A 144,179-nucleotide genomic window follows, 5' to 3' on the forward strand; every position below is an offset into this window, starting at 1 on the left:
GGTGACTATTTGATGGGAAAGACAAAGCAGAATCTCTACATCATTTATTTCCAAGCTCTAATACCATCTAACTGGGAAAATTGTACATCCTAGAATGATTCACAGTGGCAGCGAATGGAACCTACAAAAGTAAGAACTTATACATCAATGTATGTCATTTAATTGTACTCTTTTTCTAAATGATAGGTCATGGTCATAGTTAAGAGAAAGAACTTTAGAAAATCTGCTGAAGAAATATCTGAAATACCATGAAGAGGTCCTACATACTGCTGTGTCCACTGATAGGATGTAAAGATAACTTATGTATAGAAAATAGAAACCACTGATCCAGAGGCATTGCTTGGAAATGTGACTAGGATAGGAGAGTGAGTTTAGGGGGGAGTCAAGTAGCTCCAGATGTGTCTGTGTGAATATTTATGTCTTGGGATAGGAAACAAAATTTAGGGGAATTTTTCTCACATCTCTTTGCATTCCCATCCTTAGTACCTTTTCAATTCTAGAAAAATAGTCTTAAATTTCTGTGTGTTTTTTTTATTTTTATTTTTTATTTATTTATACAAGGACTGGGTACAGTCAGAAGCACAGGAGGATGAAATAATTCACCAGGGCCAGAGTGGGGAGCAGAACAGGCAGACTGATGAAGTACACTGCTGAGGGGAGCAAAGGGCACAACAGGAGAGGTCTGTGCACCATGTGAGACCCTTGCCGGTGGCAGGGAATCAAACAGGCACTGCAGAGGCTGTGGGCAGCTTCGCAGCCCAGCACTCAACCCTGTGCCACCGGGGAAGCCCAAATTTCTGTGTTTTTTTCTAACATTATTTTGCAATCTGATGAAATTTTATAAAATTTATATTCATTCATCTGTTTGATATTTGCATATTGAATTATCTCTGTAATTAGTTTACCTTGTTATTTCCTACATAGAATGGTGTGCAGGAATAGACAATAGACCAGATTCAAAGAGCCAGGGAGAATAAAGAGTATAAAAGTCAATCATGCGAAATATTGGAAAACAGAATAACAGCTCCCAGAGTACCCAGATCCAGAGAGGAGGACACTTAGAAAAATTATTTACAATCAAGAGTAAATTTCTATCAGCAACATCTCTCCATAGAGAAATTGAGATATGCACTATAATTAAGTGTAGTATTTCACTTTTCCAGTAAGATAGGAGGGCAGCAAAGCAAGAAAACCTGAAACCATCATAGTGAGGAAACCAGCTACGTGAATGAGAACCCAGAAGTGAATCAGAATGGCCCTGAAACAAAAGTATAGTCAAAAGAATCATATATGATCACACTGAGAAAGAGGATCAACATGGCAGTGGGGAAATGCTGTGAGTAGGCCCTCTCATTAAAAAAAAAAAAAAAAAAAAAAAAAAAAAAAAGTTATAGGGAGGAAAAGCGAGAACCGGGACACTGAAGATAAACAATGGACGACTCTGTCATACTGCCCCAAGAGGAAAGTTGCCATAAAAAGAGAATGAGAAGAAAGGAAAGTTTAGAACCCTGCTACCCGCCCCCATCCACAAAGCTGGCACACTCCAACCAATAGAAAGGAGGAAAAACAACAGCAAGAAAAACAAACAGATTAAGCTCAAGCAGGACAGTGAGTGGAAAGAAACTACTGCAGGCACCGCACCCCATGAATGGGAACTGTGGAGAACCATGTGGGAATCACCACAGAGGTGAGCGAAAGGCTCCGGGTACCATTAGAGGACAATAAGGACTCTGTGGAGAGACCTACAATTAGCCCAAGACCAGCCAGTAAGCTTGTGTGGAAAAGCACGTGAGCTTGAAAAGCATACCTGAATCCCAGCTGCCCAGGTCCCCCTGCCTGCAACATAGGTTTGTAGGGAGATGCGTGGGGACTGTCACTGAGGTGAATGATGCTCACTGAGTAATCCAAAACCAGCCCCCCGGGCATGGAACTGGGGTGCAAAAAGTACCATTTCTGTGGACACTGAACTTGGCTACTGCACATATCCTGGATCTGAGGGCTTCGGAACTGAGAACTGGGGCACAAAATTCGGGGCCTGGGGTCCCCACAACGGCAGGGCATGGGGCAGACACAGCTCTTCCCACTGCTGTTGAGGTGCTCCATGCCACCCCCTCTCTATTCCCTAGAGACCCACAGGGGAAAAAACACAGCTCTGGAAGGATACTAGGAAAGGTCTCTGGTGTCACCTAGTGACCAGAACAACATCACCAACTTCCTGATAGTTGGAAGACAGGGATCACAAAACCACCCTCAGTCTCTGAGAGAGAGTGGGCCATGCAAATGGGGGTAAGAAGAGAAACAAGTCATGAAGCAAGACCCCAGTCTGGAACTGAGAACCAGGTGCAGGATCCAGGACATGGGACACGCCATAACAGTGGGCACTGCACAGGGTGACAGCCAGCATTTTGGATCTGATAACCCTAGAACTGAGACCGAGAACTCAGAATTCATGATGCAGGATCCATACAGCTGTGGGCACAGCACCGGGTCACCACAGGGCAGACACAGCACCCAGCTTTGAGCAAAAAGTGTTGAGGTGCTCTACCTCCCACTCCCACCCCCCATTTTTCAGACAACCACTGGAGAAAAGCACAGGGTAGCAAGTACAGGTCTCTGGTGCTACATAATGACCAGAACAAAATCACCAACTAGCTGATTCCCTGCTGGAAGTGAGTAAATACAGAGGGAGAGATCTGTAAGGGACAGTGTCCAGCAACACAGAATCAACACCCTGGTGGAGTTTTGGCATACAGTGCTGGACTTGGTCTGGTAAACAGTTTCCAACACCACTGAAGGAGCACCCCAAAGGGATGCCCACCATCACCAGTGGCACAACATCCCAATGCATAGAACTAATTAGAAAGCAAACAGCAGGGAGAAGGAAAAATATAAATAGCCAAGCAAGCCTGTAGAAGGTGGACACACCACAAACAATGACATGGAAGAACTTTTTGGCCTGTGAAATAGAGAATTAATGATCATCATGATTAAAAAGCAGCATGAAAATGAAAACGAAAAAAATGATTTGAGACAAAAAAATCACTGAACTGAAGAATGAAATTGAGACCTCAAGAAAGGAAAGAAAAGAAATGCAGGAGATTAAAACATTACTAGAGGAGATAAAGAACTGTGGGAAAAGCAATGAAAACAGAATTGATGACATGGAAGAACGGATCAGTACTCTCAAAGATACAGAAATAAAAAGAGCCAAAAGAGAAAAGGAGAGAGAAATGCAAACGAAGAAGTATGAAGACATTCTTCGACAATTGTCAGACTCCATGATGAGAGGAAATGTAAGAGTTATAGGCATTCCAGAAGGTGAGGAGAGAGACAAAGGAACTGAGAAATTATTCAAGGTGATAACTGAAGAAAACTTCCAAAGCATGAAAGGAGAGAAGACATACAAGAAGTGAGAAGAGCACCCGATTACCACACTGAATAGAAAACTAAGCAAGACACCTAATAGTAAAGGGAGGCCTGAGAATGTTATATTTTTTGATATTAAACTGGATTGGAAAAACTTGATAACTTCTTATAAAAATTAAAATGACAATTTTATATGTGGCATCTTAAAATAGGTAGCTCAAAATCAAAACCATAGATAGACTATACACACTTAAAGAAAAATTTGTAGAAAAATAAACTTTTATACAATTTGTTTTGCAAACAAATAGGTTTATTGTCAGTTCTCTCAGACAAAAAGAGAATTTGGAGTCTTAGTGGCGTTTACAGTCCTTTAAAGCTGAGGCAGAGTCAATATACACAGACAGGCAGGCAGAACAAGAGAGAGACACCAACACTGAGGAGAGACAGAAGGGCAACTCCAAGGCCTAGCCCCCTTTACACTGTCAAGTGCCAATAGCCACACAACTGATACATAGTTGCAAGTGAAAGGCCCATCTGTTGTTTACTAGATTTCAGAATTGTGGACAAAATAACACTTTAGAAGGCAAAAATTAGCCTGATTTACTCATTTTCCATACATATGAAATATTTGAAAACTAAATACAGTGTGGTAGAATGGAAGAGATGAGGATAGAGGAAAACACTGCCTAATCAAAACATGCATTGAAAATTAAGTCAAAAATGGAAGTTTAATAGAATTTTAATAGGGTAATAATATGATTTGTTCTATAATTTGATTTATTTAGTAAATACATGCAAATAGAAACACTATAAAAGTATGGTCTTAGGATTTCCATTTCAAATCATGGTAAATTCATTTTATTTTTTTTAAAGATTTATTTATTTATGCATACAAGAACTGGGGTATAAGCCAGAGGTGTATGTGTGGGGATGGGGGGTGAGAGGATTCACCAGAGACAGAGTAAGGAACAGAACAGGCAGACTGACTAAAATGCACTGCTGAGGGGAGCAGCAGGCAAGACAGGGGAGGTCTGCTGCACCATGTGGGTAGCTCCCTGGCTGGCCAGGGATCGAACTCATGCTGCAGAGGTTGTAGATACATTCATAGTGCTGTGCTTAACCCCTTGCACCACCAGGGAGGCCCCGCATGGTAAATTTATTATTTCAGATTTTATGTGCTTTAATAAGGAAACATACACCCAGGCAAAAATAGAAATCTACAATAAGCATCACTGGACTGAGAGAAGGGGAAAAATGGGATTTAATATCTTTGAATTTACCAGTGTTCTCTAGATAGTTAGTTCTTAATAAGCTTAAACAATATGAATGATGTGCCAAGGGATATGCATTTCTATATGTGGTTTTATATTTCAGCATACTAGTAGTATAAACATGTTGTACTGTTCTTATTACTAACTTTATTTCCATAGAGATTTGCATACATATATACTCTCTATTTTAATCTATATAATCACATATATATACATATGCATATGAATATAAATATGTATAATTTTATGAAATTTGTCTAAGATAGTTTTGTGGGTATCCTTTACCCATTTTTTCTTCAAGTTGCTCATTTTACTGATAATTTGTATACATTTCATTATATTTAAAAAAATCATCCTTTATGGATTTTAATATCAGTGGATAAATTTTCCACATTCTCAGTTATTTATAATTTTTCTGTTTTGCCCATGTATTTAAAATAATTTATGAAGGACATGTTTCAATTTTATTTTTCATGCCTCCAATCTTTTATATAAATATATAAACCTCCATCCTCCAAAATTAGTTTATATAATAAATATATCATAGTTTATTTCTCAGTTTCATGATTCTACATTTTTTGTTCATTATTCTAGAAATATTGTGTTTTAAGATGTAGTACAAGTTAATTGCTTGTTCGCTTGGGTAGTTATATAGAGTATAGATTTGGAGAGACTAGAACCTAGTCCTATTTAAGTCTAGGTTTTGGTCATCAGTTCCAAAAGTGAAGAGGACATTAACAGAACTAGGATTGTAGGATATGAGCTCATTTGTTAAATGAGATCAATCTGAACATCCTCAACTACATATACTGGACACAAATGTTTCCTAATATACTATGTTTGTATTAAAGTTTCACAGTTTCTGAAATCATATTTAAATATGTAAACAGTTAAACAAATTGATTCATGCTTAATCTTAAAACTGATTTTGGAATTCTCATTTATCTAAAAAACTGACAAAGTAAGTAATGGTTTCTAATTTATTTTTTCAAGTTCAATCTACTATATGACTTTATCACTAAAATAATAAATTGATGTTAAATATCGCTTTTTTAATTTTGATCTTTAAATTTATATACTTAATTTGAAACTGTGAAAAAAACTGCATAAATTTTTGCTAAACTTATCAATGTGAATATAAATGAAAATTGGATGTTTTTGCCATGACAAAAGTTAAAAAGTGTTAAATGCATTTACATGCACATTAACTCTGATTAGATTTTAAAATGGGATTTCACATGTAATTTAGTTGATAGCATCTTAAGATGAATCAACAAGAATTTTTGGTAACACATTACAAGCACTTCATCTACTTATGTATTTGAAATATGGCCTGTATCCCTTCACTTGCTCCTAATTGATAATAAACAGAGTAACTCATTGCTATTCTTCTGTTTGAAAAAATGGCCCTTAATTAAGGCCTTGAAATCTATAAATCTATGTTTCTGGAAGATTTTGATTTAGGAGGCAAGTGTGATTAAGACAAAAAACAACAAGAACAACTTCAGCTTTTCACTTTCTCATGGGGATTTTTCCTCCTGTAGATGAGGGGTGGGTAGGAATGGTAGCTGGATGCTTCCCACAAGCCCTGGAAATTATAAAATTTGCAGACAAACCTCAAATACCTGCCAAAACATTCAAGCATTAAATTTTATTGTTTTTCAATATACTTATGATCACTTATTAATCTTTGTTCATAATACCACAGAATATTTGATTATATCCTTGTAATTTTAGATTGAATATCTAGACTTTGGAGCTAATTTTTTTTTAAATTCTACAACAAAAAAATCAATTTTCTGTAACATATAAAATGTAATCTGATCAGATGACAGCTAAATTCATATTACCCGAACTCATGAGAACATTTGTGTTATTCTCCTTGTGTGTTCTTCAAGCATCAGTGCTCATTTAAGCATTCTAGTAGATAGAATTTCTTCCTAAATACCTGCCAACATTAGACATGGACACACTTGATCATTTGGTCTTGGAATAATCCCCTTTTCTCCATAGTCATTAGTATATACTAGTTTTCTGATGGAAAAAAAAAAAGTCCTTTTTATTTTACTATTCACAATTTTACTCCCATGCAAAAACAAACAAAAAAATATGCCATGTAGGCAGTGTTCTTGTGATCTCAGTATGAGGAGGGATCATCCTATTAAGCAACTCTGACATGTGCTTCACCTGCCACCTGTGGGGAAAGACCTGGACTTTTGTTTCATTCTTTTTGCCAACACAAAGATATCAGATACCTCATCCTATCTTGGTGTGTTCTCAGGGTTTAATAAGATTGCAACTACATAGGTCAATCAAACTAACATGTTTTTATTATATTAAGGGAATACCATTAGATCTGCTATAGGCTTTTCCCATTACCATTATTTCCTTACAGAAAATTACAGGTTATTGTTTAAAAAATTGAGCTAAAATTAGAATGAAAAAATTTTAAAAAGTTATGTAGTAATCAAATTTTCCTAAATTTAGGGACCCATCCATGGATGGGCCCATTCAAAGTCACTTAATATGTATTTAAGATGTTGTTTAAGAAAATAAGCATATTTAGGGCCTCCTTGGTGGCACAGGCAGTTGAGCACAGCACTGTGAAGCTGTCCCAGCCTCTGCAGGGCGGATTTGATCCCGGCTGCAGGGGCATACCCACATGATGCGGCAGACCTCTCCTGTCTCACCCGCTGCGCCCCTCAGCAGTGTATTTCAGTCAGTCTGCCTGTTCTGTTTCCTGCTCTGTCTCTGGAGGGTCCTCTTACCCATCTGCATATCTGGCCTGTACCCCGGTCTTTGCATGCATGAATAAATAAATCTTTTAAAAAAAGAAAAAAAAAAGAAAATAACCATATTTAAAGACTATGCACTAAGATAATTGAGTAAACTAAGGAATTATTGCTATTTTTAAAATATGATAATGAGGTAATGGTAATGTTGAAAAAGGGGTGATCTTATAGTACACAAATGTAACATTCACAGAAAATTTTATACATATGCATAATATTTGATGAAAAATAATCTGGAGCACAAACATAGAAGGGGGATTTACATAAAACAAAATAATAAATTATATGATTAAACTTTTTAAATGTAAATAGTTTGAAAAGAAACTTGTCCTAAAAAAAAAAGAGTGCATTAGAAGGAAAAATTACAGACTGATTTGTTGTATGAACTTAAATTTATATTATCTAATAAATACAAACATAACAACATTAACAAAATGTAAAAAATCATATTATATCATTTGTTATCTCTATTTTATGCTTCATTTTTTGCTGATATACAAATTACCCCATTTTTGTATGATAATTTGACATTGTTAGCTAACTATTCTGCTAACCAATGTATAAAGTGGTGCATCAAATGTGTTTTTTAACTCAGTCAACTTCCAGCTAATTCCTGAACTTATAAAGTCAATTTAAAATGTGAAATCACAGGGCCTCCCTGGTGGTGCAAGGGGTTAAGAAACAGCACTGTGAAACTATCCACAGCCTCAGCAGCATGAGTTTCATCTCTGACCAGCCAGGGCACTACCCATGTGGTGTAGCAGACCTCCTGACTCTTCTGCTGCTGCCTGTTGTGCTCCCCACTCAGTCTCTGGTGAATTCTCTCACCCTCCAAACCTCTGGCCTGTACCCCAGTTCTTATGTGCATAAATAAATCAATCTTAAATAAATAAATAAATAAATAGAATGAGAAATCACAGAACCCATCAAAATGGTGGCAGAGTGAAGACACCAGGCATTTCTCTTCCACACACACAACAAAACTGATGCCAAAGTCAAAAGTGTCTCCCTGGTGGCGTAGTTATAATCCAGTGAGTCCAGAGTTCCAAACAAAATATTATCAGAGAAACATACACTCTTGATAATTGGAGAGAGAGAGAGAGAGGGACTGAGATACATCAAGAGAATAAACTGAGATTAAGATTGCCACTGTGAAAAAGAGGACATGCAAACAAGGTGAGGACAGGCCAATTCATGGATTGTGATAACGACATTGTTCTTAAACTGCATGTTAGGAACTAATGTTTTCATTAGTTTTTGAATGTGTATCTATCTATATTTTATTGTCTTCTATGTGTCCATGTTTTGTTATGTGATACTTTCACAAATTGTACTTGGGAAACCGGGTAGTCTATTTCTAACATTTTTTCGAATTAAAAAAAAATTGAAATTACATGTTTCACTATAGGAAATTTTATACCTAAGTTCCATTGCATGAAGGCTATCACTAGTCAGAAAGAAATTATTTTAGTGGAAAATTCACAAAAAGCCCTATATCTTTTGGACTGTTGAGGGAAAAGACCTAAAACAGAAAGATCTTCGGTACTGTTCCTCCAATCTAAACGGGAAGAATTATGTCATTCTTCCCATACCAATTACTTAATGTTGCTGTCTTTTGACATAAATGAAGTTGACATGCTAAATCTCATTCAAAACTATGACTAGTGTTTATGTAGCATTTACCTGTGTGGCTAGACCATAAGAGTAGACAGCTGTGACCTGAATGTCATGAGGGTTCCTTAGTGTTTAGCAAAACAGAAAGAGCAGTCCTTTTACATTACTAATATTTAGAATTTAGCTTCAAACATGTATTTATGCCTTTTCACAAGAAATTTCTAGGACATTTTAAGCACCATTTAGAGTATAACACAAAAATATACATGTTTAATTTTTCCATATAATATTATTTGAGGTGATGAAGAATATATGGAAATGGAAACAAATTTAGATTATAAAAATAAATTTCTTCTTGGGCCTCCCCAGTGGCGCAGTGGTTAAGCACTGGGTTGCGAAGCTGCCTGCAGCCTCTGCAATGCCAGTTCGATCCCCAGCCACTGGGTGAGGGTCCCACATGGCTCGCAGACCTCTCCTGCCACCCGCTGCTCCCCTCAGCAGTGTATTTCGCCAGTCTGTCTGTTCTGTTCCCGGCTCTGACTCTGGTGAATTTGCTCACCCTCCTGCGCTTCTGACTGTACCCAGTGCTTGTATAAATAAATAAATAAATCTTAAAAAAAAATCTTGAAAAGAAAAAAAAAATTTCTTCTTTTAATCACAGGTGATTTGTAGAAGACCTACAGGTATTATATATACTCTGCAGAAGTATAATACTAGAAATACTCTCTCTATATATATATTTACATATTTATATATACATATATGTGTGTAGATATATCTATGTCAATATATACACAAATGGTTGTAATTTATAATGGTTATAATTTATATATTAGAATATATTCATGGAAAACCTTCATATATATTCTTTAATAACAGTTACACAATTGTGACATATCTGAAGTTAGTGGATATCTCTTCAAAATTCCAGGTAAGTGCAAATGTAAAATCAATATGAAATTTTCAGCTGAATAGCTTACATCATGAGAAAGAAAAAATTATTGGACACTCCTCCAAATGAGAAATGGCACATCTGTAGTCACTCATCAAACAGAATAAGGCCAATATGACATGGCCATTGAATTCCTGTTCCTGAAGAACGTGGCCAACTTCATCTTGCTCTCCTGTGGTATACTTCCTTGACAGCACTCAAAGAGGAATTCCAAACTTCTGTGGAGAGAGTAATGGAGGGGAATATACAGCTGGGACTGGGCTCCCACTGACAGAAGCAGCCATTTTGCAACCATGTGTTCATCATGTGATGGACATATGACAGTTGTGTGTCAGTCATCTTATAGTCATGTTTCAGGCATAAGCCAGTTATATAATAGCTATTTTTCAGTCATCAACTAGCAATTTGCCAGTCAGGTGCAAGTCATTTTGCAGTTACGTGTCAGTCAGCACCAAACATGGATAATTTACATTTCACCATATGTCAGGGTGCCCCACCCTTCACTACAACTGCCTGCAAGCCTAGCTTGTGCAGCAAAGGTGATCCTCCCTCCTGAACTCTACTCAAGTTGTAAATTTGTAAGTGAAATATTTTTTTTTCTTTTTTTCCTGTTTCAGGTTGCTAAATTTTGGAATTATTTTTCAACATTGGTAATTGTATTTTGATGCTAATATTTCATATGGCATTGGGTATATTTCTTTTTTTTGCCTCCACACCCACAAAGATAAGGAATATACTTGTGGCTATTTTGGAAAGCAAGTTTGCTGTGACTTGTACTGAATTTTCTCTCTCTCTTTTTTTAAAGATTTATTTATGTATGTGTACAAAAACTAGGGTGTAGGCCAGAGGTGTGGGGGGTGAGAGGATTCACCAGAGACAGAGTGGGGAGCAGAACAGGTAGAGGTAGTGAAATACACTTCTGAGAGGAGTAGTGGGCAATATAGGAGAGGTCTGCTGCGCCACGTGGTCGGCTCCCTGGCCGGGGCTCATGTCGCATTGGCTGGCCATTGCTTGATAGTGCTGTGTCTTTAACCCCTGTGCCACCAAGACCCTGTATTGAATTTTCTAATTGTCACATTATTCACACGATAATGATTATTTTCCCCATCTTCAAGATCAGGAAGTAGTTACAATACTGGGGAAATTTTAGGAAATCAGTGGTGAGATGTGGTAGCTTGCTGAATTATCAGCTGACCAGGCAGTCTAGGTCCAAAGCTCATGTTTTGTTTTGTTTTGTTTTAAATTCTATATATAATTTATATGTCTTCTGAGTAGCTGAAAGAACAGTTCATAAACTTTGAGACGATTGGAGGAAATAAATCATCAGAACATATTCATAGAAATGCTAGTCTGGGTTTCACAGTAAGTGTATTAAAAAAGATAGACTCATGCCAGCTATAGCAACATGGATGGAGCTGGACAATTTCCCTGGGGCAGGTCTTACTTCCTTTGCAGACTGAGGTTGTGCATTGGGCACCAGACTACCAATCAGAGCTGCACTGGCTGAACCAGACATAAGGCAGTGTGGGACATCAGGAACAAGGACAATGGAGCATGCAACCTGGTGAGTTGTTACTGTACCCCTCCCCCCGCCAAGGTGGAAAGTCCAGGGGCCCAGCCCTATGGGAGGGACAGAATTTTTCCAATTCAGGAGATCCTCAGTGGTACTTCCTGACACTCTTCCAGACCTGGGAGTTGGGGGGGTTCCTGCAGTTACCAATTGGGTGGTATGTCTGAGTAGTCTCCTATTGTGGTAGATGTTGTTTTGAGCTGTGATTTTCTCCAGGAGCCCCTGCTTTTTTGGCCCCCAGTATGGAGGGTAGAACCTAACATCCCAGCCTGTGGTAGTCAAGAGTCTCATGTGGAAACTCTTGACATTTTTTTAGGTCATGTTAGTCAAATTCATCTAATGACCATATAAATTTGATTTCTGGAAAAAATCTGGCATGAAATAAAAAAAATAACCTGTTGATTTTATTTTTTTAAAGATTTATTTATGCATACAAGATCTGGGGTACAGGCCAGAGGTTTGGGGGGTGAGAGGATTCACCAGAGACAGAGTGGGGAACAGAACAGGCTCATTGACTGAAATACACTGCTGAGGGGAGCATCAGGTGAGACAAGAGAGATCTGCTGTGCCATGTGGGTATCTCCCTGGCTGGGGAACAAACTCATGTTTTAGTGTCTGTGGATAGCCTTATAGGTTTTGTCTTAACCACTTGTGCCACCAGAGATGCCAGAAACCTGTTGATTTTAAAAAATATTTTCAACTACATCATCTGTTTTTTTGACATGTAAAGACTTACGATATTAACAAAATATGTAACAAAATACTTCTATAAATGAAGCATATTTCAAACTAAACCTAAGAAATATTAGTGCATTTATTAACTTCTATATAATACAGTTCTTGTATATATAAAAAAATCTTTAAAAAAAGAACCCAGGGCCTTCCCTGGTGGCGCAGCAGTTGAGCGCTGGGCTGCGAAGCTGCCTGCAGCCTCTGCAGTGCCGGTTCGATCCCAGGCCGCCAGTGAGGGTCCCACATGGTGCGACAGACCTCTCCTGCCACGCCCGCTGCTCCCCTCAGCAGTGTATTTCAGTGGATTTGCCTGTTCTGCTCCCCACTCTGTCTCTGGTGAATCCTCTCACATCCCACACATCTAGCCTGTACCCCAGCTCTTGTATGCATACATAAACAAATCTGTGGGTAAAAAAAGCAAAACTTGGTTCTTTGGAAAAAAAAAAAAACAACAAAGTAGACAAACCTCTAGCCAGGCTCAAAAAGAAAACAAACAAACAGGAAAAAACACAAATAAATACAATCATAAATTAAAGAGAACTTACAATGGTCACAGCAGAAATCAAAAGAAAAATAAGAGATTATTATTAACAGTGATATGCAAACAAGTTCAACAATCTAGAAGAGACTGACAAATTCCTAGAACTATACAATCATTCAAAGCTAGAAAAAGAATAGAACACCTAAACAAACAATAACAAGCAATGAAATTGAAACAGTAATCAAAACTCTACCCCCCAAAAAAACCTAGGATCAGTTAGTTTCACAAATGAATTCTATCATATGTTCAGAAATGAACTAGTGCTTATCTTACACAGTATCTTTTTAAAAGTTGAGAAGGGCCTTCCCTGGTGGCGCAGGTGGTTGAGTGCCGCGATGTGAAGCTGTCCGCTGCCTCTGCAGCCCAGGTTTGATCCCGGCCGGCCAGCAAGGGTCCCACATGGCACGGCAGACCTCTCCTGTCTTGCCTGCTGCTCCCCTCAGGAGTGTATTTTAGTCAGTCTGCCTATTCTGTTCCCCACTCTGTCTCTGGTGAATCCTTTCACCCACCCACACCTCTGGCTTGTACCCCGGTTCTTGTATAAATAAAATTTTAAAAAAATCTTAAAAAAAAAAGTCAAAATATCCAAGCAAGTATTGTAAAAGCCACTTTCAGAACTCGGAAAACTAACAAAAAGATTGCAACTATATGAGTTTGTTTTCAAGAGGAAAAAAAAAGGCTAAATAAGAGTAAGGGCAGAAATCTTTGTGATATTTCAACTAACTCTACTCTGCCATCTATGAAGATTAACAGTAGCTTCAAATAAGGGGCAACATAAATCCCTGCCATTTGTGTCAACATGAATGGAATTAGAGGATTTTATGCTAAGTGAAATAAGCAGAGGGAGAAATACAAATCTTGAATGATTTTACTCCAATATGGAATATAGAAAACAAACCAAGTCTACAAAACTGAGTTCATTAGTGGTATAGGGGGTGGGGACCATGGGGGTGGAGACCCAATACTATATGATAAAGGGATATATGTGCTTGGATATGTTTATATTTTACCAGCACCCAAGTAGAGAGGAGCCCCTAAAGAATATGTGTGTTCTGGAGCTGGTGTCTCTTATTTAGGTGATGATGCACATCTGAGATGGTGTGAACCTGTTCCTCTGCATCATAGACAGTGATGAAATCCAATCAAATAAATAAGTACTGTGGCCTCCCTGGTGGCACAAGGGTTAAGCACTGCACTATGAAGCAATCTGCAGCCTCTGCAGCATGAGTTCGATCCCTGGCCAGGAGCTACCCACATGGTGCAGCAGACCTCTCCTGTCTCACCCGCTGCTCCCCTCAGCAGTGTATTTCAGTCAATCTGCCTATTCTATCCCTTAGTCTGTCTCTGGTGAATCTCTTAACCCTCCCCGCCCACATCTCTGGTCTGTACCCCAGCTCTTGTATGCTTAAATAAATAAATCTTTAAAAATAAATAAATAAATAAATAAAATTAAGCACACACACACACAAATACTTAATGTGAAAACTAGCAGCCTAACAATCTTGGGATAGAATACATTTGAAGCAAATCACAATTCTAATTCTTTGGAAATACTGTAAATACTTGACAATCCTATGGAAAACCCTCGTATGAAATCTTCTGTTTTTGTAAACTGTTTCAGAGTTCATTCAGTGCAAGTAACTTTTATCAGGGATGTTTGTGATAAACAATAATTGCTTAATAACACCATTGCCTGAGGGGGTAATAACAGTTATGGCAAAAAAAAAAAAAAGATGATTAACAAACTTAAAAGAACTACCTGTGAATATTGAAAGCTTTTAAGTATTTTCTACTAAAAGATAATGCATCTCCAAATAAAGACAGTTGTATCTTTTATCATCTAATCTGTATGCTTGAAAATGCCTTTTTGTGTATATGAATGTGATATATATTTTTAATTCTGATAATATTAATTGCATTGATTGATTTTAGGTAAAAAAATCATCCTTTCATTCCTGGAGAAAGTATGAACTTTATCATGATATAATACCATTAATATATTGATTAAATATAAATATTAATATTTTGTCTAAGTTGATTACATACATTTTGCATGATGTACAATTACATTTTATATATTGATAAATTTCCACTGTTAAAATTTATTAATGAATTTTATGTCTACTATCAGAAGTGATATGTGTAAATAGCTTTCCAATACATATTTTGTCATAGTTTTGAGGATAACTATGAGTCCATACAACATAAAGTATGAATTATTCACTCCTCTTCTATTTTCTCAAAGATAATAGAAGAATTGTGAAGAATTACCTCTTTGTTACGTTGTTTTCACAATTAAAATGGGACTGTAAGATTAATGATTCTAGTGTTGGAGTATTTTTTCTACTTATGTTATATCAGTCTATGTATCTATCTATCCTTCGATTGATCATCTATTTATCAAATATCTATTTATCATCTATCTATTTATCAAATCTTCCATCCATGCACATCAGTTATTACCACCATAGTGTATTTATAACCGGTTCAACATATCCCCCCACAACAGACCATTATGCACCCTGTACTTTCTGTCCCCCACCAACTACCCTCTAGGTGCGTCAGTTCTGCAGTCAGCTATCAAGGGTTAATTTTTCAGCTTGTCATTTATCTGACTATTCATAGTTACATTATATTCCACATATTAGTGACACCATAAATTATCTATCATTCTCCTGATTCACTTCACTTGGCATTATGATTACAAGCTCCAACATGTTGCCGAAAATGGAATGAACTATCATTTTTGACGACTGAGTAGTATTCCATTTTGTGTATCTACTGCATTTCTGGATCTACTCATTTACATTGTTTCTATAGAATACCTATAGTAAATAGTGCTGCAATAAACATGGAACTGCAAGTTTCTTTCAAATCAGTGTTTTGGAATTTTTTGGATAAATTCCTAAGAGTGGAACTATGGGGCCAAACTGAAGACCCATGTTTAATGTCTTGAGATACCTCCATACTGCTTTCTACTGGAGAGCTGATCTGCTGTAGACCCACTCTAGCAGAATGTCGTGTCAGGGGTTCCCAAAAGGAGAGGACTGCGTCGGCAAAAACCTGGGGGGCGGAGGGGAAGTGGAGTGAGGCAGACACAGACACTCTTAAATCGGTGCAAGTATCTCCTACTGAGGGTCTCAGCAGGCCTTTATTTATACATCAGAAATTCTTTATGTGATCATTACATCATGCAATCATGTGATTTCACTTTTATATTGTTTCAGAACTTATTTTTGATTATCAATCAGTGCCCAGCCCTTTCTTAATTTTCCCAGTATATGATTAACTTGGTTACATATTTTCCTAGGTGATGTATGTTATTCAGAAAATAGAAACAGGTGCTACACACAACGTGATTCAAACAGTTAAGCTAGGTAACTAAAACAAGGCTAAGTGGGCATTGTAAAATCGAGGTCAGCCTTCTATTTCCTGTATAGAACCAGGGGGTCCCTGTGTCAGGGGAACAGCATGTGGTGTGTTTTTCTCAGACCCCTTTGCCTCCCGGGGCATCTCAGGGGCTTTCTCTTGTGGGGGGACTTTTACCAGGCTCAGTTCCATCAGTTCTATCAAGTGTGGTTTGTTAGAGAACTCAATGTTACTTGTGGTAACCGAATTACAAATTGGAGGATGTGGGGAATTATTAGAAACTGTTTCATTATCAATCATGTTGGAAGGTACATTTTTTCAAACTAATGAGGTGTGCATTACCGAAACTGGCATTAATGCCAACACTCATTGTGTTAGTCTAAAACATAGAAAATTTCCATGGTTTCAATAACTGGCAGAAAACAAATGAAAGGAAGGAGCAGGAGCCAGCTATGGAGCTTTCTGACTTTTCAGAAATTTCCCCCATGCCTGGACCTTGTCAGACAGCATGGGTAGCATGGTCTGCACCACTGGTCCACTTTGCATTCCTACCAGCAGTATAAGAGGGTTCTCTTTGCTACAAATCTTCACCAGCACTTGTTGCTTCTGGGATTTTTGATATGGGACATACTCACAGGTGTGAGATGATATTTCATTGTGACCTTGATTTGAACTTTTCTAACAACAGGTGACTGTAAACATTTAATCATTTGCCTTCTGACCTTTCTGATATCATCTTTGGAGAGGTATCTCTTTTGTTATTTTGCCAATTTTGTAACTGGATTATTTGTTTTGTTTTGAAGAATTGTGTGAGTTATTTGTATATCTTTGAAGTGAGTTCTTTGTCACATGTTTGGCATGCAATATTTTCTCCCATTCATTCAGTAAGGGGTCTTTTCACTTTAGTAATGCTTTCTTTCACAGTACAGAAATCTTTTAGCTTGATGTAGTCCCAGCTGTTTATGTTCTCTTTTGTTTTCTTTTTTTTTTAAAGATTTATTTTTATTTATTCAAGAGCTGGGTAGAGGCCAGAGTCACGGGAGGGTGAGAGAATTCACCAGAGACAGAGCGGGGAGCAAAACAGGCAGACAGACCAAAAGCACTGTTGAGGGGAGCAGAAGGAGAGAGAGGAGAGGTCTCCTTCGCCATGTGGGATTCTCTCTGGCAGGCCAGGAATCAAACTGGCACTGTGGAGGCTGTGAACAGCTTCACAGCACTGCGCTCAACCTGCTGCGACACAGGGGACGCCCTTCTCTTTTGCTTTCCTTGCTTTTGGGAATGAATCGCTAAAGGTATCACTAAAGTTTATGTCATGAAATGATTTGCCTGATTCTTTTCTGTGTATTTTAAGGTTTCAGCTTTTACATTCAAGTCTTTCATGCATATTGAGGTGATTTTGCTCTATGGTGTGAGATCGTGGTATACTTTCATTCTTTTTTTTAAGATTTATTTATTCATCCATACAAGAACCGGGGTACAGGCCAGATGCCTGGGAGGGTGAGAGGCTTCACCAGAGACAGGCAGGGAACAGAGCAACCAGACTGACTGAAATACACTGCTGAGGGGAGCAGCAGGCAAGACAGGCAAGGTCTGCCATGCCATGTGGATATGTCTCCAGCCGGCTGGGATTGAACCCAACAGAGGCTGTGGACAGCTTCATGCTCAACTGCCTGCACCATCAGGGAGGCCCTGTTTTCATTCTGATGCATATAGCTGTCCAGTTTTTCCACAAAAGTTATTAAAGTGTCTGTCCTTGTTCTACTGTATGCTTTTGGCTCCTTTGTCATAGATTAAATATCTGTGTGTGTGTATGTGTGTGTGTATGTGATTTACTTATGGGCTCTCAATTATGTTTCATTAGTCTATGTGTCTGGTTATGTTCCAGGGCCAGGCTGTTTTTATTATTGTGGTTTTATGATATAGCTTTAAGTTTGCAAGTATGTTACCTCCATTGTGTTTCTTCTTTGTCAAGATAGCTTTTCCTGTGCCTCACTGGTGGCACAGGAGGTTGAACTCAGTGCTGTGAAGCTATCTGCAGCCTCTGCAGCATGAGTTCAATCCTGCCTGGCTGGAGAGATACCCAAATGGCACGACAGACCTCTCCTGTCTCACCTGATCCTCCCCTCAGCAGTGTATTTCAGTCAGTCTGCCTTTTCTGTTCTCTGCTCTTTCTCTGGTGAGTCCTTTCACCCTCCCACACATCTGGCCTGTATTCCAGTTCTTATACGCATGAATAAATAAATCTTTTTTAAAAAGATCACTTTTGTTATTCAGGGTCTTTGGTGATTCCACATGAATTTCAGCAGCATTTCCTCCAGATATTTGAAACATGCCATTGATGATTTTATTGAGATTGTTTTGAATCTACCTTGTTTTGGGTAGAATGGCCATTTTGACAACGTTGATTCTTCAGTCCCTTTCTTTGTGTCTTCTATTTCTTTCTGCAGCATTACATACTTTACTTTGTATGGGTCTTTTTACTCCTTTGTTTGGTTTATCCCTGGTTTATTCCTAGGATTGCCTATGTATATTTTGTCATCTGCACAGACTAATAGCTTACTTCTTTCCCAATTTGGATCATTTCCTCTTTGTCTTGTCTAATTGCTATATCTAGAACTCCTAATACCTTGTTGAATATCATTGGTGAGAGTGAAGAGCCTTAACTTGTACCAGAACTTATTTGAGAATGATAGTAGCTATGGATTTGTTGTAATTTCTTCTATTATGTTAAGAGTTGCTTCATTTAGCCACAAATTTTCAAGTTTTTCCAACAAAAAATGGTGTTGGGTCTCATCAAATGCCTTCTCAGTATCTCTTGATATGATCATTTATTTTTAATTTTTTCTTTCTTTTTTTAAAAAGATTTATTTATTTATTTATACAAGCACTGGATACAGTCAGAAGCGCGGGAGGGTGAGCAAATTCACCAGAGCCAGAGCGGGGAGCAGAGCAGACAGAAAGAAAGACCGAAGTACACTGCTAAGGGGAGCAGCGGGAGGCAGGAGAGGTCTGCGCGCCATGTGGGACCATCCTCCGGTGGCCGGGGAGCAGCTGGGGATCGAACCAGCGCTGCAGAAGCTGTGGGCAGCTTCGCAACCCAGTGCTCAACCGCTGCGCCACCGGGGAGGCCCTAATTTTTTCTTGATGCGGTGGTTTACATTGATTGTTGATTGTTGAATTATTCTTTTGATCCTGTGTGAATACCATTTGTCTTGGGTATGATCTCTTCAATGCATTGTTGGATTCAGTTTGCTAAGAATTTTGTTGGGAATTTTTGTATTGTGTTAACTAGCAAGATTAATCTATTTATTTCTTTCAGATTTTACACTTGTTTTCTTCATTAGACTTGTTAGGCTTTGTTAATTTTTTCAAAGAACCAGATTTGGTTTACTTGATTTTTTTTTTGTGCTTTCTTTTATTTTGTTTTACTTCTGCTTTGATTTATTACTTCTACTTCAGGCATCAGATTTCCCCCCCTTCTTTTTCTAATTCCTCAAGTTGAGAGAGAAGTTGCTTTTTTTTTGAGCTCCATCATGATTTTTCATGTTGACCTGGGTTGCAATATCTTTCCATCTTTATATTGCTTTTGCTCTGTCCTATAAGTTTTGTCTTGAAGTAATTTGAAATTTCTTTAATTCTTTTTTTTAAAAGATTCATTAATTTATGTATACAAGAACTGAGGTGTAAGCCAGAGGAGGGGAGGTGAGAGAGAGTGGGGAGCAGAACAGGCAGATCTACTGAAATACACTGCTGAGGGGAGCAGCAGGCAAGACAGGAGAGGTCTGCTGTACCATGTGTGTTAGCTCCCTGGCTGGCTGGGGATTGAACTCATACTTCATTGGCTGGCAATAGCTTGATAACACGGTCTTTAACCTTTGTGCCACAGGGGATGCCCTTATTTTTAATTTTTTTTAAAGATTTATTTATTTATTTATACAAGCATTGGGTACAGTCAGAAGCACGGGAGGGTGAGAGAATTCACCAGAGCCAGAGCGGGGAACAGAACAGATAGACCAACAAAATACACTGCTGAGGGGAGCAGCGGGCATGGCAGGAGAGGTCCGTTGCACCATCTGGGAACATCGCCAGCGGCTGGGGATTGAAGTGGTGCTGCAGAGGCTGCCAGCAGCTTTGCAGCCCAGCATTCAACCGCTGTGCCACCAAGGGAATTTCTTATTTGATTTTTTCATTAACCCAGTGATCTCTGTTTTGTCTTTGTCATGCTCCATGTATTAAAATATTAAAGTATGTCCCTTTTCTCTTGTGATAGTTGCTTTTTAGTTGATACCTTCATGGACTGAGAAGATGCTGAGTATGATTTCAATATTTCATAAATATCTATGGGTGTGTGTCCCAGAATGTGGTCTATTCTGGATAATGCCTCAAATGTGCTTGAGAAAAATATGTATTCTGCTTCTTGGGGATAAAATGAACTGCATATATCTATAAGGTCCAGTATAACTAATTCTCTTTTTACTGATTTTGCTGTGTCCCATTCATTCTGCAAAGAGGTATCATTCATCTCTAAGTACTTTTTATTTCTTCTTTGATCTCTTCTTTCATCCAGTGGTCTTCCATTAGTGTAGATTTCAGTCTCCATGAACTGGGGGGGGGGTTCCATGTTTTCTTTTCATGATTTATTTATAGTTTGATTCATTTATGATCAGAGAAGATAGTTGGAATGATTTTGATGTCAACGTGTCCATTGATATTTGTCTTGTGGCCAAATATGTGATTGATTCTGGAGAATGACCCATGCACACTTGATAAAAATTTGTTCTCGAATTTTTTTGGTGCAGTGTCCTATAGATTTTTTTAAGCCTACGAGTTGTAGGTATTTATTTTGTGCTCCAGTGTCTTAGTTTATTTTTTCTTTCATTGATCTGTCCATTGGTGTGAGTGTGATGTTGAAATCTCCCTCTACATGTGCATTTTCTCTAATATCTGTTTTCAGAGCTGATAATAATTGTCTGATATATTTTGGTGCTCCTTCATTGTGTGAATATGTTAATGATTGTTTAATCTCCCTGATGTATTATCCCCTTAATCATAATATAGTGTCCATCTTTTCATCTCTTTTAGTTTGAGGTCTATTTCATCTGTTATAAGTGTCCCTGCCTTCTTTTTTGGTCCATTTGCTAGTAGGATTTTTTCCCAATCTTTTACTTTCAGTCTATGTCTAACCTTTTTGGTTAAAAATATTTCCTGAAGAGAGCAGAGGTTGGATTTTTTTTTTAATCTGATTTGCTATTCTGTGTCTTTTTATTGATGAGTTAAGGCCGTTTACATTTAGAGTTAATACTGATACATTGTGGTTTGTATTTGCCATTTTGCTTCTCTTTTTGTGATTTTATTCCTTGCCTTATTCTGTTCTTATTCATTCCTCTGTTGGTTTTGGCTTTAGGAATTCCTATAGTACTTTTTGGAGTAGGGTTAGTAGTATTGTATTTCTGGAGTTTCTGTTTGTCTGAGAAGGTCCTTATTTTTTCTTCATAGAGGAAGAGTTTTGCACTGTGTAGTATTCTTGGTTGGCATTTGTTGTACTGGTTTTGTTGACTAAGTCACTCCATTCTCTTCTTGTTTCTTTGTGAAATCTTATTGGTCAGCCTCACTGGTTTTCCTTTATAGGTTATCTGTTTCTTCCCCCTTGTAAGCTTTGTTATTTTTAACTTGTCTTGGAGTCTTGAAAGTTTTACTATTATATGTTTTGGTGTAGTTTTCCTATCATTGTGGTAATTTGATGTTCTCCCATTTTGTATGTTTATTTTCTTCTCCTTTTTCATGCTTGATTAGTTCTCTTCAATTAACCCCTTGAATAGTTTCTCAGTTCCTATGTCTCTCTCCTCACTTTCTCAGATTCTTATAACTCTTATATTTCCTTTTCTCATGGTGTCAGATAGTTCTCAAAGTGTTTCTTCATTCTTTTTCCTTTGTACTTCTCTTTCCTTTTCTTTCTTGGTTCTTTTTATTTGTGTATCATTGAGAGTACTGATTTGTTCTTCTATATCAACAATTCTGTTTATGTTGCTTTTCCCAGAGTTCTCATCAATTTTGTTTATGTTGCTTTTCCCTGAGTTCTTTAGCTCCTCTGTTAATCTTGTAATCTCCTACATTTCTTTCATTTCCTTCTTTAGGGACTCAATTTCATTCTTCAGTTCATTAATTGTTTTCCTCATATCATTATTTCCTTTTTGTCTTCTTTGTGTTTTTTACTCACAATGACTTTAAATTCTCTATTTGGCAGACAGAGTTCTTCCATGTCATTGTTGCTGAGTTCTGGTGGTTGATTTTTCTTTTTGTGGTGTTTCCTTCCCTTGAGGCCTTGCTTGTTTATTTGTATTTTTACTTGTCCTTGTTGTGTTTTTTTTTTTTTTTCAATTTGTTCTATGTCATGACACTTTGACACTGGTACTGGCATGCATCTCTTTGGGATGCTCTTTCGGGGATGTCAGGAACTGGAGGACATAGTGAGTCCAGCACTGTTATGCCAAAATCCACAGGACAGTAATGCTATGGATATGTTAATGGGTGCTTCCTCTGAAGATCATCTCTTGCTGTATTTACTCAGTTCCAGAAGGGGTTTGTGGTGTCCCTGGTTTCACTTGTGAAGCCCATCCTCTCTCAATTCTGGAAGGGGATCATGTAGTCCCTGTCTTGCTACTTCCTTTCGCAACAATGGTGCAGGTTCTGCGCTCTCCCAATGCCATTCACCTTATTTCCTTCTTTACATTATTAGCTTTGGAATCCAGCTATTGCTTTTGGGGTTTATTATATTCATATTTCCTTTCTCCCTTACTGGTATGGTTTCTTAAATATCTGGGAAAGCAACTGGTGGGTCTCAAGGGAGGTTGTGAAAACACTGGTCACTCTGGCTCACTCCATGGTGTGGGTCCAGGATCTCAACAGTCTGTATAGGTTCTTATGGGGATCTTGTGGGAAGACACAAGATCTTCAGAGGTTCAGGTGGGTCCTGGTGATGTCCTATAGATGGTTCCAGGACTTTTGCCTGTCTGGGCTGCTATTTGTCCAGGGGAAGTTGTGGGGCCTCTGCTTATCTGTTGTTGGGGCCACTTGAGGCCTCTAACTTCTCTGGCTTTCTCTGTAATGAGGGTCTAGAGCCTCACCAGATTGGGCAGGCATTAGCAAGGCATCACAGAAGATCATGAAACTTCTGTTGGTCTGGGCAAGGGCCAGCGTGGTCCCATGGAAGATCATGAGTTCTCAGGCTGCCCTGGCTGTGGTTATTTTCGTGTTCATGATGATGGTTTATTTTAGATAAAAATTATCTTTAAATGCAAGAAATCTCCCAACATTTTGTTTCTTACTTGTTTTAATTTACTCCTGTTATTAAATGTTGACATCAGACATTTCCCTTGAAATGGTTACCAGGAAACTGTTACTATGGAATTGAGGTGTAGCTCAGCTTTGTTAGGCATGACACACATGGCCATACATTTATCTCCTAAATAGGAAAAAAGGATTGATTTATCATTCTGTAATATGTTTGTTTGAAGAATGAGCAACATAATTCAGAAGGACCACCTAAGTTAATCTGAACATATTCACTTAGAAATAAAAGACCTCTAAAAACTTCCAAAAACATTTTAAGCAAATTTGGTTGTAATATGCAACTCTCTGACCTGTTGGTTATATGGGTCTTTCTTCTTCCCTTTCTTTTTGCCTAATTATTACCATATCTCAAAACTCTCTGCTGTTTTTATGAATTGCCTATTCAAATAGAAGCTGACATTCTTCTTTTAGGTATTGAAATATTACATGTGGGTGAACATAGATCCATGATTTAAAGGTAGATGATAGGTAAGTAGATTGATAGATAGATAGAGATGATGGAAATATAATAGGTAAATAGCCTGTTTAAAAACTCTATAAATGTAAAGGAAACAACAGGTCAGTATGAAGAATTGATAATGCTCCACTTGACATCACACTGTGATTTAATGACTCATAAACACAAGACATTCTAGCTATTCTTCTTTCAACTCTGAGGTGAACTGATACTTCCTGTTGCATATAAGAAGGCCCTCTGAGTCAGGGGAAAAACTACTCTAAAACATTAGATAATTTTGTATATGTTTGTATACAAATATGACACCCAATAATGTAAAAGTAACTGATGTTTTTCATCCAAAAAAATAAAATATATACACACAGAGAAGCAAAATAAAATCCATAAATTAACAAAAATTAATCAATGTGACTTTATTACTACTATGATCTGTTTCTGTTAACATCATTTCTGACAGTTTTTACACACCAAGAATTTATCTGTTCTCTACAGATTCTGAGAGGGTGTCTTACAACTTAATTGTAGTTCTAATTACCTAGAGTTAATACAGTCATCAAATGTTAGGGACTCCGGGTCTCCCTGGTAGTGCAGGTGTTTGAGTGCAGCGCTATGAAGCTGTCTGCAGCCTCTGCAGTGCTGGTTCGATAACCGCTGGCCTCAGAGCAACCCACATGGCAAGCAGACCTCACTGTCTTGCCCGCTGTTCCCCTCAGCAGTGTATTTCATCAGTCTGCCTGTTCTGTTCCTTGCTCTGTCTCTGGTGAATCTTCTCACCTTCCCATGCATCTGGCCTGTACCCCAGGCTCTTGTATAAATAAAAAAATAAATCTTAATAAAAAAAGTTAGGGACTCCCCCTCCATTTCAGACAACAAACATGCATAGTGGGTCCCCAAAATATACATGCTTTTGTTCAATTTGGCTATAAATTGGGGTTCTAATAAACTTAGTTTTAATACTTCGCTATTATTTCTCACAGGTTTCAGATAAACACTTTCCTTACTATTACTGGTTCATTAAAATGTATTTTTTTTATAAAAGATAGCAATTAAAGTTCAGATGAATCAAAACAGGACGGGGTCAGAAAGGCTACAGAACTCAGATGATTCTGTGGTATGGAATTCAGTGTATTCCATCTTCAAGCATATAGATAACTTCACTAATCTGGATGCTTCCAAATGCCTGCATTTAGGGTTTTTATAGAAGCTCCATTAAGTAGGCATCATTGATTAAATTATTGCCTGTTGATGATTAACTTTATTGCTCTTCTTTTCCCACAGAACAGAGAGTGAGACCTAAAGACCCAACTATCTTATTTCATGATTCCTTTCACAACCAGCCCACCCCCTCATCTTAAACTATGTAGGAGTTCACAAGAGTCATCTCATTAGCATAAACTCAGGTATGGTTGAAAGGGTCTTCTCACATATCACAAAATTTCCTCTTCTCTCATCTATCACAGTTACCTCCTGGTTTTTAAGATCTCTGTTCTTCTGCTCTCTGTGCAAGGAAGTAAGGATATAGCTAGGGATATAAATGGAAACATAAAAGATATAAAATGACCTAAATAGGACTCATTTGGGGCCTCCCCTGTGGTGTAGCAGGTTGAGCGCAGTACTGTGAAGCTGTCCGCAGCCTCTGCAGTGCAGCAGGTGCAATTCCCGGTCTGCCAGGGAGATGCCCACATGGCGCAGCAGACCTCTCCTATCTCACTCGCTTCTCCCCTTGGTAGTGTATTTTGGTCCTTCTGCCTGTTCTGCTCCCTGCTCTGTCTCTGGTGAATTCTCTCACCCTCCTGCACCTCTGGCCTGTACCCCAGCTCTTGTATGCATAAAATAAATAAATCTTTAAAAAAATAGGACTCATTGGGATAAAAATTAAGTTGACCTCAGTAAAAAAAGAAATATGTAGCAGATTAAATATCACAAAACCAAACAAAATAGATTAGTCAAGTTGAACAAATAGCTATAGAAAATTCCCCAAAAATACCCCAAATAAAACAAAACAGCTCAAATCAAACAAAACTAGAGGCCTCCCCGGTGGCGCAGAGGTTGAGCGCTAGGTTGCGAAGCTGCCCGCAGCCTCTGTGGTGCTGGTTCGATCACCGGCTGCTCCCCTGCCACCAGAGGAGGGTCCCACATGGCGCGGAGACCTCTCCTGCAGCCCGCTGCTCCCCTCAGCAGTGTACTTCGGTCCTTCTGCCTGCTCTGCTCCCCGCTCTGGCTCTGGTGAATTCTCTCACCCTCCCGCGCTTCTGACTGTATCCAGTGCTTGTATGTATGTATAAATCAATCAATTAATCAATCAATAAATAAATCTTTAAAAAAATCAAACAAAACTAAAGAATTAAACAGAACTTTAGGGAGTTGTGTGATAACATCAAACAATATAAACAATTGGACCTGCTATGTAACTGAAATTCATTTCCAAAAGGGAGAGGAAAACTTATTTTGTAAAATTACTAAAAATATTTAAATTTGATAAAATTATTTTTTAAGATTTATTTTATTAAATAAAATAATATTTATTATTATTAATAAATAACAATAAATGGGCCACCAGGGAGGCCCAAATTTGATAAAATTGTAGACTTATTGAACCTAGAAGCTGAATAAACCCCAAGAACAGAAAACATGAAAAAGAAAAACAACATATATCTTACTCACATTACTCAAAACCAGTATGTGGGGGAAACAACTAAATGCATTCTGCAAAAGAAAAACATTATTGCACTATACAGAAAGACATATTCAAAATATGTGATTAGTGGGCCTCCCTGGTGGTACAAAGGGTTAAGATGCAACTTATGAAGCTAGCCGCAGCCACTGCAGCACTAGTTCTATCCCTGGCCAGGGAGCTACCTACATGGTGCAGCAGACCTCTCTTGACTTGCCTGCTGGTCCCCTCAGCTGTTTATTTCAGTCAATCTGTCTGTTCTGTTCCCCACCCTGTCTCTGGTGAATCCTCTAACCCCCTACAACTCAGTCCTGTACCCCAGCTCTTGTATGCATAAATAAATCTCATAAAAAAATTAAAAAAAACATTAACCAAAACAAAGAGACACCCTGATGATTGGGAAAAATATATTTTTAAAAATAGTTTATTAAGGAAAACAAAAATTAAATACATATATATCTGTATACCTACAAAAGTGGGTTCAGAGGAAAAGAATGGGAAATTATACACTGATGGACATAGTCAAATAAAAGCTGGAGTGACTGTGTTAATATAAAGGTAGATTTCAAAGTAAAGAATATTACCATAAATGTAAAAGATGATTAAGTGGTAATGAAACAATATGTAATTCATAAGAATAATGCACAATACATAATATTTATGTCTATAAAACATAACTTCAAAACTCATGATGTGAAAACTGATAGATCTGCTAGGAGAAATAAACCAATCCACAGAGATAGAGAGTTCGTATCATTCCCTATATATTGTAATTAATGGCAAATAAAAAAATCACTAATTACAGAGAAGATGAGAGAAACACAATGCATTCTGAATTAAAAAAACAAAAAAAGAAAACACATCATTCCAACTCAGTGAAATGAAGCTAAAGCAGTTTGGGAAAAAATAAATTACTACATGTATGTATTAGAAAATTATTTTTTTTTTCAGATTAATGATTATAGTTTTCAACTTTAGACTACAATAAAAGGAACATCCAGGAGAGTGCCATTAGGACCACACACTGTTAAGAGTCCACCAACTCTTCCGCATCCACACATACCCTGCGTGCAACTGGGAGTGAAGCCAGGAAAGCACAGGCAGGACCTCAAAGGTGAGCTGTGACCATCTGAGAGAGTACCCATGCCCATCCTGCCCAGCCACATGAGTGAAGTCAGGATGATAGAGGGAGGGCCAAGCAGCCAAAAGTGAGTAGTGACCACCTGGTAGAGTGCTGTTTGGTCCTAACATGACCATTAGAGGCTGGTGACCCACACACACCCATGTCCACTTGCCAGCTCTCTGAGTGAAACCAGGCAGGTGGAAGTAGGTCCCAGCAGCCCCCACATGGAGCAGCAGCCAACTGGGAGTGTGCCTTTTGGCCCACACACAGCATGAGAGTCTACATGAACCCCTATGGTGCCTACAAAAACATTGTCCGGAATTGTAGGTTATGACTCACACGTAAGGGAAGAAATAAGCAGCATAAAGAGACTCTGATCTCCAAAGCTAGTGTCCATCAACCCATCCACAGCATCACAGTCCTGTAAGCTTACACAACTCAATAAAAAATAATAAATAATCCAGTCAAAAAATGGGCAAGATATCTAAAAAGAAACATCTCCAAAGATGAAATGCAGATGGTCAACAGACACATGAAAAAAAGTGCTCAACATCATTTATAGTGAGGGAAAAGCAAATCAAAACCACAATGAGGTATCACCTCACACCAGTAAGAATGACCCACCTTAAAAAGAAAAAAAAAAACAAAACTAAACTTAAAACAGCAAATGCTGGTGAAGGTGTGGAGAAAAAGGAACCCTATCACATTGTGGTGGGAAGACCTATATGAAGAAAACTGGTCCAACCACTATGAAAAGCTGTCGTGGAGGACCTCAAATTACTAATAATGGATCTACTAGCTGACCAGCAATTCCACTAGTAGAAATTTATACAAAGAACCCAAAGACATTAATTGAAAAGGAAAACCACACTCCTATGGTCATTGCAGACCTCTTTACAATACCTAAGACATGGAAATAACCTAAATACCCTAAAACAGAAGACTGAATCAAGATATGACATATACATACATACAATTGAGTAATACTTGACAATCAAAATATAAAAACTCATGTGATTCACAGCAACATGGAAGGAGCTGGAAGGGATTATGTATGCTCAGTGTAATACAGGGAAACTGAAGATAGGGTAAAAATAGTCAAAACTTGTGGGCAACTATGTATCTGATACTTAAACCATAGGAGGAAGAGGAAAAGGGATCAACACAGGGCTGGGAATAGCATAAGCAACCATGGTGTCAGTTCATAGGTGACATGGTGTTGTGATATTTACAGGGACTACACCTGACAAGAGAAATCAAATGCTGTAAAAGTGTGAACAATAATGTAAAAAAATAAAATAATTAATGAAAGGAAATAAAATAAATAAGAAATAAGAAAAAAAATCAAACAAAGTAAAAGGAAGATAGAAAATAATGAAAGTAGGTAAATAATTCATGAAATAATTGAAATATCAATATATTGATATAGTTGGTGATATGATGATATAGCTCCTATAGGAGATAGGAGATATATAACAAAGATAGGAGATATAATAAGATAGGAGATATAACAAAAAAAAAAGCAAATAATGGAATGTTGAAACAAATCTGCACATAGTCACCCAATTAAATGGAATTGACAGGTTTGCTGAAGAAGATAACATGCCCAAAAATATCTCAAAAATAAATGCATAAGTGAACAGAATTTTACCCATTAAAGGAATTGTTGCTAAAAAACATATATTCTCAGGTTAAAAAATAAATAAAGCTTTCCCAATAAGATCTGGCTAAAGGAAAGTATATACAATCTCACCAATGATATTAAAAAAAAATCAGGATTACTAAAAAAGATAAATTAGACAAAGAATGAGAAAATGAATTCAAATTGGGAAAGAAGTAAGCTATTTTTCTTTGCAGATGACATGATAATATACATAGGCAACCCTAGGAATAAATCAAACAAATGAAGTAAAAGAACTATACAAATAAAAGTGTGATATGCTGCTGAAAGAAATAGAAGACACAAAGAAAGGGAAAAATAGTTCCTTCTCATGGATTGGAAGAATCAACGTTGTCAAAATAGCCATTCTACCCAAAACAACGTACAGATTCAATGCAATCTCAATAAAATCATCAAGGGCATGCTTTAAAGATCTGGAGGAAATGCTACTGAAATTCATGTGGAATCACCAAAGACCATGAATAGCAAAAGCAATATTGACAAAGAAAGAGAATGGAGCTATCATACCTCCAGACCTCAAGCTATATCATAAAACCACAATAATTAAACCAGCCTGGTCCTGAAACAAAACCAGACACACAGACCAATGGAACATAATTGAGACTGCATAATTAACTACACATCTATACAGACATTTAATCTATGTCAACAGAGCCAAAAAAAAATACACTAGAACAAAGATAGACACTTCAACAACTGGTGTTGAGAAAATTGGTCAGATGCATGCATAAGAATTAAAGTAGACCACAATCTCACACAGTACACCAAAATCCGCTCAAATGGATGAAAAACTTGAATGTAAAAGCTGAAACCTTAAAATACACAGAAAAGAACCGGGCAAAACATTTCATGACATAAACTTTAGCACTGCCTTTAGGGATCCATTCCCAACAGCAAGGAAAACAAAAGAAAACTTAAGCAGCTGGGACTACATCAAAATAAGAATTTTCTGTACTATGAGAAAAAGCATCACTAAAATGAAAACACCCCTTACTGAATGTATGGGAGAAAATATTTGCATGTCAGACATTTGACAAAAAACTGACTTAAAGATAAACAAAGAACTCACAAACTTCTGCAAAAACAAAACAAATAACCCAGTAAAAAATGGGTAAAAGAGGGCCTCCCCAGTGGTGCAGCAGGTTGAGAGCCACGCTGTGAAGCTATCTGCAGCCTCTGCAGCACGAGTTCGATTCCCAGATGGCCAGGGAGATACCCACATGGCAGGGGCAGAGCTTTCTTGTCTTGCCCTCTTCTCCCCTCAGCAGTGGTTTTGTTTGTCTGCCTGTTCTGCTCCACGCTCTCTCTGGTGAATTCTCTCACCCTTCTGTGCTTCTGGCCTGAACCCCAGTTCATGTATAAATAAATAAATAAATATTTTTTAAAAAATGTGTAAAAGAACTAAAGATATACCTCTCCAAAGATGACATTAGAAAGGTCAGAAGGCAAATGATTAGATGTTCACAGTCACCTGTTATTAGAAAAATTCAAATCAAGGTCACAATGAAATATCATCTCACACCTGTGGGAATGTCCCATATCAAAAATCCCAGAAGCAAAAAGTGCTGGTGAAGATTTGTAGCAAAGGGAACCCTCCAACACTGCTGGTGGGAATGCAAAGTGGTCCAGTTCTTGTGGAAAGCATTATGGAGATGTCTCAAGACATTAAACATGGATCTTATGTTCTGCCATGGATCTTCAGTAATTCCACTCCTGGGCATCTATCCCAAAAATTCAAAAACACAGATTGAAAGGGAATTTGCACTTCCATGTTTATTACGACACTATTTACTATAGGTAATCTATACAAACAATGTAAATGCCCCAGAAAAAAATAAGTAGATACAGAAATGCAGTATATATGCACAATGGAATACTAGTAAATCATCTAAAATGATAATTCATGCCATTTCTGGCAACATGGATGGAGCTTGTAAGCATAATGCAAAATGAAGTTGATCAGAAGGAGAAATATAGATGCTGGATGGTGCCACTAATATGTGGAATATAATGTAACTAAATGAATAGTCATATAATGTGAAGCTGAAAAACTAAGCCTGGATAGATGACTAAAGATCTCAGACACCAAAACGAGGAAGGATAAATACCAAGAGGGAAGGTAGCACATTGATCTATAATTATGGATTTTGGTTGTGGTAGTGGATGCACTACAGTCTTAATAATTGATGGAGGTAACCCGAAATTACCTCAGTCAAAATTAAATAAAAACTTAAAAATATGAATGGAAGATTGAACACTAAAAAAGTGAAAAGAAAATTAAAGTAACCACATGCCTTTATGAAATATCTGGAAAACTATTATGAGGCAAAGTCTATATCAATGGAATGTATTATAGTGTCTCAGTTTCTAGAGATAAAATAACAAATATTCAGGAAAAAAAACTGATGAGATCCAAACTTGTGCATTGAGTATTATAAAAATTATAATTCATGTATTTCAATTCACATTATGATTCTCCCAAGGCAAAGAATATAGTTTTGATTCAATTTTAAAAGAAGTTTAATTTTACCACTTATATTTGATTCACATCACATATACAATGGTTTTCAAAATATTTTATGTGTTCTATGTATATCCCTGTTTTACAAAACATGCGGCCTTAAGTACAATGAGTAAACTCAGTGTACCAATATCCTCCATATAGATTTGAGAGAATAATGTGTTGTTTTTTTTTTTTTTAACTTGGTCATCTCCAGTATTAATCTAATGAATCATGTTAGTATATGAGATGTTGCGTGAGTATATGGTAAACAATGAAGTTCAAATGTAACGTTATATTCATGGGCAATTTTGAGGTTTTATGATAGTGTTTTCACTAACTTTAAGGACAAGTATTAATAGATGATTCATTTCACATGTAGTGGGCTGAGCTATATCTTCAGAATATAATTGCTCATGCTGAATCACAGAAAATGACCACATTTAAAAAGTAGGGTCTTTGCAGAAGTAATTAAGTTCTACTGGAATAGGGTGGTCTCTAAATTTAATGACTGGAGTTGGAGTCCCTACAAGAAGAGGAGAGGGCACACAAAGACACAGGGAAATAGGGCTTGTGAAAACAGAGGCAGAGATTGGAGTAGGGTAAACCACAATCTAAAGAATTCCAAGGGCTTCTACAGCAAAGTACTACAGCAAAGTAGGAGAGAGGCACAGAGCAGATATTTCCCCAAGAATCTTTAGGAGAAGATACCTACTGACAACTTGATTTCTACAGCAAAGTACTACAGCAAAGTAGGAGAGAGACACAGAGCAGATATTTCTCCAAGAATCTTTAGGAGAAGATACCTACTGACAACTTGATTTCAGAATTCTGGGCTCCTGAAATATGAAGGAACACATATAATTTTTTAAAGTCACTCACTTTGCAGTCATTTGTTATGCTAGTTCTAGGAAACTAATATACTATATTCCAATTGCATTAAAAATACTAATGAACGTGACAGGCGGGCAATGAATGAAGTGGGAAGGGGGCCCTACTGGACTAAGGTACTGGATTATGAATACTGTGCTGGTGGGTATGGTGTGGTAACATATATCTGAAGAGGTGTGAACCTATATCTCTGAATCATATACAATGTTGTAAACCAATGTTAATTCAATGTAAAAAAAATCTATTTTCGTCTTTTAAGAAATTTTGCATAACCTGATCTTTAAATCAAGATGATTTAATGGATATTTAAATTTAATTTCCCTGTTACATAGTTTATTATTTTAAAAACTAACCTCAAATATTCATGATTTAACATTTTATTTTTCTAATGGGAAAATACATAATAGATGACTTGTTTGTTGCAGATAATACATTTCTTTTTTAAAATTTTCATCAAAGCAATGTTGGTTTATATCACTGTATTTTGGAATTGTAGGTAGATGATTATTTTTAATTGTGACTTCTATGACAGTTTACTTCAGTGTTTTAGTTTTGATGACATAACACATCCTGTTTTCCAGCTAAATGTGTAATTTCAATGCAGTGTATATGGTGGAATATCTACCCGGAACTGAGGGAAGATAAAGCAAACATTCTCCACTATTGGCAGGATGACCACTGGCAACTCTCACCTGAGCTTCTCCTGTGTCTTCCCTGGGGCTGAAAAAATCATTTTGTCCTAAAGTCTTACTTCATGGGGGGCATTCCTTCCTCCTGGTCAATATAAGGATATAAAGTTCAGATCTATGTTCTATAGTTCTTCAGAAGGAAAGGTTGGTTGAAGTCCTTGTGAAAGTACTAAGCAATTTAATTTCTTTCTCTGTCCAGTCCTGCTGCCTTGTCTCCCTGAGACAAGTCCATCCCAAAAGCACTCTCCAATGCATTTCTTGATCAGAAACATGAATCTCAGAGTTTGCTTTCCAGGTAAGTCCATGGTGGTATGTTGGGATGAGGAACAATATCATCAAGACCTATCTAGGCCAGTGATTCAATCACATCTAGAAAAAGTGAAAAGAATTTCCTACTGCAGCTTCCTGCCTCACAAATGGAGGTCTGTGCTCATTTATTTGACTTGGATTCCTTCTAACTCTAAAATACTGAGAAATTCTGTTGATATTTCTGAGAAATTCTTTTATTTGGCTCCAGATAATACAAATTTAATATAGGACATATTTTCTGCTCCATAAACTATGTAATTGTCCCTTTTTTTTAAATTAAGAGAAATTTATTTGAGAAATAAAAGCTATATTTTTGTGAAAATAAAAGCTATATATATATGTGAAAAATATTGAATTTTAATTTTATTTATTGTTTAAATATTATTTTTATTTATTATGCATAGAAGAACTGTGGTATAGGCCAGAGGTGTGGAGGGTGGGAGGATTCACCAGAGACAGAGTGGGGAGCAGAACAGGCGGTCCTCCTGAAAATCACTGTTAAGAGAAGCAGCAGGCTAAATAGTAGAGGTCTTCTGAGCCATATGTTGGTTAGCATCCTGGCCAAGAATTGAACTCATGCCGCAGTAACTGGCAATAGCTTGATAGTGTTCAAACTTAAACCCCAGCACCCAAAGGGAGGGCCTTGAATTTTAATTTAATTAATTAATTTTTTTTTAATGAAGTAGCACACTTTTTTTTTTTAAGATTTATTTATTTATGCATACAAGAACTGGGATGTAGGCCAGAGTTGCAGGAGAGGTGAGAGGATTCACTAAAGATGGAGTGGGTGGTTGGGCCTCCCCAGTGGCGCAGAGGTTGAGCGCTGGGTTGTGAAGCTGCCCGCAGCCTCTGCGGTACCAGTTCCATCCCCGGATGCTCCACTGGCCACCGAGGAGTGTCCCACATGGCACGCAGACCTCTCCTGCCACCCGCTGCTCCCCTTAGCAGTGTACTTTGGTCCTTCTGCCTGCTCTGCTCCCCGCTCTGGCTCTGGTGAATTCTCTCACCCTCCCGCGCTTCTGACTGTACCTGTTGTGCCCAAGATCAGCAGACTCAGCGAGCATAACCTCCAAGAATCCAAAGACAGCTGATACAAATGCAAAAGGGAGTTTATTACGGGCTCGAGTCTGGGCCCTCGAAACACACCGATGCAACGGGCAGAGGTCGAGAGCCCTGAACAGAGGAAGCAGGGGTCGATTATAGGGTCACGAGCGTCGCAAATTTTGAAAGAAGCTGGCAATTACTCATTGGCTACTACAAAGGCATTTTGGCGCATGCGGTTACAGTTTCACACTGATTGAATGGTTAGAGATGCTGTCCCATTTATGGATAGGACTGCCCTTATTGGTGGCTGGGGTGGTCTGCTTTTTCATCACCAGGTGGAGTGAGGGTTGTGACTGCTGAAACTATCTCCAGAATGCAGCTGGACAAGGACTAACATATCAAGGTGCAGGATATACAAAATGGCGAAACCTCGGCTAAGCTTGGTTCCACAGTACACAGTGCTTGTATAAATAAATATAAATAAATCTAAAAAAAAAAAAACAAAACAACATGGAGTGGGGAGCAGAACAGGCAGATCTACTGAAATACACTGCTGAGGGGAGCAGGGTGTAGACAGGAGAGGTCTGCTGCACCGTATGGGTTGCTCCCTGGCCAGCTGGGGATGAACTCAGGCAATAGCTTGATATCACTGTGTCTTTAACCCCAGCGCCATGGCGGAGGCCCTGAATTTTATTTTTAATCCATGATGGAGCCTCCCAGGTGGCCCAGCAGGTTGAGCACAGTGCTGTGAAGCTGTCCGCAGTCTCTGCAGTGCCTGTTGGATTCCTGGCCGGCCAGGTTAATTCCCACATGGTGCAGCAGACCTCTCCTGTCTCACCCACTGCTCCCCTCAGCAGTGTTTTCCATCAGTCTGCCTGTTCTGCTCACTGCTCTGTCTCTGGTGAATTCTCACCCTCCCGCACCTGTGGCCTATACCCCAGTGCTTGTATAAATAAATAAATCTTTAAAAAAATTAAAAAATATTAATCCATGATTGGACTTGTGTAATTGCCTCAATGAGACAGTGCTGGCTTATGACTAGTAACAAAACTAAAGCAAAGCTTATCTTTTCCTCCTAGCTCTCTGCTCTTATTCTGAACATAATAGGGGAAAAATGGAGAAGGAAAAAATAAAGAAACTTTTTTGCATATAAATTCATATTTAGCTGTAAATGTCCAAACAAATATTAGATGTAACATATATGAGATGCTATGTTTTGAAAAAGATTAACCCCCCTTGCCTTTTTCTTCATATTGCAAGTCTTTCTTAGTAAACTTGATCTCAGAATAGTTTGCTGAACAAGCAAGTAAAGTAATATGCCTGGTACATCTCTAATGCTAAAAGGAGATAATAAATTCTAGATGAGAGCTGGATAACAAATACACCCACAATTAGCTTTAAAATGCCATCTTAAAGGTGACCTTGATTTATTTAACTGATTAGACTCTAGAATGTGCAGTTCAATACTCTAACGATTGATCAGAAAAGGAAACTTTTAATGTCCTTAATGGGATCATTAGTGATATTACTGAATGAAATTAAACTGAAGGACAATCTCCACAAACTTTTTTTTCAGTTTTAATAGCACACCCCTGGGAAAGTTAATAGCTAGTGTAAATAGGTGCCGATTTCCTTTATCTCATTTTCTTTATCTGGTTTAAACATATAACAGATTATTACATTGAATATAAATTAGAAACATTGCCTAGTCTCTAAACTTGACTCATAAAAATAAATGCATAGACCTTTATAGACTCAAGGAGAATTTTTATGGGCAAATAGTTGATACATTTTTTTTCATGGATTAAGCATACTTGTAACATTTTTCTGTGAGGATTGACAGTCTCAAAACAGGTCAGGAATTGCTTATTGTCACAAAAACTTTGACAAATACTATGGGACTTAATGTTCTGAACCATATTGCACCCATTTATTGAATAGTGAATAATTAAACATGCCTTTACCTCCTCTGTATGTAAAAAGTCTGAAGAGGAGTAGGGCTGATATTTACAAGAATGAGGAGTGTGGCAAGGCTAGATGTAGGGTAAATGGTTTTCAGGCTTTTCTGCTCTCCCACCATTGGGATTGCCCTGCCTAATGCCTCACCCACAGTTGTTACATTGTTAAAAGTTGCCTTTTTTACTTCCATGGGCCATGGGAGGAGTATTGAGATAGTCACCAAGAGAAGCAAGAGAAGAGGCAGGAAAGAGAAGAGAAAGAGGCCAGAGAAGCCCAGCGTGAAGACCTGCCTGGGGCCTGGAGGCCTCCCTGCCGGCACCCCTGTGTGCCGTGTCCCTGGGTGCTGCGATGCTTGTAAAGCTCAATAAAAGCCTGAGAAAGCCACCGAGGCTCTACGACTCCTCCTTTACCCGGTCTGCTCAGATCCTAGATATCCTGCTTAGTGGCCTTCCTGCCACTACACTAGATGAAGATTTAAGTAAAGTATTAGTGGTGAGATCACAAAGGTAATGATCACAAAAGTAGTGATCTGATCAAAGAGAGCTGATCACGTTGATCATAAATAAAGTTTCAGAAAATTGGACAAAATAGCCCATTCAAAAAACTTTATCAATTCCTTATAGCTGAGATAAGTAGAACAAATGTCAGAAATTATAAAAAGTAAATCCAGAATATGCAAGCAAACTAGATCAGTGTGGGAAGATCCCAGACAAGGTGACCACATGTCTAATTTTTGTCAAGAATTCCCCCAGGGATATTGTGTTGTCTCATTGCAAATTTTTAAAACTGTCATATTTGTCATATTTAATTGTGTCACTCTTTTTTTTTTTAAGATAGTAAGTTTTTTTTTTTTTTTTTAAGATTTATTTATTTATACAAGCACTGGGTACAGTCAGAAGCTCAGGAGGGTGAGAGAATTCACCAGAGCCAGATCGGGAGCAGAGCAGGCAGAAGGACCGAAGTACACTGCTGAGGGGAGCTGCAGGCGGCAGGAGAGGTCTGCGTGCCATGTGGGACCCTCCTCCGGTGGCCGGGGAGCAGCTGGGGATCGAACCAGCACTGCAGAAGCTGCGGGCAGCTTCGCAACCCAGCACTCAACCACTGTGCCACCGGGGAGGCCCCGATTGTGTTACTCTTAAGAGTATTCTTGTTTATAGACTGAATGTTTTCTCAACGTGAAGAAGGAACTTTTCTTTTTAATCTTGTCAGAGATTATAAATGTTTGAATGGTGGTGAGCTTTAGAAAGATTACATGATAACAATTATAGGGAAACTTTGCTCTCAGCAAGACTGGGGCTGGGACACTGTTTCTGTAATGTGGGATGGGGGGAAGGGGGTTGGTGTAGGCTTGTGTTTCTGTGGTGATCTTAGCCAGGGGTTGAGAGTAGACTCCAGTAGCGAGAGGAGAATACTTATTTTGATAATTCATTATTCTTGTGTTTTTCACTCCTCTAGAGTCTTGAGGAATTGATGTACTAGGTGAATTTGTAAATAGTGGCATTTTTGTAAGAGTGAAATATTATTGTTACAGTCATGTGTTAACAGTTTGTTATTGGTTTGATTTGATTTGGACCATCCCTATGTTTTGCCTACTAAAGGGAGCTGTGTTTGAACCTCCCTTTATACATGAGCAGTGATTCTGACATCAAAATTCACATTGTTCCAAAAGTATAAGATGCCTTGCTTGAATATTTTGGAAAGCTACACAAATACTAAGTGTCCTACTGAAAAGAGCTTAAATCAGCTGAAAACCTCTAAATGGAACATAATTCATGATTAACATTACATAGCGTTAAGCCACAGAGTCTTTATGCAAGTAACTTTCAATCTCATAAAAAATTCACAAGCAATAACACTACTGTAATTTTAAGGAAATTCACCAGACGGCTGAATCAGCTAAGTAGTCAAAGTGCCTGGCTTCTTAAGCATCTTTAAAATCAAGTTAATTTTAATTTTGACTTTTAATAAACTTTACATTTGAGAAGACTATTAATTATCTGCAGGGGAGGGAAATAATTAGCATTAATAAGCACCTGTGATATGTCAGAGGGTATTTGAATGTTTCCTAATTTTACCACCTTATTATACCAGGATGTGAGTTTTAAATAATTTACAGATGGAGAAACTGAGACTCACCAGGGTTGAGTAACTTGCCCAAAGCCACTCAAATTAAAAGTGGTTTCCAAACCAATGCAAACAGATGTGACAGATGCCAATGACCACCATAATTTTCCCAAAACTTGTTATCTGTGTTTACAATACTTATCCCACTGTATTGTCAAAAGTTGATAATTAAAGTAAGTAGAATATATTTTCCATTAAATATGTTGGTATTGGGCCACCCCGGTGGCGCAGCAGGTAGAGACCTTCTCTATGAAGCTGTCTGATGCCTTTGCAGTGTGAATTTGATTTCTGGCCAGCCAGAGAGAAAACACAGACGTCTCCTGCCTTATAGCTGCTCCCCTCAGCAGTGTCTTTGGTCCCTCTGCCTGTTCTGCTCCCTGCTCTGTCTCTGGTGAATTATCTCACCCTCCCACACCTATAGTCTGTACCTCAGTTCTTGTGTAAATTAATAAATCTTAAAAAAATAAATATGTTGGTATTTGTTGTATGTTAAGAATTTATTTTATTTTATTTTATTATTTAAAAATTATGTTTGGGCCTCCTCTGGTGGTACAGTGGTTGAGCGCTGGGCTGCGAGGCTGCCCGCAGCCTCTGCAGTGCCAGTTCGATCCCCTGCCACCAGCGAGGGAACCACATGGCACACAGACCTCTCCTGCTTCACCCGCTGCTCTCCTGAGCAGTGTATTTCGTCAGTCTGCCTATTCTGTTCCCTGCTCTGGCTCCAGTTGTTAGGAGTTGGAGCCTCAACTCCGTCCAGGGTTCCCAAAGACTACACGGAGCCAGAGATGCAAAAGCAAAAAGGCTTTATTGCTAGCTTAAGCTAGGGTCCGACTCTGCCTGGTGTACTGACACAGCAGTCTCATCAGGTTGAGAGAGGGACCCCCTCCCAGAGCAACCCAGCTGTTTTTGTACTTTGTTCACAGGATGCGGGGACTTTTCACACCTTGGGACCAAGTTCGGCCTGATTGGGTATCTCTCCTTGGCACTAGCTAAGTTTCGTTTACCCTTGTCTTGTGGTTTTTGCCCTGAAACGAAACTAGGGCATAGCTGTGCTCTTTAAAATGTCTGTTTTCCTTAAAATGGCTGCTGTCTTGCTATGCCTAATTCTTTAATATCTTACACAGTGAATTCTCTCACCCTCCCGCACTTCTGACTGTACCCAGTGCTTGTATACATAAATTAATTAATTTAAAAAAATAAAAATAAAAATTGTGTTCATTGAAGAAAAGTAAGTACCGCTTTGTATCTGCTTCAGGAATTACATGTTCAAGCCACTACAAACATACCTTCACACCCTGCCCCAGTGTTTTCCACCACATCCCATCCAGCCCCTTCCCGCCTCCTTGCCTTGCCTACCACCCTCTCCTTCTGGTTGTCTCATTATTACAGTCATATGTTTGTTATTGGTTTGATTTTGGCCATCCCTATGTTATGTTCCTCTATATTTCATATATAATTAAGGCCATCTTATATTTGTCATTCTCATTCTTATTTCCCTAAGCATTATACTCTCCAGACCATTCATGAATGCAAATATCCTATAAATTTTCTCATAAGAAAATACCACATAGATTTTTGGTTTTGCTCCTGAAGGTAAATTCTTTATTTTTAATAGCTTATTTATTTTCTTATATCATTGTTCATTTTTGTTCGGTAATTGGTTTCTGTCCTCAGGTGTAGTCCCCTTAGTTCCCCTACCACTATATCACCCCTGATCCATCACCATTGACCCTTGTACAATTCCTTCCCCTGTCTTTTTTTTTAAAGATTTATTTATTTATGCATTCAGGAACTAGGGTACTGGTCAGATGTGTGGGGGACAAGAGGATTCACCAGAGACAAAGCGGGGAACAGAACAGGCAGATTGACTGAAATACACTACTGAGAGGAGCAGCAGGCAAGTCAGGAAAGGTCTGCTGTGCCATGTGGGTATCTCCCTGGTTGGGGATCGAACTCATGCTTCTGTGGCTGCAGATAACTTCATAGGCTGTGTCTTAACCCCTTGCGCCACCATGGAGGTCCCCCTCCCCTGTCGTGACCCTGCTATCTCCTCTTCCCCTGCTATATACCTCAAATCTATGGTCAGCTTGCAAGTTTTGCCTTTTTTTTTTTTTGATAGTTGTTTAGTTTCTCTTTATTCCATAAATAAGTGGAAACATATGATATTTCTTTTCCCCTCTAAGTTATTTTGCTTAGCATAATCCTTTCCAGATCTATCCATGTTGCTTCAAATGGCCTGAGTTTATCATGTTTTGATTGTTGAGTGATATTCCATTGTGTATATGTTCCAAAACTTCTTGATCCATTTCTCAGTTTTGGGGCATTTATGTTGTTTCCATATTTTGGCTATTGCAAATTGTGCTGCGACATGTTAAATTAAAAAAAAAAAAGTAAACATTGGAATGCAGGTTTCCTATTGACTTAGTGTTTTTGTGATCCCTGGGTTAATAAACTGCCTAGGAGTGCAGTTATTAGATCATATGGTAGATGTATGGATAGAGTTTTGAAGAATCTCCACACAACATTTCATAGTTGCTAGAACAGTTTGCATTCCCACCAGTAGCATAAGAGGGTTATATTTTTCTCCACTTCCTCAACAGCATTTGTTGTTTCCAGTACTTTTTTTTTCAATATGGGCCATTCTCACTGGTGTGAGGTGATAACTTATTGTGGTTTTGATTTGCATTTGCCTCATAATTAGTGATGTTGAACATTTTTTCATATGCTTTTTGGCCATATGTCTTTCTTCTTTGGAGAAGTATCATTTTTGATCTTTTGCCCTTTTTTTCCCCTAAAGATCCATTCATTTATGCACAAAAGAACTGAGGTACAGGCCAGAGTTGTGGGTAAGTGGATTCACCAGAGACAGAGTGGGGAACAGAACAGGCAGACAGACGAAATACACTGCTGAGGGGAGCCGCGGGCCAGACAGGAGATGTCTGTCGAGCCATGTGGGACCCTCGCCCAGCGCTCATCTGCTGCGCCACCAGGGGAGGCCCAGGTGACATATTTTTTTCCAGTTTCTGCTGACCTAACTTTGGGAGCTTGTTCTATCATCACTAGATGTGGTTTGTGTTCATTTATTCTTCCATTAAAAAAGAAAAGTCATGCAAAAGACATTGCACAATTGAATCTGAACCAGGTTGTCTTCACCACTGTTGATGATTCATATGCAACAGCCACAGGACCAATTGGTTAGGTTTCATAGCAGGGGCTCAGATCCAGCTTTCATCACTGTTACACTTTATTAACTAAGGTCAAATTACAATAATTGATATAAAAATGTCAAAACTGGGCCTCCCTGGTGGTGCAAGGGTTAAAGACAGCGCTATCAAGTGATCACCAGATATGTAGCATGAGTTCCATCACCCACTGCCCAGGGAGCAATCCACGTGGGGAGGCAGACCTCTCCTGCCTCACCCACTGTTGCTCCCCTCAGCAGTGTATTTCAGTGATCTGCCTGTTTTGCTCCCCACTCCATCTCTGATGAATCCTCTCACCACCCACACCTCTGGTTTACACCCCAGTTCTTGTATGCATAAATAAATAAATCTTCAAAAAATGTCGAAAGTATCTTAATTAGAGCCCCAACTTTCCTCTTTTTTTGAGATAATATTGGTAGGAATTAATAAATAACAGAAAAAAAAATAAAACAATTAACAGAGTTGAGAATTCAAAGCAAATGACAGTTTATATTGTGATAAGTTCAAATGAGACCAGAGGCAGAATTTGTTGTGACCAGAACAAATCAATAAAATACCAACTCCTCTAGAAGGGAGACCATGACATCTCAAAGTTGGTCATTAAGAGGGATACAGATGATGACTCAGGAATTAGGCAGCCTTGTTAGAATCATTGCTTCAACTCTAAGTAATTGTATGAATTTGGACAAGTTAATTTATCTAAGGCTCATTTTTTTTCCTAAAGTGGGATAGATAATAAATTTCATTTTACAGGATTTTTAGATAGACCAAAGAAAAACAATGTACACAAAATGCATGAAACAATGCCTGACACATCACATGCAGATAATTTTAGCTAGCAAATATATTCTAAGTAAATATATTCATACAATCCAGGTGAAATCTAAGAATTATACAGTTTAATATAAGAATTTGTACAAACAGTGACTCAGGTAAAAGGAGATGAAACTTAATTTGCTCATAGATTTATTTGCATAATGGTTATTGGTATTTTTATAAGCGTCATGCAACAAATTTAAAAACTGTAAAAGGAAACTGAGTGTACATGAGACATGACTAACAGAACAACTTGGAAGTTAAAATATATTTTTTAAAGATTTATTTATTTATGCATACAAGAACTGGGGTACAGGCCAAATGTGTGGGGGTGAGAGGATTCACCAGAGACAGAGTGGGGAACAGAACAGGCAGATTGACTGAAATACACTGCTGAGAGGAACAGTGGGTGAGGCAGGAGAGGTCTGCTGAGCCATGTGGGTAGCTCCCTGGCCGGCGGGGGGATCAAACTTGTGCTGCAGAGGCTGCGGATAGCTTCGCAATGCTGTGCTTAACCAATTGCACTACCAGGGAGCCCTGGAAGATATAATATTTTAAACAAAGTAATAATTGCTTTAGACAGTGTTCCATTTAACGAAATGCTGAAGAAAATATAGTTCAATGCTACAAGCATTGCAAATAAAATGTCTGCCTCCAACCACGAATTGACATTATTCTTTTTATCAAATGCCTGACGTGCTTCATATAGGAAGAATCCATATTCTCATTTCCAATCATAGTTTTTTTCATTAACTATAGTTTTAGTTAGATGTAACTTTCTACTAAATTGAGAAACAGGATGTTTTATCTCTGCAAATTAGAATATTTGCCCAAAATTATGCTATGATCTGAAAATTGATAAAGAGTTTAGCATGTCTAAATATGACTGCACTTAGTCGTTTCATTTTCTGCCTTAGATGAGACACCACTACCAATATTCAATAGATAATAAGAAGGCATGATATTAATGCATTGCTTTATTTTATTTCCTTTATTAAATAATTATGTGTAATGCAACAAACATAATATTATATTTTCATTTGAAATACGATATTAAACTGACCCTATGGTTTTCAATAATTGAGTTGCATTCAAAAAGCTATGTGGATTCCATGGAGACTGAAAGTCATTAAGAATGATCCATCAAGGAAATTGTTTTATTTTGGTTTCTTCTGTATTGGAAAACAATCTTGCTAATCTCATAGATACATTTAGGTAAAAATTATGATTTAATGCATATAAAATTTATGAGTATGGATTTTCTTTAGTGTTAGTCTTCAAATACAGCTTATACTTAATTTTAATGAATATGCTATGCATAGAAAATATTACACATTTAGTACACATAAAAGACTTATAAATTTATTTTTCATTGATATGAAATTCTAAGACATATTATTTAACATCATTATCAATTAGATAAATAGGACAAGGGTGGAAGAGCATGTTGAGAACAAATTATGCAGCTTAGTGAAAATAACACTGCCTTAAAATGCATCTCTTAAATTAGAAAATACTTTTTTATTCATACTATAATTAATGTTGCTACTTCTATTCTATTAAAATTTCTATTCTCAACCTTGTATAATAATGACAACTTAATCGAATACACTGTACCTATTAAACTATAATTTTCTAATCATAAAATTTATAAATAAGATGATTTTTATTTTAGCATTTTATTATTTCTGACAACTAATTAAAACAAGTGAAAAAATAATTAAGCATAAAAAAACTGATACTATGAGTAGTGACAAAGTATTAGTCACAGAATTGTCTCTTTACTCTTATAATCAACAAAGAATTACTATAAATCAAATGAAGGAATAGCTTGTCCATATTAAAGGGGGATAGCATTTTGATTTCTTATGAACCAGTCAACATAGGTTCATTTTCTACTAATCCAATATTAATCTAATGCTATTTAAAAATGCATCCACCTACATAGACAGAGCAAATACTAAACATTTTTGCTTTAATATCTTTGTTATAGTGGAGTTGTATAGCTTCTCTGTTGTGCTTCTCTTCTCTATATTATAAATTTAGGCTTCAGTCATGCTCCTAGTTAATTAACTGTGCAGAGCAACCATGCCAGATAATTTTGTTACTCTAAATGACAAATTAGAGCTCAGACAACTCTTTATGCTGGACTAGAAAATAATATGAAATGAGGAGGTTGAAAATGCTCCAGAGTTCAGCACAAAATATCTAAATCTGTGGGTGAAGTCTTTTGCTTGTTTCTTATTGTCTAGTTTTTCATTATTTATTTTACACTTAATGACTGCAGATTATGAGGATATCTATCTCTCTTTTATTTACACACTGTCTTGTCATAAGTTACAGCATTTGCTATCAAAGGGTGTAAGCTCAAAAATTAATTTTTGGTTTAACAAATTATTTAGAACATTTATGTTATATTTCTGCCTCAATAAATCATTTCAATATATATGCATATATATGCAAGTAGCATATATGTATGCACAAATGAGGTGAGAACAAATATAATTTGCATTTTAAAATTGCTTTTATTCAAAGAAAAAATGCACGTACATATACATAAAAATGTGTAAATATTTTAAAATACTGCTATAAAACTTTACAGAGACTTAAAAGAAAAGTCAAATTGATAATAATTTATGCAATTTTGTATATAGTCAAATTTATAGTTAAAAGGTGTCTACTCTTTAAGAAGTTGTCATATATTATGAATTGGACAGATTTTCTTTGAAGTTAAAAATGCAAGTCATTAAGAAAATACTAAAATAAATGCTGATGGGAAAACTTACTACCAATTTGGAAACAAAATACATCTATATTTCTTCATTGTTACAAAATAATCACAAGGTGTACAATAATTTGAACATCATGAAATCATTTAATAATCAGATAAATCTTGCAAGACATTTTCAAAGTGAGTTTTTTAAATCATATTGAAAGATGCTTAAAGGGGCCTCCCCGGTGGCACAAACGGTTAAGCATTAGTACTATGAAGCTATCCGCAGCTACTGAAGCACTAGTTCCATCCCTAGCCAGGGAGCTGACCCGCATGGCACAGCAGACCTCTCCTGACTCGCCCGCTACTCCCCTCAGCAGTGTATTTCGTCACTCTGCCTGTTCTGTTTCCTGCTCTGTCTCTGGTGAATCTTCTCAACCTCTTGCATATCTAGCCTATACCCCGGTTCTTTTATGCATAAATAAATCTTTAAAAAAAAAGATGCTTAAAGTTTTTTTAAAGAAAAGTCTAATCTAGGAAAAGATATTCCACATCATATATAAACAAAATTTTGACTAGTATATACCTGAAGAGATGGGACACTGTATTTCTGAATTCTATATCGTACTATATACCAATGCTACCTTATTAATATAAAATATTTTAAAATTTGAAGTTATTATATTGTCATTCAATGAGTTAAGAAAGTTGTGTGTGTTGTGTAATTATTCATATAGAAGTTTATGATTTTAAAATACTGGTAAACACCCAAAAGACTACCAACAGCTTCTAAGAAGGTAATCCACAGTGGGAAATTTCAGTAAGAATGCAAATGTAAATGCATATTAAGAGTGATCTGGGGCCTCCCCGGTGGCGCAGTGGTTGAGCGCTGGGTTGCGAAGCTGCCCGCGGCCTCTGCAGCGCCGGTTTGATCCCGGCTGCTCCCCGGCCACCAGAGGGTCCCACATGGCGCGCAGACCTCTCCTGCCGCCCGCTGCTCCCCTCAGCAGTGTACTTCGGTCCTTCTGCCTGCTCTGCTCCCCGCTCTGGCTCTGGTGAATTCTCTCACCCTCCCGCGCTTCTGACTGTACCCAGTGCATGTATAAACAAAACAAACAAACAAATAAATAAATAAAAAAAAACATGCCTCTATTATAAAAAAAAAAAAAAAAGAGTGATCTGTGTGATATTTTGAGGATTAATTAAATAAGATGTCTTATCTTTAGTCTTAAGAAATAATCAAATTGATTTATTCATTCAATTTATAATTAGCATAGCATGATTTAGTATATTTTATTTTTTTAAAGATTTATTTATTTATTTATACAAGAACTGGGGTATAGCCAGATGTGTGGGAGGGTGAGAGGATTCACCAGAGACTGAGCGGGGAACAGAACAGGCAGACTGATGAAATACACTGCTGAGGGGAGCAGCGGGCGTGACAGGAGAGGTCTGCTGCTCCATGTGGGACCCTCGCCGGCTGGCTGGGATCGAACCAGCACTGCAAAGGCTGTAGACAGCTTCACAGCGCTGTGCTTAACTGCCTGTGCCACCAGAGGAGGCCCTGATTTAGTATATTTTAATACAATAGTGACTACAGAACCGAGACTACCAAAGGGTAAGAGTAGGTGTGGGAAACAATACTGGGAAGGGCCCAATAGATTATGGTGAAGGATTATTGGTGATTTGGTGGTGCGTATGGTGTGGCAACACATATTTGCAGAGGTGTGAACATATACACCTATAGTGCTATAAAACAATGTTTTCTTAACAAAAATAGTCTAATATCAATGAAATGAAACTCTTTGAAAAAAATAATATAATAGTGATTCTGTAACATAATTGTTTAAGTAAAAGATTCATTTTTAGATAGCTCCTAGGATAGAACATCAATTCCAGGCTGACACAAAACTAGGAAAAACTTTGAAAAGCAGTGAGTTCATTATGAATAAAGTGCCAGACAAAAATAACCTACCATTTTAATGATGTTAATTTTTGAATATGAACCTTATAGGACTAGGTTCTTGATCAACATCATTAGCTCCATTCTCATATGTTCCATGCCCAGCTATTAGCTGTATCTCCACCAACTGCATAGTTTTGCCAAACTTTTTTTAACCTTTAATAGTATCCTCATTTCTAAAAGAAGGATAAAAATATACCCACCTCATAGGATTTGGACAGTGTCATCTGCATTCATTATGTAAAAGATTCTGGTAGACAATTAACATTACTAAGGTATTACTATAATTATAAATATTATTAGTTTGAGTTGGATATAAAAATTAAAGTTATGATGTATTTTTACTTCAAAGCATGATTCTGATGCTATAATCCTAAATAAAAGCAATCTTACTTGTGTATAATAGGATACCAGTAATTTTAGAAAGCCATAGAATATTAGTAAATTTAAGAAAAAGGCAACTTTCAAACAGAAAAAAAAATAATTATTGAATAAATTAAAATGAAAATATGCTTTATTAACTTGAGTGACCTACCTTGCTAATTCTCTAGCTTTATCTTATTTGTTTAATATAGTTCAAGATTGTTTGAATATACTGTAATTTATTAATCAGTTTGACCATTAATTGAAATTTAGATTATTTCCAGTTTTTGCTTTTCATGCATAAAGTTGGCAATGATCATATGTGTACCTATGGAAATGGACAAAGAAAGAGTTTTTGAAGTAGCAAATTTAGAAACATCTGAGAAACATATAAAAATCATTAAACAAGATGAAAGAGTATGGGTATTATTTATGAGAATATATTTAAATAGACCAAAATGCTCCATCATTATTAAATGATAGAATTATGGGATTGCTTTAAAACAGAATATGCTTAACTCTATATAAAGTCAAATAAGAGAGATTATAGAGTAATTCAAAATAATGAAAAATGATGTAAAAATATATATAAAATAAAAATAAATAAAAAAAATGCAACAGATCAAAAATAAACAGAATGAGTAAAAGGTGTGACCTAAACGTTCATAAGGGGACCAATCAGTCAGTTATCAGAAGGAAGAAGAAGAGAAAGTAGAGAAGAAACAAAGGAGGAGGCAAAATGTAAGGGAAAGATAAATAAAAAATAACAATGATAAATTTGCAAATACAAAATATGCTAGCCAAAATTACCCAAAAGGAAAAAGATATATACCAATGGGCTCACTCATATGTGTAATATAGAGAAACCAAGTGAACAGTCAAGAAGTCAAAGATAGCAAACTGGCTATAGAACTGAGGCATACAGCAAAGGGAGTGTGGAGGAGGAGTAAAACAAGGGAGGTAAGAACACAAAGGAATACAGTGTTAGTTCATGGATAATAAGTTGAGCTGAAGATATATGGGGGCTACAATGATGTAAGAAAAGCAAATTTAATTAAAATAAGTAAAATAAGCAAGGATAGACTGTTACAGCAGAATTCCATAAGGAAACCAGGGAACACACAGAGAAGAGGCGGGAAGTGTTATAAAATAGAAAAAAAAATCAAAATCAACAGACAACTATGAACCAGAGACACACTTTGCGGCGGGGGGGGGGGGAGAGGTGAAGGGGTGGGGGGGAAGGGATTGGTGTCAAAATCAGGGGGTTGTAATTGTATGGGGAATATAAAAAGAAATTAATTAAAAAAAATTTTGGTGGGCTCAGAGATCTTTCTCCAACATCTGAGCCCTGAGCAACTAGGCAACAGAGTATTTATTGTCTTAGTAGGAGTCTATTTGTACCTTGAAGCCAGAAGGGAGTACAGAAGCAAGAGACTTCTAAGTAGTATTCTGGGATGCATGAGTCAGGCCTGTGGCCTTGAGACCCTTTATCAGTTACCACCTGGAACTTTGTCTACAGTGAGGCTTTGTTTCAACATAACTTTAGATATTTTTCACTTCAAGACTACACCCAAGTGGGCTTCCCTGGTGGCTCAAGGGGTTAAGCACAGCGCTGACAATATCTGTAGCTTCTATAGCAAGGCATGGTGCAGCAGACCTCTCCTGTCTCACCCGCTGCTCCCCTCAGGAGTGTATTTCAGTCAGTCTGCCTACTCTGTTCCCCACTCTGTTACTGGTGAATACTCTCATCCCCTGCACCTGTACCCCAGTTCTTGAATGCCTAAATAAATAAATAAATCTTTAAAAAAAGACTACACCCTAGATTTCTATTCAAAATTTGTATTGCCTCCTGTCATTTATTACAAGTCTATTCATGCAACTATTCAACAGTGAATTCAATGTCATTATTGATCCATAATATATCTCTGGTGCTGGGTTAGCTTTCAGACTCTGAAAACAAAATTTACAGAACAAGATCCTGGATTTTTTTTTCTTCGTTTAAAAATTCTCCTGTGCTGCCTCCCCAGTGGTGCAGCATGTTGAGCACAGTGCTGTGAAGTTGTCCTCAGCCTCTGCAGTACAGGTTTGATTCCTGGCCAGCCAGGGAGATACCTACATGGCACAGCAGACCTCTTCTGCCTCGCCCTCTCCTTCCCTCAGTAGTATATTTCGGTCGGTATGCCTGTTCTGTTCCCCACTCTGTCTCTGGTGAATCCTCTCACCCTCCCACACCTCTGGCCTGTACCCCAGCTATTGTAAAAATAAAAAATAAATCTAACAAAAAAGTTGTTTTAGAAAAATAAAAATTCTCCTGTAATTATTTTAAATATATATATATTTTTTTTTCAATTGAGGCAACTTTGGTGTATAACACTATTTGATTTAGGGGTACAGGATCACACACATCTGAAGAACTGTTGATTTCCATAGTTGGGAACACACACTTTTGTTAGGTCACTTTTTTTTTTTTTTTAAGCACTATGCTGTAAGTTATCTAAGGTAGATGCTATCTTTCTTTAAAAAAAAATAGATTGCATCATTGTTTCTGAGAGAGCAATGGTTTGCAGCACTGCATATGATTTAATTGCAGATTCACACCTCTTCATGTGTATGTTACAACACTAAGTTCACCACCAAAGCACCCATAATCCTCCAATTTAGTCTTTTAAGCCCCCTCCCATCTATGTTCCCCTCCTCCTACATTTCATCTCTGATAGCTTCAATTCTACAGTTAGGTTCCTGTGTTTGTTTCTTGCTTAGTTTGTCTGTGTCTTTGTTTTCTTTCTCTATAATCCACCCATGAGTTAAATCATGTGGCATTTGTCTTCATTATAGTTCTTGTACCCAGAGGGAACTGGAATATTTTGAACATTCAATAAATGTCTCCTGGATTAAAAGATAAATTCAAGGAGGAAATTAAAAGTAAGTGAACAATTTAAATTATTAACAGCATGAAAAATAGGGGACATTCAGTAACAGATGTTTATCCATATATTAAAAACACTATCACATGAAAATACTAATAGATTTGAAATATACAGAAAAAGTGTTGGTAAGGAAATTGATTAATGCGCCAATAAAACATTTTGTTTTTTATTTTATTTTTAAAGCTTTTTAATTAATTAATTAATTAATTTATTTATTTGTTTGTTTGTTTGTACAAATACTGGGTACAGTCAGAAGCACTGGAGGGTAAGAGAGAATTCACCAGAGCAGGGAGCAGAACAGGAAGACTGACGAAATACACTGCTGAGGGGAGCAGCAGGTGCCACAGGAGAGGTCTGCGCACCACGTGGGACCCTCGCGGTGGCTGGGGATCAAACAGGCACTGCAGAGGCTGCGGGTAGCTTTGCAGCCCAACGCTCAACTGCTGTGCCACCGGGCTGGCCCCGTTTTGCTTTTTAAACAAAAGTATATAGGATAGGATTATAGACAAAGATACATTATTTTCACTGTACTGGCTTGCTTTGATATTTAAATTTTTGGTGATTTAAATTTTCTTTATTAACTTATATTTTATTTTATTTATATAAAATTAACAGTAATTGTGAAATGGAAATACTAATATAAGTACAATTACTTTTCTAAAATATGATGATAAAAGCAAAAACTGCCAATATACCACAATCTTTCTCTAAACATTGAATGACACAAGATATTAGAGAATCTTGCACCTCTTTTAGTCTTTTTATTATTTTTTTATTATTTATTTATTTATGCAAGTTCTGGGTACAGTCAGAAGCGCGGGAGGGCAAGAGAATGCATCAGAGCCAGAGCTGGGAACAGAACAGGCAGACTGACAAAATACACTGCTGAGGGGAGCAGCAGGAGAGGCAGTAGAGGTCTGCACACCATGTGGGACATTCCCCGGTGGCCGGGGATTGAACCGGCACTGCAGAGGCTGAGGGCAGCTTCGTAGCCCAGCTCTCAACCGCTGCACCAGCAGGGGAGGCCCTCTTTTAGTCTTTTTAATAATTATTATTTTCAGGGCCTTTCTGGTGGGTTGAGAACAGTACTATGAAGCTACCTTTCACTGTGAAAACAATCAACTCAAAATGCATAAAAGAACTGGACATAAGACCTGAAACCATAAATACATATAGAAGAAAATATGCAAGACATACATCGTGATAACATCGTTAAAGACTCATCACCCAAAGCAGTGATAGTGAAGGCAAAGATAAACACCTGGGATTATATCAAAATGAAAATTTTCTGCACAGCAAAAGAGACACTAACCAAAACAGAGAGATACCCCTCTGATTGGGAAAAAAATCTTTTACTCCAGTCAACAGATAAGGGACTGATCATAAAGATATACAAAAAACACACATGTCTCAAAAAAAACAAAGTAAACAATCCATTCAAGAAGAGCTTAAAAGACATTTCTCCAAAGAGGAAATGCAAACAGCTAACAGGCATTTGAAAAAATGTTCAACATCCCTTATAATCAGGGAAATGCAAATTAAAACCACATTGAGATACTACCTTACACCAGTAAGAATGGCACATATCAAAAAACAAGCAACAACAAATGTTGGTGAGGATGTGGTGAAAAAGGAAGTCTCCTGCATTGGTGGTGGGAGTGCAAACTGGTTCAACCACAATGGAAAGCTGCCTGGAGTTTCCTCAGTCTACTAAAAATGGAGCTACCATATGATCTGGCAATTCCACTACTACGGATCTACCCAAAGGACACAAAGACATTGATTCAAAAGACACCTGTACTTTTATGTTTATTGCAGCACTATTTACAATAGGTAAAACCTAGAAACAACCCAAATGACCAAAAATAGTTGACCAGATCAAGAAGATGTGGCATATATACACAATAGAATATTATTCAGCAATCAAAAAGATAAACTCATGCCATTCACAGCAATGTGGAAAGAACTAGAAAGAATTATGCTCAGTGAAATAAGGAAGGAAATGAAAACTATTGGATGGTTTCACTTATAGCAAAAATATAGGGGAACCAAATAAGACATCAGTGTAAAAAAATAATAACAGGACAAAACACAACAAAGCAAAAACAAACAATTATAAATCAGAGACATACTTCAGGGGAGGAGGAGGGGGTGCATTGGTGAAGGAAACTCTATGGGGACTACACCTGAGGGACTGAGGGAAGCAAATATTGTTTGAAAATGAACAATGATATAAAATATATAATAAAAAACATAAAAAAGACAATATGCTAAATAATAGATGCAAAAGCCAAAAAAAAAAAAATGAAGCTATTGCAGCCTCTGAAGCATGAGTTCAAGCCCCAGCCAGACAGGGAGAAACGATACCCACAACACACAGCACAACAGACCTCTAGTGCCTTACCCGATACTCCCCTCAGCAGTGTTTTTGGTTGGTCTGCTCGTGCTGCTCTCCATTCTGTCTCTGGTGGGTCCTCTTACCCTCCACACCTATGGCCTGTGCACCAGTTCTTGTATGCATAAATAAATAAATCTTTTAAAAATTACAAACCTAATTATTATTTAAAAATATATATTTTAAGATTCATTTTCATCCACGTGTCTGTATTGACAGTATTACTACAAATTTAAAATCTGCCTTTGCAATTACAATTATTCTGTCGTGGAGAAATTTAACATAAAACCTTATGGTTATATCCTTTTGTATAGACTCACTATACAACGTTATTCAGCCTTAAGGAAAGATGAGATGATGCCATTTACAGCAAAATGAAAGTCATTGCAGGGAAATATGTGCAGCAAGGCAAGTCAGAATGACAAAGACAAATATTACACATTTACATAGTAGACACACAGGTATTATAAAGATTTCAGTAAAAATATTTTGTATAGCGTTTCAATTTTACTATTATTGATTGAGATCTACACAAGTAAGACATGGTTGCAAATGCAAAGCCCATCTGTTGTTTGCTAGATGTCTGAATGGTAGAAAAAATAGTATTTCAAAAAAAAAATAGTATTTCAAGGTATGGGCTCTCTGTTGTGTGGAAGACTAAAAATGGTGTGATTTTAACTCATTTTCTTTACAAAAATATTATTGCTTTTGTTTTCTTTCCAAGCATTTTACTTTTTTTGTCTTTTAATTTTAATTCAGTTAATATTTAGATACCTCCATTATGTATTACCACCATATTGCACCAAACAATAACTTACCCAGAGTTCACCCCCAATGTCCATTGTGCTTCTTTCCCTCTTTGTTCTTACCCATTCCCCAACTCTTTGCCCACTATCCAAGTATTTTATTTTTTTTATAATAAATTTTATTTTTATATTCCCCATACAATTTCAACCCCCCCATTTTGACCCCAATCCCTCCCCTCCCTCCATCCACCCCCCCAAAAGTGTCTCTGGTTCATAGATTTTTGTTGATTTTGATTTTCACTTTCTTATAGTTATTCATTTTCCTGGTCCCTTATTTAAGTTTTCTAGATTCCTGCTATGCGTGAGACCATCCGGTATTTTTCTTTTTCTTTCTGGCTTATTTCGCTGAGCATGATCCCTTCCAGCGCCATCCATGTTGCTGCAAATTGCATGTGTTTATCTTTTTTGAATGCTGAGTAATATTCCATGGTATATATGTTCCACATCTTCTTGATCCAGTCATCTATTTTTGGGCATTTGGGTTGTTTCCAAAGCTTAGCTATTGTAAATAGTGCTGCTATAAACATAGGGGTGCAGGTGTTCTTTGGAATTGAAATATCCAAGTATTTTAAAAGCAAAAGATACTCTTAGCTCACAGTGCCGAAATAGGTGTTTTGTTTTTTGTCTATAATGTAGTTTAATAACACTTGATGTCATAATTACATTTTGACAGCTAAATGTATATGGTTCTGTAACTGAAAGACTTGAGTTGAGGCTACAGTCACCACCAAATGCCAATAAAGTAGACATAGGAATTGAATCATTTTTTTTATTTTTATATTTCCCATACAATTGCACCCCCCTTATTGGACCCCAAACCCTCCTTTCCCCACTGCCCCCCTATAGTGTGTCTCTGGTTCAGAGTTGTTTGTTGATTTTGATTTTTTCTTTCTTATAGTTATTCTTTTCCCGGTCCCTTATTTAGGTTTTCTAGATTCCTGCTATGAGTGAGACCATCTGGTATTTTTCTTTTTCTTTCTGGCTTATTTCGTTGAGCATGATCCATTCCAGCTCCATCCATGTTGCTGCAAATTGCATGAGTTGATCTTTTTGATTGCTGACTAATATTCTGTTGTGTATATGCACCACATCTTCTTGATCCAGTCATCTATTTTTGGACATTTGGGTTGTTTCCAAAGCTTAGCAATTGTAAATTGTGCAGGTGCTCTTTGGAATAAATGTTAATGTGTCCTTTGGGTAAATACCTAGGAGTGGAATTGCTGGAATATATGGGAGCTCTATCTTTAGTAGGCTGAGGAATCTCCACACAGCTCTCCATAGTGGTTGGACCAGTCTGCACTCCCACCAGCAGTGCAGGAGAGTTCCTTTTTCTCCACATCCTTGCCAACATTTGCTGTTGCCAGTTTTTTAAAAATATTAAAAAATTTAATTCTCACTGGTGTGAGATGGTATCTCATTGTAGTTTTTTTTTTATATATATATATAGAGGCATGCTTTTTTATTTATTTGTTTGTTTGTTTCTTTGTTTTGTTTATACATGCACTGGGTACAGTCAGAATTGCGGGAGGGTGAGAGAATTCACCAGAGCCAGAGCGGGGAGCAGAGCAGGCAGAAGGACCGAAGTACACTGCTGAGGGGAGCAGTGGGCCGCAGGAGAGGTCTGTGCACCATGTGGGACCCTCCTCTGGTGGCCGGGGAGCAGCAGGGGAATCGAACCGGCGCTGCAGACGCTGCAGGCAGCTTCGCAACCCAGCGATCAACCGCTGCGCCACCAGGGAGGCCCCTCATTGTAGTTTTGATTTGCATTTCCCTGATTGCTAGTGATGTTGAACATTTTTTCATATGCCTGTTGGTCATTTGCATTTCCTCTTCGGAGAAGTTTCCTTTTAGTTCTTCTGTCCATTATTTGACTGGATTATTTTCTTTGTTTTTGTTGAGTCTCATCAGCTCTTTGTCGATTTTTGTGATCAGTCCTTTATCATTAGTGTTGTGTGCAAAAATACTCTCTCAATTGGTAGGGTTTCTCTTTGTTTTGGTTATTGTCTCTTTTGCTGCGCAGAAGCTCTTTAATTTGATGTAGTCCCAGCTGTTTATCTTTGCCCTCACTATCACTGCTTTGGATGATGTGAATGTAAAGATGTCTTTGAGGAGCATGTCATGTATTGTTTCACCTATATTTCCTTCTATATATTTTACGGTTTCAGGTCTTCCGTCTAGTTATTTAATCCATTTTGAGTTGTTTTTTTGCATGGTGTGAAGTAGTAGTCAAGTTTCATTCTTTTGCATGTAGCGACCCAGTTTCCCAGCACCATTTACTGATGAAACTTTCTTTGCTCCAGTGCATATTCTTTGCTCCTTTGTCAAAGATTAGTTGACCATAAATCTGTGGGTTTATTACTGGTTTTTCTATTTGATTCCATTGGTCCATGTGTCTGTTCTACTTCCAATACCATGCAGTTTTGATTATTATGGCTTTGTAGTATAGTTTGAAATTTGGGCTCATGATGCCTTCATTCCCTTCTTCTTTTTTTTTTTTTTTTTTTTTTTTTCAGAGGGGTTTTGGCTATTTGGGGTTTTTGTTGGCTCCATATGAATTTCATCAATATTTTTTCTGTTTCTTTGAAGAATGTCATTGAAATTTTAATTGGAATAGCATTCAATCTTAGATTGCTTTTGGTAGGATGGCCATTTTGATAAAGTTAATTCTTCCAATCCAGGAGCAGGGAATGTCTTTCCATTTCTTTGTGTCAATTCTATTTCTTTTAACAGTGTTTTATAGTTTTCTCTGTATAAGTCCTTTACTTCCTTTGTTAGGTTTATTGCCAAGTATTTGATTTTTTTTGTTTGTTTCAATAATAAAATAAATTGTTTTCTTGATTTCTTCTTCAGATTTATTGTGTGTGTATAGGAAGGCTACTGATTTTTGTGCCTTGATTTTGTATTCTGCCACTTTACTAAACTGATTGATTAGTTGAATTAGTTTTTCTGTGGAGTTTTTGGGGTTCTCTATGTATATTATCATTTCCACAACTAGTGATAGTTTGACTTCTTCCTTGCCTATTTGGATTCCTTGTATGTCTTTCTCTTGTCTTATTGCTTTGTCTAGGACTTCCAGTATTGTGTTGAAAAGCAGTGGTGAGAATGGACATCCTTGTCTTGTTTCAGATCTTAATGGAAATGCTTTCAGCTTTTCACCATTGAGAATGATATTGGCTGTGGGCTTATATGGCCTTTATGATGTTGAGGTATGTTCCCTTATATCCCAAGAATTTCAAGGGCCTTTATCATAAATCGTCATTGTTCTTTGTCAAATGTTTTCTTAGCAGCTATGGATATTGTCATATGGTATTTATATTTCTTTTTGTTGATGTGTTGATTGATTTTCGGATCCTGTGTCCCTTGAATAAATCCTACTTGGTTGTGGTGCATTATCTTATGGATGCATTGTTGGATTCTCTTGGCAAGGATTTTATTGAGGATTTTTGCATCAGTGTTCATTAGGGAGATTGGCTTTTAATTTTCTTTTTTTGTGCTGTCTTGATTGGGTTTTGGTTATTAGTGTAATGTTGGCTTTGCAGAACATATTTGTTAGTATTCCTTCTTTTTCAATTTTTTTAAAGAGCTTGTGTAGGACAGGTACTAATTCATTGCTGAACATTTGGTAGATTTCATTTGTGAAGCCTTCTGGGCCTCAGCTTTTGTTTTGTGAGGGTGCTTTGATTAGTGCCTCAATTTTCCTGCTTGTAATGGTATGTTTATTTTTTCTATTTCTTCTTTGTCCAGCTTTGGATGATTATATCGTTCTAGGAATTTGTCCTTCTCTTCTAGGTTGTTGAATTTGTTTGCATATAATTGTTCATAGCAATCTCTGATTATTCTTTTGATTTCTACTGAGTCTGTTGTGATTTCTCCTCTTTAATTTATAATCCTATTTATATGTGTTTTCTCACGTTTTTTTCTTTGTGAGCCTTGCTAGAGGTTTGTCTATTTTGTTTATTTTTTCAAAGAACCAACTTTTGGTTTCATTGATATTTTGGAATTTTTTTTTTAATTTCCAATTCTTTTAAATCTGCTTTGATTTTTGTTATTTCCTTTCCTCTACTGCCTTTAAGGTTTTTCTGTTGTTCCTTTTCTAGTTCTTTGAGATGTGAGATTAGGTTGTTTCTTTGAGTTTTTTCTTGTTTGTTGATGTGAGCCTGTATTGCTGTATATTTTCCTCTTATTACTGCTTTTGCTGCATCCTATACATTCTGGAAAGTGGTGTCCTCCTTGTCATTCAACTCATAGTATTTTTTAATTTCTTCTTTGATCTCCTCATTTGTTCAGTGGTCTTCTAGTAGTGTGGATTTCAATCTCCTGAAGTGGGAGGGTTCCTTGTTTTCTTTTTGTGATTAATTTCTAGCTTGATGCCTTTATGATCAGAGAAGATAGTTGGAATGATTTTGATTTTCATGTATCTGTTGATGTTTGTCTTGTGGCCCAGTATGTGATCAATTCTGGAGAATGACCCATGCGCACTTGAGAAAAATGTGTACTCGGATTTTTTTGGGTGCAGTGTCCTATAGATGTTGTAGGAAAATAAAGTGTTAATGTCGTTTTGCCGGGGACATTGGAAGATGTGCGACCACCTTTTGGCCCTCTGGTCCGGGAGCCTGGCCAGCGCCCCGACCAGGAGCCAAAAGATAGGGCTGGTTATATAACTGTTCGTGATGTCCGGGACCACCAAGAAATAGGTTGGTTATGTAAGTCCGGGGCATCGTGCACAGGAATGTGGCCAGCCCACCATGAATCCCTGGGCTTGGATACTGGCCATATCCGACCTTGGGAGATAAAAACACAGTGGTTGCCTAGCTGCTGCTGCTCACAGCTGCTGGACGTGGATATGTCTCCAATGCTGTTCTCCGGAGTGCTGACTTTTTTGCCTCCGTGATGCTGTTCTCCGGAGTGCTGACTTTTTTTTGCCTCCATGATGCTGGTCTCCGGAGTGCTGCCTTTTTGCCTCCATGATGCTGTTTTCTGGAGTGCTGACTTTTTGCCTCCGTGATGCTGATTTCTGAGGAAACTGTACAGTATGTATGCATGATTACCAGTTTGATCGGGTTTGGGGCACTGTTTATAATTTTGCTTGTGTATCGCCTGTGTTGCTCACAATAAATCCTTTTTCCTTTTAATACGGTGTGGTCATTGAATCCCACGGAATCGAGCCTCCCTCAAACACCTGTGCACAGGGCTAGCAATTATATTTTATTGCTAGTTACAGATGTCTGTTAAGTCCATGAGTTCTATGTCCTTATTTAGGGCTCTAGTGCCTTTGTTTATATATTGTCTTGTTGATCTGTCCATTGGTGAGAGTGGGGTGTTGAAGTCTCCCACTATATATGTATTTTTCTTTAATATCTGTTTTCAGAGCTGATGGTAATTGTCTAATATATTTTGGTGTCCCTTCATTTGGTGAGTATATGTTGATGAGTGTTATATCTTCCTGATGTATTGTCCCCTTGATCATAATGTAGTGTCCATCTATGTCTCTTTTTACCTTTTTAAATTTGAAGTCTATTTCATCTGATATAAGTATGGCTGTTCCTGCCTTCTTTTTTGGTCCATTTGCTTGTAGGATTGTTTCCAACCTTTTACTTTCAATCTGTGTTTATCTTTTTTGTTTCAACGTGTTTCCTGGAGACAGCAAAGGTTGGATTTTGTTTTTTAATCCAGCATGCTACTCTGTGTCTTTTTATTGATGAGTTTAATCCATTTACATTTAGGGTTAATATTGATATGTTGGCATCTGTGTTTGCTATTTTGTTTGTCTTTTTTTTTTTGTTATTTTATTCCTTGCTTTATTCTGTTCTTCTTGTTCATTCCTTTGTTGGTTTTGGCTTTAGGACTTCTTGTAGAATTTTTTGGAGTGGGGGTTAGTTGTAATGAATTTGTGGAGTTTCTGTTTGTCTGAGAAGGTCCATAATTTTCTTCATAGTGGAAGAAGAGCTTTGCAGGGTAAGGTATTCTTGGTTGGCATTTTTTCTCTTGAAGTTTGCTGAATATGTTACCTCATTCTCATCTTGCCTGTAATGTTTCTTCAGAGAAGTCTGAAGTGAATCTGATTGGTTTTCCCTTATAAGTTATCTGTTTCTTCCCCCTTGCCAGTTGCATTATTTTTTCCTTGCAAACTTTACTATTAAGTGTCTTGCTGTAGTTTTCTTTTCATTATGATAATTTGGATTTCTTCTCACTTCTTGTATGTCTATATTCATCTACTTTTTCATGCTTGGGAAGTTTTCTTCAATTATCTCCTTTAATAATTTCTCAGTTCCTTTGTCTCTCTCCTCACCTTCTGGAATGACCATAACTCTTACATTTCCTCTCCTCATGGAGTCTGATAATTGTCTAAGAGTATGCTCATACTGCTTCTTTTGCACTTTTCTCTCCTTTTCTCTTTTGGCTCTTTTTATTTCTGTATCTTCGATAGCACTGATCCGTTGTTCCATTTCATTGATTCTGTTTTCATTGTTTTTCCCAGAGTTCTTAATCTCCTCTAGTAATCTTTTTATCTCCTGTGTTTCTTTTCTTCAGAATTGAATCTTTAAAGTGTGCTTTAATCAGACAGCCAGCAATCTGGAAGACAGAGGTTTAACATCCTAAAGAAACTGTCTGAACATTTCATTTCCAGCTGCCTTTTTTATAGTGAGTTGAACAAAGAGATTTCAGTAGTAAATTGACCTTCACTACTGCCAGGATATTGTGATATGCAGCCCCTGGGACTCCTTATCACCCTCCTGTCCCTATCAGTTCTTCAACACCTGTCTTATTTTATTTCTCCTCAAACCGATGATTAACTCATTTTTCATAACCAATGCTAGTTCAGCATTTAAAATAAACCTGAATGATAAAGGTATTTGGTATTTTGCTCAGAATATTCCCATGGATAAGAAACAAGACAGACATTTTGCCTGGAATCTGCAATATGAAACATGCTAGATTTTTTAAAGTAAAAAGCTGCCCTGAAAAAGTTTCCTTTTGATGGAAGAGACTTTTAAAGGTCATCACCAAAAGAGTTTTTCTTTGAAGTTTTACATGCTGTAGTGTGGATGCTTCCCTGCTGCACATTAAGAAATCTAAGGAGTGCAAATCATAGAAGCTGCATCATGCCCATCTTGATCTTTTTTGTAAGATTTGTAATGTTATCTCTTTGTTAGTATTTAATCTGATTTTGCAGCTTCTGCAGCTGCTAGAAAACTACCTTGTAACATTTTCAATGTTTGAAGTTCACTCAAGATATAACTTCTCTTTTCTGGTCTTATTTTATGGGTAGTAACAATTTATTACATTCTCTATCATCTCAGCAGGACACGCTTAATGTTCTGAAAGAACCTTTGCTAGATTACAATCTGCACAGGGCTTTCCACACCTCTAGAAACAGTAGGATCAACAGGTGAGGTAGGTGAACTCCTCAGGAAAGGTGCAGAGCCCATACCCCCCACCTGCCCATATCCTGACAGCATCATCAGATCTGTACCAGAATGCAGAACTATTTTTAACCTTTCTTATGTGATCTGTGCACTTTAACTTTTTTAGACATTAAAATAATTGCATGTGGTTCAAATAGTTTTTTTTTAAGATTTATTTATTTATGCATACAAGAGCTGGGGGTACAGGCCAGAGGTGTGTGTGAGGGGGGGGTGAGAGGATTCACCAGAGACAGAGTGGGAAATGGAACAGGCAGATTGACTGAAGTACACTGCTAAGGGGAGTAGCAGGCAAGTCAAGAGAGGTCTGCTGTGCCATGTGGGTTGCTCGTTGGCTGGCCAGGGATGGAACTCATAGGTTGCGTCTTAACCCTTCATGCCACCAGGGAGACCCTGGTTAAAATAATTTTTTCCCCACTATTTGTAAATTTTGAATCATTTCATTTTCACTCAAATAGTTTGTACATTTTAATTTATTATTTATGATTTAAAGACTCAGGTACTTCTAAAATATATTCAAAAATAGAAAAAAATGAACAAAATTCAAAAGTAAAAAAAAGATTTTTTTTTTATATATGTCTATATAATATATAATATATGTTTATATGTCTATACAATCGATGCTATGATTCAAAAATAAAAATAGGGCCTCTCTAGTGGCCTAGGGGTTAAGTCTCAGGGCTTTTACCACAACAGCCTGCCACTTAGGCATGTGTTCAATCCTGGGACAAGGAGCTGACACACATGGCAGAGGAGAAATGTCCTGTCTCACCCACAGCTCCCCTCAACAGTATATTTCAGTATGTATGCCTGTTCTGCTCCCCCTTCCATTTCCGGTGAATTATCTCACACACCCCCCCACACACACCCCTCTTGCCTACACCCCAGGTCTTCTATGCAGAAAAATAAAATAAAATAAAATAAAAAACACAAATCTTTAACTTTCAAGTGAGTAATGAAAATTTGTCATAAAAAAGTAAATTGTGTAAGATAACTCAAATTGTGTTCTATTAACCAAAATGATTGTATTCTATAAGCATAGTTATATTGAAATAAAGTTTTAAAAAGAATATATATGTGTATGTATATAATATATAATGTGTATATATATATATATATAATACATATATATCCATTCTTTAGGACTTCTTGAAATGTCTTCATACTTATGAAAATTTTCACAAATTGTTATTAATAAAATATTTCCCTAAATACTTCTATATATTTTGGTATGATTCCAGTTTGGTTTTGAAATTTAATTAATTAATTAATTAATTTATTTATTTATTTATTTATGAATACCAGAACTGGGGTGCAGGCCAGAGGTGTAGGGGGTGAGAGGATTCACCAGAGACAGAGTGGGGAACAGAACAGGCAAAGCGACTGAAATACACTGCTGAGGGGAGCATCAGGAGAGTCAGGAGAGGTCTGCTGCGCCATGTGGGTAGCTTCCTGGCTGGTGATCAAATTCATGCTGCAGTGGCTGTGGATAGCTTCATAGGTTACGCCTTAAACCTTTGTGCCACAAGGGGAAGCCCAAAATTTAAAATATATATATATATATATATATATATATATATATGTATAGTCCTCTTTCCAAATCAGTTTGTTTTTTTCCTCTGAATTTCTTTTATTTTTTACTTATTTATATATATTTTACATCATTGTTCATTTTTAAGCGATGTATTTTTTTCCCCCTCAACTGCAGTCCCCATAGAATTTCCTCTACCAATTTACCTATGCACCATCACCAAAGTCCACAGTTTTCTTCCTTCTCTCCTTCTGATCCCTTTCCCTCCCCCTGCCTTACAGGGTGTCTCTAGTTTATAATTGTCCATTTTTGCTTTGTTCTGTTTTGCACTTTTATTATTTTTACACTGATGTCTTATTTGTTTCCCCTATATTTGTGCTATAAGTGAAACATCCAATAGTTTTCATTTCCTTCTGGCTTATTTCACTGAGCATAATTCCTTCTAGTTCCTTCCACATTGCTGTGAATGGCACAAGTTTATCTTTTTGATTGCTGAATAATATTCCATAATATTCTATTGTTTATATATGCCACATCTTCTTGATCCAGTCATTTATTTTTGGGCATTTGGGTTATTTCCAGGTTTTACCTATTGTAAATAGTGCTGCAATAAACATAGGGGTACAGGTGTTCTTTTGAATCAATGTCTTTGTGTCCTTTGGGTAGATCCGTAGTACTGGAATTGCCAGGTCTTATGGTAGCTCCATTCTTAGTAGACTGAGGAAACTCCAGACACCTTTCCATAGTGGTCGGACCAGTTTGCACTCCCACCAGCAATGTAGAGAGTTCCTTTTTCACCACATCATCGCCAATATTTGTTGTTGCTTTTTATATATATATATATATATATATATATATATATATATATATGCCATTCTTACTGGTGTATCGTGGTATCTCATTGTGGTTTTGATTTACATTTCCCTGATTATAAGGGATGTTGAACATTTATTTTTATATGCCTGTTGTCCATTTGCATTCCCTCTTTGGAGAGGTGTCTTTTAAGATTTTCTGCTCATTCTTTGACTGGATTGTTTACTTAGTTTTTGTTGAGTTGTGTGAGTTCATTGTAGATTTTTGTAATCAGCTCTTATCAGTTGTATGGAATGCAAAAAATTTTCCCAATAGAGACCAGGCACACAGGGGAATGCATCCCCGACTCGCCATTTAGAATAGGGACCTTTCTGCAATAAAGACTGCCTGAAACTGGCAGAAGGCTCCCTGCAGAGCCAGAGGGAGAAGGTTCCCTGCGAAGTCAGAGGAGAGCTGAAGGCCCCCACAAGCCTGGTCCTGCCTGGCAGGAAGTTGGAGCCCAGAGGGGGATCCAGTGATTTGGAACCCAGAGTGCAATCCAGCTGCCCCACCTCCAGGGAAGTTTGTGGGACTTCAAGAAACACCTTTGTAATTAAACACAGAACGAGGAGAGATTCTGCAACAGTGACCATTAACATACTCAAAGTACCACTGCCTCACTAGATTTCTGGCATAACAGTATTTGACTCAATTGGACTACCAGTTTCTGAAACCCCACAAAGAGCACACCAAAAAGATGCCGGCCAGTACTAGCGACACAGTGTTCCAACACATACGGCAAATTAGAAAACAGGCAGCAGGGAGAAGAAAAACTACATGCAACCTAGCAACTCCTCAGGAAAAGGACACACCACAAAAAGAAAACCACCCACCAGATTGCAATGACAGTGACTTGGAAGAACTTCTGAGCCTTCCAGAAAGAAAATTTAAAATTGCCATGATTAAAAATCTTAAGGAGGGCCTCCCCGGTGGCGCAGCGGTTGAGCGCTGTATTGTGAAGCTGCCACAGCCTCTGCAACGCCAGTTCGATCCCTGGCTGCTTCCGGCCACCGGAGGAGGGTCCCACATGGTGCACAGGCCTCTCCTGCTTCCCGCTGCTCCCCTCAGCAGAGAACTTCAGTCTTTCTACCAGCTCTGCTCCCCGCTCTGGCTCTGTTGTATTCTCTCACCCTCCCGCACTTCTGACTGTACCCAGTGCTTGTATAAATAAATAAATAAATATTTAAAAAAAAAAAGACCTGGAAACTTTCCCTTTAAAAAAAAAAAAAAAGAAAAAGAAACAAAACCCAACCTTTTGCTGTCTCCAGGAAACACATTTAACTACAAAAGATAAAAATAGACTCAAAGTTAGAGGATGGAAAACAATCCTACAAGCAAATGGACCAAAAAAGAAAGTAGTAACAGTTATACTTATATCAGATAAAACACATTTCAAACTGAAAAAGGTAAAAAGAGACCCCAATGGTCACTACATTATGATCAAGTGGACAATACTTCAAGAAGAAATAACACTCATTAACATATACTCACCAAATGAAGGAGCACCAAAATATATCAGACAACTATTGTCATCTTTGAAAACAGATATCAGAGAAAACACATACATAGTAGGAGACTTCAGCACACCACTATCAAGAATAGACAGATCAACAAGACAAAAAATAAGTAAAGAAACTGAAGCTCTAAATAAGGATCAAGAGTGCTTGGACTTAACAGACATCTATAGAACACTAAACCCAAAAAAATCTGAGTACACATTTTTCTCAAGTGCACACGGATCATTCTCCAGGACCGATCACATACTGGGACACAAGACAAACATCAACAGATACACCAAGATTGAAATCATACCAATCAACTTCTCTGACCATGAAGACATCAAGCTAGAAATAAACCATAAAAAGAAGGCAAGGAACTCTCCTACCTTGTGGAGATTGAAACCCACACTACTGGAAGACCACTGGACTAATGAGGAGATCAAAGAAGAAATTAAAAAATTCTTTGAATTGAATGACAAGGAGGACACCAATATCCTAAATGTATGGGATGCAGCAGAAGCACTAATAAGAGGAAAATATATAGCAATAGAAGCTCACATCAAGAAACAAGAAAGAACTGAAAGAAACAACCTAATCTCAAAGCTCAAAAAACTAGAAAAAGAACAACAAAAAACCCTAAAACCAGTAGAAGAAAAGAAATAATAAAAACCAAAGCAGAAATAAATGAAATTGAAACTAAAAAAACAATTCAAAAGATCAATGAAACCAAAAGCTGGTTCTTCAGGGAAAAAAAAAAAAAATAGACAAACCCCTAGCAGGGTTCACAAAGGAAAAACGGGAGAAAGCACAAATAAACAGGATCACAAATGAAAGAGGAGAAGTCACAACAGACACAGCAGATATCAAAAGAATAATCAGAAACTACTATGAACAGTTATATGGAAACAAGTTCAACAATCTAGAAGAGATGGACAAATTCCTACAACTCTACAATCACTCAAAGCTAGATAAAGAAGAAATAGAACACCTAAACCGGCCACTTACATGCAGCAAAATTGAAATGGTAATCAAAAACCTCCCCAAAAACAAAAGCCCAGGACCTGATGGATTTACAAACGAATTCTACCAAACATTCAGAGATGAATTAGTGCCTATCCTTCACAGACTCTTCCAAAAAATTGAGAAGGAAAGGATAATATCAAACACATTCTATGAAGCCAACATTACACTAATACCAAAACCGAAGAAGGACAACACAAACAAAGCAAACTACAGACCAATCTCTCTCATGAACACTGATTCAAACATCCTCAATAAAATTTTTAGCTATCAGAATCTAACAATTTTCCATAAGATAATTCACCATGACCAAGTAGGATTCATTCGGGAACAAAAGGATGGTTCAACATCCGAATATCAATCAATGTAATCCAACACATCAACAAAAATGTCCGGAGCCGCCTGGAGCATGCGCCATGTTGCACATGTGCTCGATGAATTAGGTTTTTCGCCTTCGGAGAGACCCCTGCGTTCTCCTGTAAATCACGCGAGACTGAGAGGCATGATGGGAGGAGCTACAGGGATATAAGGAAGGAACCGCAGGAGGCAGGAGAAGGAATCACGAGGAATCACAAGGGACTGCGAGGAGACAGTAAGGAGATACGACAAGGGTTACTGCGAGAGGAGCAGAGAGAAGGCCAGGGAAGTAAGAAAGTCAGGAAAAAGAAAGACATGTAAAAGTAGGAAAAGGATAAAGGAAAAATAAAGAAGCAAATGCTAGCGTCAAGTTGTCAAGCCCCTCATTTCAATCCTCAGCCCTTCTCTTCCCGTGCCTCCGAATCCCGCGGGTCGGGACAGGTGGCGCCCAGCGCGGGGCACGGAAAAGAACGAAGGAACCGCTGAAGGACCAGCTGTGGTGAGCCGGCAAGTAAAGTAAAGTAAAGTAAGGTAGCTGGGAATCATGGGCAATTCAATGTCCAAGGGGCAGTTAGTTATTTCCCTGGAAGCTCTCCTAAAAGAGTTTGAGGCTCCTCTCAGTAGAAAAATTCTTAAAGGATTTGTAGAGACCCTTAGTATTACTAGTAAATGGTTTCTGAAGCAGGATCAGGTCGATAGTGACAATTGGAATAAGGTAAAAGGAGATATTGTCTTGCATCAGCAATTATATGGCCTTGAGTCTCTTCCTGGCACTACTTTGACAGTCTGGAGAGTGGTGGGAGATGCTCTTAATGCCGGTGGCACTGCTGCCACTCAGTTAGCCACTGAGGCCGTCAGGACAGCGAGACAAACGGAGGAAGAAGATAGAAGTTCCATTATGAGTTCTACATCGGTAAGTGCCCCTTCCCCTACTCAAAAAATAACAGCCCCTTCTCCAGATGATTCTACTGATGAGTCAGGAGGAGACGAGGAACAGGATGAGAAAGGCCTCGGTTATTACAAGGCAGGGAAGCATAAAAGGAGATGGAAAACACCTGGGGAGCCACCTCCTAGAACACTCGACAGGGTTGATTTTCCATTAATGGAAAGACTGTGCTCTATGATGGAAAGAGTTCTGGCTTCCCAGGCCCCTAATTATGCTTATCCGGTTGTGGAAGGGACAGATCCTCAAGGGGTGCGTACTAGAGTACATGTCCCCACATCTTTTAAAGATTTGAAGGCTTTGAAGGAATCAGTTACTCAGTATGGCCTCCAGAGCGCTTTTACGCATACCTTATTGGATAGCTGGATCGGCACGAATCCGACTCCTAATGATTGGAAGGCGCTAGTCAGAGCGGTGACTTCCCCAGGGGATTATTTGGTATGGAAAGGTATATTTTTAGAGAACTGCATCTATACAGCTAAACTCAATGCTGAGGCTGGATTTCCGGCTAGAAACAAGGATATGTTAGCAGGAGAAGGGCAATATGATAGTAATGACCAACAAAAGGATTACGATCCGGCTGTATTTGCCCAAGTTGCAGCAGCTGGACGGTCAGCCTGGAAGGCAATAGGCGATAGAGGAGGAGCCAACATTCAATTAACGAAGGTCATTCAAGGGTCAACAGAACCTTATGCGGAGTTCCTAGCAAGATTGATGACTGCAGCTGGCAGAATTCTAGGTAACACTGATGCCTCCCTACCGATAGTTAAACAGCTTGCATTTGAAAATGCTAATAAATGGTGTCAGGAAGCTATTAGACCCTGGAAAGCTAGGGCTAGTTTGGATGATTATGTAAGACTTTGTAAAGATATTTGTGAAGCGCAAGTTACTGGTGCGGTGATTGCTCAGGCCTTGCATGGTCCAGTAACTGGACCCCGAAACCGTGTCTGTTTTGCTTGTGGTCAGAAAGGGCATATAAAGGCCTCCTGCCCGGTTTTGGGGCGGAGCGGGGGTGATACGGCATCACGAATTGCTAACCCTCAAAAGAAACCAGGCGTTTGTCCACGGTGCCGAAAGGGCAATCATTGGGCAAACGAGTGTAGGTCTAAGACAGATTATCAGGGAAATCCACTGACCCCCCGTATGGGAGGTCAGCTGGGAAACGCGTGGGGGAGGGCGCAGCCCCGGCGACCCTCTCAGCCAATTATAGGGGCAGTTCAGAGCAATCCCCAAATAAGGCAAAGTTTTTCTCTGACCTCTTCCGTACCTCTCCAGGAAGTGGCGGATTCGATTTGAGTGTCTCCGCATATACTGTTCTTACTGCTAACATGGGAGTGCAATGTTTACCTACGGGCCAGTATGGTCCTCTCCCCGATGGAATTGTGGGGCTAATAATTGGCGCAGCTCCAGTGCCCTTAAAGGCCTGCAGGTCATCCCAGGCCTCGTTGATACTGATTACACTGGAGAAATTAAGATTCTTGCGTCTGTTGCTCGTGGAGTTATCTCTATATCCCCCGGTGACAGAATAGCTCAAATTATACCATTACCAAGATTAGCCAGTAACGGAAAAGTCCAGCGTGTAACTCGCGGTGCTGAAGGTTTTGGCTCTTCAGGTAACCCTCTTGTGAATTTGGCTCTAACATTAGATAAGAGGCCTCTAATTGAATTGATAATTAATGGTAGAATATTTAAGGGCCTTTTGGATACTGGGGCAGACACCTCCATTATATCCAAGGAGCATTGGCCTTCACAGTGGCCTGTGGCTACCGCTTACACCTCCTTGCAGGGTCTGGGAATATCCCAAAATCCTTCTAGGAGTACTATTGTGCTCCGCTGGAGAGACAATGAGGGCCATAGTGGGCAATTTCAACCTTATGTCCTCCCTGGAATCCCCATGAACCTCTGGGGACGAGATGTTCTGGTAGAGATGGGAGCTTCCTTAGTCACGGATAGTACAGCTGGCCAAATGATGGTTAATCAGGGCTACGTGCCTGGACAAGGTTTGGGTAAACAACAGCAAGGGCCTCCCTCTTTTAATCTACGGGAAGTGACAAGGGAAGCAGGGGATAAACGAGGGCTTGGTTACCCTTTTTTCTAGGGGCCGCTGTGATTAGGCCTCCACCCGTGCCCATTCCTATCACTTGGAAATCTAACACACCTGTGTGGGTACCACAGTGGCCCCTGCCGAAAGAGAAGTTAGAGGCCGCAAGAATGTTAGTAGAACAGCTACAGGTCGGACACATAGTCCCGTCTACTTCCCCCTGGAATATCCCATCTTTGTTATCAAAAAGAAGTCTGGAAAATGGAGACTATTACAGGACCTTAGGGCAGTGAATGCAACTATGGAGATTATGGGACCAGTGCAACCTGGTATTCCCTCTCCAAGTGCCATTCCGCGAGATCATTATATCTTGATCCTAGATCTTAAGGATTGTTTTTTCACTATTCCATTACATGATCAAGATTCCAAACGCTTTGCATTTTCTATTCCGGCCATTAATGCTGCTGCCCCACATGACAGATATCAATGGGTGTGCCTTCCTCAGGGTATGACAAACAGTCCCACCATCTGTCAAATTTGTGTCTCCAGAGTCATTGCTCCTGTTAGGGTCAAACATTCGCAAGTGCATGTATACCATTATATGGATGATTTGTTACTGGCAGCTCCCACGTCTGACCTGCTGTATGCCTGTTTCCAGGACCTGGAGAATCACTTACTGATGTCAGGTCTAAAGATTGCTCCTGAGAAGTTACAAATGGCTGAGCCTTTTCAGTATTTAGGATACCATTTGAGCAAAGGTAGTTATGCTCCAGCAGTACCAAAATTGGCAGTAGCTCACCTTCGCACCTTGCATGATTTCCAACGCCTATGCGGCGATCTAGCATGGATACGTTCTTCGCTCTCTATTACATCGGGAGAGCTGAAGCCTCTTTTCGACATGCTGAAAGGAGAGGCAGACCCTGCTTCTCCTAGAGTCATTACGAAGGAAGCTCGTGAAGCGATTACCAGAGTCGAAAAGGCTCTAGCCCAGGTGACCTTAAATAGATTGTCTGTCTCTCGCCCTTTTGATGTCTTGGTATTTTGTAGTAACCTTACTCCCACAGCACTTATATGGCAAGATGGTCCCGTTTATTGGATCCATCTTAACATCTGTCCAAAACGAGTCTTAGAGCCTTATTTTCATTCGGTTGCCAGAATTGTACAAACGGCGCTGGACTCTAGCCTACATCTTTCAGGTACTCACCCGCGAGCGGTGATTCTTCCTTATAACAAAGAACAAATTCAGTGGTTAATACGTCACGATGAAACATGGAGTATTCTTTATTTTACTACTTCAGTACTTTTTGACTCACATTATCCCAGCAGTCCTTTATGTAAATTTTTACAAAATCATCCAGTCTGTTTCCCCAGGATCCTCGTTACTGAGCCTATTGCGAGGGCGCGGACAGTGTTTACAGATGGCTCCAGTAATGGTACAGCCTCTTTTGTTTCTGAAGGGGATCGGAAGGTGGTCTTGGTGCCCAGTGGTTCGGCCCAAGTCGTTGAGGCGACCGCCATCCTCTTGGCTCTCGAGACCTACTCACAAGAACCTATCAATTTATATTCTGACAGCAAATATTTGGTACATGCTTTAAATGTTTTGGAAACCGTTGCTCATATTTCTGTTCACAGCTCCATTGCACCCCTCTTTCATCAGTTGCAAACACTGATTTGTAAGAGAACTCATCACCTTTTTGTGGGTCACATCAGAGGTCATCTTCCATTGCCAGGACCTTTAGCGGCTGGCAATGCCGCAGCTGATTCTCTTACTAAGGGACATCTAAATTGTCCAGCACTTCAGAGTGCTATGGAGGAACATGCAGTCCTGCACACCAACGCCACGTCACTTAAAGGTCGTTACGGGTTGACTTGTCGTCAAGCTCGTGACATTGTTCATACTTGTCACAAATGTGCACCTTTTGCTCCAGCAGCTGTGCCTCCCCCAGGAGTTAACCCCCGGGGCATCCTCCCTAACCATATTTGGCAAACCGATGTGACTCATGTACCCTCTTTCGGACGACAGAGCCTGGTCCATGTCTCCATCGACACATTCTCCGGTTTTCTTTTCGCCTCCCCACATTGCGGTGAAAAGACTTCTGATGTCCGCTCACATTTGCTACATGCGTTTGCGGTAATGGGCCGCCCACGTGTCATTAAGACAGATAATGGCCCTGGTTATACCAGTAAGGCTTTTGCCTCCTTTTGTGCGGTCCATCATATTGTGCACAAAACAGGAATTCCATACAATCCGCAGGGGCAGGGTATAGTTGAACGTGCTCATGGTTCTCTGAAAACTATGCTTTTAAAACAAACAGGGGGAGAACACTCCCCCAGGGACCGTTTGACTACAGCTCTCTTTACCCTTAATTTTTTGACCCTAGATACTCAGGGGCGGTCAGCTGCTGATCGGCACTGGTCGCCAGACCCTCGGCAGGTCACGATGCTGCAAGCGAGATGGAAGGATCAGGTCAATAATGAGTGGCAACCACCTGCGCCAGTATTAATACAGCTGCCAGGCAGCATTTGTCTTTTTCCACAGGATGCAGAAGCACCCCGATGGGTTCCTGCTCGATTGGTTCGGTTTGTCAATATACCTGACCCTGCTAACATTGATGACACAAGCGTCCCAGATGTTAGTACGATGGGCGATTGTGCATCAGCTGCCGTTTTTGCTCCTCATTGATCATCATGATTCCACTTTTCCGCAAGTATTGGTCTGGCTTTCAAGTCATTGGATAGTGCCCTGTTGGGCCAGGGTGAGGTGAAATTATTTAATGGCATTTTATTCTGTAAATATTAGTTCTACCATTGAATAATTTGTTAGTATTCAGAATAATAGATTATAGAGTTTGTTGCTGTCTGTCTGTCCCCTCCTTTCTTTTTTGTCCTCCCCAATAATGCAGGAGATGCCACTGTGTTGAGTTGTTCAACAGAGACCTGCGCCCTCTTTGCCTCCTGGGCCCGGAGTGCGGAGAGAGCAGTGATCGTTTGTCTACCTTCTATTTTAGTCATGTCCGTGGATGTTTCTGCACACCTTTCCCCTGTTCTACCTAGGAGGAGATGTAATTTTAGCATCACTGCAGCTATTGTTGCCGTTTCAATAGCAGTGGCCGCGGCTGCGGCTGCTGCCTCCATTGCTGTCACTCAAATTGCTGTAAATACGGACACTATGGACAATTTAGCTGCCGGTGTTGCTTCTGCGTTGTCAACACAGTAATATATGAATGGACATTTGCAGAATGGACTTTTATGCTTGGTCAGCAGACAGCTTTTAATGTAAAAAGGGATAGACACACTTTTGTTAATTGCTCACATACCTTGTAACCCTCTGTACAGTTTTATTTGTATTACCCCTGTTACGGGTGAGGGTCTTATTGCCTGGCTTAAAGGAACTCCTCCCAGAGTTGCAAGCTTGGGGCAGGGTGGTAGCCTTAGCTCCTGACTGTTTGTGCCTTCAGTGTATGGTCTCTCTGTCGGCTACGGAGGTGAAACAAAGAGCTATTGTGCTATGGCGGTCAGGCAAGTACTTGGCGCCATGGTACTTGACCAGGACTCCCCAGTGGTATTCGGATGGGTCAACTTAGCCCTAGGGAACCTGAAAGCCAAAGACGGGTAAGAGCATAGCCCGTCCAGACCAACCTAAGACAGCAGTCCGGACCAAGTGCGCCGAATTAGCGATGACGGGTAAGGCTGGATATGGGATGCGCCAACCTAAGACAGGCCAGGTGTCTCATTTAAAAGAAAAAAGGGGGAGATGTCCGGAGCCGCCTGGAGCATGCGCCATGTTGCACATGTGCTCTATGAATTAGGTTTTTCGCCTTCGGAGAGACCCCTGCGTTCTCCTGTAAATCACGCGAGACTGAGAGGCATGATAGGAGGAGCTACAGGGATATAAGGAAGGAACCGCAGGAGGCAGGAGAAGGAATCACGAGGAATCACAAGGGACTGCGAGGAGACGGTAAGGAGATACGACAAGGGTTACTGCGAGAGGAGCAGAGAGAAGGCCAGGGAAGTAAGAAAGTCAGGAAAAAGAAAGACATGTAAAAGTAGGAAAAGGATAAAGGAAAAATAAAGAAGCAAACGCTAGCGTCAAGTTGTCAAGCCCCTCATTTCAATCCTCAGCCCTTCTCTTCCCGTGCCTCCGAATCCCGCGGGTCGGGACACAAAAAGAAATATAAAAAACATATGATAATAATAATAGATGTTGAGAAAGCTTTTGACAAAGTACAACACCCATTCATGATAAAAGCCCTTGAAATTCTTGGGATACAAGGAACATAGCTCAACATCATAAAGGCCATATATGACAAGCCCACAGCCAGTATCATTCTCAATGGCAAAAAGCTGAAAGCATTTCCATTAAAATATGGAACAAGACAAGGATGTCCACTCTCACCACTGCTTTTCAATATAATACTGGAAGTCCTAGCCAGAGCAATAAGACAAGAGAAATATATACAAGGAATCCAAATAGGAAAAGAAGAAGTTAAACTATCACCATTTGCAGATGATATGATAATATACATAGAGAACCCCAAAAACTCCACAGAAAAAACTAATTCAACTAATCAATCAGTTTAGTAAAGTGGCAGGATACAAAATCAACATGCAAAAATCAGTAGACTTCCTATACACAAACAATAAATCTGAAGAAGAAATCAAAAAAACCATCCCTTTTATTATTGAAACAAAAAAAAATCAAATACTTGGGAATAAATCTAACAAAAGTGGTAAAGGACCTATACAAAGAAAACTATAAAACACTGTTAAAAGAAATAGAAGAGGACACAAAGAAATGGAAAGACATCCCCTGCTCATGGATTGGAAGAATTAACTTTATCAAAATGGCCATCCTACCAAAAGCAATAAACAGATTCAATGCTATTCCAATAAAAATTTCAATGACATTCTTCAAAGAAATAGATCAATTATTGATGAAATTCATATGGAATCACCAAAAACCCCCAATAGCCAAAGCTCTTTTGAAAAAAATAAAAGAAGGGAATGGAGGCATCACACTCCCAGACTTCAAACTATACTACAAAGCCATAATCATTAAAACTGCATGGTATTGGAACAAGACCAGACACACAGACCAATGGAATCAAATAGAAAATTCAGAAATAAACCTACAGATTTATGGTCAATTAATATTTGACAAAGGAGCAAAGAATATGCACTGGATCAAAGAAAGTTTGTTCAATAAATGGTGCTGGGAAAACTGGGTCACTACGTGCAAAAGAATGAAGCTTGACCACTACCTCACACCATGCACAAAAACCAACTCAAAATGGATTAAATAACTAGACATAAGAGCTGAAACCATAAAATACATAGAAGAAAATATAGGCAAAACACTACATGACATGCACATCAAAGACATCTTTACAAACACATCACCCAAAGCAGTGATAGTGAAGGCAAAGATAAACAGCTGGGACTACATCAAATTAAAGAGCTTCTGCACAGCAAAAGAGACAATAACCAAAACAAAGAGAAACCCCACCAACTGGGAGAACATTTTTGCACACAACACTAATGATAAAGGACTGATCACAAAAATCTACAAAGAGCTGATGAAACTCAACAAAAACAAAGAAAATAATCCAGTAAAAAAATGGACAAAAGAGCTAAAAAGAAACTTCTCTAAAGAAGAAATGCAAATGACCAACAGGCATATGAAAAAATGTTCAACATCACTTGTAATCAGGGAAATGCAAATCAAAACTACAATGAGATACCATCTTGCACCAGTGAGAATGTCACATATTAAAAAAAGTATCAACAACAAATGTTGGCAAGGATGTGGAGAAAAAGGAACTTTCCTGCACTGCTGGTGGGAGTGCAAACTGGTCCAACCACTATGGAGAGCTGTGTGGAGATTTCTTGACCTACTAAACATAAATCTTCCATATGATCCAGCAATTTCACTCCTCGGTATTTACCCAAATGACACAGAAACAGTAATTCCAAAGGGCACCTGCACCCCTATGTTTATGCAGCACTATTTAAAATAGCTAAGCTATGGAAACAACCCAAATGCCCAAAAATAGATGACTGGATCAAGAAGATATGGTACATATACGCAATGGAATATTACTCAGCAATCAAAAGTGATAAACACATGCATTTTGCAGCAACATGGATGTAGCTAGAAGGGATCATGCTCAGCCAAATAAGTCAGAAAGAAAAATAAAAATACTGGATGGTCTCCCTCATAGCAGGAATTTAGAAAACCTAAATAAGAGATCAGGAAAAAGACTACTCAATGCAAAGTAAAAATCATAATCAACAAGCAACTATAAACCAGAGACACGCTATGGGTGTTGGGGGAGGGAGGGACCTGGAAAGGAAAGACTAGAGTCAAAATAAAGGGGGGTGCAATTGTATAGGGATTATAACCAAAATGAAAATGCATACATTGAGCAAAGATGAAAAAAGATGTAAGAATTATATAAAATAAAATATTTTAATTATTTTTTCCCAATAAATGGGGTGCCTCTGTGTTTTGGTTAATGTGTCTTTTGCTGTACAGACGCTTTTCAGTTTGATGTAATCCTAGGTGTTTATCTTTTCCTTCACTACCTATAGTTTGAGTGATGAACCTTTAAAGATGTTACTGAGATGTATGTCTTTTAGTGTTTTATCTATACTTTTTTCCATATATTTTATAGTATCAGGTCTTATGTCCAGATCTTTTACCCCTTTTGAATTGGTTTTTGTGCATGGTGTGAGGTAATAGTCTAGCTTCATTCTTTTGCTTATGTTGGTCCAGTTTTCCCAGCACCATTTATTGAACAAATTGTCCTGGTTCCATTGTATTTTTTTTTTGCTCCTTGTCAAAGATTTATTGTCCACATATGTGTGGCTTTATTTCTGGAATTTCTATTTGCTTCCACTGGTATGTGTCTGTTTTTGTTACAGTGCCATTGTAATTATTATGGCTTTGCTTGAAGTTTGAAGTTTGGAAGTGTGATACCACCATTCTCCTTTGTTTTTGTCAGTAGGGCTTTGGCTATTCATGATTTTTTTGAGGTTCCATATGAATTTTGTCAGTATTTGCTCTATTTCTTTGAAGAATGTAATTGTGATTTTTTTATTGGAATAGCATTGGATCTGTAAATTGCTTTCAGTGGGATGGCCATTTTAATAATGTTAATTGCCAATCCATGATCAGAGAATGTCTTTCCATTACTTTGTGTCATCTTCTATATCTTTGAACAGTTTTTCATAATTTTCTTTGCACAGGTCCTTCACCTCTTTTGTTAGGTTTATTTCCAAGTATTTGATTTTTTTTTTTTGTTTTGATTATAAAAGGGATGGTTTTCTTGACTTCTTCAGAATGATTGTTTGTGTATAGGAAGGGTACTGATTTTTGTGTTTTGATTTTATGTCTTGCTACTTTACTAAACTGGTTATTCTTTTGATTAGATTTTCCATGGAGTTTTTTGAGTTCTCTATGTATATTATCATATCATCTGCAAATAGTGATACTTTTTCTTCATTTTTCCTTATTTGGATTCCTTGTATGTCTTTCTCTTGTCTTATTGCTCTGGCTAGGACCTCCAGTATTATATCGAAGAGCAGTGGTGAGAGAGGTCATCCTTGTCTTGATCGTAAAGGAAAGGCCTAGAGCATTTCACCATTGAAAATAATATTGGCTGTGGATTTATCATATACGGCTTTTTACGGATTTATCATATACGGCTTTTTAATATGCATCCCTTCTATCTCAAGAATTTCGAGGGCCCTCATCATAAATGGATGTTGGACTTTGTCAATTGCTTTCTCAGCATGTATTAACATGATCATATGGCTTTTCTTTTTCTTTTTCTTCATGTGTTGGATTACACTAATAAATTTTCATATGTTGGACCATCCTTGTGCCCCTAGGATAAATCCCACTTGATCGTGGTGTATTATCACTTTGATGCATTGTTGGATATTTTTGGCAAGGATTTTGTTGAGAATTTTTGAATTAGTAGTAGTAGTATTCCTTCTTTTCAATTTTTTGAAAGTTTGTGTAGGATAGGCACTAATTCATTGCTGAACGTTTGGTAGAATTCATTTGTGAAGCTGTCTGGTCCCAGGTTTTTTTTGGGGGGAGTGTTTTGATTACTGCTTCAATTTTGCTACTTGTAATGGTCTGTATAGATGTTATCTTTCTTCTGTTTCTTCTTTATATAGCTTTGAATGATTATATCACTCCAGGAATTTGCCCATCTCTTCTAGATTGTTGGATTTGTGTGCATACAAGTGTTCATAGTATTTTCTGATTATTCTTTTGATTTTAACAGAGTCTCTTGTGATTTTTTCAACAAAGTCTGTTGTGATTTCTCCTCCTTCATTTATGATCCTATTTATATGTTTTCTCCTTTTTATTTTTTTTGTGATCCTGGCTAGAGGTTGTATTTTTTTTTTAATAACTAACTTCTGGTTTCATTGATTTGTTGGATTGTTTTATTAATTTCTATTTTGTTTATTTCTGCTTTGATTTTTATTTCCTTTCTTCTACTGATTTCAGTTTTTAAATGATAATGTTTTCCTCATAACAGTACTACAAGCTTATTGGGGGAATAAAAGGGAAATGTCTGAAAGTCCTGTGGAGAAATTTTAGAAAATGTATGCTACCCCAATCCATAGAATGTCTCTATCCCACTTTGCAGTACTTTCTTGTCGTCCCTAGTCAACTATATTTATGGATAGCCAATTCTGAAGGAAAAATCTGTTAATATGTGTAATTGTTTAAATGTTTTTATCTGTAATTACAAATGGAGGAGTAAAATTTATTCATAGAAATTGGAGTTATCTATGCTGCTTTTTCACCTATTTCAAAGTTTTGTCTATTTGGGGTTAATCACTTCAGGAATTTTTCATCTTTTTTATTGCCCCTTTATGATGTATTTTGTAATTATGTTTCCAGTTTATCATTTTCAATTGTAGTTTTATTCATTTTACTTGTATTCGTTGGGTCATTTATACTTTGTTGTACTAAATCTCAGTGACCAAAAACACTAACAGTTCATTTGTGAAAAGTAGTTTCTAATGGGTTGGTGCTCTGACTCCATGATGAAGTCAGAAAGGAGCCTAGGGGTATGGGTGCTTTGCTGTTGAGTATGGGCATTGTTACCCACATCTCACATGCTTCACAGTGGACATAGAGACCATGGTGCACACTTTACATGTGGCTGACTACAGGTCACATACTCTGTTCACTGTCCATTGGGTCCAACTAATCACAGGGGAGGAACAGTAAAGGCACCCATGACTCCAGCATCAGCAAAAATGCCAGACTCGGTAGGTGTTGCTGTGACTATATAAATTCTGTGACTATATAAATCTTGTAAATGTGTTTTGGAATTATTTGTTAGGTCCTATGCCTGCTTTTCATTTCCTCCCACATTATTGTACGTTGTAGTCCTAGTTTTTTACTCCAGCCACAAAGATTGAGGACATGGACTACCGGAGTGAGTTTTAGAAACTTTATGCAGGTAATAGGAAAACATGAAAGGTCCCTGTCACAACAGGGATGGTAATCTGAGACAGGTTAAAATGGAATGCTCATTTCTAGGGCCTTTTATGCCAGATATAGCTTGCTAAAGAAACACTATCTGTTGTATACATGTATAGGGAGGTAACTCACTAAAGATTGGCACACATGCAGCTAGAAATATGGAAGCTCTCTAGAGATTAATGTTCACAGCTTAAAATGTAGGATCATCACTCCCCACTCCTTTTTTTAAAAGATTTATTTATTTATGCATACAAAAACTGGGGTACAGGCCAGAGGTGTGGGGGGTGAGAGGATTCATCAGAGACAGAGTGGAGAACAGAACAGGCAGATTGACCAAAGTACACTGCTGAGGGTAGCAGCAGGTGAGACAGGAGAGGTGTGCTGCACCATGTGGGTAGCTCCCTGGCCGGGTATCAAACTTGCACTACAGAGGCTGCAGACAGCTTCACAGCACTGTGCTCAACCACTTGCGCCACCAGGGAGGCCCTCTCCACTCTTTCTTATAGAACATTTTAGGTTGCCTACTGCTAACAGGCTTAGTGCATATAATTTTCGTTCTCCTGGTAACTTTTTTACTCTCCTTAGAGTTCTACCCTGTGTGTTTAAACAGAATCTGTCTTAATATGTCCACATCACCTTTCTTCTTAGACTGACTTTCTCACTTTCCTCTGTCTAAAGGCTCTGGCACACTTTCTCTTCCATGCCTTCTTGACCCTCAAGTTAGATTTTTCCTGTGTCTACTGCTATGCAAAATCACATTGTATTGGGGCCTCCCCGGTAGCACAGCGGTTGAGCGCTGGGTTGCGAAGCTGCCCGCAGCCTCTGCAGCGCCGGTTCTATCCCCAGCTGCTCCCTGGCCACCAGAGAGGGTCCCACATGGCGCGCAGACCTCTCCTGCCACCAGCTGCCCCCCTCAGCAGTGTACGTTGGTCCTTCTGCCTGATCTGCTCCCTGTTCTGGCTCTGGTGAATTCTCTCACCCTCCCGCGCTTCTGACTGTACCCAGTGCTTGTATAAATAAATAAATAAATCTGGAAAAAAAATACGTTAAAAAAAAATCACACGTGTTTTGGAAACATTTTATTTGTTGATTATAGTCTATTTTTCTGTGGGTGCCTCTGAGAAGGAATGATGCTGCTTCATTGTACTGCCCCAGTCAATAGATGCACCAGATATAACCGACTATATTGTGAGAAAGATTGGAATTTAAATGTTATGATTTAAGACTAATTGAAGTTTGACTAAGTTACTAGCCACATGGGTTTTATATTACCAGTACTAATGTAAAACCAGTAACAATTTCCATAAGAGGCAACTAAATAATTTTATTTAATTGAAAATCAAATTGAAAAATAAAAAAAAAATAAATTGTAAAAGGACATTACTATGTTGCAAAAATGTTCACTAGAATATGTAATTTAATGAGTTTTTTATGATTTTTTTCACTAAGAGAAAATCATTTGGTTTGTTATTGCTTGACTAAACACGCCACGATGATTTTCTTTAAAAAAAAAAAGATGTTTTGATTTTTCAATTTTAATTTTCACACTGAGAATCTAAACTCAAATGTGTAGATTAGCAAAAATGCATAAAACTTTGAATGGATTCCCTAAGATGTCTGCACACTAAGACAAGATACTCATTTCAAGATGTCTATTTAAAACAGTTCTCATTGTTTCTGGTATGAAATTAATAAAGGTTTAGTTAAAAAGAATGAGTTCTGGGCCTCTTGGTGGTGCAAGAGTTAAGTACATCACTGTGGAGCTGTCTGCAGCCTCTACAGCATGAGTTCAATCCCCTAGCCAGCCACAGAGTGACACAAATGGTGTAGCAGACCTCTCCTTTCTCACTATCTGCTCCCCTCAGCAGTGTATTTCAGTCAATCTGCCTGTTCTGCTCCCCATTCTGTCTCTGGTGAATCCTCTGACCCCCTGTACCTCTGGCTTGCACCGCAGTTCTTGTATGCATAAATAAATAAATCTTTAAAAAAATAAAAAAGAATGAGTTTCAATATCACTAAAATAAGTCACTTACATTTAGTAACAATCAATAATTTCAAAATAAAATAATAATCATATTAAACTATACTCACATATTCATAAATTTGAGGAAAAATATTCAACAACATGCAGTTACCTAGTTTTAGTAAATATATCGATTAAAAATTCACATTAAGGGATGTGAACACAGAAACATTTGTGTTTAGGTCTCCCCAGTGGTGCAGCAGGTTGAGTGCAGCACTGTAAAGCTGTCCACAGCCTCCACAGTGCGGATTTGATTCCCGGCAGGCCAGGGAGATACCCACATGATGCGGCAGACCTCTCCTGTCACGCCCACTGCTCCCCTCAGCAGTGCTTTTGGTCTGTCTGCCTGTTCTGTTCCCCACTCTGTCTCTGGTGAATCCTCTCATCCTCATGCAACTTTGGCCTGTACCCCAGCTATTGTATAAAAATTAAAAAAATAAAAGAAACATTTGTGTTTAACAAATGAAAGCCCCTCAATGGATCTCTTCATTACACTGTTCAATTTTCTTATATGTAATCATGTTTCACTCCAATCTATGTTATTTCATTTGTAACAATCATCAAATAATCACAAAATATTATGACTTCAGGGTCTTTTTTTTTTCATTTTAATTCTGTATTGGTAAATACCAAGATTTTCTGAGTTGACAAATATAGTGCTGTCATAATGTACATGAGTTTTTAATATTTAAAACTTAAATTGAAAATTTATATTTTGACTATATCTCTATTTCAATTGTGTACATTTTGTTTTTGAAAACGAGGTCTTATCAATCGATTTCTTGTTTTGTACATGATGATCAGTAGTTACTTTTACTTTGACATAGCTGTTGCTATGGAAATTTCAAATTATTTTGACATCTTGGCCCCTTTATTTAAATACAATTGTATACATTAGAATTTGTGAATTGTCACTGCATTTGCTGTTGCAGCAGTGGCTGATGCTATTGAGGGGCATGACTCGGTTTGATAACCAACCGTGGTGCTAGCCAGGTTTGAGGGCCAGCCCCTGGGGAGGGGGAGAGAGAAACGAGCAGCTAGTGCAGCCTGAGGACCATCTCTGAGCAGTAGCCTAGGCTGCATTGAGGTAGCCCCTTGCCCAGCCCTGCAGCTCTGACTGCAGTGGCTCCTGCACCACCTTTTCAGGCGAGTGTCTAGTTCAGCTAAAACCTGCCAAATGCAACAAGTGTCTTGGTAACCCTGCACTGCCACACCCAGCTCAGTCATACAGCCCAGCACTGATGGAGACCATACAACCTCACAGAGTTTGGGTCAGGAGAGCTGACCAAAAGTTTCACTTATGGCTATTGCAGCAATATTGCAATGGACCATCGGTTTTAAGCTCCCAAAGGATAAATCAAGTTTGATCACTAATTAGTGCCATTCAAGACTTTTGGGACCATTCAGGATTGTAAGTGGACCAATCTAAATCAAACTAAACAGGTACCAGTAAAAAGCTAAAATTGTAAATGGATCAATCAGACTTGAAAAGTAGGAATCCTAAAGAAGATATAAGCCACAATAGTAGCCAATTTGAATGCATTCATCAGATAGCTTCAGAAAAGATCCTTCGGGACTCCTGGAAAGACCTTCACAGATTCATCAGAAAGATTCATCGGGACAGAGACCTCTGTAGACCTTTGCAGAGACCTTTGCAGAGGCTTTCCGAGACTGCTTCAGATCTTCACATCTGATTTCTGCTTCAAACTGCAGTCTGACCACTGCATCTGTCTACAGCCCTGCTTCTAGCATCACCTCCAGAGAGGCGCCATTGACCTTTGTCCAGTGTCTCTGGAAGAGCTGTTTGCTATTGACTTATGCCCAGTATCTCTAAGAGCTGTTTGCTGTTGGCACAGTGGTATCTATAAGAGTTGTAACATTGGTGTCATCACCTGCTAACTGGTTTCTGCCTAGCACTGTTGACCTGTGACTGGCACTTCTGACCTGTATCCAGCCACCTCTGAGAGCTGCCCACTACCTCTGATCCTCTTGCACCACCTTCTGGTGATGTTGCATTTGACACTACGTTGTCTATTGATCAGTGCCGTCCAGCCCACACTTAAGATTGCTGCTGTGTCACAGCAGCAGCCCCACTTGTAACCACCTCCAACTTCCATTATGAGTTGGATCCTGTCCACTACTCCCCATGTGCCACCAGTTTCATACTCTTGTTGAAGGGACAACACTTTGTTTTGGACTACTGGACACTGTGGACACTATCTGGGGTATGACAGCTGGCCATTTGTGACCTTAGAAACTCTCATTTTCCCCAATCTGTCCTTTGTTTAAAAACAAAAATAAAAACTTTATTGGTTCAGGGGAATCTGAATGGTATCTTGCAATTGTCAGTGCATGGGTGAGAACTCACAGTGTCCTGTGCTTGCACTGTTTTATTGTCACATGGAACATTAATTTTAATGGAATTTAAATGTTCTTCTACTTTGATTCTTTAAATATCATTTTTGCATGACATTCTTTGTATATTTAAAAATATAAGCTTGGAATCTGAGACTTTCAGTTCAGTATATCTGTCCACACAATGTAATGATTCAATTCCTCTGGAAAAAAAGAGAAATAAAAATAAACATCATCATCACATTGCTTTAATGTTTTTTTTTAGCATATATGTATCTATACCTTACATATGTGTGTATATGTAAAAGTCATTAAATCGTGTTCAGTCTACCACATACATTTTCATCACAACCTTCAATACTGTGAGTTAGAACACTTTACGGTTTATTTATTATTTTTTAAGGATTTATTTTATGCATACAAGAACTAGGGTACAGGCAGAGGTGCAAGGAGTGAGAGGATTTACCAGAGACAGAATGGGGAGCAGAACAGGCAGACTGACTGAAATGCACTACTGAGGGAGCAGCAGCAGAGACAGGAGCGGTCTGCTGCACCATGTGTGTTAGGCCCTTGGTTGGCTGGGGGATTGAACTCGTGTTGCAGAGGCTGCAGATAGCTTCACAGTGCTGTGCTTAAACCCCTTGCACCACCGGAAATGCCTGAGTTAGTATACATTACAGTTTAAGCTGTTATTACCATTTTACCTGCCTGGTTAATACATTTCTAATTGTAATTTATTAAAATCAGTATTTTTCATTGCAGAATTATTATTTTTTCCTTGTGTTTCTAATGATTTTTGTTCTGATGTTTCATGTTAATATCTGTGTTCATTATTTTACTCCCTCTTTAGTTGTTCCATGCATAAGTTGTCAATATCTTTCTATTCAATTTCTGAATTAAATCCACCATCTCCAGTGTGTGTGTGTGTGTTTGTGTATGTGTGTCTATGTGGGTGTGTCCCTTTTAAACCAAATCACATATATATTTATATCCACTAGGCACAAGCAATTTTTTAATGATGTAGCATTGGTTTGCAACACGGCATAGGATTTAGAGGTACAGAATATATCCTTTAGATGTCTATTACCTGACCAAACAAATGACCAAGTTACCCACAGTCCCCCACCATAGTTCATTGTGCCCCCTCCCCACTTTGTTGTTCCCAATCTACCTACCCTCTGAAACCTCAATTCCACATACAAGTTACTAGGGTTTGTTATTGGTTTGGTTTTCTCTGACCTTTAGTTTATTGTCTTCTTTGAAGTGCCCTATAACTGGCTCTTAAACAAATTCTTCATTTAAGGTTATTGTGTCATTTTTCATTTTCTGTCTCATTGATCTGTCCATTGATAGGAAGAGTGTTGCAGACCCTAACCACTGTTATGTTACTGCTTATGCCTATTAATGTTCCCTCACTTAGGGATTCTATATTGATCAGTGTTATATATTCTTGATGTATCACTCCCTTAATCATTATGTGTTTTCCATCTTTGTCTTTTGTTATTTTTTTTTAATGGAAATATATTATATCTCGAATGAGTATGGTTGTCCCTGCCATTCTTTGGGTCTCATTTACTTGCAGAGTTGTTCTCCAATCCTTTACTCTGAGTTTATGTTTTTCTTTGGCTTTCAGGTGAATTTCATAGAATCTGTTCTATGTATTTTGATTGGTGATTTCAGTCATTTTACATTTAGTGTGATTATTGATATATGAAGGATTGCTACTGCCATTTTGTCATTTTTTTTGTTCTCTCTATTTCTTTGTTCAGTAGTAGTTTGTGTTTTTTTTTAATTCATTTATGTGTGTTTGTGTGTGTGTGCATATAGATACTTTCTTTGATTTAGAAACAAGAGCTCCAGTCAATATTTATTTGAAAGAAGAGCTTGTGTTTATAATTTCTTTCAGCTTCTCTTTGTGTAAAAGATCTTATTCCTCCCTCATATATGAAGGATTTCTGCTGGATATAGTATACTGATTGGCAGATTTTAAGTATTTTGAGAATGTCATTCCATTATCTCCTTTCCTGTGGTGTTTTCTCAGAGAAGTCAGATGTAAGTGCGATGTGGGTACTTTTATAGTTGATCTGCTTCTTCTCACTACCCATTTTCAATATTATTTCTTTTTCCTGAGTATGTGAAAATCTCAAGACTTTATATCTTTAGGTAAGACTCATTTCATTTAGGAAATCCTGTGGTCTTTTAGCATCATTGACTTTTTTAAATTAAATTTATTTATTTTCTTATATTGTTGTTCTTATTTGTACAGTATTTGATTCATCCCATTCATGTATAGTCTCTGTTGTTCTCCCACAACCATATCACCCCTGATCCATAACCATAGTCCCTATGCTCTTCTCTCCTGTTTGTCCTTTCCCTGACCCTTTGCTTGATTTCTCTATGTTCCAGACATAAGTGAAGCTATCTGATATTTAACCTTTTCCTTCTGACTTACTTTGCTTAACATAATCCTTTCCAATTCCATCCATGTTGCTGCAAATGGCATGAGTTTATATTTTTGATTGCTGAGTAGTGTTCCATTGTGAATATATACCACATCTTGATCCATTCATCTGTTTGGGGATGTTTATATTGTTTCCATATATTGATTGTTGTAAGTAGTGATGCACCAAACATAGGAGTGTAAGTTTCCTTTTCAGTTAGAGTTTTTGTGTTCTTTGGGTAGATCCCTAGTAGTGGAATCACTTTGTCATATTGTAGATCCATTTTCAGTGTTTTGAGTAAACTCCACACAGCCTTCCATAGTCATTCTACATTTTCACCAGCAGTGTAAGAAAGTAACATTTCCTCTACACCCTCACCAGTATTTGTTGTTTCTAGTGTGTATTACTATTTATTACTATTACTATTATTATTATCATTAGCCATTCTCACAGGGATGAGGTGATATTTCATTGTGGTTTTGACTTGCATTTCCATAATCATAAGTGACATTAAACAATTTTTTCATATGCTTGCTGGCCATTTGCATTTCTTCTTTGGAGAACTGTCATTTTTGCTTTTCTGCTTTTATTTTTTTTTTTTTTTGACTTGGTTGTTTTTTTTTTTTTTTGGATGAAATTCATTTTATTTATTTATTTATTTATTTTTTAAATAATAAATTTTATTTTTATATTCCCCATACAATTGCAACCCCCCTTTCTGACTCTAATCCCTCCCCTCCCGCCCCCCCCCCCCAAAAAGTGTCTCTGGTTCATAGTTTTTTGTTGATTTTGATTTTCACTTTCTTATAGTTATTCATTTTCCTTGTCCCTTATTTAAGTTTTCTAGATTCCTGCTATGAGTGAGACCATCCGGTATTTTTCTTTTTCTTTTTGGCTTATTTCGCTGAGCATGATCCCTTCCAGCGCCATCCATGTTGCTGAAAATTGCATGTGTTTATCTTTTTTGAATGCTGAGTAATATTCCATGGTATATATGTACCACATCTTCTTGATCCAGTCATCTATTTTTGGGCATTTGGGCTGTTTCCAAAGCTTAGCTATTGTAAACAGTGCTGCTATAAACATAGGGGTGCAGGTGCTCTTTGGAATTGAAGTTTCTGTGTCCTTTGGGTAAATACCTAGGAGTGGAATTGCTGGATCATATGGAAGCTCTATGTTTAGTAGGTCCAGAAATCTCCACACAGCTCTCCATAGTGGTTGGACCAGTTTGCACTCCCACCAACAGTGCAGAAGAGTTCCTTTTTCTCCACACCCTCACCAACATTTGTTGTTGCTAGTTTTTTTAATATGTGCCATTCTCACTGGTGTAAGATGGTATCTCATGATAGTTTTGATTTGCATTTCCCTGATTACAAGTGATGTTGAACATTTTTTCATATGCCTGTTGGCCATTTGCATTTCCTCTTCAGAGAAGTTTCTTTTTAGCTCTTCTGCCCATTTTTTGACTGGATTATTTTCTTTGTTGTTGTTGAGTCTCATCAGCTCTTTGCAGATTTTTGTGATCAGTCCTTTATCATTAGTGTTGTGTGCAAAAATGTTCTCCCAGTTGGTGGGGTTTCTCTTTGTTTTTGTTATTGTCTCTTTTGCTGTGCAGAAGCTCTTTAATTTGATGTAGTCCCAGCTGTTGATCTTTGCCTTCACTATCACTACTTTGGGTGATGTGTCTGTAAAGATGTCTTTGATGTGCAAATCACATTGCGTTTCGCCTATATTTCCTTCTATATATTTTATGGTTTCAGGTCTTATGTCTAGTTCTTTTATCCATTTTGAGTTGATTTTTGTGTATGGTGTGAGGTAGTGGTCAAGCTTCATTCTTTTGCATGTAGCAACCCAGTTTTCCCAGCACCATTTATTGAACAAATTTTCTTTGCTCCAATGCATAGTCTTTGCTCCTTTGTCAAAGATTAGTTGACCATAAATCTGTGGGTTTATTTCTGGATTTCTGTTCAATTCCATTGGTCTGTATGTCTGTTCTTGTTCCAATACCATGCAGTTTTGATTATTATGGCTTTGTAGTAGAGTTTGAAGTCTGGGAGTGTGATGCCTCCATTCCCTTCTTTTTTTTTTTCAGGAGAGCTTTGGCTATTCGGGGTTTTTTGTGATTCCTTATGAATTTCATCAATAATTGTTCTATTTCTTTGAAGAATGACATTGAATAGCCAGGCTCACAAATGAAAAAAGGGAGAGAGCACAAATAAACAGGATCACAAATGAAAGAGGAGAAATCACAACGGACAAGCAGAAATCAAAAGAATAATCAGTAACTATGAACAGTTATATGGAAACAAGTTCAATAATCTAGAGGAGATGGACAAATTACTACAACTCTACAATCACCCAAAGCTAGATAAAGAAGAAATAGAACACCTAAACAGACCAATTACAAGCAGCGAAATTGAAATGGTAATCAAAAACCTCCCCAAAAACAAAAGCCCAGGACCCTGATGGATTTACAAATGAATTCTACCAAACATTCAGAGATGAATTAGTGCCTATCCTTCACAAACTCTTCCAAAAAATTGAGAAGGAAGGGACAATACCAAACACGTTCTATGAAGCCAACATTACACTAAGACTTGGTTGTTTGTTTTGTTTTTGTTGCGTTGCATAAGCTTTTTGTAGATTTTTGATATATTTAATTCAACTCCAATAAATATCTCATTAACATTCTTCAAAGAAATTGAGCAAATATTGCTGAATTTCATGTGAAATCACAAAAACCCCAAAAAGCCAAAGCTTCCTGACTGATTGGGGGAGGGAAGGAGGCATTGCACTCTTAAGACTTCAAAATATACTAGAATACTACAGTAATAAGAAACAGCTGCCATTGGAACAAAACTAGACACATAGGCCAATAAAACCAAATAGAAATAAATCCCAGAAATAAAACCACACATATATGTTCAACTAATTTATGACAAAGGAACAAAGAATATCACTGAAAAAAAGAAAGCCTCTGCATTAATGGGGCTGTGAAAACTGGACTTCCACATGCAAAAGAATGAAACTAAACTATTATCTCACACCATAAACAATAATGAACACCAAATGCATGAAATCTTGACTATAAAACTGGAAACTGTAAAATATATAGAAGAGAATATAGTCAAAGCACTTCATGACATAAATTTCAGAAATATCTTTGAGGACTTATCTCCAGAAGCAAAGAAAATGAAGGAGAAGATAATCAGGTGGAATTACATGAAACTAAAAATTTATGAACAGCAAGAGAGAAGTGACCAAAATTAAAGACATTTTATTGAAGAGAAGAAAATGTTTGCTCACAATACAACTGACAAAGGACTGATAGCTTCATAGACTTGTTTATTTAGCTTCTTGTCCAGGATTTGGAAGTTTTTCTCTACTATTTCTTCAGATAAGTTTTCTATTCCCTTTGTTCTCCTTTTGGAATAACCATTATTCTTACAGAGCTTTTTTTCTTGAAGTAAATATTTTTTAAAGATTATTTATTTATTTATGAATAAAAGAACTGGGGTACAAGCCAGAGGTACAGGGGAGTGTGATGATTCATCAGAGACAGCATGGGGAACAGAACAGTCAGACGGATTAAAATACATTGCTGAAAGAAACAGCGGGCAGTACAGGAGAGTTCTGCTGCACCATGTGAGCTCCCTGGATGGCCAGGGATCCAACTTGTGCTGCAGAGGTTGCAGATAGCTTCACAGTGTTGTACTTAACCCCTTGCACCACCAGAGAGGCCCAAGATAAATAATTCTTTAGTGCTTCTTCATATTATACCTGTTATTTCGCTTTCCTCTTGCGCCTTTGTGCATTATAGTCTTGTAAGTCATTCAAAGTTATCTTCTACTTGTTCTATTATCTAGAATTTTATTTTCTGTATTTTTTCACCCTATATTTCCATTGTTTTTCTATTTATAGCTTAGCTTATTTTTTTCATCTTCTGATAATCAGTTCTTTTTTTGAGGACATCCATTTGGTTTTTTTTTGTTTGTTTGTTTGTTTTTTTAAAGATTTATTTATTTATTTATTTATGCAAGCACTGAGTAGAGTAAGAAGCGCGGGAGGGTGAGCGAATTCACCAGAGCCAGAGTGGGTAGCAGAGCAGGCAGAAGGACCGAAGCACACTGCTGAGGGGAGCAGCGGGCGGCAGGAGAGGTCTGCGTGCCATGTGGGACCTTCCTCCTGTGTCTGGGTAGCATCCGGGGATCGAACCGGCACTGCAGAGGCTGCGGGCAGCTTCACAACCCAGCTCTCAACCGCTGCACCACCGGGGAGGCCTGACATCCATTTGTTTTAATGAGTTTTCTAGCATATTTTTGAACAGCTTTTTGTGTATTTTGGAATTTCTTTTTCATGGAAATTCGTCGCACTACATTTTGTCAGAAGAAAGAAATCTTCCATGTCTTTGTGATTGGATTCTGGAGATTTGTTTCTCTTTGTGGTGAATTATTCCCTTGAGGACTCAAGATTTTATGTATTGTATTTTTATGTATTGTAGTTTTTTAGCTTTCCAATCTGCTATTTTTTTAAGTGCCCTAAGGCTGCAGAACTTCCTCTCTTCCAGCATATGAGACATTATAGTTCTTGTTGTTGTTGTTGTTGTTGTTGCTTTAATTTAGCTTTTCTTGGATTGGAGTTTCAGTTTTAAGGGAGAACTGATCTGTAGCTGCTGAGTAGATGTGTATAGGAAGGGTCTGGAAACAGGTCTCCAGTCACTGGTGGAAGTGGTATGTGGCATGGCTCATGTTTATTGTACCACAGATAGCCCTCTTCTTTGGGTTTCTGATTTGTTTCTCTATAGTCTGTAGTCTTAGATCAACATGGGTTCACAGAATCAACTTAAATTCTGAAGGATATAAGGAAGAGGAGAGCACTTCTGGGACCTGTTCTCTCCCCTGAGTTCCCAATCTGCTTAGGCTACACGAGCACCTTCCTTATACTTGCCCTCAATTAAAAGTGTGCCTCCATTCTATTCTGCTTTACCCTTCCAAGGAATGTCAATCAAAAACAAGGGCATAGTTTTAGACTGCTGGTTCCTACCGCTGCTACAGTGTATAGGTTCCTGTCTCTACTGATATTTTGTTTCATGGTATTGGATTTTCTCTGCATTCCTCTGCTTTTGTTGTCATCAAGGGGTGTCCATAATGCACTTTAACTTCAATTTAATTCTTGGAATCATCTGGGTCCACTGTCTCCTCTTGATTACTTTCAGATTATTCCCCCAAGGGAGAAATAGGGAACTCCTTCTGGCTTTATCTATTCCTGTAATGAAAAATGTTTTGCCATTGTCAAACATGGTTATTTGAAGGATCTGCTAATTCCCATATTTCAAATATGCATATCATAGAAATCACATTTTATATCTCAGACATTAATACAAGGATCCAGCACAGCATGACTTACCCCTCATGTTTCAACTGGAATGAGTATGATTTGTGTCCTCATCTTTGTCCAAAGAACCTCCCTATACTGTGAATTGACTGGGAGAAGCTATTCTACCTCCTTTTTTTTTCACATGGGTATAGCTCTAATCTTCATTCTTGTATAAACCGTTTAGATATATTTGTTCATTTTAAGAGCTACATTCTCATTTGTCATTATTGTGTCCAAAACTTAAAACCACCAAGCCTGAGGTGGCAATCCCTACTCATTGCTTTACATTTATAACAGTATGTTAAGTACCAGTTTCAACTGATGTTATATGACATTCCAAAGTGAGGTATTAAACAGTATTCTTGATTTCAGAAAAATGAAATGCCTGAAAACCAGCACTTTAGCTTATAACTGGTCTCCAGCTTACAATATAGTTTGAAGAGAGGAGCAAATAACCATAGGGTAGAAGACTGCCAGGAGAGAGCTATAAGTGTATAGCAAGTACTGTCCTTTTCTCGAGCTGCAGAGAATGTATGTTCAGAGAGGGTGCCTTAAGTTATCTTATATTGAGAAACCTCAGAAAGACTACCCAGAGAATATCTATATGATTCTAACCCATCCACTGCAATATCTTGTACATTAACACACTCTGAGGAAAATAAAGGTGTGAGACATGATTGGCTTCTTGCCCAATGATGGGGCAAGACAGTACAGAATAAAAATGGGCTGGTGCTACCAGAATATTTTAAACCAAAGTATACACCAGTGTCTTCCAGATTACAGAAATGCATTCAATAAGACAGAGTACTGACAAGTGTGGCCCTTGCTTGATTCAAGGGCATGTGAGAAGTTCAATATCCCTAAGGAATTCACATAAACAGTGCAGTCAGCTTCGGTTCAGTCAAATACATATGGCACTGGAACTCACCATGGTAGGTCAAACTATGATGTATCTTTGTCTTTCATTTCTTGTCCTCAATCCTGTTTTGAACAGGTCCAAATCAACACTGAGTATATTGAGGTAATGAAGGGTAGAAGCAGCATTTGAGGGAAGAGGGAAGAATCCTTTATTTTTTCTCCTCACAGTGATGGCCTATATTGAAGAAAGGGAGAAACTAACTTAAACTCATGTTCAGATTAGGACATGAGACTGGGCATATTAATTACCAAAATGAGACTGTTTTGGGCCTCCCCAGTGGCACAACGTGTTGAGCGCAACACTGTGAAGCTGTCTGCAGCCTCTGCAGCACCGGTTCGATTCCGGACCAGCCAGGGAGTTTCTGCTACATGGTGTGGCAGACCTCTCCTGTCACACCCACTACTCTCCTCAGCAGTGTATTTCGGTCATCTTCCTGTTCTGCTTCCTGCTCTGTCTCTGGTGAATCCTCTCACTCTCCTGCACCTCTGGCCTGTACCCCAGGTCTTGTATAAAAAATAAATATTAAAAATAAATAAATACAATTAAAAAAAGATGGGACTGTTTTACTACTAGATGATATTGTAGGATTTTTTATTTTCTGAGCATAATCAATTGAAAAATATATGGTCTCCCTGGTGGCACAGGGGGTTAAGCACAGCATTGTGAAGCTGTCCTCAGCCTCTGCAGCACAAGTTGGATCCCCGGCCGGCCAGGAAGCAAACCGCATGGTGCAGCAGACCTCTCCTGACTTGCCCACTGCTCCCCTCAGCATTGTATTTCAGTGCAGCTGCCTGTTCTACTCCCCACTCTGTCTCTGGTGAATCCTCTCATGGCCCGCACCACTGGCATGTATTCCAGTTCTTGTATGCATAAATAAATAAATCTTAAAAAAAAAAAAAGAAAAATAGAAACTGTACCAAATACAGTCCAAAGAAATAAGAAATAAATAGCCCTACCATTGGATTTGCACAGAAGCAGAATTGGGGTGACTTGAATTTTGCATATTTTCTATTTTCAACACTGAGTCTTACCTGTTCATTGGAATATTTAATGATTTGAAGTTTAACCTATGTGTGTTTCTTATTCTATCTTTTAAAAATGTATATTCTTTAAGATTTATTTATTCATGCATACAAGAACCGGGGTACAGGCCAGACACGTGGGAGGGTGAGAGGATTCACCAGAGACAAAGCAGGGAACAGAAAAGGCAGATTGACCGAAATACACTGCTGAGGGGAGCAGCAGGCAAGACAGGAGAGGTCTGCTGCACCATGTGGGATTCTCTCCAGCTGGCCATCATTAACCTGTGCTGCAGAGGCTGTGGACAGCTTCACAGTGCAGTGCTCAACTGCCTGCGCCCCAAGAGGAGGCCCTTAAAAATATTTTCTATGATAACTCTGCATGTAGAGTAGAGGAATAATCAAACATAATATCACTGTAACATTAATTATTAAATCCACCATAATTCAGAAACAGAGCACAATGGCAACATATGAGCCTTTTTTTTCCTGCCCTTTGAGGATTTTTATTAAAAAATAATAATGTCTAAATAAATTACTACTTACCTACTGTTATCTCAAATTGGAAGTCATTCTGGGTTATTTAAATTCAAGACATGTATTTAAAGATTGTTCTAACTAAGTTATTATTCATTTGATTCAATGATCCCGGAAATGGAAATGAGTTCATTTGAAAGCTCATTAGAGTTAGCTTCATACTGTCTCTCCATCTAAGATCTTTTGCATTTGTGAATGGATAAGTCAGTATTGGAAAACATAAGAAATATCAATAATTCTAAAACTTTTTATTTTATATGGGGAACAAGCAAACACAATAATAAACTGGCATGATGATTTACATATTCCCAAATTCAGGAATGCTAAAGATGACTTGAATAAGCATAGAGTCTTTTTTTTTTTCCTCCACCATGTATCATCTGTATTATTTGGAGAAAGTGATATGATCTAACAAAATCTCCATTTTCTTATAAAAAATGATGAAAAGATACTTTGCCAGTTGTGTTTTAGTTATGGTGATGTGAGAGGTGCTTTGAATGACACCTATAACTTTAGTAAATTGTTAGCAAAAATGACAACTTCCATGCTATTAATCTACAAAATTTTGTTAGTTATATATTAAAGGATAACCAGAACAATAGTGTTGTTTTAATTTCCAATGAAATACCCACATTAAATTAATGTTAATTGCTAGAAAAAATCTTGATGCCTTGGATAGAATCAGGAAGAAGATGCTGATACAAGAAAGCTACCTGCCAAAGTTACTAATGCACTTTCAGTAGAATTAAAAGTTATCATGGAGATAAAGAAATATAAACATATAAAAACAGTTAAGAATTAATCCTGACTTAATTTAATTATTGTAAATATTTAGCTCTCATTTTATTTAGTTAATAAGTGTCTACAATGTGGACTTTATTAACAATAAAGATGTGGCCTCGCAGGGTGGCAGTGTTAGGAGCAGCACAGGATAAGGGAAAGAATACTCAAAGTCCAAGTGAGAGAGAATCCTAGAGGGGCTAACACCTGAAAAATTACAGCCCCGATCTATGGGCAGAATCAGGTTCAAAGAAGTTGGGCAAGTACTTGGAGGAATGTACACACATGGGGATGCATTATTGGCATGCATTATTGTCTGGTGCAAGCAAGAGTGGAGTTAACGGGAGCTATTGCTTGTGGGGGTTCCACAGTTCCCGCTAATCAAAGCATACTATCTTCAATCCTTATTTTTGTCTAACTTTCTGCTAACCTTTATTAGTAAGGTATTCTGGCTGATCTTGCTAATCTGGCTATAAAATGTGTCTGCTGTTTTCAGCAGATACTGGTTTCACGGTATGTTCCTCATAACCAGGGCTTTTGCCCTCTTGAGAGGCCCCCTGTCTGATTCTACATTTTATCATGACCAGTAGGAACCCTGCACACCAAGAAAGCAGCCCCCATAATAAGGACGGCTGGGGATTCCACATAAAGGTAAAGCTTTGGTACACTAAGGGAATTTTGATAATCCAATTTTCAAGACAATCTTATTTAAAACAATAGGATGGATAGATGGAATAAACCATCTGACAGACATTCTCAGCAGTAATTCATATTAGGATATGCTTTGGAGAGTAAATTACAACTTGGCTCAGGTTGTAGAGGATCAGAGAGTTGAAATTTATTTATCATCACTTATCATCAGGGAAATACAAATCAAAACCACAATGAGAAATTATCTCATCCCTCTGAGAATTGACTATATCAAAAAGACCAGAAACAAGTGTTGGCTAGGATGTGGGGGAAAAGAAACAGTCATACAATATTTCTGGGAATATAGTCTGGCTCAGACCCTATGAAAACAGTGTAGACATTTCTCAAAGTACTATAAATTAATCTAACAAAATGATTGCTATGTTGCTCACAAGCACATTTTCAAAAACTAAAACTAATTCAAACTGATGCATGCACTCCTGTTTTCAATGCAGCACAATTTACAACAATGTTAGGAAATGATCTAAGTTTGACAGATGAATGAATTAAAAAAGTTCTGGTATATACACATAATGGAATACTACTCAGTTATTAAAAAGATGCACCTGTGTCATTTGCCACAACTCATATGGAATTGGAAGGGATTAATTCTAAACAAAATAAGTCAAAGAAAAAAAAGAAACACCAGAATGTTTCATTTGCTTATGGAATAAAGAGCAACAACACAAAGGGTCAGACAACCAAACAAATGGCAAACCCTAGGAACATGACTGTAGAATTGAACTTAGCAGAAGTGCAAGGGATTTGTTGGAATGCATTGTGTGTGAAAAATATCTGTCAAACCCTGGGAATCACAACTTCATCAACAGAGATATTGAAAACACTCATCTAGGACTTTGAATGCAAATAATTTCCCATATATTTTTGAGTAGTTTATTATAAAGAAAATGTAGAAATAAACTTTAAGCTGGCCATTCTGGAGGTTCAATAGTAATGAAAGCAGAATAATTATTTTTAAAAGATTTATTTATTAATGTATACAAGAACTAGGGTAGAGGCCAGAGGTGGAGGGGGTGAGAGGATTCATCAGACACAGAGTGGGGAACAGAACAGTTGGACTGACTGAAATACACTGCTGAAGGGAGCAGCAAAGGCGAGTTAGGAGAGGTCTGCTGTGCTATGTGGGTTAACTCCCTGGCCAGGGATCGAACTTGTGCTGCAGCGGCTATAGATAATATCACAGTGCTGGGACTTAACCCCTTGTGCCACCAGGGAGTCCCAGAATCATTATGTTAAACATATTTGGAAGCATTACTGTGTGCACTCTAGTTTTACAAATTACTGCATTTCTAAGTGGTGATTTATATCATTGTTTATAGGAAGTGATTATACTATAAATATAAAATCATCATGTTACTGAAGCAAAGTATTCAATATGTAAGAAGTTACAGATGGATCTGTTGTAGAACAATTTTGCCTATCTTTAAAATTGCTTTTATTAAGAGAAAGAAATTAAATTTTAAAAATACATGAGTAAAATCTAAGAAGAGTGTTTTTAAATATTTATCTATTGAACATCAAATTGTCTATTCTGTTTTATTTCAGCAGAATATTAAACTTAGGTTATTTTTTATTTTTAAAATTCCTTTGCTGAGTATATTTCTTGCTATATTTAACCCTAAAAATCACTTGGCTTAACCTGTTTATTTGACAGATCAATAAACAAAAGAAATGATAATACTTGCCTAGTATACAAGACTAATACTTGAGAGAGGTAATTATAATGCTAAAAATGAGTTTTTCCTCATTTTTCCTACACTAGAGATGTTGCCTCCATTCTACTTAAATGATGCATTAATTTTTAGACACAGGTGATTAGCAGTACAAATAATGTGTGGAAGGTACCCAATGAACTGGGGGAAAGGAGTATGGGTTTGTTGCCATTTTCAGATTACACCGTTTTCCCAAAAAAAATTTGGCAAACAGTTACCTTCACAGATGTTTTAAAACCATGTTCTAGAATAAAGTAATGCTGTCTGCACTCAGCTCGAACATCTCAAAAAATAATGTATATCATATACCCACTGAATGGAAGACATTGCTTAAGGAGAATTTAAATAGCTTGAAAGGAGGGGCTTGAGAGTCAGTTATCATAGAAAAACTGGAAGGCTTTCTGAAGAATAATAATGATTCAGGAAGGCTTTCTGAAGAATAATAATGATTCAGGGCAGCAAGAGGCATTAAAACTGGCCAAGGACACCGCCCAAATAATTTACCAGTCACTGAGTTCTTCACCCGTGCACACAGTGGTAAGACTACTTGGGTTCAGAGAACAACAATAATGAGATTTATTTAAGAAACCAGGGGAAAAAAGAATTACTGAGGCCACAGATGTCAATTTACCTCACCTGAAGCGGTTTTAAAATCCTAAACACAAATGCTCCCAAGATGGTGTTTTCCCACCACTGAGGATGCAGAACACACAACAGCCGGACTATAGGCCAGGTTCCCACTCACAAAGACAACAGAAGACACAGTATGACATGCTCACTGAGCTGCCCAGATGTTCCAGCACAGCACCAGACAAGCAACACTCAAAACAGCAGCTTCAGCTGCTGAACAACCAGACAAATGACCACACTCATAGCTCAGTGAGATGCCGGGCTCCATGTCTTTGTCTTCCCTGCCAGGCTGTAAAAACAGCAAAAGCAAGAAGAGTTTCAGTTGCTGGGCTACTTGCAAAGCATCTGAACTTTTCCTCTCTGAGGTTGACTGCTGGAAACCTCTCCACATCCTTCAGAAGCCTGCACCAACTTTCTGGAAGATTGTCATAGTGGGGGCAGAAATCACTGACACTGGAACAAAGCTAAATCTGAAACACTGAATGTTAAACACTGAATCCTGGGGGCTACTTTTGTAGTCCCTTATATTCTTATCAGATTCTCCACTCCACTGATAATTTGTTCGCATTTTCTTTGGGGCTATCCATCCTCACCAGCACCTCCCTCCAGTGGGCACCACTTGTAACATCTTTGGTTTCAGACACCAGTAATATTAATGTTATGGTAATACATTTTGTCACGGGTTTATCTGTGCAGTGATAGTATTTTGCCCATATGTGTTGCAATTTCAGAAAGGGGGTGATATTAACATCGGATAAGGGACCGAGAAACTGCTGAAGGAGCAGGTGTCTAGTGGGCAAAGGCTGACAGCCGCAGAGCTGTCAGGGATAAGCTGGTAGTCACAGGAGAGGTGTGGGGAGAGAATGGGGTGGTGATTGCTTCAAACCTCTGGGTGAAAAAAGGGTATGATGAGGCAAAGTTAGGCAGTACTGGAAAAGTACCCTGAAGTAAAAAAAAAATCCCTAGGAACTTTTGAGAGCGGTGGAGAGTCCCCAGAAGCCCTGTAAAAAAGAAACGAGCACCCTTACACCAGGCTCCTGCTTTGGCCTCCTCCTGCTTCAGGAGTCTCTCTTGCAATAAATTTGAGCTTGCTAATCTTCAGTCTGGTGTCAGTGATTATTCCTCAATTGCTTGAGCACAAGTACCCACCCAATTGGCAACACTAAGATCCACTTTTTTTTTTTTTTATTTCACACTTCTTCCATGAATCTGTAATCCCTTTCTTTAACAGATGGAATCTTCACCTCTTCCCTGTGAATCCAGGCTTCCCTTGTGACATTGTTATGGCAGAATTCTGTTAGGAGACCAGACAGCACTCTGAGATGAGGAGGGAAGATATTTATTTATGCGGGCAGGCCCAAAGGAGATCTTTCTCCAAAGTCTGAGCCCCGAGCAGTTAGGCAGCAAGATATTTACTGTTTTAGCATGGGTACTCTTGCATTTTAAAAGCAAGCAAGGAGTACAGAAGCAGGAGATTCCTAAGCAGTTATCTGGGTTGCATAAGTCAGGTGTGTGTGGCCTTGAGATAATTTATCAGTTACTCCTTGGAAATTTCAACCAACATCGAGGTTTTGTTTAAACATAACTTTAGACATTTTCCACTTCAACATCCTTTGCTCAACCCATGCTGCAGAAGTAGTGATGTGCAGGTTTCATGTCTGAACTTTAAGTTGACTGGTATTCTTTCTCTCTCTCCTGGCAACTTTGCTCTATACTAATCAGATCAAACTTAGGCTATCCTTGTGGGAGAATTTGTAAGCACTTGAATCAGTTCACTGTCAAACCAGATGGAGCCTGCTATAATGTTTAATGAGCAAAATTTGCAAGTGCTCTTTATTTAAAATTTTATTTAGATATTCCAGTCATATTTTTCACTGTCTCTCAGTTGCCTTCTCCACCATCCCGTGAGGAAGTTCTGGTCTAGTAGTATAAATAAGAAAGATAACGATAGAGGATTTTTTTTTTCTGGAAACATCTACATTCTTTGGCAAATTAAATCAATAGGGATTCAATTTTGAAAAATTAGTAGTATTCTCACTGTCTTAGAAAAACCAGTAACATGTTGATAAAGAAGTCTCACACATAGAAAGGAAACATTTGGAACTCAGGTGCAGAGGACAAGAAATTTATATTCAAGAGGAGGAGAGCCCTTGGAGATGTGTGTATTCCGTGCTGCCATAACAAGGGTCTGGATGAAGGTGGACTGGTCTGTCAGCACAGGGGTAACTGCAAACAGGAGTGGACATCATCTGTCTTTCTATGTATCTGGTCTCAGCATTCCTTTGCACATCTTTCCATAAGTTGACAAATCAACCCCAAAAAATGGGTAAAGTCAGAGGATCAAAAGTCTCTGATTCTGGAAATTTGCATATCTTAAGTTTGGCAAGTACCTTTTCCCTAACATTTGTTATTACTCCCTTAAATAATCTTTTGTTCATTAATAACAATATGGAGAAATATGAGTTTATAGAATTGGAAGAATAGCCAAGCCAAAACAAAAGTGGAAACCTGTAACAAACAGTATTGATAGTTATACTGTTACAGAGCAAACCCCATTTGAAATGGATTGCCTGACTGTGGGTCCTCACCCATGCACTTAAAGGGAATTTATTAATGATAAACTGCAGATACACACAAAATGTAATAAAAGGTTTATTTACAAGGACAGGGGAAATGAGTAAATTAATAACTCAGGGAGAAAAAGAGGGAGATAAATTCATAAATGTGTCTGACCTGTTCCTCTGATCTGGAATCCCAATGACCCACTGAGAGCTGGCGAAAAGCTGGGGCCAAGAGGGCAATCCCAGCTCGCATGACTGGTTGTACCCCAAACAGAAAACATGGCTTCTTAATTCCACCCTTAGTTCCTCGCAGCCCTACCTTTGGTGATCATGGGATTTGTACTTCCTATTGTCTTGATGGAGTGGGGATGGAGTCCACAAAGCCTGTATGGAGTTTGTTCAGGGCATCCTTTCCCCCTAACAATACTACATAAGGATTTATTTAATTTTTTTTCAGGTGATTTTTTTTTAATTTATTTTTTTAAATAATAAATTTTATTTTTATATTCCCCACACAATTGCAACCCCCCATTTTGACCCCAATCCCTCCCCTCCCACCCCTCACCCCCCAAAAAGTGTCTCTGGTTCATAGTTGTTTGTTGATTTTGATTTTCACTTTCTTATAGTTATTAATTTTCCTGGTCCCTTATTTAAGTTTTCTAGATTCCTGCTATGAGTGAGACCATCCGGTATTTTTCTTTTTATTTCTGGCTTATTTCGCTGAGCATGATCCCTTCCAGCGCCATCCATGTTGCTGCAAATTGCATGTGTTTATCTTTTTTGAATGCTGAGTAATATTCCATGGTGTATATGTACCACATCTTCTTGATCCAGTCATCTATTTTTGGGCATTTGGGCTGTTTCCAAAGCTTAGCTATTGTAAACAGTGCTGCTATAAACATAGGGGTGCAGGTGCTCTTTGGAATTGATGTTTCTGTGTCCTTTGGGTAAATACCTAGGAGTGGAATTGCTGGATCACATGGAAGCTCTATGTTTAGTAGGTCCAGAAATCTCCACACAGCTCTCCATAGTGGTTGGACCAGTTTGCACTCTCACCAGCAGTGCAGGAGAGTTCCTTTTTCTCCACACCCTCGCCAACATTTGTTGTTGCTAGTTTTTTTAATATGTGCCATTCTCACTGCTGTAAGATGTTATCTCATGGTAGTTTTGATTTGCATTTCCCGGATTACAAGTTATGTTGAACATTTTTTCACACAGACCAATGGAATCAAATAGAAAATCCAGAAATAAACCCACAGATTTATGATCAACTAATCTTTGACAAAGGAGGAAAGATTATGCATTGGAACAAAGAAAGTTTGTTCAATAAATGGTGCTGGGAAAACTGGGTCACTACATGCAAAAGAATGAAGCTTGACCACTACCTCACACCATACACAAAAATCAACTCAAAATGGATTAAAGAACTAGACATAAGAGCTGAAACCATAAAATATATAGAAGGAAATATAGGCGAAACACTACGTGATATTCACATCAAAGACATCTTTACAGACACATCGCCCAAAGCAGTGATAGTGAAGGCAAAGATAAACAGCTGGGACTACATCAAATTAAAGAGCTTCTGCACAGCAAAAGAGACAATAACAAAAACAAAGAGAAACCTCACCAACTGGGAGAACATTTTTGTACATAAGGATTTAATTTAGGCCAAAACAAGGACTCTTCTAACACACACACACACACTTATTTCTCATAATATTTAATGGAAAAAACACCTGATATTATCCCTATTTGTAGTTTTGTAAATGAAGGAACGGAGGAAGAAACTTAGTTTCCCGAAGTCATACTGCAAGTGAATGGATTTGTAAAATAGAACATTCCACTTGTAAGTCTGGATATGAGGTCTGGTAGAATTTACAGGGCGAGCACTCAGCAACCTAGGCCAAAATAGAGTTTAATAAAACAGAGCTGGAGAAATACATAATGGTCCTACCAAAGAAAACTCTGAGACATATACTTGTGGATGCTATTTTTTTTTCAGGGGTGCTATTTTAAATTTAGAAAATAAAACGTTCAAATCACATTTGAATTTTCAAATGTATTAATGAAGTCTGAGATGTGAAACTGGAAATGTAAGCTATTGTTAAGGGCTTAATGTGAATTATGAAAACTGAGTGTCTAAGAACATAAACTAGGCTATAGAAATAGGCTCCAGAAGAATCGTATCACATAGAACTGCCAGTGCATCACCTATAGGACATGGTGATTGAAGATCAGACAAGGAGAACCAGGAGGAAGAGCTAAATGTTGCCCCTGACTAAATTCTGAAATTCAAGGAGGTAAGTTCATGGACTGGAGGTGAAGAAGACAACACAGTTATTAAGGAAAGAAACAGCATTTTGAGTTTTGACAGATTATGTGCAGATATCCACAGAACATATTTAACTTAAGAGAGAACACATATTCCTTAAAATAGATAACTTATTTCCCTGGAATAATGATTATTCTCCTACTCAGAAACATCATAGGTTTCTTAATGTTTTTAGGAGAAAACCCCAAACAGCTAATAAAAGTATATGGATAAGGCATTCTTTTCACTCTGCCTCATCCACCTTTTATCCATTCATATCCAAGTCATAAAACATTTTACTGTCAGTTCTTGGAGATGAAAAGAGAATTTTGCAGTCTATGGGGGATTTTGCAGACCTTTAATTCTGAAATAGTGCACTGTATACCTGAGAGGCAGAATAGCAATGGAGCCTTTTAGCCCTTCTTACCCTGTTAAGTACCCATAGCCACACAACATTGTTGCAAATGCAATGCCCTCTGTTGTTTGTGGATGTACAAAAGAAAGGTGGAAAACAATGTTTTAAGGTTATGAATTGTCAGTATTTTTCAGAAGGCCAAAAATACCCTGATTGACTCATTTTCCTTACACTGTGCTTTTCATCTAAAAATTGTTTTTCTTGTTAATCTCACCCCCTTCTTTTTAAAAAATATTCCTTCAGATTTTGCTTCAAAGATGTTTTCAAAGAAAGCAATCAACCTTTGAACTTCCTGATTAAGTGAATTCTCTCTGTCCAATATTCTCTTAATAACTATATAATTCTAATTATTTACTCTTCATTATCACTGCCATTCTTCTCTGTTTCCCCTTAATAACTATGAGGGCATATATAAGGAAAATAACTAAATCGGGCTATTTTTTTCCTTCTATACAACAGACAACCCATTCTTCAGAATGCTATGTTTTCCACCATTCAGACATCCAGCAACAACAGATGGGCCTTGTGTTTGCAACAATGTAGCAGTTCTGTGGCTATGAGCACTTTGAACAGTGGAAAGGAGACTAGGCAGAGGAGTTGCTGTTGGGCTTCTCTCAATATTGGAGTCTTTCTTGCTCTGTCTGCCTGCCTGTGTATACGGTCCCCTGTCTCAACATTCGAGAACTGCAAAATCCACCAGAGGCTTCTCTTTTCATCTGTGAGAACTGACAACTATCACAGCCTGGGATAGTCGCATAAGAGCATATATATGTACATATAGCTGAAAGCATCAGTAAAGTCTGCAAATAACATATATTTTCTTGAGAATGACTAAATAAGTGACTTGCCTTAAAAAGAAACATCTGAATATAGTAGTTATAATTATATTTTATTTTCTAACCATATAGGCAGAGTAAGCAAAAATAATTCTATTAGAAAGATAAACTTATATAGCTCAAAGTTAAACTAGTTTGACTCATAAATAAATTTCTTTGGCAACCACATAACTCCAACTTTCAAATGGACCTCTATTTGAATATTCTCCAAGATGTTAGGCTGCATTCATAATCAGGATAGGTGTTCATTACAATCACAGTTTGTTTGAAGCCTAGTGGGGAGGAAAGTGGCATTTTTTTTTTTTCTGGGATAACAGCTGTGAAGATGAACAGATGCAGTTGATTAACTGTGAGATGTTGCTGATTCTAAATAATTGTTATGAATATTGAAACGTGGTTGAAATGATACGCTTGGCAGTATCAGTTCCTGTAACATCTTATTCCTATTCCTCACATTTATAATTCTTGTTTATTCAGTGCAAGATTTTTTCTTTTATGACTATTTAGAATTCACTAGTCATCTCTTCTGTTAACATACTAAACCGTGACTATGTTTGCTAAAAATTGATCATGAAAAGAGCAATATGAGGGAAAATAGACTTTTCAAACTGAGAAGCCCAGAAGGTATGCGATGCATTCCCTCTACATGGTCTCTGGTATTGAAATTATAGAAGAAGTATGCTACATTAATGAATGTTCATCAACTGTTCACCAGGTTTGTGGTTCATTTAGTTAACTGGATGGTGCTGCAAATGATAGTAAGTATTAGTTTAAGTTTAGTGTAAGCCAAAAAACTGTTCAATGAACAATGACTGGTCAATAAGCTCTTTTTTATGGTTCAATAAACAATTTTATTAATTGGATTCATCACCATATACTTAGCTTCCCCTGCTGTTGGAAGTGTAGGCTTTTTCTGAACTCCATCGTTGTAAAGAACACTGCAATTAGTGTCTTGTGTATATCAATGCGCACTTTAATAATAGTTTTTTAAGATTTATTTATTTATTTATACACGCACTGGGTACAGTCAGAAGTGTGGGAGGGTGAGAGAATTCACCAGAGCCAGAACGGGGAGCAGAACAGGAAGACTGACAAAGTACACTGCTGAGGGGTACAGCAGGCATGGCAGGAGAGGTTTGTGGGCAATGTGGGACCCTCGCGGTGCCGGCGATTGAACCGGTGCTGCAGAGGCTGCGGGCAGCTTGGCAGTCCAGCGCTCAACTGCTGTGCCTCCAGGGAGGCCCAATAATTATTTCTCAGAATAAATACACATCTATAATATTTCTGGGGCAGACACAGTCACATTTATGTGTTGCCAAACTGCTGTAAAATACAATATTCCACGTATAAGTCTAGATATGAAGTCTGGTAGAGTTTGCAGGTCTGGTAGAACTCAGTAACCTATGCGAAATATTTGTCTCTCTTTGGTTGAAACTTTCTCTGATTCCTGGGCCATTTTTATTTGCATTCTTTCTACTTCTATCCCTTAGGGAATTGTCACTTTTCTGGCCTTTATTCACTTATTAGTTAAATCATAGTATTTGCATCTTATTAGAGTGAGAGTATATGTGTCCTTTAACACAAAATTAATGTATGTTATAATTGTGGCAGATGTATACCTCCTTTTTTGTTTCATGAGTTTAGGCTATTATTTTATGTCTTTCTTTTCCCACCAAATCAGTGTATGCTGAAGTGTGTGATGGAGCATCCTTGATGAGAAAAATATATTATTGAGCAAATGAATATAATAAAGATTCCAGCAGAACTCCAGCCCAGGTGCAATGAACACTCCAATGCAGGCATAATTAACAAGTTTGCTTACTTATAGCTCTTTTAAATATTCATGGCCTGGGCCTCAGCACTCCAATCTAAACAAGTTGCATTTCAAAAGGGTCAGGTAGCCAGTTTAGCTACCTGGTCTGTCTCTCCAAGGCCATCTCCAGATGACTGCATCAACCCCCTTTGCCTGTCCTCCCCCACACACCCGAGTCCCCCTCCCTTGCCTGGAGTCTTTGCAGCAAATGGCTGAAAAACAATGTTATCAATGTAACAAATATGAAGACTATGAAGACAGTTATGTATAAAAGGACCCCTTTGTCTTTACACAGGTGCTTAGACCTTAAGGGGCTACCCAGGTCTGGGACCTGCATGAGAAGTAAAGCTTTTCCTGACCTCACCATTCCTGAAGTACTGCTTGTTCTTCCTCTGCTTGGGTAAAAGGCCAGAATTTCTACAACATCCTTAGTGCTGTCTTCATAGGGAAAGGACATTGTCATGCAACCATCCCAGGATGGGTAGGTTTATTGTCAGTTCTCACAGATGAAAAGAGAATTTGGAGCTTTTGATAGATTTGGCAGTCCAGTAATGCTGAGACAGGGGACCATGTACACAGGCAGGCATATATCATAAGAGAGTCTCCAACACTGAGAAAGGCAGAACAGCAATACCACTGTCTAGCCCCCTTTACACTGTTAAGTGCCCATAGCCATACAACTAATACATTGTTGCAAATACAAGACCCATCTCTTGTTTGCCAGATGTCCAAATGGTGGAAAACATAACCTTTCAGGATAATGGGATTTCAGTTGTGTGGAAGGCAAAAAATAGCCTCGTTTATTCATTTTCCTTACAAACATCCCAACTTTAATCTCAATACACAAAATAATGGCTGCTGCTGTCTAGAAATATGTTTATATGAACATAGATATTTTGACTGTTGGGAATTCATTTTCAAACCCATTGTGAATTTCAAGAAAGGAGGTTATGGGAATGAGTAAGTGTAGTTCCTTAACTGTCCAACATCTATATTATTGTTTTTTCAGTATACAAACTACTAGAAATAACTTGGGTCAGGGTAAAGGTAAAGGGAAGAGTGATCTTGAACTTTGGATTTTAAAAATTGTTAATTACTGAATGGAAATTAACAAAGTTAATAATTGTAATGTTAGGAGTTGGCACCTCAACTCCTTCCAGGGTTCCCAAAGACTACACGGAGCCAGAGATGCAAAAGCAAAAAGGTTTTATTGCTAGCTTACACTAGGGTCTGAGTCTGCCTGGTGTACTGACACAGCAGTCTCATCAGGTTGAGAGAGGGACCCCCTCCCAGAGCAACCCAGCTGTTTTTGTACTTTGTTCACAGGATGCGGGGACTTTTCACACCTGGGGACCAAGTTCAGCCTGATTGGGTATCTCTCCTTGGCACTAGCTAAGTTTCATTTACCCTTGTCTTGTGGTTTTTGCCCTGAAACAAAACTAGGGCATAGCTGTGCCCTTTAAAATGTCTGTTTTCCTTAAAATGGCTGCTGTCTTGCTATGCCTAATTCTTTAATATCTTACAGTAAGTTTTGGTTTATAGGTACATTATTCCATTTCTGTCTTTGTGTGTCTGTCTACAGGACATTTGCTTCTTATATTGTGTTTTCTGCTGCATTTTGGGGGGGGGTGTTGAATATTATTTTTATCTTTAATATAAATTTTAATTAAAGTAAATTAATTTGTGAAGTTGCATATGTTTCAGTAATATAGGATCTGACTGTTACAGCAAAAATAAGGTCAGGAAACCAAGCAGTATTCAGAGAGGAGCAGGGAAGTTCTTTATTAACACTGACAGACTTAGAGGAGCTGGTTCTCCAAAGTCTGATCCCCAGTAATTAGGCAACAGGATATTTCTTGCCTAAAGCTGGGGTACATTATCACTTTAAAGACAGTTGAGATACAGAGCAGGAGACTTCTAAGCAGTTATCTGTAGTGCATGAGTCAGGCGTGTGCATTATCAATTATTCCCTAAAACTTTACAGTCTACAGTGAGGCTTTGTTTCACTATAACTTTAGTCATTTTCCACTTTACAACCTCTTCAGGTGTATACTACCACACACATTCACCATCAAGTCATCAATATTCCTTTGTTGCTGGTTGTAGTGCCAGGATGGGCACTGAGCTGGTTCTTTATGATTCGGCAGACCAGGTAAAGGAGGAGTCCTGGAGCCCTTGGTGGCTTTCTCAGGCTTTTATTGAGCTTTACCTATAGTGTGGCAACCAGGTACACAGCAGGAAGGGGTGCTGGGGACCAGGAGGCCAGTTGGCCTCCAAGCCTCTGTCAACAATCTGGGCTTCTCTGGCCTTCTTTCTCCCCTCCTCTAGCCTGCCTCATTCCTGCTTCTGTTTCTCTCAGTGACTATCTCAATAATCCTCTCTTGGCCCACAGAAGTAAACAAGACAGTTTGCAACAATGAAACAACTGCAGGTGCCCCATGAGGCAGGGGAATCCTAATGGTGGGAGGGCAGGAAAGCCTGAAAAACCATTTACCCTGCACTGGTTTATAGAATTTTTGAAAGTATAACATTCATTTTTAATGATAATTATCAATATTTTCAATTAACACTTATCAATTATAATTAATAACACTTATCAATTATAAGAAGTATGTCCATGTGAAGATTAGACCCAGATACTTGCTTAGAAATCTCCTCCTTCTGTACCCCCTGCTGGCTTCAAAGTGCAAAATACATCCCTGCTTAGACAATAAATACTCTGTTACCTAATTGCTTGGCTCTCAGGCTATGGAGGAAGGTAGGTCTCCTCTGGGTCCACCAGCATAAATAAAGATCTTCCCTCCTCCTCTTTGTGTGCTATATGATCCCCTATTGGAATGTTGCCATAACAATAGCAATGTTCACATATTTGACTATAACATATTTTAAACTAAACGATAACTATGTATAGGTTTTACCAAATTTTCCTTGTGCCTTAGTTACAGAAGAACACTCTAGAATGTATCAGCGATTTAGAATATCATGCAATATCTCATGAAAACACAATTCAAGTAGGAGAAGAAACTGCTTCAAAGAATAAGAGACTTAGGGAAAAAAATGAATTATTGTGCAGTTTAGTGGCAGAAAATTCAGGTTATACCAGTGAGCTAATCACCTTCTATATCATAAGACACAATGTTGGGTATTTGCAAAGAATTTCAATCTAAGGCTATATAGAAAGTGTTTAATGACAATTTTTTCCATAAAGTAGATAATAAAATTCTGTTCAACATTGACAAAATGGCTTTACCACAGTATCTATTATAAACTATTCATATATATATATAATAAATTTTAATCCTAAACCAGTTTTGAAGGAATACTAATTTATAAACATTAGCTGAATGTTGAAGAAGTATTGCTTTTGTTTTGTTTTGTTACCGCAATCTAAGCAAATAAATTTTAGAACTTGTCAAAGAGGAATTAAGGGAGACTTGCCCTAATTCACATGGGCAGCACAGCTGTATGGAAAAATGATTAATATATGGCCATGCCGCTGATACAGAGCAGCAAGGGGCACTAAAACTGGCCAAGAACATTGACCAAATAGTTTGTCAGTCACTGTGAGTTCTTAACCCGCACACACAATTGTAAGACTACTCAGGCTCAGAGAACACCAATGATGGAATTTATTTAACAAACCAGGGAAAAACAAAGAGTTACAGAGGCCAAAAATGTCTGTTTACCTCTTCCAAAGCCATGTCCAGTGTTTTCAAGTCTTAAACAAAAGCAGCTAAGATGACGCCTTCCCAGCACTGAGGCCTCAGAGCTCCTCTCCTGAAGAATAGGCCACGTGTCCAAGATGGCATCTTTCTGCCATTGCTGACACATGGCAGCCAGACTACAGGCCAGGTTCCATCTCACAAAGACAGCAGAAGACACAACAGGAGATGCTCCATGCACATGCCCCAGCATATCACCAGATAAGTGACACTCAAAACAGCAGCTATAGGGCCTCCCTGGTGGCACAGTGGGTTGAACACAGTGCTGTGAAGTTGTCTGCAGCCTCTGCAGTGCGGGTTCATTTCCCAGCCAGCCCCAGCAAGGGAGAGCCCCACATGGCGCAGCAGACCTCTCCTGTCATGCCCGCTGCTTCCCTCAGCAGTGTATTTCGGTTGTCTGCCTGTTTTGCTCCCCGCTCTGTGTCTGGTGAATCCTCTCACCCTTCTGCACCTCTGGCCTGTACCCCAGTTTTTCTATAAAAATAAATAAATCTTAAAAAAAAAAAAGGGCCTCGCCAGTGGCGCAGCAGTTGAACACTAGCCTACAAAGCTGTCCGCAGCTTCTGCTGCAATGGTTCGATCCCCGGCCAGCTGGCGAGGGTCCCACATGGCATGCGGACCTCTCCTGCCATGCCTGCTGCTCCCCTCAGCAGTGTATTTTGTCAGTCTGCCTGTTATGCGCCCCACTCTGGCTCTGATGGATTCTCTCACCCTCCCGTTCTTCAGACTGTACCCAGTGCTTGTATAAAATAAATAAATAAATCTTTAAAAAATAAAAATAAAATAAAATAAATTTTAAAAACCCAAATAAACAAAAGAGCAGCTATAGCAGTAGAATGACCCGACAAACGGCTACACTCACACACACCTCGGCAGGGCACCCAGCTCTAGGACTTTTCCTTCTTTGCCAGGCTATAACAGCAGCAAAACCAGAAACAGTTTTAGTTGCTTGGCTACTTACAAAGCCTCTGATTTTTTTTTTTCTCTGAGGTTGGCTTTAGAGGTTCCACCTTTAGAGGCTCACAAAAGCCTTCTAAATCTGAAACACTAAATCTTCAAAAACTGAATCCAGAACATTCAAAATCCAGAACATTCAAAAGCTGAATCTGGAACACTAAATCCTGAAGACTGAATGATCCCGGCTCATTTTCCAGTACCTAACATTTCTTATTAGTTGCTCCACCCCCAAATGCAATACTTTTTAGCATTTTCCCTGGGGCCATCTATCCTCACCAACAACCCCCTCCAGGGGGCACCACCGGCAACCATCCCTGGACTCAGCCACTGGTTACATTTCCCACATGCCACTAACAAGCACTTAATTACTTCTTCTAATGCCTTACTTTTATTATTTTTTTAAGATTTATTTATTTATCCATACAAGAGCTGGGGTACAGGTCAGAGATGCAGGGTTGGGGGTGAGAGGATCCACCAGAAACAGTGGGGAAAAGAACAGGTAGATTGACCAAAGTACACAGCTGAGGGGAGCAGCGGGCAAGTCAGGAAAGGTCTACTGCGCCATGTAGGTTGCTCCCTGGCTGGCCGGGGATTGAATTCATGTTGCAGAGGCTGCGGATTGCTTCATAGTGCAGTGCTTAACCCCTTGTGCCAACAGGGCTGGCATGTAGGCCAGAGGTGTGTGTTTGGGGGTGGAGGGGTAGTGATGAGAGGATTCACCAGAGTCAGAGTGGGCAGCAGAACAAGCAGATCTACTGAAATACACTGCTGAGGGGAGCAGTCAGCAAGGCAGATGTCTGCTGCTCCATGTCAGTCAGTTCCCTGGTCTGTGATCAAACTCACACCTCAATGGCAATAGTGTGATAGTGCTGAGACAAAGGTGTGTAGTAATTTGTTTAGTAGACAACGTTTATATAAAATGAAATGAAACTATACATAATGTTAATTTAAGTTAGCTAGAAGTTTCATGGTTCTACAAATAATATTAATGATTAGTTTTTCCCTCACAAGGTTTATTATGTTTTTATAGTTGAAACATTATATTTAAATTAAATATAGTCCCAAATATTTTGAATACAACATCATATACTTGTATTCTTACTATTTCATTGACAAATCAAACTTTCACCATCATACACACAACATTTTCTTCAAATCATAGATTGTTGTAGGGACAGGAATAGACACAGGGCAGGTTTTCTATGATCCAGCAGACTGGATAAAGGAGGAGAGAGTCCTGGAGCCCTAAGTGACTTTTTGCAGGCTTTTGTTGGTATTTACCAGGCACAAGGCAGGCAGGGGTACAGGGGGCCCGGGAGGCTGGCAGGCCTCCCAGCCCGCAGCAAGTCTTCTCTCTATCTGGGCTTTCCGGCGTTCTCTCTCTTTCTCTCTCTCTCTCTCTCTCTCTCTCTCTCTCTCTCTCTCTCTCTCTCTCTCTCTCTCTTTCTCTTTTGGCTTCTTTCTCGGCTTCTACTGGCATCCCCATGACGCCACCCTTAAAAGCCCAGTCTTAGCCCAGGTGAATCTCATCTACCTATGCCCACACCCTATTCCAAGGGCCCGCCATCAGGCATGCATTCAGGACTGCAAGGATCCATCATCTATCCTGATGGCGGGAGGGCATAAAAGCCTGACATTTTTCCTTACCCTACAATTGTCTTTGAAGTAATGTGAAAGTCTTAACACTATCTATTTGACCAAGTTGGGTAAGAGAGTACTTGTGTCATATTTGAAGTTGTCTCCTAGTTATTAAAGACTTTGTTATTACAACTTTCATCATGTGTTTACATGATTGGAAGGAAACATCACAGAAATAAGGCAGATAATCAAGGTGTTGTTCCTGGATCCAGCCATTTCCTACTATTTTTCCCTAGAGTTTTAGTAGTTTTTTTCACATTCAATCCCTCTTTTGTACAATATGCTTAATAATACATAACATAAGCTAGTTTATAATAGAGACAGAGGTGTGTGTAATTAAAGGTAATGGAACACAGTAAGTACTTTAAAAATGTCAGTCTATCAAAACAACAGATTTTTGACTTAATTATTTAGTGGAAGAAAATAACCTTGTTTATATAGACAATAAATTTGTTTTCTATTAAATAATGAAATTAAAATGTCATAAAGTTTTCTTTGCTATAGCAATTGATTATAGTCAAAATAAGGGGGTTGTAATTGTATGGAGAATATAAAAATAAAATTAAAAAAAATTGACTATATTATATATATTGATAATAGTAATTTCTAAAAGAGCAATTGATTAGGGAGTCTCCCTGGTGGCACAGGAGTTAAAGTCTTAGTGCTAGCAAGCTATTATCAGCCACTGCCTCATGAATTTGATCCCTGAACAGGGAGCTAACCCACATGGTGCAGCAGACCTCTCCTGTCCTGCCTGTTGCTGCCCTCAACAGTGTATTTCAGTAGATCTGCCTGTTCAATTTCCCACTCTGTCTCTGGTGAATCCTCTCGCCCCCACCCCATACCTCTGGGTTAGATCCCAGTTCTTATATGCATAAGTAAAAATAAATCTTTAACAAAAAAGAGCAATAGATTGTAGCAAATGATAAAAGGAATTCCTTGAAATTCAACTGATCACTTCAAATGTACACAAATCATTCTTTTTCTTTATAATGTAATGATTGTATTATAATTGGGAATTAGTAATTAGAACTCTGGGAATTGGATATAAATTTTGCATGGTAGAAGCAACTGAATATATACACTTAGGCAAAATTAGAACAATTTTTCATCTAAAACATGAACACTGCAATCAGCAAGACAGTTTGTAACAATGTATCTACTTAACATTGAACAAATTAAAACACATTTGCATATTAATATAATAAATTCAAATTTATAGAATAAACAATAAGTATGTTACAATATTAAATTATAGTTTGAAAATATCTATAATCACCTCTAGTAAAAAGGAAACATTTACTATAATGTATCTTGATGTAGAACCTACTGATACTACCAATAAAGAACAATAATATGATTATTGACAAAAAAATAATTCAACTTCACACTAATAAATAATAATCCTGTAAACATATCCCTGTTTCCAATTCAATAGCTTCATATCAACTTTGAAAATTAATTAATTCCTTTATAATAAAGGTAGAAAATTTCTGTTGGTGCCAAGCACCAAAAAATCAGACAACATTGGCATTAAATTGTTAGTCTTTTCTTATTTAAATCTAACTCTAAAAATTTGGAATATTTCTCCCAAGATTTCTTTTGAAATCATTCTAACAAGTGAATTTAGTTATTGAAAATAAAGTGAGGGTGAAAAAACAGTTAACATGCAAAGTGAAACATTTAAATTTTAAATTTATATCAGATAATTAGTAATTTAGCATAATTCTATCATAAGTACTCTTTCAATTCTAAGTCAATAAGGTATTAAATTATCTTCATAATTAATTCACTTGAACAAAAAAGCTTCCAGAAGTCAGTGTTAATATCTTCCCATTTAGGGTAATAATACTACTCTTAAAATTATTCTGTCAGCAAGAATATGATGTAGCTCAATAGTTTAAATATTGCCAGGAGATGAGGGCTCTTAATGAAGGTCAAGGTTAATTAATTTATAAGCAATGACTACTGTGGAGAAAGCTACTGCTGTTCCAATATAAATCTAGCAGGGAAGAAAAAAATATACCACTCCATTTAAATTGAAAACTTACATATATAAATTGCTTAACATGAAGATAGTAAGATATTTATAAATATCTACAATCATGATACATTACATTTTAGAGCAGCAAACCACAAAATTATTATTTTGTACTCAAGGGATGTTGGTTTACAATGTTGTTCATGATTTAAAGTTACAGGATTTCCCTCATCAGATGTTGTTACCATTTCACACCCAACATCAAAACACCCATAGTCCTCCACCATAGTTTGTTGTGTTTTCTAAGCATGATTGCCATACATAGACATATAGCATTCAGGTGCATAACTATGATGTAATGGTAAATTTTCAGACATATTAAAGACCTTTTATATTCAAATAACTTTATACTGGATGAAAAACAACCCCCCCCACACCAAAAGCTATTTAACATATAAAGAACAAAACTGTGATGCTAAGTCCTTGAATAAAAAGCCCCTCTCTCACTGCACCCACAAGTCTGGTGTGCACCTGTAATCACATCAGGCAGATACCCACACAAACAACCATATCAGGAAAGTCCACCAGGGGGCCAAGAAGGTTACAGTTAACATCCAAATTTGCTTTGCCTTCACCTGATCTATCAGTTTACAAACCGTACTTTCTTTCTCCTCGAGGATCAAGTAAAATAGATGGAATGCTACCACATATAATTTCATAATTCATAATGAATATTTTAATAACATCATAAAAACTCACATTTTCAATTTGAAAATTGATGAGCATTCTTTATGTATAAAATGTCATGCAATTCAGATACACAGGAATGGATTTTAGTTGTTTTTTTTTTTTAAGATTTATTGATTGATTGATTGATTTATGCAAGCACTGGGTACAGTCAGAAGCGCGGGAGGGTGAGAGGATTCACCAGACCCAGAGCGGAGAGCAGAGCAGGCAGAAGGACCGAAGTACACTGCTGAGGGGAGCAGCGGGCGGCAGGAGAGGTCTGCGCGCCATGTGGCCGGTGAGCAGCTGGGGATCAAACCGGCGCTGCAGAGGCTGCGGGCAGCTTCGCAACCCAGTGCTCAACGCTGCACCACCGGGGAGGCCCTGGATTTTAGTTTTTAATTTGCAAAAATAATTTAAAAATTAACTAGAATATTATGCTTATAGTGTAGCAATTAAATAAATGTGGTAATTTGCTAATATGATTATTATGTTAATATTTTCTTTTGCAGAATCACAATACTGTCCTCGGAAGTTACTGAGAGGAATGGAGAAACATTTAAGTTTGGCTGAGGTTTCCATGAAGACCCCAAGTACTTAATTCAAGAAGACTTCTTATTTTTTATGATTTGGGGAAGGGTTTCAAGGAATAAGGGTTTCCTGAATAATCATTATTGATATTGGATATTGATGTTATTATTATTTTACTATTTTCAGCGTGTAGCATGTACATCTCATGAAGATTGATTTTTTTTGTATTCCCATCACCTAGTTTATTAAGCCTCATTTATTTTTTGAAATATAAATCATCATTAATGAAGATAGAGCTCCCTCTTTAGTACTCCTTCCCACCAAAGAAAAATGGTATTCTGGATGCATTTATCCTCATAATATTACTAAATGTATATATTTACTGTTGCCTTGTTATTTTATAAACCTGGTACAAAGCAGTTCATAGTATTCATCTCATTAATTATCTTAATGAGATTGACAAATGTTGATAGAGGTACTTGTAGTTCATTTTAACTGTTATCTGCAATTCTATTTTAAGACATGGCTAAAATTATGTAAGCACTCACTCATGAATGAGTGATAATATTTTATGTCTTGCAAATATTGCTGCTATAAGTGTTCACTATGAATGCACACACATATGTGGGTGCTAGTTCTTGAGGAATTTACTGTTCCCCAAGGAGATTAATAATTGACTACTAAATGGGTCTGTTAGATATAATACTTTTTTATAACTTAATTTGTTTTGTAAAATGAAACAATTTCAAATAATAATTGCTTTAGGTGTCTAATTAAAAAAAAATACACTCTAAAAGTCCTGGGAAAGTTGCATTTTTTCCTCCTGTTTTTGAAATTGTGACTAATCAGTTATTGAAATCACTTATTCCCAGTCTCTGGAGAAAAGAAGAAAATCATCTCAGCAACTTGAGAAACAAATTAAATAAATAAATAAAATTAAATACATAAATTAAACAAACACAATTATTTTTAACAACTGCTAGGAATTTTTTCTTGACTTTTTGGCTTTTATCAGAAATTTGAAATTCTAAAGGGTGATAGAAAAAAATTAAAATGCATATGTAAAATATGCAAGGAAAGCAGATAAGGAAGATTGGAGAATAAGGTGGGATTGAAAGGACATAATTTTATTTTAGTGAAAAAATGAAAATAACATAATTTTGTCAGGCCTCCCGGTGGCGCAGCAGTTGAGTGCTGGATTGCGAAGCTGCAGCAGCCTCTGCAGCGCCGGTTTGATCCCCAACTGCTCCTCGGCCACAGGAGGAGGGTCCTGCATAGCGCGCAGACCTCTCCTGCCACCCGCTGTTCCCCTCAGCAATGTACTTCGGTCCGTCTGCCTGCTCTGCTCCCTGCTCTGGCTCTGGTGAATTCTCTCACCCTCCCGCGCTTCTGACTGTACCCAGTGCTTGTATAAATAAATAAATCTTAATAAAAAAATAGATAGCCTTTAAAAATAAAAAAATAAAATAATAATAATAATTTTGTCAAATAAAATGAGTATTTCAAAATTTAAAATAACATAGAAAAACTGAATGAATGTAGCATGCTGTAGAAGGCCTATGAAAGTTAATAAACATTTGCAAGAGAAATATTTTTTTTAATATCTAATTATTTTTTTTGTAACATAGCTTTATTTATTTATTTATTTATTTTATTTTTATATTCCATTTTAAAAACAGAAACAGCATGTCAAACCAATAAAATCCCCTATATTATAAAATTATATTAGTAATATACTTCTATGAAGTTTAATTTTAGTTTTTATCATCTGATAAAAAGACTTTTTAAATGATTGTCAATAAACTAAGTAATATTGAGATCTGAGGCTTTATGTGAATTCTTGTCAGCAAGAATAAAACTTTGTTAAAAATATATTGGCCTTTAAAATCATTGCCAGCTGAGTTAACTGGATAACTAAATATGGTTTTATAATAATCTGAATAAATGTTTAAACTTTCCTAAAATCAAAATGCTGAAGTCTTTGATTAGTTAAAAGGGAAAGCATTTGACATGGTACAAACGTTCCTCCAGAAAAATATATAATATATAATATATAACATATAAAATATATAATATATAATATGTAACATATATATTATGATATAATATTATATATAATATATAGTACATATTATATATAGTATATTATATATATTATATTTTTTTATTTCTCCACTAAATTGTAGTTCCTATAGCTCTCCACCAGCACAGCACCCTTATATGTCACCATTGTGCTTTGTGCTCTTCACTCTCTGTTTTGACCCCTTCCTTCCTTCTCCTGGATGCTTCAGAGCTATGGTCAGCCTGCAAGATTTGTCTTTTTTTTTTAAGCCTTTGTTTGGTTTCTCTATGTTGCACATATATGTGACACTATCTGAGAGTTACCTATTTTTTTTTTTTTTCCATCTGACTTACTTTCTGTAACATAATCCCTTACTGGTGAATCCATGTTGCTGCAAATTGCATGCACTTATCTTTTTTGACTGATGAGTAGTACAGCATTGTGGATATGTTCCATATCCTCTTGATCCATTCATCTCTTTGGGGGCATTTAGATTGTTTACATAAACTTGGCTATTGTAAATAGTGCTGCAATAAACACTGGAGTGCAGGTATCTGTTCCAATTAGAGTTTTTGTGTTCTTTGGGTAGATTCCTTAGAGTGGGTCATAAGGTTGATCTATTTTTAGTATTTTGAGTAACCTCCACACAGCTTTCTAGAGTGACTGGACCTGTTTCTGTCTGCACTAACAGTGTCATAGGGTTCCTTTTTCACCACATCCTCAACATAACTTGTTGATTCTGTATTTTTTTTTTATTGGTCATTCTCACAGGTATGAGGTGGTCTCTCAAATAGTTTTAAATTTCTTTTCCCTGATATTAATTGAACATGTTTTCATATGCCTGTTAGCTATTTGATTTTTTTTTTTTTGGACAATTATCTATTTTGCTCTTCTGCCCATTATTTGATAGTGTTTGCTTTTTTTTTTTTAATTTATATGTGTTCTTTGTAGAGCTTCAATATAGTCCCTTATCAGATATAGGGAGTGAAACATTTTCTCCCATTCAGTGGGGTGTCTCTCATTTTGGTTGCTGTCTCTTTTACTGTGCAGAGACTTTTTGGTTTGATAAAGTCCATATTGTTTATCTTCTTGTTTGTTTTCCTTGCTTCTGAAGATGAGTCCTCAAAGATGTTTCTGATGTTTATGTCATGGAGTGTTTTAACTATGTTTTCTTCTATATATTTTACGGTTTTCAGTATTATTTGCAAGTATGTTATCCATTTTGAGTTGATTTTTTTGTATGGTGTGAGATAGCAATCTCGGTTCTTTCCTTTGGATGTGGCAGTCCAGGGTTCCCAGCTCAATTTATGAAGATACTTTCCTTGTTTCAGTATGATTTTTAATTATCCTCTGGATCTATGCTGTATCTGATGAAATTTCTCCTCTTTTATTTATTATTCCATTTATTTGGGCTTTCTCCCTCTTTTGCTTTGTGAGCCAAGCTTAAGTTTTGTCTATTTTATTTAGTTTTTCAGAGAACTTGCTTTTGGTTTCATTGATTTTCTTGGGACTAGCAGTTTCATTGAATTTTTTTTTTTTGACTGGCTTTTTGATTTCTATTTCATTTATTTGATCTTTATTTTTTTATTATTTCCATTCTTCTACTGGTCTTTTGTTGTTGGCATTGTTGCTCTTCTTTTTCTAGTTACTTGATATGGGAGAAGAGGTTGTTTCTTTGGGGTCTTTCTTGTTTCTTGATGTGGGTCTATATTGTTATATACTTCTCCCTTAATAGTACTTTTGCTGTGTCACATACATTCTGGAAGTTTGTGTCCTAAGTAGTAGTAGTAGTTTGTGTCTCCAGATAATTATTGGTTCCTACTTTGACTTTCTCATTAAACCAATGGTCATTCAGTAACAAGTTATTCAGTCTTCACATAATGGGGGAGCTCTTTACCTTCCTTTTGTTGTTAGTTTCCAGTTTGATATCTTTAGGTCAGAAAAGATACATGGTATGATTTCAGTCTTCAGGAACTTGTTGATATTTATTTTGTGATACAGTCTGTGGTCAGTCCTGGCGAATGATCTGTGTATACTTGAGAAAGATGTATATTCAGTTTTCGGGCAGTGCAGTGTCCTAAAAATATCTAAATTTATCCTACAAATACCTATATATGTAGTCTAGATATTGGTTTAGGGCATTGTGTCCTTGTTTAATTTCTGTCTCATTGATCTTTCCCTTGGTCAGAGTGTGGTGTTGAAGTCTTCTACTACATCTATATTTTCTCTGATATCGTTTTCCAAGTCAATAGTAATTGCCAAAGCATTTTGATGCTCCCTCATTTGGTGATGAATATTATGTCTTCCTGATATAGTGTCCTCTTGAAAAGTAGTTAGCTTTCTTTCTTTTTTTTTTAATTTTTTTAAAGATTTATTTATTTAGGCATACAAGAACTGGAGTGCAGGCCTCTCCTGTATTTAGGTTTCTTAATGACTTATTATTAATATAACTATTCACAGGGAAAATACTTGGTTTAAAAATTCAGGTTTACAATAGAGCTAGAAACAAGGTACAAAACTTATGAAAAACTGGACTCATAGTAATTGCTAACAAAAAGTTATTGTCAAGATGGGTTTAAATAAACTATGGAAATTAAAAAAAAAACTTCTTAGAGCAATGATAAATTTCATTTTTCTAAAGAGACCGGAGGCTTTGCCCTTCTGTCCTTGGCACCTTAAAACTTTTATTAAACATTCTGATTTATCATAACAATGTGTATATTCTCAAAAATACAATAAGAAAAATAGTCTATTTTCTTCTCTATAATGGACAGTCGAAAGCATGATTTATTGCCAAAACTTAATCTAGCAGATGAAGTTTAATGATGAGATCTTGGCATGATGCTGAACCCTGACAACTGGCCATTTAAAGTTCTCAATCTGAGATTTCTTATAAATAGTTCCAGCATGGCAAAATTAAAAGGTCAATGTAGTTATTTCTGTTCTTGCTACATTTATGCAAACTGGCCAGGTTTGTTGAAACTAGATTCAATTGGCAAATAAATTAGTGTTGCTAAAATTGTCTGATAGAATTGGGGTGAAGGTGGAGAGAAACCTATTCTTCAGTCATACATCTTTTTTTGTGAACATAAAATTATTGTTCTCTTACATGTTTTTGTTTTTTTAAAGATTTATTTATTTATTATACAAGCACTGGGTATAGTCAGAAGCACAGGAGGGTGAGAATTCACCAGAGCCAGAGTAGGGAACAGAACAGGCAGAAGGTCCAAACTACACTGCTGAGGGGAGCACTGGGTATAGTCAGAAGCACAGGAGGGTGAGAATTCACCAGAGCCAGAGTAGGGAACAGAACAGGCAGAAGGTCCAAACTACACTGCTGAGGGGAGCAGTGGGCGGCAGGAGAGTTCTGCGCGCCATGTGGGACCCTCGCCTGCGGCTGGGGCCGGAACCGGCGCTGCAGAGACTGCAGGCAGCTTTGCAGCCCAGCGCTCAACCCCTGAGCCACCAGGGGAGGCCCCTCTTACATGTTTTTGAGGCTTTGTTTTCTTAACTTGTAAGCTAGACTTGCTCTTACATTTTTTTTTGTACGCTTTTAAAGATTAACATTTATCAGTATTCTTTTCCCATAGTTTTTTTTTTTTTTTTTCTTAGATTGACTGGAAAAAAAAGACTGTCTTCTTTCTGAAACCACCAACTGAATATCAAGAACCTAATAACTTCAGAGAAAATACTGTAATAATTGTGCATAAACAATTTTCAGAATTAATGGTAGTTCTTTAAATACTAATAGCATCTAAGACATTGCAGCAACCCAGAGAAAACTGCTGTTTAAAGATGTTTCAAATTTGATATCTAGACATCTCCAGGTTTCTCAATGATTTGTTTGCCACAATAATTAATGTTGTATTTTTTTCATAGAAATATGAAATTAACTTTGGTAATCATGTATAGGACTACATTTAGAAATATGACACAAACATTTGATTTGGATGGTCTATTCTCAAGGGATAAAAAAAAGCAAAGAAAATAACTGGCTTTATGAAATAATTGGATTGTATCCCAGTCAAATTGTTACGGAGCAGCCCCAATATAAAAGGGGTTGCCTGGCTGTGGGTCCTCACCTGCGCGCTTAAAAGGGACTTATTAATACTCCACTACAGACACACACAAAAGGTTAATAAAAGGTTTATTTACAAGGGAAAGGGAAAGGAGGAAATGTACAACTCAGGGAGAAAATAGGGAAATAAAGTCTTTAATGTGTCCTACCCGATCCACCGACCTGGAAACCCAGAGGCACTCTCAGAGCTGGCCGACCTGGGAGCGGGCTGAGAGCCAAAATGGGGGATTTTCTCCAAAGCCCACGTGTCCGGTTTTACCAAACCTGGCTGCTTAACCCCACCCTTTCAGCAACCTTCCCTTTGGTGGCGATGGGATTTGGAGTTCCCAGTGTCTTTTGGCTTTGGTCTGGAGTGGGGGGTGGAGTCCACAAAGCCTGTATGGAATTAGCTTTAGGACATCCTTTTTCCCCCTAACAAAATGATCAAGTCCCTAAAATGCACACACACACAAACACACACACATAAAAATAATAAATAAATAAAAAGATCATCTAATTTCCCCTCTTTAGACTTACATGTACAGATGAGGAACAACCTTGAGCTGAACTCCAAGGTCAGCTGGAAACTGAACACAGAGGAAAAAGAGGGTAACAGAGAGGACACTTAGGAGGAGGACATCCAAATCATGCTCATGGACTCTTACTATAAATGAGTCTTTTTTTTTTTTTTTTAAAGATTCATTTAGTTTTATACAAGAGCTGGAGTACAGGCCAGAGGCACACGGGAGGGTGAGAGGATTCACCAGAGACAGAGCAAGGAGCAGAATAGGCAGACGACAAAAATACACTGCTGAGGGGAGCAGCAGGTGAGACAGGAAAGTTCTGCTGCACCATGTGGGATTCTTGCTGGCCGGGATCAAACCCACACTGCAGAGGCTGAGGACAGCTTCACAGCAAGGCGCTCAACCAGCTGCGCTACCAGGGAGGCCCTATAAACGAGTCTTTTCTGGTTCATTTGGAAGGGGATCTTGTAAAATATAGGTCATAGTTAAAACTTGGAATACTTAAACCTCCCCTGAACATCAATTAAAAAGATTTATAGAAGGGTCCCAACCATCATATCCTAGCTATCCAAAGTGCTATAAAAATAAGTAGCTATAATTTTTTTAATTCACAGAACATGTGTAAGAAGAATCTGGCCCCTTTTCCCCTTGAAAAAGAGAACCCCAGGGCTTCCCCTGGTGACACAGGTGGTTGAGCACAGTGCTGTGAAGCTGTCCGCAGCCTCTGCAGCACCAGTTTAATCCCAGCCGGCCAGCGAGGGTCCCACATGGCGTGACAGACCTCAGGTGAGTTACATCATGAAACAGAGATGGTAGTTATATTTAAAGAACAGGTTTATTAGGGAAAGAGACAAAAGAGTAAAAGACACTTGCATAGACACAAGTGGGACAGGGACAGGTTTGCTGAGAGAGGACTGCATGGTTGCAGGCGGGTGGCCTTGAGAATTGCTGCCTCTGCTGAGGGAGGTAAGTGAAGAGAAGAAGCCCCGGAATATACAGGTCACTGGCCAGCAGGAAGGCTGCTGCCCTGCAGATGGAGAGAGCTGGTAAAAAGAAGTACCTGCATAGCCCTGAGCCTGTGCAGATACTGCACTGACATAGTCTTCTTCTGTTTGGGAGAGGCTCACCCCTTGTGAACCTTTGGTTACTTGCTGATTTTCGATAACCATGCAGAATCTGAAAGGGACCAGAGATTCTCCATATCTTTATCTTCAGATGCTCACTCAGATACCTGCTTGGATGTTATGCTTTGTAATCTAGGAGTAGGCACCCAAGGATCTTGGTTTCCATAGTTGTGTCAGTGGCTATGCTAATCTTTTCAACCCCCACCTCCTTATGTGAGCCTGGTTTCTGGTCTTAAGGGGGCACCTCCTTTTCAGTTTTGTTGTTTTTTTTGTTTGTTTGTCTGCTTTTTTTTGTTTTTTCTATTCCTGTCCTCCATCAAGGTCAGAGAAGCTTTTAATTCACATGCATGTGGACTCAGACTGTTATAGGACAGGGAGAGGGGCAGCCCAAACCCCGCAAACCTGCCTATTCTAAATGGGTTCTGCCATCCGCCGCATCAACACAAAACATAGGAGACTTTAATGGGAAGGAACTTTAATAAAACTAGGAAACAATACAGGTGAGGCAAAGAGTCTAGTTTCTAAATGAAGCACCCAAAGTTACCCATCCCCTCGTGGGTAAAACTCCATCCATATGGGGTCGGCCCAGAGCAAGGCCCCAAAGCCTGCCACAAGTCTAAAACATCTTCCAGTGGGGACCCACAGAAAAGGGTCACAAACAACCGGACAAGCCCGGAAGGAAAAGAGCAAAATCAACATCCAGATAAAAGCTGCCATTGTCACCTCCCCACGGGTCTCACCCACATCTGTGTCACCCCGTCCACGACCAAAAGACAAGCGCAGTTTCTTCACGTGTCTCTAGGCTCCATGCGCCTCCTCCAGGTCTCCTGGCTCCATCCTGCTTCCTTCCTTAGTCTCTTCTGCAGCTTCTCCTCTTCCTGCTCAGCTCCACCCTCCCTTGGGTGGGGCAGGGAACCTCCCCCTTTCCTGGGACCACCCTGTTACAAGACCAAGGAAGCTCCTGTTAGGTCTCAGCATCGACTGAAAACAGAACGCCCTTTTTATACAGAATTGTTAAATTAATGGATTGTTTTACAATAGGCCAAATCATTTGATGCAGGGCTTCACATGGAAAGAGGAGTTTGGGAGTGTGAAGGGAAACATAACTATCTGGAGATGGCCTTGAAGAGACAGACCAGCTTGACTGGTTATGCAACTTCCTTTAGATAGGAATGCTGAGAACTGGCTAGGAATTCTTCTAAGGAAGGATTTGTGAGGAAGCAAACTGTTAATTACAACTGCATTGAGTGTTAATTGCACCTGGGCTCAGGTGCTTTTCTCAGGGGACTTTTACAACACTTGCTTAGAAGTTTCTTTGCCTCTTTATCTTAAATACAGGTGTATTTAAGATACATGGAAAATTATTTTGTTCAAAACTTCTAACATTTGTGGGTCAACTGAGTCTGGTGGTTATACTTGCCAATAGGTCCAAAGTGACTTGGAAATGTAGGCTTTGCCAGGAGATGGGCAGGATTGGTCTATAATGTGAACACTGCTTCTTAGCTTACATTTCAGAAATGTAGGAGACAAATGTAAGTTGTTATGTAACAGGGTGGTCCCCAGGAAAGGGGGAGGTTCCAGGTTCCCTGCCCCACCCAAATGGAGGGTGGAGCTGAGCAGGGAGAGAAGAAGCTGCAGAGGAGACTGAGGAAGGAAGTAGGATGGAGATCCAGAAGGAGACCTGGAGGAGGCGCATGGAGCAGAGAGACACGTGAAGAAACTGTGCTTGTCTTTTGGTCATGGACTGGGTGACACAGATGTGGGTGAGACCCGTGGGGAGGAGACAATGGCAGCTTTTATCTTGATTTTGATTTTGCTCTTTTGCTTCTGGGCTTGTCTAGTTGTTTCTGACCCTTTTCTGTGGGTCCCCACTGGAAGATGCTTTAGACTTGTGGCAGGCTTTGGGGCCTTGCTCTGGGCCAATTCCATTTGGATGGAGTTTAACCCACGAGGGGACAGGTAACTTTGGGTGCTTGATTTAGAAACTAGATTCTTTGCCTTTCCTGTATTGTTTCAGAATTGTATTAAAGTTCCTTCCCATTAAAGTCTCATGTTTTGTGTTGATGTGGTGGATGGCAGAACCCATTTAGAATAGGCAGTTTTGTGGGGCCTGGGGTGCCCCCTCTCCCTGCCTTGTAACAGTTATAGTATACTGGGGGAAGATATTCATAACAACACTTATCAAGACTTTGCTGCTTGCTTATCAGTGTGTACATGGAAAACACTGGCTCAAGTTAAAACTTTAGCAAATGGGTCCTTGAGTGGATGGCCAACATTAACTCATGTGATGTATGGACAACAGTACAACCACTAATGAAGTACACCAGGTGTTCCTTTCACTGTGGGCACCCTGGGTAATTTAGGACACCAGTTAGTTCAAGGTGGAGGGACAGGTTCTATCTGTAATGATTGTATCAATATTTGGAGTGATGCCATTTTCACGGGTTCAGTAGCAAATTTTATTCTTTCTTTCATATCAAGAGTTTCTCATGCCGGGAGCTCTCTTTCTTGATCTTTCACTTACAAGTAAATGATGACTCCTTGCTGTCCACATTGGTATCTGAAGAGTTATCTTTTCAATATTGTCCAGGGTATCAAGAGCCCTTTCCTAGGCTTGGGATCACGTGCCCTCCATCTATTCCTCTTATTCCTAGTGTGTGGAGCAGTGTGCAGTGACTGGTCCTCTCATAGCTTATCCACCTGTGTTATTGGAGGATGAGATTGGGCTGTAGAGCCCCGGAAGCCCTCCCTTGTACAGGGACAGCAACCCCAGCTTGGGATGTTCTCATTTGAGTTATGTTATTCCAGATAGCAAAGGAGCATCTGCTTTTATTTGCCCATATATCTACAGCTGAAAACCCTTATTAGCATACTCTGACTAAAATGATTTGAAAAGTTGCAATGATGATGTTTTATATTCATTTATTTTATTCATTTTCTGGCGGGTAAAATATTTGAAACATCTTTTCTCTTAGGCATTGTCAAAAAAAAAGGTTTCTTTACTTGTCTTTATTTTTAACAATAGATGAGTGGTTAAAATGTTAAGTTTGGTGTGTGAGGTAGCTGTGGTGGTCTTTGGAAGATCATGATGCTGTATCTGTATTTATAGAGATCTCTTTCTGCAGGAAATGTATTTTTCATTTCATTCTCCTAATGTTAGGGGGGAAAGGATGTCCTAAAGCTAATTCCATACAGGCTTTGTGGACTCCACCCCACTCCAGACCAAAGCCATCAGGACATTGGGAAAGACAAATCCCATCACCACCAAAGGCAAGGTTGCTGGAACCTGAGGGTGGGGTTAAGCAGCCAGGTTTGGTATAAAACCAGACAAATGGGCTTTGGGGGGTTTCTCTTTTTGGCTCTCTGCCAGGTCGCAGTGCTTGGCCAGCTCTCAGAGTGCCATTGGGTTTCCAGGTCAGCAGATCGGGTAGGACGCATTAAAGACTTTATTTCCCTATTTTCTCCCTGAGTTATACATTTCCTCATTTCCCTTTCCCTTGTAAATAAACCTTTTATTAACCTTTTGTGTGTGTCTGTAGTGGAGTATTAATAAGTCCCTTTTAAGCGCGCAGGTGAGGACCCACAGCCAGGCAACCCATTTTATATCAGGGCTGCTCTGTAACACTAACTTACAATTTCCTACAGTAAATGAGTATTACTAGCCTACAAAACTGTTTAAATTTTTTTTTTATTTAAAGTAAATCAGTAAAATGCTCCATTGTAATTATTTTAGTTTGCTTTAAATTTATCAGAGAATGATCAGGGGATAGTAAAGAGAAAATAGTTGTCAGCTAAAGTATTAAAATATTATGTATAATATTGTTCAGAATTCATCCTATTGGAAGAAATACAAATGATATAACTTTATATTGGATATCCATTATTTCTTTTTCACCAAGTCAGGCCATGATATTAAATATGAATTATTTTTACCATTAGCAAAAGCAATGGTAAAAAAGCAATCTATTTCACAAGTTAGATGACCTGGGGATGAAACAATGAGTAGCTAGTCTCTCATCTCTCTTCATTATCTTTGATTGATAAGAGGAAACTTATGGAAGACAATTCACTTCTGTGGAGGCAATATTTTCAATGGTAATGAACCTGATGAAGGAGTAGTAGTGACATACATTGTAATAAGTAGTGGACAGATGGTGTATACCAGGCAATGTTTGGTGATTGCAGTGAGTGCCATTATATTGGCTTTGTTTTTATATTGCTGTAGTATTTGGTTTTTTATTTGTTTTTTTTTTTTTTGCTTTTTCTGAGAGAAGAAAGAAGAAAACCTTCAGTACTGAGCAAAAGTCCATAAAAAATCATGAACTCCATGAATCATATCTGTGATGACAAGGGTATTATCCAGACAAAATGACTAACACAGAATTCAGTCAAATCATCTGGGCTCAAATTAGTCAATTAAATCACTGTTCACTTTTGTTATAAATTGTAGTGTGAAGGTTATTCAGTTTGGCCCAGGGATATGTAGATGGGAAGAATTAAAACTAATAAAATTTATTGGAAATTATTCAGGTTGGCAACACTGCTCTTTTTCAAACCTACCTTGTATAGAATTTTTAAAAAAATTTATTTCATTTTATACAAGAGCTGGGGTACAGTCCAGAGGTGCAGGAGGGTGAAAGAATTCATCAGAGATAGAGTGGGAACCAGAACAGGCAGATCTACTGAAATAAACTGCTAAGGGGAGCAGTGGGTAAGACAGGAGAGGTCTGCTGCATTATATGGGTATCTCCATGGCTGGCTGGGAATTAAACTCACACCAGAGGCTGTGAACAGCTTCACAGCATACGCTCAACCGGCTGCACCACTGGGGAGGTCCTGTATAGCATATTTGTATAGTTTCCAGTTATCAGACATTTAAAGGAGATGCCTCTTCCCTATTCAGATCACAATAGGCAGCACAGACCATAGGGAAGCTACTGTTCACCCATCTCCCAAGGTCTCATTGTCTATTATAGTCTCATTTGATAAATGTGACCTTTGAAAGTCTTATCTTAATGCCAAAATAAGTGATTCCATCCCTTTTGAATCTGGTGACACTTTTTAAATCTCTTTTCTCTTCCTTTCATTACTAATTAGCCTGCTTTGAAGATAATTTACTCTCCAATTCCAGCACCAAAGTTATCTGACATGGTTGAAATTATAGTGGCAATTTTGTTGGCCATTTATCCTCGTATAATTTATTGGTGGAAAGAAAGACGGCATGTTTTGGAAAATATTTTTGGACAGGTAATATTTCTTTTTGCCCAATAGCATATTCTATCCATATTAGAAAGAGCCAAATAACATGCAAAAACGTTTTTCTTTAATTCTCTTGGTAAATAGAATTTGTACTACAGCTCCGTTTCAGGGAGAAATTGTCTCCTTTTGTCCAGATTTGATCTTGGGGTTATTTTCTTCTCAAATAACTTTTACTTTGAGTGAACTTAAAAATATTTATGATGTATAAAACTTTGTTTGGATATGAAAAACAATTATTGCAGAAGACATGTTTTTGTATTAAATGCAATAATTTTATGTGTCTTCAAAGAATTAATGTATTGCTATGATTTAAAATTAAGGTATAATTAAGTAATGACAACACCTTTATTTATATCTTAACATCATTTTAAATTTTATAATTTAGTTATATATGAAAGGCATTCCAGTGGACTTTAATATAAGTTTAGAAGTTTAGAGATATATTTGTATTCCAGTATATCTTTGGGAATTGTTTTGACTTTCATATTTGAAGTTGATACCTAACATATTAACAGGCGACTGTGATAGTTTTGATGCTGTGTATATTTGAAAATGGATACTGGAAAAGTGTGATTTTCAAAACTATCAGGTAATTTATGGCAGAAAATTATTTTTTAACTTTTATTTTAAAGTTATTTATTTCGCTTATTACCATTTCTATTGTTTTTAAATTGCTTTCTTACTCTGTGATTTGTTCTCTTTTACAAGGTATCTGCTACTAGAAGGCAAAATTCTGATATTTTTCCTATTCCAATATGTATTTTTACTTGCTGTTTCAAAAACACAAAAGGGTTTGTTTTAAATCCTTTTGTTAAAAAGACCCGGTTCATTTGTTTTCTGCTCCTCTATTTTTTTGTTCCAATTTAGCTACTTATTTGAAGATAAGTAATTGCAAGTCATTTAAAAATCCATGAGTGCTTAGCATAATGTAATTCTATTGAAAAAAAAATACTTCATTAACGTTACACAAATATTAAAACTTCTTTAAAAAATGAGAGGATTCCATGTGTTTATATTGTTTTAAGCTTTAGCATTAAGTGTGAAAAGTATAAGATCCCCACCATGATAGATCAAGAATTTGAAAACTGGGCCTCCCCCTGATGGTACAGGGGTTAAAGTCTCACTGCTTTCAAGCTATAGCCAGCCACTGTAGCTTGATTTTGATCCCTAGCCAGGCAGCTGGCCCACATGGAGCAGCAGACCTCTCCTATCTTGCCAGCTCGCCTCAGCAGTGTATTTCAGTACATCTGCCTGTTCTGCTCCCCACTCTGTCTCTGGTGAATGTTCTGACCACCTGCACCTCTGGCAACACCCCAGTTCGTGTATGCATAAAAAATAAAAATAAATCTTTAAAAAACAGAATTTGAAAACTGAAAAATTATTTTATGCTCAGCTTATGGAATGTTAGTCCAGAAAGTACTAAGATTAGTGGCAAGAATCACCCAAAAGTGTTGACTGACAGAAGGAATTCTGTCTTTGCAGCTGTAAGATCTAGTAGATTCTCAAAGGTCAAGTAACGTGATTTTCCTTGCTCAGAAGTACAAAAGAAAGTGAGAGAGAAATAGGTATAGAGATGAGATGGTGGAATGATAAGTTGATGAAGAAATGCTTTCTTCTCTGTTAATTATCTGTCATATAGAAAGATTACACCTCTTCATGTTGCTGCTTACACTCAAGGGTGGGGCAAGTGCAGGGGAGGAAGGAATAAATCCTGATTCAGATTTGGATAAATCAATGAAAAATTATATTGTCCAGTTTGGTGGAGACAAAAAATTCACCTAAAAATTTATACGACAAATAATGGGAATTGAAGGTGCTGTGCCTACCCTTGTCAGAGATAAACAACAGGGTTTTAATGAAATCATATAAGGAAGGCTGATTCTTTGCAATGACTAAGAACATAAAATGAGGGGGGACTTTTTAAGTATCTCTGTTTTCCATAATAGTGGACTTAAATGAAGTTGATCATTATCAGCTAAAACAATTGTGTGTATATATATACATATTTATTTATATATATATATATGTATATATATATATATTTGGGGGGGAGGAGAAAATTCTAGATGGTTTTCTCAACTATTTTGATTTTTTTACATAATGTCCAAACTATATTTTTGTTTGCAATACAAATTTACATTTACTGTGGAATTTTCAATATTACATTTTTTATGGGTAGTATAACAATTGATTTTTCTATTTGTCTTATGATTTATCATTGTATTTTTTTAAGATTCACTTTATTTATTTTATGTATACAAGAACTTGGGAACAGGCCAGAGGTGTGGGATTGAGAGGATTCACCCGAGACAGAATGGGCAGCAGAACAGGTGGATCAACTGAGATACACTGCTGAGGGGAGCAGTGGGCAAGACAGGACAGGTCTGCTGAGCCATGTGGGTAGCTCCCTGACTGCAGATCGAACTCATGCTACAGTGGCTGCAGATAGCTTCATAGTACTTAGACTTAACCCCAACGCCATCAGGGAGGCCCCTGTTTTAGCCGTGTCTTTTAGTTTTCCTTTCATAGAATCTAATCTTATTTCCTATTTGAATATTCTAGTGAGTTAACTTAAGTAAAAGAAATTTACAGTTGGCAGGGTAAGCTGCTCTAAGTCCTGGTTGAACAGGTGAACTGAATTATGGACTGGAGAGCCCTGTTCAAATAATTTGACCCACCACATTGACCATGGAGTAATATGACAGATAAAAAGCCCACCCCCCAAAAAAAAAAAATAGTTCCTGAGTATTTTCTCAGTTTTGTGCAGGGAAAAGACTGAGAGCCTACATGAGCAACTGGAATGCAAACAATATGCAGGTGCCCAGCTGTCACCCAAACCCAAACAAGCTATGGGATTGCTTTCTTCCATCCAACCTCATGGACCTATCCTTTATATCTCTCCGCCTAACTTCCTTCTGTAACGGTGGTACCCAGGAAAGAGGGAGGTTCCAGGTTCCCTGCCCCACCCAATGGAGGGTGGAGCTGAGCAGGGAGAGAAGAAGCTGCAGAGGAAGGAAGGAAGCAGGATGGAGAGACAGAAGGAGACCTGGGGGAGGCACATGAAGCAGAGAGACACATGAAGAAACTGCGCTTGTCTTTTGGTAGTGGACTGGGTGACAGATGTGGGTGAGACCCGTGGGGAGGAGACAATGGCAGCTTTTATCTTGATTTTGATTTTGCTCTTTTCCTTTTGGGCTTGTCTGGTCATTTCTGACCCTTTTCTGTGGGGCCCCACTGGAAGATGCTTTAGACTTGTGGCAGGCTTTGGGGCCTTGCTCTGGGCCAATTCCATTTGGATGGAATTTTACCCACAAGGGGACAGGTAACTTTGGGTGCTTGATTTAGAAATTAGATTCTTTGTCTTTCCTGTATTGTTTCCGAATTGTATTAAAATTCCTTCCCATTAAAGTCTCATATGTTTTGTGTTGATGTGGTGGATGGCAGAGCCCATTTAGAATAGGCAGGTTTGAGGGGTCTGGGTTGCCCTTCTCCCTGCCCTGTAACACTTCCAAGAATCAGATTAAGTTCAATGTTCACTGCTTTGAGCTGGGTCCTTTTGTTCTTTGGTTGTCATTAGAATATTTGCCTTAAATCCCAAACTAAGAAGTAGTTGTGTCTGAACACATAATTTAATCTCACTCAGTGATGTACTGTTTCATAGTAATCCTTAGCTTTTACTTGGCTTTGTAACACTCTCAAACTATGTCACATATATAATAAAAATGAAAAGACACTTCAATTATTGATTTCTTTCTTTTCCTGTCCCCTTCATAGGTATTTGTCAAGATGTGATTCTTCTCTGACACTCAGTATGCCAATCATCTGACTTTTGATTACCATGTGAGGTAGTCCACAGGAATCAAAGTGGTATGTTTGCTGCAGAGATATTATTGTTTTGTAGTTTGACTGGCCAAGATTATGATTCCCAGAACCCAAGGACGCTGTAAGAAACAAATGACTATCTTCCTTCAGATGGACAAAGCTCCAGCTATAACATTTGCATTGTTCTTTTATTATAAACTTTTCCTTTATTCTTTGGTCATCTAGTAAATGGCTAAGTCTCCTTTCCTACTCTTTGAGAAAGTTAAACTTTTAATTTCTGCTGTTGCAGTGTTTCTTTTTGCTATGTTCTTCAACACATTTACAGTTTGTTTGTTTTTTTAATTTTGGGATTTGGTAGGGGCTAGGTTTAAGGAAGTAGAGAGATTGTGAAGTAACTATCAGCTCTACCCCATTTTAAACCTGTTAATATTTAATCACTATGAGTAGAAATTAACATTTAAATTAAAATATGTTGCTCATTAGTTCAAACTCAGCTATATGTATAATGTAAATAATGCCAGGTCATAATCATGGCAAATTCAGCCATAATTATACTTACTAAGATACTATTCAATATTAAAATAACACTTAACTAAAGAATACATTTAGTAACTTTTAAAATTATTTAGTGAATTGCAGAAGAAGGTTTAGGTTTTATTTCCACATTCAAACTGAAATAAGGATTGAAGAACTTTGTAAATCATTTCACTAAAGTAATAACCTTAAAGAAAAATTAATTTATATGAACTTTGTATCATCTTCAGGTGCAGTTAGTAATGTAGTAGTTAGGCCTTTGCCATTAACATTTTATTTCTTTTAAGACTGTCTCTATAGGTCTTCTTTTTCAAATATCATATTCATGCAGTTTATACTGGCATTTAATTATGTGACATAAATAAAATACTTGCAAGATATACAATGGGCTTTTTTTGTGGTCAAATTTTCTAAAAGTTTTTTTCAACTTTGAATTTGCAGGAGTTAATTGTAATACAGACTATTCATATGCAAGTAAAACAAATATAAAATAATTTGGTATAAATTTGATGACTATATTTTAAATAGTTAATTTATAGTGTTTGTTCTATGCTTTTTCATATAAAGAGAATCATGATGATACTTAACCAAACCAGATTTTTTTTTTTTGTTATAAGTGCATCAATACTTAACAGAACTTCTGATAAGTTGAGGAGTTATATAGAACTTGAGGATTCAAATTTTTGAGATGCTAAGCAGAAACCTTTCACGATTTATTTCAACAGCACCACTATAACACAGACTCCCTCCTTATAGTGATTTGAGCTAAAGTCTCTGCCCAAATCTTAAACTACAAGGAACTCCTGCTGATTTTCCCTTTAACACTCTCTTTCACTTTTGCTTTCATTTCCATAGTAACCAGCACAGGACTGTTCCAATTGTTCTGCTGGCTTCAATGCTCTTACCAAATTGTTCATCTGCATAGGGTGCTAAAGGTATGATAGTGACTCAGATTTCTGTTGAATTATTTTCCTGTTTGGTAGTGAATATCCTCACCAAGTGTCCTTTTTTATATTTCAAAATATATCACCTTAAAATGATAACAGTTAAACTTGTTTATAGTAATAATTATATTTTTCAAATTTAATAGTACTTCTGCATATGATTAATGTGTGATCATCTTTTAATCAAGATAAATTTATTTCATTTAATGTTTGGGCATCTAATTTTTTTTCAGAATGCTGATAATGATAAGCATAATTATGATAGGATTCTTACACTCTGGAAATCCTACTGAATGAAAAGTAAGATCATGAAAATATTTAGAATTAAAATGTTTAAATATAGACCATACAAATTACTATTGATTTACGAAAGAGTGTGTGATTTTATTTAATAAAGGGACCTCTGCATAAATGAGTATTGGCCCAGAAGGACAGGTTAGGAGAAGATATTTAAGAATAATCATAAAAAGACAAAAAGATGGAAAAAGACCCAAATGTTCAGGAAAAATAAATAGCATAATATATCTAAAGTAGAGAATGATTGGAGCTTTAAATTCTTGAAAATAATTTAGCTTATTACTTACGACACAAGAAAAAAATCAAGCTATGTGTAATAGATGCTAACTCAATTTAGTGTATTAATCATTTCATTAAATAAATGTATATATTAAATAATCATAGTGTACACCTAAAGCTAATATACTGTTTAAGTCAATCATATATCAACAAAAAAGAAAAAAATAATTTAACATATATAATTAAGTGGAAATATAGTTTGTGAGATTGCATGGATTTGATATGACTATATTTTATTACCTTGTTTTCAGAATTGATACATGTCACATATTTATAAATTTGTTTAAAAAAATCATGTGCTTGGGCCTCCCCGGTGGCGCAGTGGTTGAGTGCTGGGTTGCAAAGCTGCCTGCAGCCCCTGCAGCGCTGGTTTGATCCCCGGCCACCAGCGAGGGACCCACATGGCGCGCAGACCTCTCCTGCCGTCCGCTGCTCCCCTCAGCAGTGTACTTCGGTCCTTCTGCCTGTTCTGCTCCCCGCTCTGGTGCTGGTGAATTCTCTCACCCTCCCAAGCCTCTTTCTGTACCCAGTGCTTGTATAAATAAATAAATCTTAAAAAAAAAAAATCATGTGCTTATATTCATTACTCCAATAGCAGAACGGGATGGTCAGCTAAAGAGTATGTCAATTGGTAACTATTTCTATTCATTGTGTGTAGATTTTCCTTGATTTATAACCAGTCACATGCCCTCTGTCTCCTTATCTGTTACTAAAAATGGAATAATGATTTGGTACATTATTTTTTGAGCTACCAACTAAAATTCTAGCTTCACTCATACCAGCAATTGTCTTCTATATTACTGGTCATAGAAATTTACCAGAGGCTACATATTTTAGTACCTTGGCAGCATGCGTTAATGTAGCTCTGCAAGATATTATTCTCCTGTATAGCTGCTGCATTCGGGGGGAAAAAAAATCACACTGAGAATGGATATAATTTGCAGAGGTTTTACAGTGAATTTTGAGAAATCAAATTAAAAAGTGGTTTTGCACTATACCTTATGACTGTCAAGCTTTAAATACCTTATCAAAAATTAGAGTAACTCTCTCCATTTCTTTGTTTTTCAGAAATATACATTCAAGTTATTCCTTCATTTTGTAGTTGGGATAAAAATATCTTAATTCAAATGCTTTAAAGAGTGATAAAACTGACCCTGCATGTTATAGACCAGTCAACTTCATTAATGTGGCAGTTAAATTGCACATGAGAATGTTATTGCAGTACTTAGAACCAATGGAGAAAAAATTAAAAGGACAGATCTAATATGCTAATTCTAGTTCAGTGATTTCCCAAAGAACCCAAAGCAAATAAATGTTTCTTACCAAAAATTGATTGTTTTCACTCATTTCATTATGTGTATCCAAATCAAGACAACAGGAAAAAATGTAATTTGTGTGAAAGCCAAAGCAGGGCTCCATTTTGGCAGGGTGTATGCCTGAGCAGTTTTGATAACCACTGGCTTTTCTATAGTCTTCACATGGGCTCTGGATGAGATATAAATAATTTGTGACATTGGTGGAAATAAAATATTACTCAAGAGAGGTCCAGGTGATGCTGGTACAAACCAAATTTTAGAAACCACTGCTTTATATAGGAATTGTCTTTTTTAATTTATATTATTGTCTCACTAGGGATTCTACAAAATGGTAATTAGGAGTTTTTGTATCAAACTTTGGTCTTAAAAATGTCACATCTGTGGCTCTGGTTCATCCCCTTCTGACAGCTTGCAGTAGTCCTCAGATATCCTCTAAGCAGAAGCAATCATGTTGTAAAGATTTACTACTCAACACTGCAGAAAATTATTGTTATTTATAATATATACCCACTACTGAGTAACATCCTCTTTAACTTTATAGATTTTTAATTGTACCCCCTTTAAAAGCTTTCTGTTTCCCTTTATAATAACATTCTGCATTGTGCTATACATTCCTGTTTAAGTCCACATTTCTTTCTTTCATCATTTGGGCATAAAGGCCAGTTTCCGTGTATCCCTTTCCCAAATAGGATCATTGCCTTGGTTGGTGACTGTGGACCACACACTCACTGACAGTATTTTTCTCATAGTCTCAGAACTCTCCTGCTTCATCTTCACATTAATAATCACTCTGAACTATCTATCATTGTTACCTCTACAAACATTGGTCTATCTTTTCTCTATAAAGAGAGGACTTTTTTTGCCTGTCTACAAGTATTCATTGTCTTCTGTCACTCTAAACAATAATAAAAAATAGGTTTCTGCTACATGTAGTAAACAGTTTCTGCCTCACAACTAAATTCCTATTTTTAAAAAACACAACTTTATATTTATTGTAATATTTGTATTGAGGTAACATTGGTTTACAATGTTGGGAGGTAGGTTCAAACCTTTTCAGATATTTATGACACCACCTGCCACCAAAGCACTCAAATTCCACTGCTATAGACTGGGTTCCTCCTCATTGATCTCCACCCTCACTCTTCTCCATTTCAGTAGGTCATATAAATTAAACCAGAAACAATGTTAGTGATAGTGTGGAGAAAAGAAATCTTTGCACACTGTCAGTAGGAATGTAGACTAGTACACACTCAATGGAAAACTATATGGAGTTTTCTCAAAATATTCATAATAGGGTCCTCTCTGGTGGCACAAGGGGTTAGGCACAGCACTGTGAAGATGTCTGCAGCCTATGCTGCATGAGTTCAATCCCCCATCTGCCAGGGAGCTACCAACATGGCACAGCAGACCTCTCCTGTCTTGCCCACTGCTCCCCTCAGCAGTGTATTTCAGTCAATCTGACTGTTCTGTTCCCCACTCTGCCTCTGATGAATCCTCACACCCCACACCTCTGGCCTGTGCCCTAGTTCTTGTATGAATAAATAATTAAATCTTAAAAAAAATATTAACAATAAATACATGCCATATGGTTCAGCAATTCCACTCCTTGATATTCACCCCTAAAATGCAGACACACTAATTTAAAGGCATATAGGCTCTCCTATATTCATTGCAGAACTACTTATAATAGTCAAATTATGGAAACAACTTTAATGTCTTAAGACAGATGAGTGGATTAAGAAGATCTGGTATAAAGACAAAATGGAATACTACTCAGCTATAGAAATAGATGAAATCTTGTCATTTGTATCACAACAGAATTCTCACTCTTTGAATGAAAACCTCTAACTGACGTTTACCTGGAACATCCCAAGTATCCCTGAGCTTTATCTCTTCAGCATGACAAAAAAATCTGTTTATCAGATTTGAGAGATAGAAAAATAGCTTCAAAACAGATTCATACCTAGAAAATAAAAATATACTCCCACTTCTGGCTACCCTTCCTGCCCCCAACAGCTGCCAGCTTTCCTTCCACCCAGCAGAGCAAAAAGGGAGTGGGTCAGGCCTCCCTGTGGCCTGGACTCCCTGACTCTACCATTCCCTGACTGTGTGATGCAGGCACATAGAGCTTCCTGTTCCCATCTGCAGAGCTGGGGTGACAATGAAATGACCTGGGGTTTCAGGTAAAAGTAAACGAGCAGAGGACAGCGTCCCGCATCGCCATTTTAGAACAGGGACATTTCTTCAGTAAAGACTGCCTGAAACCGGCAGAAGGCTCCCGGAGGAGCCAGAGGTGAGCTGGGAAGTTCGCCCACACCAGGCCCCTTCTGGCCTGCAGTACGAGCCCAGAGGGGGATCGGTAACCCACCGCCGGGGCAGACCAGGCACGCAGGGAGTGCATCCCATATCACCATTTTAGAACAGGGACATTTCTTCAATAAAGACTGCTTGAAACTGGCAGAAGGCTCCTGGAGGAGCCAGAGGTGAGCTGGGAAGTTCGCCCATGCCAGGCCCCTTCTGGCCTGCAGTCCGAGCCCAGAGGGGGTGCGGGCACCCAAGAGCTGGGCAGACCGGGCATGCAGAGGAGTGCAAACTTGCATCGCCTTTTTAGAACAGGGACCTTTCTTCAGTTAAGCCTGATTGAAACAGGCAGATGGCTCCTGGAGGAGCCAGAGGTGAGCTGGGAAGTTCGCCCAAGATGCCGGCCAGTACCAGCAGCACAGTGTCCCAATGCATATGGCAAATTAGAAAACAGACAGTAGGGAGTAAAAAAACCACACTCAAACCAGCAACTCCTCAGGGAAAAAAAAAACAAAAAAAAAAAACCACTGAAAGAAAACCACCCCCCAGATTGCAACGACTGTAACTTGGAAGAATTTCTGACCCTTCCAGAAAGAGAATTTAAAATTGCCATGATTAAAAAACTGACAGAAGTCATAAAGGAAAACAATGATAAGGGGAAAATAATCCATGATCAGAAGACTGAAATAGAGTCCCTAAAGAGGGAGGTAAAAGAAATGCAGGAGATCAAAGAATTAATGGAGGCACTAAAAAACTCTGGGAAAAGCAATGAAAGCAGAATAGATGAAATGGAAGAATGAGTAAGTACTCTTGAAGACACAGAAATAAAAAGAACCAAAACAGAAAAGGAAAGAGAAGTACGAAGGAAAAAGACCAAAGAAAGACTTCGGGAACTATCTAACTCCATGAGGAAAGGAAATATAAGAGTTATAGGAATCCCAGAAGGAGGGGAGAGAGACGTAGGAACAGAGAAAATATTCAAAGAGATAATTGAAGAGAACATCCCAAACGTGAAGAAGGAGCTGAAAATTGATATACAAGAAGCAAGAAGAACACCAAACTTCCACGACAAAAGGAAAAATACAGCAAGACACATAATGGTAAAGCTCCCAAGAATCCAAGACATGGAAAAAATAATGAAGTTGACAAGAGGGAAGAAACAGATAACATTCAAAGGAAAACCAATCAGACTGACATGAGACTTCTCTGAAGAAATACTACGGGCAAGGAGAGAGTGGAGGGACATAGTCAACAGACTTCAAGAAAACAGATTCCAACCAAGAATACTCTATCCCACAAAGCTCTCCTTCCTCTATGAAGAAAGAATAAGGACCTTCCCAGACAAACAGAAACTCTGGAATTTCATTAAGACTAAACCCCCACTCCAAAAAATACTACAAGGGGTCCTAAAGCCAGAACCTCAGAGGGACGAATAACAACAAAAGAAGGCCAAAAAAAAAGTTATTAAAAGAATAAATAAATAAAAACAAAGGAAAGACAAACAAACACAATGACAAATACAGATGCTACATATCAATATTAACTCTAAATGTAAAGGGACTAAACTCTTCCATAAAAAGACAGAGTCGCGGGCTGGATTAAGAAAAAAAATGCAACCTTTTGCTGTCTCCAGGAAACACATTTAGCTACAAATGATAAAAATAGACTCAAAGTTAAGGATGGAAAACAATCCTACAAGCAAATGGACCAAAAAAGAAAGCAGGAACAGCTGTACTTATATCAGATAAAACAGATTTCAAACTCAAAAAGATAAAAAGAGACCCCAACAGTCACTACATTATGATCAAGGGGACAATACTTCAAGAAGAAATAACACTCATTAATATATATTCACCAAATGAAGGAGCAACAAATATATCAGACAACTATTGTCATCTCTGAAAACAGATATCAGAGAAAACACATACGTAGTGGGAGACTTCAACACAACACTATCAACAATGGATAGATCAATGAGACAAAAAATAAGTAAAGACACTAAAGCTCTAAATAAGAATCTAGAGCGCTTGGGCTTAACAGACATCTATAGAAAACTAAACCCAAAAAAATCTGAGTACACATTTTTCTCAAGCGCACATGGATCATTCTCCAGGATTGATCACAAACTGGGACACAAGACAAACATCAACAGATACACCAAGATTGAAATCATACCAACCATCTTTTCTTACCATGAAGGCATCAAAATAGAAATAAATCATAAAAAGAAGGCAAGGAACTATGCTGCCTCATGGAGATTGAAAACCACACTTCTGGAAGACCACTGGACTAACAAGGAGATCAAAGAAGAAACTAAAAAATTCTTTGAATTGAATGACAAGGAGGACACCGATTTCCTAAATGTATGGGATGCAGCAAAAGCAGTAATAAGAGGAAAATATATAGCAATAGAGGCTCACATCAAGAAACAAGAAAGAACTCAAAGAAACAACCTAATCTTGAAGCTCAAAGATCTAGAAAAAGAACAACAAAAAAAAAAACCCAAAACCATAGAAGAAAAAAAATAATAAAAACCAAAGCAGAAATAAATGAAATTGAAACTAAAAAAACAATCCAAAAGATCAATGAAACCAAGAGCTGGTTCTTCAAAAAAATAAATAGACGAACCTGTAGCCAGACTCACAAAGGAAAAAAGGGAGAAAGCACAAATAAACAGGATCATAAATGAAAGAGGAGAAATCACAATACACAGCAGAAATCAAAAGAATAATCTGTACAGTTAAATGGAAACAAGTTCAACAATCTAGAGGAGAAGGTCAAATTCCTACAACTCTACAATCACCCAAAGCTAGATGAAGAAGAAATAGAACACCTAAACAGACCAATTACAAGCAGTGAAATTGAAATGGTAATCAAAAACATCCCCAAAAACAAAAGTCCAGGACCTGATGGATTTACAAATGAATTCTACCAAACATTCAGAGATGAATTAGTGCCTATCCTTCATAAACTCTTCCAAAAAATTGAGAAGGAAGGGATAATACCAAGCACGTTCTATGAAGCCAACATTACACTAATAACAAAACCAAACAAGGACAACACAAAAAAAGAAAACTACAGGCCAATCTCCCTAATGAACACTAATGCAAAAATCCTCAATAAAATTTTAGCTATCAGAATCCAACAATGTATCCATAAGATAATTCACCACGACAAAGAAGGATTCATTCCAGGGACACAAGGATGGTTCAACATCCGAAAATCAATCAACATTATCCAACACATCAACAAAAAGAAATATAAAAACCATATGATAATATCAATAGATGCTGAGAAAGCTTTTGACAAAGTACAACACCCATTCATAATAAAAGCCCTTGAAATTCTTGGGATACAAGGGAATACCTCAATATCATAAAGGCCATATATGACAAGCCAACAGCCAGTATCATTCTCAATGGTGAAAATCTGAAAGCTTTGCAGCAACATGGATAGCGCTGGAAGGGATCATGCTCAGCGAAATAAGCCAGAAAGAAAAAGAAAAATACCGGATGGTCTCACTCATAGCAGGAACATAGACAACTTAAATAAGGGACCAGGAAAATGAGTAACTATAAGAAAGTGAAAATCAAAAGCAACAAAAAACTATGAACCAGAGACACTCTATGGAGGGGCGGGTAGGGGAGGAATTGGGGTCAAAATAAGGGTGTTGCAATTGTATGGGGAATATAAAAATAAAATTTATTTAAAAAAATAAATAAAATTCAGACTTCTCCAGGAGATATCAAAAAAAAAAAAAAAAAGATCTGGAACAAGACAAGGATGTCCACTCTCACCACTGCTTTTCAATATAATACTGGAAGTCCTAGTTAGAGCAATAAGACAAGAGAAAGACATCCAAGGAATCCAAATAGGAAAAGAAAAACTCAAATTATCACTATTTGAAGATGATATGATAATATACATAGAGAACCTCAAAAACTCCACAGAAAAACTAATTGAACTCATCAATCAGTTCAGTAAAGTGGCAGGATACAAAATCAACATGCAAAAGTCAGTAGCCTTCCTATACACAAACGATAAATCTGAAGAAGAAGAAATCAAAAACAACATCCCTTTTATTATCCAAACAAAAAAATCAAATACTTGGGAATAAATCTAATAAAACAGGTAAAGGACCTGTACAAAGAAAACTGTAAAACACTGTTAAAAGAAATAGAAGACACAAAGAAATGGAAAGACATCCCCTGCTCATGGATTGGAAGAATAAACATTATTAAAATGGCCATCCTACCAAAAGCAATATACAGATTCAATGTTATTCCAATAAAAATTTCAATGTCATTCTTCAAAGAAATAGAACAATTATTGATGAAATTGATATGGAATCACCAAAAACCCCAAATAGCCAAAGTTCTCCTGAAAAAAAAAGAAGGGAATGGAGGCATCACACTCCCAGACTTCAAACTATACTACAAAGCCATAATCATCAAAACTTGCATGGTATTGGAAAAAGAACAGACACACAGACCAATGGAATCGAATACAAAATCCAGAAATAAACCCACAGATTTATGGCCACCTAATCTTTGACAAAGGAGCAAAGACTATGCATTGGAGCAAAGAAAGTTTGTTCAATAAATGGTGCTGGAAAAACTGGGTCACTACATGCAAAAGAATGAAACTTGACTACTACCTAACACCATACACAAAAACCAGCTCAAAGTGGATTAAAGACTAGACATAAGACCTGAAACCATAAAATACATAGAAGGAAATATAGGCGAAACACTACATGATATGCACATCAAAGACATCTTTACAGACACATCGCCCAAAGCAGTGATAGTGAAGGCAAAGATAAACAGCTGGGACTACACCAAATTAAAGAGCTTCTGCGCAGCAAAAGAGGCAATAACCAAAACAGAGAAACCCCACCGACTGGGAGAACATTTTTGCACACAACACTAATGATAAAAGACTGATCACAAAAATCTACAAAGAGCTGATGAGACTCAACAAAAACAAAGAAAATAATCCAGTCAAAAAATGGGCAGAAGAGCTAAAAAGAAACTTCTCTGAAGAGGAAATGCAAATGGCCAACAGGCATATGAAAAAATGTTCAATTTCACTTGTAATCAGGGAAATGCAAATCAAAACTACCATGAGATACCATCTTACACCAGTGAGAATGGCACATATTAAAAAAAAAAACTAGCAACAACAAATGTTGGCGAGGATGTGGAGAAAAAGGAACTCTCCTGCACTTTTGGTGGGAGTACAAACTGGTCCAACCATTATGGAGAGCTGTGTGGAGATTTCTGGACCTACTTAACATAGAGCTTCCATGTGATCCAGCAATTCCACTCCTAGGTATTTACCCAAAGGACACAGAATCATCAATTCCAAAGAGCACCTGCACCCCTATGTTTATAGCAGCACTGTTTACAATAGCTAAGCTTTGGAAACAACTCAAGTGCCCAAAAATAGATGACTGGATCAAGAAGATGTGGTACATATAAACCATGGAATATTACTCAGCATTCAAAAAAGATAAACACATGCAATTTGCAGCAACATGGATGGCGCTGGAAGGGATCATGCTCAGCAAAATAAGCCAGAAAGAAAAAGAAAAATACCGGATGGTCTCACTCAAAGCAGGAATCTAGAAAACTGAAATAAGGGACCAGGAAAATGAATAACTATAAGAAAGTGAAAATCAAAATCAACAAAAAACTATGAACCAGGAACACTCTATGGGGGGTGGGGCGCGGGGAGGGGAGGGATTGGTGTCAAAATAAGGGGATTACAATTGTATGGGGAATATAAAAATAAAATTTATTTAAAAAAAATATTGGGTTTTGTTTCCCAATCCAATCAAATACTCTGTGCCTTTTCTTTGGTGAGTTCAGGCCATTTACATTAAGTGTGAATATTCATAAATGGGAATTTCTACTTCATTATATGTCTTTAGTTTTTTGTTTCTATTTATTTCCTTTGCTTTTTGTTGATTTTATTCAATTAATAGGAGAACTTATTTTAATATTTCTTGGACAAGAGGTCTAGTGTTGGCAAATTATTTCAGCTTTTGTTTTCTGTGATGATCTGTATTTTGTCACATATGGGAATGAGAGTATTTCAGGGTAAGTATTCTTGACTTTTAAGTTTTATCTTTGAATTATTTTATCTCTCCTTTCCTGTAGAGTTTCTAAATTTCTGATTGAAATCTGATGGGGATATCTTTATAGGTTAAATTCCTTTTTCAACTAGCCATCTTTGATATTTTCTCATTGTTTTGAAAACTTGATAACTATGTCTCCTGGTGTA

Source organism: Talpa occidentalis, unplaced genomic scaffold, assembly GCF_014898055.3.
Source record: "Talpa occidentalis isolate TD23 unplaced genomic scaffold, MPIMG_talOcc4v2.1 talOcc4.10, whole genome shotgun sequence".
Taxonomy (NCBI): Eukaryota; Metazoa; Chordata; class Mammalia; order Eulipotyphla; family Talpidae; genus Talpa; species Talpa occidentalis.